Source organism: Melanostigma gelatinosum (genome assembly GCF_949748355.1).
Source record: "Melanostigma gelatinosum genome assembly, chromosome: 9".
NCBI lineage: Eukaryota > Metazoa > Chordata > Actinopteri > Perciformes > Zoarcidae > Melanostigma > Melanostigma gelatinosum.
In genome coordinates, this window is record NC_136642.1 from 5597275 (window position 1) to 5724790 (window position 127516).

The following is a 127516-nucleotide window of genomic DNA, read 5'->3' on the forward strand; positions in this document are numbered from 1 at the left end:
ATTGTGAGTAGAACAGGTTACACATGCAGAACAAAATTTTTGTGCATATGAGGTGAACCCCTTTGTGAACCACGTTTCATTTAATGCACTCAACATTCCTCCTTTTGACACGTGGTCTAACCCATGTGTCAACTTAGCATAATGATTGAAATATTGCTTAGGCAGACATGGCTTAGCATCAGGTGGAATCTGAGCTAGAGTAGTATATGGATTAGGCACATTCGGGGCGCGTGCGTGGCATTTACTGCTTTCAGATCCTGCACAAAACGCCACTCAGTGGGTTTGTCTTGGTCTCTGATCTTTTGTTTTCATGCTGAAAATTACTAGATTTCAATTTCATGACTGTTTCACGCGTAACACTTACCACGTGGAAGTCGCTGTAGCCCGGGTACAGCACATGGCCCAGGAACAGCTCCGCAGCAATGCAGCCCAAAGACCACATGTCAATGGTTGTGTTAGTGGGAAGTCCCAATAAGACCTCTGGAGACCTTAGAGAACGAAAAGATACATGCATTGTTTTGGCTTTTTTGTTGTTGCTTCGGCTGCTTTATTAGTAATAAAAACGAACAGTGCAGTGTTACAAATTACTTATACCTGTAAGGCAGTGGCTGCATGACAAAGCGCAAGTTTAGCTGAGAAACAGGACAGGCCAGGCCAAAGTCAATCATCTTAATCTTCAGTGGCTGGTTTACATGGTCAACCATCATGATGTTGTCTGGTTTCAGATCAGTATGTGCAACTCCCAGGCTGCTCAGGAGTTGCAGAGCTGTGGCCATCTGGAGGACATGAACGAAACATGTTCAAAGGTCAATCAGCTGTGGCGTACACCAGATCAGTTCATATTTAGTTTGCTTCGTTTTGACGATATTTGAGGCAGAGTGTCATTTCAGGGTTCATTTTTAAGGTGTTTTTTGTGTTTATGTATCAAAATGGGGCTGCAGTTTACATTTGGTTGTGCAACCCTGTTGTACAAACAAATAAAATAAAATAAATAACCTTTTAATAAAACCTGCCAGTAATACTTGTCATTTTGGCCATTAAAATGGATTGTCGTCGGCTAATAAAGAGAAGCCTACTTTTGTCTAACTGTCTGAATTCAAGGGCCCAAAAATGCTTCATGGTGTGTAGTTATTATAAAGTGCTACTAGAATGGTAAGTAATTCTGTCACTGTTACTGCAAAAGTTATCCCTGCAGGTGTCCGCCTGCATGCCCTTTACATAAACCTCTTGTGATAGCCTACCTGGTGCAGTATTGGGCGGATTTCTTTCACAGAGAGGGACTCTCTATGTTTCAGCTTTACAAAATCCAACAGGCTGATGTCCAACATTTCAAATTCAAGACAAATGTGCTGTCTGTAGAAAACCTCCTTGAACCTGACGAAGTTGAATCTCTCTGCGTCGAAAGCACTCAGTTTCCGAAGGATGTACACCTAACATGTGAAATGTTACATTTAACTTTAAGGTTTGTGTATTTGAAGCATCGTACAAATGAAACCTTTGGCGCTTCTCTTTCACCTCGTTCTTAGCCTCATTCTTGTACTGGCTGCTCTTCATGATCTTCACAGCCACCTTCTCCTTCGTGGCTATAACTTCAAGCACTTGGCGACTTTACCAAAGCAACCCTCCCCCAAAATGCCCTGAACCAAGTAATCAGAAGAGGGGGAGGAGAGGGTCACCAATTCTGTTGTTGAACTAAGCTGAACGGAAGGAAGGAAAAGATGCACACAACACGTTATTTACCCCCGATAAAATAAGACATCAGCAAAACGAGTTTGCATGCAGGAATGATATCTCGTTGTTTAAAGGGGACATATCGTGAAAAAACCTTTTGCATACATGTGCACATACATTTGGATATCCGGAGTGTCGAAAAATAGTGGGTTAGCATGAAAACATGTTCTAGTAGGTACCCAAAATACAAGTCTGAACCTGAAAATGAGCATGACATGCCCCCTTTAAAGTTTAGAGAAGGATTTTTATGATAGCCGATTTGAAATGTCATGTCAAAACATTTTGAGAACTACTCAAAAGTAAAATCAATCAAAAAGTCAGGTAGCACTTTATAATAACTACACACTATGAAGCATTAGTTAAGTACGAGTAAACACTTAATTCATCATTCATAAAGCCTTGTTCCTACATTCATAATTCATTAGTATGCAGTTCATAACAACAGTTATAAAGGTGAAACATTTATAACTGTTGTTATGAACTGCATACGAATGAATTATTAGTATTAATCTTTACTTGTAAGACATTTTAAATATTTTTTGAAACATGTTAAATAACAAAAATAATGTAAAACATTCTGGTATTGTCTTTTGTGTTGTAATCAAACAATCATCTCTAATCTTTCTCGCTTCTATTTGTCTTTTCTTATTCTGGAATTTCTGCACAGTAAAAAAACAACAACCAATATTTGTTTTATTTTTTATTTTAAAATATTTACACATTGAATGAAATCAGACAATATAATGTATGCTTACAGTATATTGTGAAATAAAGTGTTTCTGTATCGCTTGATAGTCACTTCTGAGCTGTTTATACTCACTGCCTCTAGACATCATTAACGCGGCTTTCAAACAGTCAGCAGAGCGCTCCTCCTGCCCCCCCCCCCCCCAGCTAAAAACAAGACAATCTTGCAACAGAAGTGGTTTGTCATCCTTCAACCTAAATATTACGCATGTTGACCGCCGACCGACGCACAGCTGATCTTGCACAAGAGCGGTTATTACAGTATTATATAGGACCTGTCTGTGAGTATTCATCGCACAGTGACTTCAGTCTGAAATGTGATCTATCTGACAGCTGCTGCGGCAAATGCACAATGAGGACACGCGTGCGTCCGGCTCAAGCTCCGGCTGTGGCGCTGAATAAAGAGGCTACACATTACATGCGCCTGCTTTTACCGACAATACGGTCGATGTGGACAGTCGTTTCTGAGCAGACAACGGAGGCTTTATTGTTTCTAACGGACACTCGTGTTTTTATTTCTATTTTTTCTTCCACTACAAACCGCGGGGAGGACAGTGACTCTCTTGTGCTGCTGTCGCCTGAGGCTTGGTGTCCCAGAGAGGGGATGCGGGGTCTTTAACTTGCTGGAGGTTCAGGTTGACACGCAAGGAGGCAAACGCCCATCGTATTTGTGACTATCTGCTGTTGTAATACACGACGTAAACATCACAGACATTAGTCAGGCGTTGAAGGGAACAGGGTTGTTCTTTAACGCTCTGCTGGCAGCTGCCATCAGAATTTGCATGGAGGTTTGTTTTGGGGAAAACAGCTTCAACTGCCGGCGCAGTCGCTCTACATTTAAGAATCCAGTAGATTTGCCTGCATGGATTTTCGTATATAAAGCATATATATTTAGTGCTACAGGCCTAAATTATTGGTCATTCAGGTCTGGATACAGGACCAGACAAATGGCTACTTTGGCGCACTGAACTGCGTTTACAGCTCAGGTTTTTGCCTGCTTGGTTGGTAGGAATAGACGATTTCAATTTGTGAGCGTCGCTACAGTGCTGTCAGTATCAACAAAACTATATCTAAGTAATTCATATATATTTAAATACGTGAAGTTATTTACGTCAAGGTCCAAATCACTATCTGTGCCATTTGGTGTATGTTTCAGAATCCGATTTGCTTATGAATATACTTAAAATTCGACAATTATTGAGTGTAGCCTTTAATTTTTGAGCGCAATTGGTAAAATTTAAACAGAATTATTATTATCATTACTTTTTAAGTCGGATAAACTTCTTTTTTTCCCCTCCAGGAGCCTTTAGATAGCTCTATGTTCCTTTGGGTGCACCTGTGCACTTTTGGAGAGGTCCATTTGGTTCCATAGCTCTCTCTTTTCCTGGTTGGATTCTCCGTTCATGAAAGTATTTTCCTTCCCGTTATTTTGGTCCAATCCACATGATAAGGGCCTCTTTTACTCATAAATACCACCAAGGGGCTATTTGTAGCCTCTCAAAGATGCTCCAAGGCTTGACAAACGCACAATGGGTAGCAGAATGCGCCGGAATACGCAGCTGCGCATTGACTGACAATTGCTCTTTACTATCAACTGTATGAGTACTAGATGGGCCAGAATAAGTTGAAACAATAGGGGTGGGACATGGTGTATTTGAGGAGTGGGTTTTACCGTTTAATGTTATTGACACGTCATTTTAAAATGGTAATTTGGGGCTTATTTGTATCTGGAGCTACAAATGCAATTTCTGGGTTTTGGGAGCTATATGGGCTCTTTAGAATTAATTTAGTCCAATTTGTTCACCCCTACATATTCATCATACATGGAAGTGTCCTTTTTTTGCAGGGATTGCTGGGAAGAAGAAGGAGGCTACCGAGGTTGAGACTTTGGAGAGGGAGGTATAGCAATCGCCACTCTCAAAAAGGTAAGAAATCCTCTCTTTTGCTGTGGCCAATGGTGCCTGAGACGCAGATGGAGACTATATACTCCACATTTAGACAGAGAAAGTGAAGTTATCAGGTATATTTTGAGTGTATTTGCAGTGTGATAGAGCAGGGAGGGCCAGGGCATTATGGTGCATTAACAAGGAAATATGGAGGCACGGCTAGGGGGAGCCATAGCTGGGCCGGGAGGCCCTGAGCTGTTGGCAGAGGGGCTGTTTTGCTTGTTTTAGTACTCGTAATCAGAAGAACTCCGGAAGATACTTCATTGTTGTATATTAGCTTTCGTTAATGAACGTATTGTTTGAACTGCAGTAGCCTCAAGGCTGTACACTTCCTTAGGAAAGTGTCCCAACTGCCCCCACAGGCTGTGATCTGTAGAGAGAGAGCAAACTGTCATTAAACACAAGGAAGTGGCAGGAAATCAGTCAAAGAAGTCATGAAAATGTGAACTATGTCCTGTACGGATACTTTAAATAGAATATAACGTGTAAATGTGGGTTAGCCTAGCATTGTTGCGATCATAGAAAACATTAAAGATGGCCGCTCCTCTACACAGGTGAGAGCAGCGTCACACTTCCTGATTAGACACGCAGAGCTGCTTTATTTACAACCAACACAAGAGTCAAACGTTTCTTCCCAGCAGAGACTCAAACTTCAGATTTTCTTGTAGCTTGTGTCTGTATAGAAGCACAATATTGCAGAAGCTGAGTCACCCAGCCGCAACTTTAGGCCGAGACTTTCTCACTGCGATGTGGAGGTTCTCTGCTTTCTTCAAAAGGCCATGCTGCTGGAGAGCAGTGATTGGTTAACCCACAAACAGCTGTATTTGGTGTTATTTACCATCTCTTCATTAATATTTGTATCATCATGTAAAACCAATATGATTACACATCAACCCTTAATTGTCTTCAGATCGATTACACGTATTAAGACATTTGTAGGTAAAGATTCTATTTAATGATTTAATTTAATTTGCACAAAGGGTTAATTGTCTGTTGCAGATTCAAATGCAGCTGCAGTAAGATGTATGATTCACCAAAGTCACCCACTTTGTTATTAAATATAGCTCAGATCATCTAGTATTCATAATATATCTTCAATTGTCTGGTGGTATTGTGCCAGAGAGGTAACTTGTGTAAAATAAACTGTAATAATTAACCCTTTCATTACCGTCCTCTGCAGTTTGACGTACTGTGTTGCGTCACACGGAGCATTTCTGTTGTAGAACATCCTCTGTGAAAACAGGGACACAATTATTAAAATATAACAGACACATGCATTTCTTTTGAGGATTATTTTGCAGCTGCAAAGTACCAACTGTGACGCAAATAACTCTTCTTATCAGCAGTCATTATTCGTCACAATAGGAAAATTAAACAAAAGGCATTCATGGCTTTCAGCATGAATGCAAAGGTGATGTCATGCAAAAAGAAATACAGCATTTACTAGTATTTAAATAAAGTTCAACATTTGCTCTTTTTTTCTGTTGAACTTGTGCATTTAAGCACATCATCTACAGGCAGTCTACAATCTGAAGCTAAAGGGTTAAATCCTGCTCCAGAGCGTCACTGCTTTTAGTCCACAGTGATGGTGCTGAAATCAGATGGTGGATATTATGGCTTTCTTTACAGGTTAAGTTACTGCCCTCCTCTGGTGGACACGGGTATTTAAAAAAAAGGGACGAAAACAAAAGAGAAACACACACCGGTCTGTTCCTCACAGTGTGTCTCACGGCCTGTTTGAACGTGCACAGCCTTGTGGTCATCAGCTGTGTGGGTCCCCAGTGTCAGCACAACACATTTGTGCTTATCTTTGTGGCTATGTTGTAATCTCACACTGGTATGCGTCTGTAGTACCATAGCAGGCATGCCGAGCCATAACCGACGTACTGAGGTGTAGAAGAAGATAACAAGAGACTGTTGGGAACATGAGTCCTTGAAAAAGATGTCAAGCTGTCCTATATTATGCGTGTATTTAAGGGAAGACTCTCCTGTTTAATCCTGTTTTAACAAACAAGTATCAGGTGTGAACAGAGCTTTTACTGCGCCCTCTTGTAGTCTTGCAGCGCACACACATTTTACTTTAAACATCTTAATTCTGCCTCTAAAGTATTGTGTCGTGTGTTGAAAAGCAGCCTCTGTTATGTAATATACGAGTCAGCCGTGGCGTATTTGTCTTTCCACTGTCCCGCCCATTAGCTGCTGCTAGTGTCGTAGCATGCCTTCCCTATTTAGCTGTGAGGAGCTATCAGCTCTGTCCATAGAAACACACACAGAGCAGCCTGGTGCTGAAAGGCTCGAGTGCTGAATGAAGCACCGTCAGACAGAAGCAGTTAACTCCTTCACTGCTAAAAACTGCAACCAGCAAGGGACAAGAGTCTGTCCACTTCCTGGCTCAACGAGAGAATGAATCTAAATCTGTACTACACTATGCATCCTGTGTTGGATATTTTTAAATTGTGTTTGAATCCCAGTTTATCTTGCGTTTCAGGAATCATCCCGATCAGGACCAGAGTCCCTTTCTCACTGAAACAACTCCAGGACGAGGTTCCTGAAGAACAGAAGAGATTCGATGTAAGAAGCCACAAGTCTTCAACAGTTTGACAGCAGATTTATTTCACCATCATCTGTTGTCTGTCATGTTCAGATTTTCTGTGAAGCCGCCATGAAAATGTGTCTGTCAGACACATGTTTTGCATGCAGTCTTCAAGCGGATTTATAGCTGCGAGACCAGAACAATGGACGTTTTTATCCCTTTTTCATGGCTGTTTTCTGCACATTGATTTATAAGTGAATCTCAGATCTGTTAATTATATCTCCATTTCCCCTGTAATTAAAGCGCAGCCGCAGAACACATTGTAAAACGTCCCCAGGTTTGAGTAGTGCTCCGTTAGATGAGTCAGCTGAACTCAATGTGTACAACTGGTGCAATGCCTTTTTAATACTACACTTGAAACGGTCCCATGAACAAACAGAGTGCCTCATTGTGATAAATGTGGCTGCAGCATCTTAAAGACCATCAACTACAATAAACTATGATCCTTGTCTTTCACAGACGTCAACATCTGCACTCAGTGACCTCAACATCTGCACCAGCCTGAACAATATGATGGAAGAGGAGATCCTTGAGGACCACGCCAAGCTGAAGCAGGGCCTGGTGAAAGTCCTCCAGTGTGTGGCCACCATCTCCTCGGCAGCAGCCGTGGTTAACCCCATTTTTGGCGTGGCCGGCTCCCTGATCCGGGTGGTGCTGCACCACGTCGACGACGAGGACATCCGCACCCTGAAGCGCGAGTTCGGCTCGGTCCACCGGGCGCTGGACGAGCTCTCCCAGATGAATCGCAACACGCTGGTGCAGATCAAGAAGGAAACGCTGGACGGCCAGTACTGCCGCGTGGAGGAGAACCTGAAGAACCAGTTCAGAAAGTTCATGGAGATGGTGGAGGCGCGGCCGGAGCACCGCGAACGCAAGAAGGACGACTTCGAGGAGAGCTATTCCAATGACTTGGGAGACCAGAACCTGCACACGCTCTACGACGGTGTGGTGGGCAAGCCCAAGCTCTTCAGCAGACCAATCCTGGAGGTGTACGTGAAGCACTCGCAAGGCGACCGCAGCACCATGGAGCGCCTCTGCACACGCCTCACCTACCTATTCTGCATCGGCCTCATCGCCCTCATGGGATACGCCGTCGTCATCGGAGACGACGAGGAGGGTCTGAGCGAGGAGTGGTCCGAGAAGATGGAGCACGTGCAAGAGAAGATGCAGGAGGCTCTTTCCAGGTGCAAATGAAGAAAAAGAAGAAGAGCGTTCTTTCTCCTCTGCTGCTTTTCCTTCATAGTCAGGACTCGCATGTCCACATTACATGTATGACGCTGCTGTCGTACTATGTAAAATCATATAATTGTCACACCGCCATGTGCGAATTACTATAATGTTTCACGTATGTTGTATGTTTGTTGCGCATGGCGTTCATGAAACACTATGCATACTTGTTGCTGTCGAGCACGAAATATGTCATTTTACACTAATTTCTGACGCTGCTGTACAGAGTTCTTTATCCTTCTTTACTTTTAGTGAACATTTGTGGTTAATTACAAACACTGACAGCACACATACAATCTGACTTGTTTTAACACTACATCCCCACAGAAGGATACACAAAGGAACATTTGAGAACTAATTCAACAAATTGAGATTTAGACTATTTTCACGACCCACAGTTGTTTGATGTTTGTACACAACAGAGGTATTTGACTTTCTAAATGTATTGGAGGAAGTTATAATGTCACTGGTTGAATCCTTCCACTCTTCACTTTATTTTCTATTACATGTGCAGGAGGTGCACCAACTATGTTTATTATAATATATATATAAAGATAGATATATACATAGACTATCAATGGGTTTCTTTGGGGGTAAGGCAATTAAGAGCCTTGAACACATTTAAAGTTGTGGCTCTTCTCATACGCTCACTCGTCTGACCAACAGTGCCTAAATGTGCCAATAGTTTTGTGTTATTATTTTAAGGGTTTTTGTCTTAAATCATTGAACTGTGATTGTTTCATGCATTGTGTTTTGAATGGTCTTTACACTACAGATTTATTTGTAAATGTGTCTTCTTCGCTTGTTTTAGTAAACCGGTGGCATCGACAGTAGCAGCTGGTTTAGATCGCTGCATCAGCACCGTCCAGAGTCAGCAGAGTTGTAAATTAGAACAGTCAACCAAACATGTGACCACTAAACAATATCTGATCGTCATTGATGGCTTTCAAATCGATCAGTTTCTATATATTCTTTTCATGTTTCACATATATGTCTAGCCTGTTTTACTCTCATCCTTTCAACACAACTCTGTTCTACGCTGCTTTGTGGTTCTGTGTCGATATGGAGGAATATTATATGAACTTCTTAAAGGCTTTATGTGAAATGCCATAGATGTGAATATGTTGCCTCTTTTGTTAAATAAACGTTGAGTGAATAAAACAGATTTGGAGTCGTGACTTATTTAAGAGTTTGACCGGCCTGCACAGAGACCTGACCTAAACCCACCCACACATCTGGAACACCAACTGAGCCAGTCTTCAGTGTCTCACCTCTAGTGGCCAAAGAGGAGCAAACCCCTGCAACCAAGCGCCAACATCAAGAGGGTAGCACTCCTAAAAATAATGGAGGCTTTTGTAGCAGCAGACGATTTTGGAACGAAATGATCAACTATTGCATATGGGTATATTGTTTGGGTGTCTATATACAGTACTTTTGGCCACACAGTGTATTTACATTTCTAGTGAATAATCTTGAAAACACCATGAAAGCACAAAACAAATGCCAAAAATACATTGCAAGTATGAGTAGAAAAAGAATAATACATATAGAACATGTATAAATACATTTTTACTGTGTATAAAATAAGCTAATCGGGTGAAGAATGAAAGATGTAATATTTGCTTTCTAACTGACACGTACACACACTCAGAGTGTGTGTACGTGTCACACTACTGTCAAACAGATGCTGATGTTGAACCGCACTCATGCACTGAGGAAAAACAAGATGTAAGTAGAGAAAATATGTTTAGTTTTATGTCAGGTTTTGTTTTTTTATGTAATATTTTGGTTTTAAACTATTTTCATTCACGATCAATGATTGTTGTTGAATTATTTGGATATTTTGTTAAAATCTAATTCCATTTTAGCTGAACATATTCAAAAATACGTATTGTTTTGTATGACTGCATCATTCGGATGTCCCAGAGACCGTCAACCCATGTCCTAGACCTGCTCTTAAAATATGTTTTACATTTTTTTTTTTTTTTTTCTCTGTGTATGTAATTTATTGACCCTATGGTCACATTGTGTTTTTTATGCTTTTAAATTTCTGCTCTGTTGAAGCACTTTGTGATTTGTTGTCTGTGAAAAGCGATAGGTACATTTTATTATTATTATTATCATTCCAACTAATTTCAATAGTTTAAGAGACTTGAATCGTCTCATTTGCCCATAATTGTGCCAATTTGGCATCTTTGTAAAATGAGAGCTTTTCTTTTTTTTTTATCAAATGTGAATTTTACAAAATGTCCATCGATGGTGCATAGGAGGCCAGTGAGCTAAGAGGGAATGTAAAAGGTGCAATTCACTTATTTGTACGCAAGAGGGCGTGAGTACTTCACTTGCTTCATCGTTACACCTGTTTTCACTGAACTCCCTGAGGGCCAACGGGAATGAAGCATCACATCTGCGCCTCCAAACTGAGGAGCTAAAATAGCCTTTTCTTCCTTCTAAGATCTGCTACATGACCTGTGCGAACGCAATCCAAATAATTTATAGTTTCAAAAGAGGGGGACATGATTTACCTCAGGTGAAGTAAAATGGACACATGGCCTGGGTTAATACCTCTGGTATGGCCCTCACGCATCGTTTTCCAGCTGAACAGGTTTGACTCACAGCTCAGAGTTAAGGGAACCGAAACAGGAAAATGTGCATTGCAGGCGTTTGAAATGCAGATTACTGAGAACCAAAGAATTGAGGTTCTCACCTATACTCCGCAGACGGAACGATGAGTGTCTTTGAGCCACAGACGCACGTCGTCCATCATGTGATGGAGCTCATGTTTCTCTCCATGACAGGAGCTCGTTTCGGAGAATCCATTTCCACCTGAAAAAAAATGAATGTGTACGTCTTCAGAAATTCTGATAAAAGTATTCATCACGAAACGAAGATAATGTCTTCATATATGCACGTGAAGCTCTTCGTGGTTTGGAGGAGAAACGATTTGCGTAATGATGTTTATTTTTGTGAGGGAGGTCCAGTTGGACGCACAGGGCGCGTCGTGTGCGCGCAGATGAAGGAGATGTGAGGTTTAATGTCACTGTAAAGTCCTCTGAGTGATGACAAAATAAATTCAGTGTTCATTTTGAATGTAGAAGCGTGTTTTAACCAGATCTATTTGTGACAATTCTGAGTGGAGAGAGGTGGCGCATAGTTATAAATAAACGCTGTGTGGTTGACTAATTCGCTCCCTGAACATTTATATCTTTATCTTTTAACACATTCTGAATCTTATTACAAATCCAAACGGCGTGTATTTACTTCACACCACACCTTCGTGTGCACATCCATTTATAATCTAAGATCAGGTTGTGGGTCAAATTAAAATAATTATATCAATTAATCGTACTTTAACACCAACAAGACAAAACAAATTCGTTTCCCAATCGTCTTACCTCAAGTTTGGATCCTTTCACATTCAACAACAGCTGAACTGCATTATGGTGATGAAGAGACATTTGCACCAAGAGCGCAAGAGACCAGATAAAAAAATCCATCGAAGATATGTTGAAAATGATAAACAGCAAAACAGAAAATCAAATTCAGCTCCGTTTATTTGAGAAGCGACTGAATCGTCCTTTCATGGTGCCACGAAGACCGAGAAGAAAATGAACCGACCACATATGTCACCTCTTGCAGTTTGTCTGTCTGTGTCTCTCTCCCCCTCTCCCTCGTTATCTCTCTCTCTTGCTCTCCCTCTCTCCTTTGCAGATATTGAGTGCGCATTTCTTCTTCCTCTCTGGATCCTACTTTTGGACCCCTCCTCAGTTCCACACTGGAGAACCGTGGGAAAATCCTCAAACTTGCAGGGGAACAAAATAACTTGTTTGCAGCTGTCGGAGCTCATCAAGCGAGAAGGACCGGCAGATTTATTTCATTCAGGTAAAGAAAAAAACAGCATTGTTATTATAGGAATGTGATGAATGTCCTTATCTCCCATCAGAGGGGGTAAACACGCTGCAAGGTGTGTCCGATGCTCAGGGGAATTGTGCGTAAAAAGCCTCTCGTTGCGCATTTCTTTTCGGTGCGCATGACAGTTAAACATGGTGCAGCTTGTTCCCATGACAAACCTTTTGTTATTTAAAGGATATTTCTGGCATATACACGATGTATTTATTTGATGATTTGATTTTCAGTTGTTTGCTTATTTGCCAGATCTAAATATAGAAGTAGCATTTTCAGATTAACCAAATTAATGTCGATGTTAATTGTGTCGAGTTGGGTGACTCATCATCTGGGGTCCATCCACTGACAAACATCTGAACAGAGAAGAAGTCATTTATCTTGTTGTATGCGAGGATGGTATTGTTAAACCTGGGTTGGCCTTGGTCTGCTCTGTTCTGCTCTGAAATGAGTCATACGCAGACCCAAGGGCATGTCTCATCCAAGTAATCTCAGGCCCCCATTTTGTTTATATGACATCATTACCTTCTTCACCATGTCAAAGCAGGGTCAAGGTAAATATGTCTTTTTTTATATCCTGCATTGAAGTCTGATGTCAATATCAACCTCCATAGTTGTCTCCTGAAATGACAAAAACTGAGATTTTGTCATTTGTCTTCTAGGACTGACTCATTATTTTCATGGATTATTTGTTTGTTTCTTCAATCAAAATGTAAAACAAGATTGAACATGATCATTGTATACAGTTTGTCAGTTTCAAATGTCTTTTGTCTGACCAACACTCATCAATTGAAATATATGTCGTTTATCACAAAAGACAGAAAAGCAGCAAATCCGCCCATCGGAGAAGCAGCAAGCAGAGTATTTTATAAACTTCAAGGAGAACGCGTCTTTGTGTGAACACTAGTGTGTGCTTTTTGAGAAACCTCATTCATGGGAAAAAAAGAGACAATCAGACATTTACTCACTTATAGACCGACACGAGCTGTGAGACGGTCACTGCTTAATATTAGTGGGTCACAATCCGAAAACCACTGTATTAGATAACAGCAGTCCTTCGTCATTATTGATGAAAAAGGTCTACTTTTCATCAATTTAACAGTAATGACTTTGACCCATTTTGTCACATGCTTCATATCATTTCCCCCGATGTTTATTTGTACCTGACACCAGTTTCTGTCCCTCTGTGACTCAGAACATGACCACTTCATTGGAGAGGGTCGTGGCCCAGAAGAAGGAGGCCATCGAGGCAGTGATGGATATGTTTCAGAAGGGGGCCGAGGTGTTGGCCAGCGCCGTGGGCGAGCTCTTCCCCCTCTGTGAGGCCGCCGCGCCGGTTCTTCGCTTGGCCTTAGACAACGTCCACAGCAAAGAGGTCTTCTACGTCAAAGAGCAGTTCCTGACGGTGAGGAACAAGCTCGACGTGCTCTCCACCCAACTGGAGGACATCGACTGCGAGATCAAGAAGGGGAGACTGGATTCCCAGTACTTCTCGGTGGAGGAGAACATCAGGAACCAGTTTCGGAAGTATATGGACATCTTGGAGGCAAAACAGCAGTTCAAAGAGGTGAAGACCAGACTTTTTGTGGAGCACTTTGCCAAAACTGGAGGGGAGAAGAACCTGTCTGTGCTGCACGATGCTCTGATGGGGACAAACAGCTTTGGGGAGTCGGTTTTAGAGTTGGTTGAAAGGTAAATTGTTATATTTCATCATATTTATGTTTCTGGATTCATTGCAGCGGTCGTGACGGTTCTACTCCTTTGCATGCTTCTGACACAAGCATCACTGCAGGTTTCTCTGGATTGGAGCAAAATAAACTTGAATATAAATGTAAATGGTTCCTGTGTTTTGCAGGTACGTAGCGAGGAACCGTCGTCTCCTGGAAGATTTCTGTGTCCGGATGAAGGAGCTCCTCTGTTTGGGTCTGATTGCTCTTTTGGGCCACTGTGCCTTAACCCAAAGCCAAGAGGAAGAAGACGACAAAATCCAAGAGTGGAGCAGCAAAATTGAAGAAGTAGAGTCCAAGATGAAGACAACCATCGAGTCCTGTATCGCCGCCTTCCCAGAGCAAGCAAAACTAGACGCTCAGCGCCTCCTGCAAGAAAAGGAGGACGAGAACCTGCAAGATACGACTCAGCAGCTGCTTGAATTCCTGATGAAGAAGTACGATTGGGTCAGCTGGTCAGTGCGGCTGATCAACCATTCAGGGAGCACCTACCGGAACTGGCGAGCAGGTGAGCACTTTCACCACGTGGCGGGACAGAACTGGTTCGAGGTGCTTCAGGTGAACAACATCAACCTGGTGGTGTCGTACAGCACCAAACCCCAGCCGGTGCCTCGCGACTGCATCCGGCAGGTGATGGAGCGCCAGGGGAAGAAGGGAAACGCCCCGGCGGTGGTGGAGGTGTTGGAGAAGCAGCTGTGCGGGTTTGTCGTTCACGCCGTCAGTCGCCACAAGGAGTCTGCAGCTGCGTGGAGCTTTCCTGACGACTGCCACTACTGGGAGAGACACAAGAACGTGGCAGTGTGTGTGCACTCAGAGTAACGCTGACGCCTGCTTAAAGTTTGAGGATTGTACAGCAGAGGGGTGTATTTAAATTGAGACACTGTCGATTTTTGTTGTTCGTCCAAGAGTGAGCTGATAATATCGGCATGTAAGTTCACCTTTAATTAGAATAATGAATCTCAGAAACTAAGGATGCACCGATCCGTCTGATGGGTGTCAGCGCCGATACTGACTTTGTGAAGAGAACCGGGTATCGACCACATGTCACCAATCCAAATTAAAACCATTTTCACATTTCAATGTGCAAAATATTTTCTTATCCATCAATATTTGACAGCTATTATTCACTTCAGTCACTCAAATGACATTCTCACAGCAGGGCGCCCCCCTCTTTATGAGCTACTCCTTCATGAGATTATGAAATGAAATTTATTTATAGAGCGCTTTTCACAGACATGACATCACAAAGTGCTTAACAGCAGAAATTGAAAAGCATAAAAAACCACAATGTGACCCTAGGGTCAATAAATTACATACACAGAATAAAATAAAATAAAAAATAAAATAATAAAAATGTAAAACATATTTTAAGAGCAGGTCTAGGACATGGGTTTTTACTCAAACGCCAGCCTAAACAGGTGGGTTTTGAGCTGGTTCTTAAAAGTATTCACAGTATCTGCGAGGCGCAGAGTTGCAGGCAGAGCATTCCAGAGCCTCGGGGCCACTGCCTCAAAGGCTCGGTCATTATTATGTAACTTCCTACATTGTAAGTCATACATTTTACAGTCAAAAAGTAATGTACAGTACAGTACAGTGGTGGAAGAAGTATCCTGATCCTTTACTTTCGTGAAACTACCAGTGCAACGGTTTATTTGAATGAATCTGAGAAGCCTCTTTGGTTTAACCGGTTGAACAACTGACACACGTCTAAAACAAGACAAAGGGACCAAACTAGACACCGCTTTCCTGCAACGGGTCACAAGCCAAAAAGGTGGATAACCACGGGTTTAATCTTAAACAATTCATTGTATTTTACAGGCATATATGTTTCTTAATTTAAAATCTTGATCTGAACTACTGTCAGATCAATGTAGTGGATTGAAAAGTTCAATATTATCCTCTGAAATGTTGTGGAGAAGAAATATAAAATAGCTTGAAATGGAAATGCTCAAGTAAAGTAAGCAGTACATTACAGTGCTTGATGAAATGTACTTCATTACTTCCATCACTGTGTGTAGTTATGTGCATGTTACAACACAACAATGACTCCCATCAGATCCATGTGAGGTCTAAAGACTTTAAATTGTCTCAGGAGAGAAAAATCTCAAACCCTATCACAAGCAAAGTATTTCAGATTGTTTGTTAAAATAACTAAATCACAAATGCACTTTTATTAGCTTTCCGGGTTGTCAAGTGTCTCGAAAGTGAAGATATTTCAATTTTGATGCAAATTGATTTCATGTTGTAGCTTTTTAAATATCAACTAACTGTGGCGCTTTATCATTTGTATGTAATTTATGAGAAATTCACCCTTTTACACGAACACTGTACTGTCTATAATAATGTGACGTGTCTGTGCTTTTACCGCGGCTGCATACAGTAATCATCCAGTCTCCCATGAGAAATGGCTTCTGCACCTACAGCTCTAAAGAGATGGTTTTGCTGAGGCTGCACCTACTGAGCTGTGCTCTCACTTTGTCTTTGCTCAGCAGGCTGGCCTACATAACTCTGACAGAGGGGCAGAGGTTACTTTTTCAGACGTGAAAAGACAAGAGGCTTGGAGTTTGGCACTGGAGAGGCAACGATGTGCCTTGTGTTTTAAACACATTTAAACCAAAACAACCAAACCGCACTGCTCAGTGCTGTGCCTATGTTTATAGAATGGATGAGAAGGGATTCCGTCTGCAAATTCTTCATCTGAGCATCTTATTTTTTTGCTGTTTTGTTTTGCACTCCCCAGCCTAATGTGAAGATTTGTTTTAACGATTGTATATGATTTTTCTTTACCTTTTATGATATTCTGCTCATACTAAACACTTGATTTTTTTTGCGTATTTAAAAACAAACCACTGTGATTTCTTTTGCCAGAAGTGTAAAATAACTTCGCTCCCTGTGCATCCATAGATTTTAGAAACCTATAACAACACATACTGTTATGAACTGTGTAGGTTGAAATCCACTCTGTTATACCGATCAATGACATAAATGGCCTTTCAATCATATCAAAATGTCATGTATTATTACTTAAACCAGATCAACTTCCATGTTCAAACCAAATACTCTAAATATAGTCAGTGCATGATCAATGTTCAGCAGACTTGTTATGCTTTGTGACAATTATTGACCAAATACAAATAGTTAATGGATGTGTAAACAAGTATAATCTAATATATGCCCCGCTTTTCTTGTACAAATGTGATTTACGCATCGCTGTTAGCGTCTGTGCCCATTAAAACAAGGCAGTGCACCCTCAGCAACAGGCACGCCGACTAATTCAATTGATATTTTACACATAAGTCAGCATTTCCTGACCGCAGCTCTGGTTTGATAGTCTATGAATAACCTTTGGCTGAGCTAATATCCTGCAGACGAGCTGCAAAGTGCTCGGCTCAGCAGGATGGTATCGGTCATAATGCCTGGTGTAGGTGCAGAGCGGGTAGAGACGGCCATCATTTCATATCTCAGTGGATCTGGAGGGTCTTTAGCTGCTCTTAAATCCAGCCTGTCAGAATCCACCAAGTGCTGTCTGTTCTACAGCGCAGTGCAGGAGGAAGTGCACTGTGTTCAACCATCGGAGGTTTCTGTGTCAGCAGTGGAAGACAGCTCCTGGTGGGAGCATGAGGTCGTTATGAGGATACAATTTAGGCATATAACCAATTTTAGGCCAAAATGATGAATCTGATTTTGAATGAAAGACTGGCTCTAGTTCAAAATAATGCCTACGAGCACATCTAAAGCTCACTGTATTTACATGATGCATCTAGTAACTAGATGCATAAACAAACTAGATTCTAGTTTGTTTATTTTGTACAAAAACAACGAAGTGAAAAACGACTAAATCTAAAAAAAAATGAGATGTGTGTTAAATAATGAGGAATGTTGGTTGAAACTTTGTATCACCTTTCGACGGATTTACAGTCTTATGCTAAGCTAAGCTAACCCTGATGTTGACATGAGCGTGTTATCAACCTTCTCATCAGCTCTCTAACTCTCAATATGGAAGCAAAGAAGCGTACTAACATGTCAAACTATTCCTTCAATTAGTGAGCTTCAGCAGTGTTGCTGTGTGTTTTTTAGCTCCGCGTGGAGCCAGGCTAGCTGTTGTCCACTGCTTGCTGTCTTCATGCTAAGCTAAACTAATCATTTCCTGACTCCAGCTCCGCACACATAGTGGTGTGGAACATCCTAAAAAAGTTAAATTCTAAAACTCAGCTTTTGACTCTCGTTGTTATTTCATTCTACATTAAATATGCTGGAGTACAAAACCAAAACAAAGGAAAATGCATCACTGTCTAAATACTGTCTGGACTGCAACACACAACACTGCACCTGCTACCTCGTTGGCACAAAGCCTTTTCACAATTAGAAATCCCAGACAGGTGACTAACACACTTTGATTTATCAGTTCCTAAATCCTACGCTGAAAAAACAGATAGCAGCAGACAGTGTCTTCAAACACACCACTGAACCAGTCCGAGAGAACAGAGCACTGAAATGTTGCAACACGACAAACAAAACTGGAAACGTGCTGATGTCAAAACAAAAGGCCTGTTCACCTGATATGATATCCTCCATGCACGGTTTATTTAAATGAAAGTCATCCTAATCTCTTAATTAGTATCTTTTGATCCAATGTGGTGGATGCATTTGGATGCTAATTTCTACATTGTTACCAGGAGCTTTAAGTATTTCTGAGGTTTTTCTCCTGTGTGGACGTAAAGAGCAGCGGCGGCCTGTTCTGTAAGCCACAGGATTCATTAGTGGTTGTGTGGGCTTTGCCTACACTATCGATCCTAGAGGCTCTTCCCCTGCATAACAGGCTTTGGCTGTGGGAGCGCGTCAATCCTGACTGTCAATATGGGAAGACTAAAGCATCCGTTTACTGACAGGATCCACTGCATCCATCCTGTGGCGCAGGAGCCAGAGTTAGCTTGTTTTGTGGTGAAAGGAAGGTTACGGTGAGGTTTTCTGGATGACGGAGTGAGATCTGATGAGGCAGCGGTACCAGAGGTGGTTTGCACACAGAGGGCGCTATCAACATTCAGATCTCAAGGCGATCAAGTTTTTAACAAAACCAATTTAAGAAATGATCTGTCAGCCTGTTGCGATGGGCCTTACTGATTGACATTTGTAGAATTACCCTACATTTTTAATCATTTTAAAGCAAGAAGATGAATTCGAAACATGCAAGTCTGCATTGCTTTTCTTCATTCATTTAGAGTTAAGATTGACTTTTACTTTGGAGCTTCCATGCAATTAAAGTGCAAAAGGTCACTGTGTCATACTGTTGATCACTGACTTTTTAACATTTACCAGAAAATGGTTTGGAAGCAGGTAAAAATGTTTGTGTTTGCACAAAAAGCAAAAGCCTCCATGATGTAATTCTGTAAATAATAAACTTACATCCCATCAATAAAAAAAAAAAAAAACTACTTTCAGTTCACAAAACCTTTTTCCAGCGTCTCTAAACGCTGTCCTTTCCGTCAAGCTGAATCTCCTCATCGCCAAGGAGGAGATAGAAAGCCAATATCAATATTTCATAAACAAATGAAACACTGGATGGAAGCTAGCATCAGAGTGGCCCTGGAGGAGAGAGTCGATCAATGGTAGGATAGCTCTGTCCGCTGCTGTCTGCCAATCCACAGGCCCACACAGGAGAATGCTATTACCCATCAGTCCGAGTGGACCATCGACCGGCCTGCTGCTCTTTGAGTGGACTAATCCGATAAAAAGCATTAAAACATTTGTTCAGTGACACACTGGCTGCAGGTCTGAGCCCAGAACCTGGCTGACTCTTTTAGACGTAGAGGACATGTGATTTTGTTGACTTTAGTTTTAGAGTTATTTTATGCTACAAATGTCCTGGAGACCACATCTGGCACCAACATGGAAGTCATGAAGTCCAACACATGACTGAGTGTTTGAGGGTTGTCGATACAACAACAAACAAGCTGCATCTGATAAAGTGTGAGTTGGCGTGGGTGATTTCATAAATGCTTTATCATTGAATGGATGTATGGGAGATAAGTTTAAAAAGTCAGGATATAAGTCTGTGTTTGGTCAGCTCAATTAACCTAAACATGGAGTTATTTTTGGTATTAAGACCGTTACAGTATAACTTATGAAACAACTGATAATATAAGTGACAACAAACTTAAATCCACATCACAAATCCTCGTGAATGCAGGGCAGACAAGTCAACAGTAAGCAGGAATAGCGTCTTCTCACTGTACACTCCTCCCAAGGTGTCACAAACACATATGTGACATCTTAAGTTACACTCTCCAAGCTGACGAGAGGCATTTAATATCTCCATGACAAACGTATATGTGGTATTAATGACTTAATCTAGGGACCAGCAGTGGTGGAGGAAGTATTCACATTTTACTTCAGTAAAAGTACAACTGTATTAACAGCAAAACATACTTAAAGTATTAAAGTAGCAATACTTGTTGGGCAGACTGGTCTCTTTCAGAGAGTTGTATTTATCATATATCATATTATTGGAATAATATCACTGATGCTTTAAAATACAAGCAGCAATTTGATGTGACAGCTGGTGGAGGTGGAACAAATTCTTCACTATACTGTTGGACAGTTTAACCTACAGCACACGATCTAAATTGATGTTTTGATTGTAAAATCTGACTTTGTAAAGTAGCTCCAGCTTTTAGATAAATGTATTGGAGTAAAAAGTACAATATTTCAATCCAAAATTTCGTGGAAAGCAGTTGCATACAATTGAAATGTACAACAGTACTTTGATGTGGAGATACTTCTGCCACGTTTAGCTTCTGCGCATTTTAATTGGAGATAATAAAGCTAAATAATACAATCAAATTCGTCTACATTATCTCAAGACATTCTTTTGAGATGTGGGCTTTTATTTTGCATGAATTACTTATCAACCAAAAACAGGACAGAAAGTTGTGCCCGCTGAAAAGTGAATTGACTGTTTGACCTTTTTGGAATGCAACCAGGTGTTCAGAGGAACAAACCTCAGGTCTCCAATGTGCCTCGAGGTCAGAGGAGTAACGAGAGAGTTGATGCAACTTCACCAGTCAACTCGTTGCTCAAGCAACCAAAGACATTTGAACAGGTCCTTCTTCAGAGTGTTGTACAAGATGGCTGATTCTTTGCCAATTATCCAATGAGAACTTAACACACAAGATCAGCCTTTAAAGGATGCAGCGCCCCCAAATACTGAAGTTTCTAAATAAAAGCACACAACAAAACAACTATTACTAATAAGAATTGAGTACTCCTTCCACCTCTGTCACCTTCAACCTGACATAGCATTGCTATTGTGTTTGTAAAGTTCTGTCACCATATTGTTGGTATGCAGCAAAAATGTAATTAACAGAGGAGGTAACATAAATGTAAATATATTTTTTATCATATATTTAAAGATAGGAATTGATGCCATACAATGTTGCAGCTATCAGTAATAACAGCAGTGGTACCTGCTGTATGTATGGAGGACCTTCATGTGGATTGTGAGTGGAATATCTGGGGAATCCATCTGTCGGTAAAGTTTTTCAAGTGGAAATCCACTGGCTGGTAAACACGTGTCTTGGCCATCTGCAGCGCCTCAGAATTTCCCTCATGTTTTCCAACTCTTCTCTTTCTCCTCTGATGCCATCGCTGTCTGCACTCCCTCTTCAAGGCCCCATGTTGTCTCACTCAAACCCCCAGCGCTGTTGTAGTCTAACCTCCCCAAATTCCTCTCTCCCTCATTTGCTGCAGGTCGCCGGCCCCGTCAGCACTGGAGAATCTCAGAATATGAATCTGTTCACCCTGACCTCCACCTACCTCACTCGCTCTGTTTCTGCTGATAACCCATGTGCAGCTCTTTACCTGTCTGTCTGTCTGTCTGTCTGTCTGTCTGTCTGTCTGTCTGTCTGTCTGTCTGTCTGTCTGTCATTCTTAGTTTGGCAAATAATGTAACAGCCTCAAAAAAGCTGTTCTGAAAAAGAAAAAAACAGCACTTCACATCTGTTAGTTATCTGGGAATAACAAACAAATGTTGCCAAATTTACTGATTTTGAGAATGTTTTAAATTATTTTGCAGGAATGTTTTTTATATTTTAAAAGAAACTTTACTGGGTGAGAAAACCGCCACTTCCTCTGGTTTCATCCGAAACAGAAACCAGGTGAGTCTGGTTGTGCAACACTTAATGGGGGAGGTGAAGTTGTGGATCAAGACCACTCGTTGGAGTGGGAGGTGAATGAGTAAAAGCGTGAGAGAGAGGAAATGAAAGAGAGGAGAACCAGGAAATGCCACGTCACAGAGGCATTGCTTTCAGTGGGTTAATCCTTCACCATCTGAATCAAATCCTCATGAGAACATAAACAAGGACAACAGAGGATCCCATGCAGGAGCGGACTTAATGATTTAAGGGCCCGAGGCAAATACTTACATTGCCCCCCCAATGAATTATGATCAATACGGCTCACTTGTTTTGACAAATACATTTTGAGAGAAATTTAAATGCTGCCCAGATTGTTCAGCAATAGTTTTCTAGTGGAGGAAGGGCTGTTTTTACAGCACACACAATGAGTAAGGGTGTAGTCTGGGTGGATGGGTGCACAAAGTGCAGGACTTTGATACCGAACCAGGTTTAAACTCAAACTGACCCTAACCTAAAACGTAACCGTAGGCGTAATATCAGAAATCATGTCTCTTTTTGAAATGGGCTTCTTGTCCTCCATTTAACCAGCTGTTTACTGTAAGTTAGCACTAGGTAGCTAACACTAGTTAGCTTTTTCATCAACACAACTGCAAAGTAGAGCCCTCCGAGTTTCTGTTTGTCCAGCCTCCTGAAGCACAATCCATCTCTTAAAGATACAGACAGTCATCACAAATGTAACTCGATTATTCATGTCCCTCCAGCTGACGTCTCAGAGGAAACAGTTTTAATGTGAAATCTGTCATGGCTGCCATCAGCTGCTGTCTTTGCTCTGCCCAACGCAACGATTGGACAGTTGCTACTGTTTTATCATTTGGCATCGAGGATGCGTCTCTCTTACACCTCCAGATGAAAACTAATGACAGCCCTTTGCCTTTATTATCAGCAGGCCTATTTTGCCCTCTGCTGGACAACACAGAAACGCAATGCACCGCCTCACTTTGCTCACTGTGTTGAGATTTGATTTCATGTCACGATAAAGAAAAAAACCCGCTGCATTCAATAATTAAATACAAAAGGCAAAATTAATTCTGACAATTCCGCGTTTGATTTGTTTCCATTTTGGCATTTAAAATCTTCCATATCGATATTGTCTTATCAGTATTTACTGCATTATATACCTTTGGCCCTCACTAACAGTTCAAACAGACCTAATGTTTGTTTAGTAGAACTTGATTTTATAGCAGCCATCGTAATAGTTATATCAGCAGATGGACTCTTTGTTCAAAACACATTGCAACACAGCTGAAAGGAAGATGAAACTTAGAGAAGTGTTTATTCATTTCATATCTTATATATCTGAGGTGGATGTCATAGGAAAAGGAGATTAGTTAAAGCAATGCGCTCCTGCATCAGATTGTTTTAATTTGAATTTTTGTGTAGGAGTCCACTCTGTAACTAACACAGTGTGGTTTTCCAAAGAAGCGACGGTGTAATTTTAGGAGGAGGCCTGGTGGATGACGACGTGTGACCTCAACATTCAGGCAGGTTCTGGGAGTTTCCCCCCAATATAAATAGTCCCCCAGGCTTATTTGTCTGTCTGCAAAAGCATGAGTGAAATACAGATGTAATTGCTGTATTGATCTGCTCTGTGAAACTTATCCCCAGCATCAGTTTCTATTGTTTTGTCCCAGCAGTATTTACATGCAACACTACACATGTCTTGTCTCTGTGAATAACTGATATGACAGACTGCTCTACAGGAAGGACAGACAGGGGAGCATGTTAGAGCCACAACGTTTATTGTGGAAATAAACTGACCTTAAATAATATATCATCAAGTTAGTTAATATGATTAGAATTTGTACATAAAGCTTGAAGGTGCTTTGACTCACTAGTGTAAGGGCAACGATAGACTCGGGGGTGAATTTGCCTGCAATCAATAAAGTTGCCTTCTCTCAGCCCCTGAACCTTTATCTGTTTCCTCAGATCCAACCCGAGTTTGTATCGATGTGCGTGAGTGACAGATGGGCTTGTATCCTGGCGGTCTGTTGGCTTGTCGCTGCTGGAGTCACCGTAGCGCATACAGATGGTTGGTGCGTGACTCAGGCTGGTCAAAGTTCAGTTGTGTTATGGATCATGAGCAAACTGTTCACAGCAACTCAATAAAAGGAGCGTGAGGAAGAGATGTGACAAAGTGATACTGTACATGTAACAATGGTAACAGTTAAAGTGATAAATGTTCAGGTCAGCTGTAGCTTGTAAACAAGTTTTTGTCTAAAATTATTTTTAGGTTGATTATCTTCTACTAATGTTCATTTATTTTCCTCTAAAAATGTCTCTTTCATTATTTTACAACTGGAAAAGGACTTTAAACTCACTGGTCAAGTTACAGCACAAGATAGTAAATAGTGATAGCGATAACAGTCAGTGAAGAGGAACTGATAGCAGTTCTGTCACTTTTATTTGTCATGAAACCGGCCTTGAAATGCACTATGGAATCACTTTTCCTCTGTCCCTACCCTCCCTTGACTCCTTTAGATGTGATGTTGTAGTCTGTCACCGAACGCCATGTTCTCTGTGACCTGGAAACATCTGGAGAGAGGAGGGGGAGGGCCGGCATTACTCAGAGTGAAAACACCGCCGTTAAACCGAAAACTACAGACCTTCTTAAATATATGCTGACGTTCAGGGTTGTGTTATGCCATCACAAAAAAAACCCTGATGGCAAAATTTTGATGCAAAGAAGAACTGACATTGCGGAAATTTCAGTCTCAGTATGAAGAGTTTGTGCGATGCCATTTCTTTTGCCCACACTTGCAGCTCTGTGGCAATGTTTGTCAGTCCACTATGATCCAGATTTAAATATCTCAACAGCTCATGGATGTATTAGAAATGTTTAAAAGATAGTCATAGTCCCCATAAGGTAAAACTTAAGGCGATCCTCGAACTTTTTACAACATTTTAGTCAAATCTCTCTATTGAATGGATGCCATGAAATGTATTGATGGGTCTTTGCATTAAAACCTGATGTTAAAATATGTTCTTGTTATCCGGATTGAAGCACCTTTGCTTGGCATTTAAATAATTCGACCAGCTCTCATCATGGCTGCAACTTCGATACTTCAGGGTCATTTCACTCGGTTAGGAACCTTCCAAAGAAAAGAAAACGATTTGACCGCAGCCACTCACTTACTTGTAGCTTCTACTGGGATTGTTTAATTTAAGCTCGCAGGAAGAGGCAGAGTTCGTTGACCTTTCATCTTGTCGGGTGGTTTTTGTTTCTTCATCTACACTTGAATGAGATCTGATCACAATGCCTTCAACATGAATTTACACCTTCCTTTGACATGTGTTGTGAAAAAATAATGATGTAGCTGTCTTTCACACTTAGAGCAGGTTTAAGAATGAAACAGAAGCTCTCAGAGGCGTATAGTTAAATCAAAGCAATAGATTTATTTATCAACAGAGTCATTCAGCCCAGCTATCAAAAAACAAGCTTGGGTGCTAATGGATGAACTTCGCAGAGATTCACCATGAGACACGCTTCAACACATCAGCGTGAAACTTAATATAGGGGGTCCGCCCCTTTTTACACATTGGCCAAAGTCAAAGATGCAGGCGTGGCACGTTTGTACGTTATGGCGCCTGGATGGAGGCCGTGGATGTCCATCCACCTTGGCCCCTCCCAGTAGGCGTTGGTTTCCATCAGTGTGAGTGAGGAGTTCCATGCGAGAGGTCCTATGAAGGAGTGTGTGAAGAAGCCGGGCTCAGCTGGGGCGGTGGCCCTCGCTTGAATCTCACTGTCTATTGTGTCTTCCTTATCTTCTCTAAAGATGGCTGCCTGTTCCTAGTGACGCAGTTAAATAAGTAACCTTTCACCTGCTTCTCTCTGGCCTTGCTGTATGCTGTGAGCACTGTATAAGTGGTTAATAGAGCTGCATAAGCTAATGGTTATTTAAAACTACAAATATGCTAGTGATTAATTAAACTGTATATAAGTCAATTGCTACTTAAAGCTGCATATAAACTAGCTGCTGATTAAGCTGTATATAAACTAATTGCTGATTAAAGCTGTATATAAGCTAATTTTCTCAACAAATCCCTCTCTTGACGTCTGAAGGACGTCACTTTCTTTACCTTCCTGCCCTGTTCACACGCTGGTGTCTGCCTCTGCCTCTCCTGACCCTACCAGGCTGTTCTGCTCTTCCCCTACTGGGTAAGCTCCATAAGGAGGGGGTGGTGATGGTTCCTTGGAGAGGGCAGTGGTGATAGGACGGCCAACCAAAGAACGAATACAGGGTATTATACAACATCCACATGAGACCAGTATTGCAATGAACACACCCATTGACACTGCTATTGACAAGATCAGGTGCTTCCATTTTCCAAACATGTTTTCCATCCAATCTCCAAATGGATTATTCACACCTGATGCTTCCTGCATTTCTTTTGACAGTGCCTTCAGACTATTCAGTGCTTTTGTGACTGAACCGTCCGGCGCAGTATTGTTGGGGATGTTAGTGCAACACAGATCTCCAAACATTGAGCAAAAGCTCCAAAGCCATTTTGTTTTGCATAGAAATCAACGAAGTCGGGGCCAGCTGCTCAGCCAGACCCTCTATTGCATCCCTAGTATGATTAGCCAAACGAAGAACATTGTAATGCACATAATTGATACGATCAACATTTTTATTCACAGTTATCCATGGAATAATACTTGCGATACTCTCAAAACCTACTGCAATTTGATATACCAATTTGTATTGATTAGGCACTCCTCTGGTTCACTCTGATTGTATCTATGTATGTTGGACCTTTGTCCAGACTGAACTCAGCTGCTCTTTTTTAGCTAAGATATGTCTGCGTCTGCGTTGGGTCAGGTTTTGTACTTTAAATATGGATGCCAGAGTTGTGCAATTTGGTGGAGTAGCCATTTTAGTCATATTTGTCATGCATGCGTATCCTGTTGGGTCAGATTCAGGATATAGTGGTGCTGGTTCGGTGAACCTAGCTGGTCTAGCTGCAGCACAAGCTATACAGCCACCCATTTTGTTTTTTATAGCATTATGAACAATTCAATTTAACCAAACATTGTCGTTTCCATGTCCTGTAGCTAATTGGATCACCTGTTGGTGGTTGCTGAAAAGTCAAATTACAAATTACAAAACAAATTATGCATTTTGCGTCAGATTACCTCGGACCTCTGCTAGAGGTCTGGACGGCTCAGATGCTGGGGCACAGTGTGACAGGTGGTGCCAAGGTGCTCCTGCTTTACCTATGACTTGGACCGAGTGTGAAGTAACCTCCTTCACTTCGTACGGCCCTGTCCACCTGAGGTCAGTCCACTTTTCTTATGAACTTTGACCCTGACCCAGTCACCCTCTCGGATGAGATTTTTACCTTTTCCTGGTCAGCTGCACTGGTTCGCTGGACCTGTTTGGAGAGAGCCTCCGTGAGAATGATTAATGCAGTCACATATGCCTTCATTTCAACTTGCTGCACATCTATGTATATGTACATCTATGTATCTATGTATATCTATGTATATGACTACCGTCTCTTGGAGGACCAGGCATTTGCCTCCTTGTCATTAACTCATGTGGTGAAAGATGCGTCTTATTTCCTTTTGCGCTCCTCATTGCCATTAGAGCTAATGGTAAAATTTTAACCCATGTCAGCTTTGATGCTACACATGTCTTCGCTATTTTTCGATTTTAGCGTCTGATTTGCCCTCTCTACCAGTCCTTGTGACTGTGGATGATACACTGTTCCAGTTCTACTTCCTGCAAATGCTTATTACTGAAATGTGAACCATTATCGGAGTATCAGCTCTGTCTGCAGCCACTTCATTACTGTCTGTGCGTCTTCTGTTTTAGTTGGGATTGCCTCCACCCACTTTGAGAATCTGTCCACCATTACCAAGATGAGTAAAGTCCATGCTGATGTCTTGGAAGCAGGCTGATGGTACAGGATAAGAGCCCATAGGTGTTTTGTACGGTTTCTTCACATTGTGTTCTCCACAGGTGGTGCATTCGTCGCAGAAGAGGCACAGTGCTTGCATTCTTTGCAATGTTCCTTTCTTTCCTTCGTGCGTGCCTCTGATATCAGTGAGACACACAATTCTGCCATCATGGGATCTCCAAAGTCCACTTTCTCCTTTTGTTGCTCCTTTCCTTTGCCATTCGGACCATTCGTATGGTCCAGCCTTCTTCTGTATCTCAATCAGTGTTTCTTCAGTGATTTCTGGTTCTTGTATGGCTATTTTCAGAACCATCTGTTTTGGTCTGTATCCTCCTACTTCTTCAGCAGCTTCATCTGCCATGTCGTTTCCCATACTTATTCTGGTTCTTGCTTTGCCATCATGTCCTTTGCATTTCATGATTGCCACTCTGTTTGGTAGGCTCATAGCTTCCACCATTGCCATGATTTCTTTCTTGTGTTTGATGGGTGCGTCCATTGATGTCGTGAATCCTCTTCTTCGCCACATGGGCCCATCAACGTGAGCTGCTCCATGTGCGTAAGCAGAATCTGTGAAGATGTTTACAGATTTTCCTTCTGCTATTATTAAGGCTTGTATGAGCGCTTCGACTTCTGCTAGCTGCGCAGATGTTGGTTGAGGTAGGATACCTGATGCTACTGTTGTGTGTTTTAGATCTTCGAATTGTCTCACCACAGCATAGGATGCTGTGTTTCCTTCATCTCCTTTGTAGCAACATTCTTCCTGTTTCATAGACAATATGTGCTTTTGTGCATTCTTTTGAATTTTCGATTTTCTTGCAGCTCCGAATGTGAATTTTTCTTAGGAGGATTCTTTGATGCGTATCTTTCTCCCCCTTTTTTCTGATACAAAACTGCATTAACATCCCTCTTTTTGTTCAGAAACATCTCGGTGGAAAAGGGAATGAATAGTCAATTCTTGAAGTGCCGATGCATGTGACAGAGTCTACGTGAGAATGGTGAACACATCTTCTGTTTCTTGTGTTCAAACTAAAGGGGGCTGAGGTGTTTCATGATGGAGGATGCTTTGTCTGTGGGCTGTGGGCTGTGGGTTGTAACTGGATATGACGCAGGTATTGTGGCTAATAGTTGCAGCAGTGTCTCTGTTGTTGCCAGGTATGTGAAAGATATTGCTGTTCAGCGTGATTCTGGCTTCTTGGATGCTGATTGCCTGTCTCTCTCTGATAGTTTCCTCTTCTTCCATGTGGTGAGCCTTGTTGTTGTTGACCACGCGTGCGGCAGTCTCGTGAATAGTGACCAGGTTTTCCACAGTTGTAGCAGTAGAAAGTTTGTCCGTGCTGTTTCTTTTTCTTTTTAGCAGGCTTTGGGGCCACGTCAAGCTTTGCCAGCTGTATTGACACTTTTAGTGCTTCAAGCTCCATATCTGTTCTTTCCACAGCGGCTCTGTATTCATCATAAGTGTGTTCTGTGCTTATTTGTTGCACCATCTCTTCAGTGAGAGGACAGTTCAGCAGTTCTCCATCCCAAATGTCTTTATCTTTCCATCTCTTTATCATTCTTTTGTACGCTTGTTGTTCCACCGACCAATGTTTGATTCTTCCATTCATCCTGCTCTGATCCTGGACATCATTCTCCAAGTTGCACAGACAAGAGGTGTATTTCGCAGCCATGATGTCCCTCTCTGCAATAATCAATAGAAAGTCTGAAATCAGTATTCCCAAATGTCCACACGATGGAGCCAAAGCTCCTATCCACTGTTCCTGTTGCAGTTCTTGGAGTGGCCACAGTTTTTTTCTTCCCAGGTTGTGAAGTGCCAGCAGAGGGAGCCAAACCTCCTCTTATGCCTTCAATTGACATGTTTGCTCTCTGAATTCACACTGGCCCTCGTTCACAACCTTGCTTTCTCTGGAATGTGTGTGTGTGAAATGATGATCTATTTTATTATTAACACTTAGGGTGAAGAAGACGAAAACAGTAATGTTCTAAACATATTTCGAAGTCTCTGTGTGGATAGATAAGCAGAACACTCTGTTCCTGCGTTAAGGTGGCAGTTTTCTGCCCTAATCTGATGGGTTTTTTAGCGAGCAGATACTTTCAGGGTTACTGTTATCTGTTCCTGTCGTACGAAAGGATGACGGAGTGCTCCTCTCGGCGTTTTAAACCTTCATACAGTGACCTCACAACTCCGCAATATAGCTTTACAAGTATAACGCATATTATTTAACATTGTATGAATATATATTATTTACAAATCCCCCTATATACCCCTGCTAGGTGTGAACGTCTATGTTTTAATTACACATGCAATGGCTGTAACTCTATGGTTTAGATCATCTATCATCTGAATCAGAAGTTGGTGGGGGTGCTTTGTCTAGTACGGGTGTGTGTGTGTTACGTGGTTTCGAATTTCTCAGATTAGTATGGCAACTATATGCCCATAAACCCCCCCCTTTTTAGTTTTCTTCAGCTCTCTGTCCTTGGAGCCGATACACTCCCTACGGCTGCAACTGTTTTGTTATCAGGAATGCTTATTCCTCCCTTATTTTCCCAGCGTCTGTTTGACTGAATGAATGGATGCTTTGTTACAGCTTTTTTAAATTAGCTGACTCCCTAATTTTAGCATCTGTCTGGCTGAATATAGTGGCTGCTGTGTTTCCGCATTAGACTTTGCTAACAGTCCCTGGGGAACCCAATTTTCCAATAAATCAGTAGTTTTTTTTAACTACGCCAGTAAAACTGACACTTATATTAACCCTCAGCTGTCTCTCAGCATATTCTAGTGATTTATGTGTGTGTGTGAGTGCAACGACTGTGTCTAATGTGTGTTTTTCCTGCTCTAGACGCCAAACTTTGAAACAACGCACGAACATGTTGCCACACATCTCAAAACCTCAGCATATGATGTGATAAGCACACGGACATCTGAAACAACTTGACTGTAGCTTTCAGCTCTCTCTCTCTCATATGTACGCTTCAAACATTCACTTTCATTCAAACAAAATTGCAACACACTGCCATTTTTGAAATGCGCAGAGATCACCAATACGGTAAAGGAATATCTTTAGAAATACAGTCAAACAAATAAACAAAAGTTAAAACGTACGCCTCAGCATTAGCTCTCTGTAGGCAACTAATAAACACAGTTAAAACATGCTCTTGTGTCTCTGAAGGCAAAGCATAAACACAAGCTCAAAACGTACACTGCCATTCTCTGAAGTAAAATCATAAACACAAATTAAAACAGGCACTGCCATTTTCTGAAGTTAAATAAGTCACAAGCGCGCTGTCTTCAAAGGAGATGGACAGCTCTTTTTCTCAAACTAAGCAAACTGCTTCTCAGCAAACAAACACAGTACGGTCTAGAAGGAAATTAATATCTTTACAAATGCAGTGAAACAATGAACACACATTAGAACATACACGGCTGTCTCTTTAAATATAAATCAGTCAGAAGCGCAGAAAACAGCTCTTTTTCTTTTAGACACACTATTTTATATTCCAACAGCAATTTCTTTTTCTCAACCTCATCAAACAGACTGTGTACCGCTGACCTCTCGACCACGATACAAATGAAAAACAAATGCTTTTTAGCAAACAATCAGTCAAAGTATAAAGGATTCTTTCCCTCTCTTGCACACAAAATAAAACAGCGCTATTTTACAATATCTGCTTTGGCTGGGCCACGATCACGGCTCTTCCGCGTGGAAGTCCGCGGTGCTACCAACCACACCACCAACGCAATACATCAAACAACACAATTTAAAACACTTTAAGTAACATAGGACTCTGCGGGTCCTTTTCTCTAGTTACTTTATTACACAACGTCCATTATCAACGACACATCAATTAACGTAAATTTTGTGCTCTCGCCCAGAAACTCCGTCGAGGATTCTCTAAGCAGAGATATCATGGTTTTCCACTAAGCGCCACACACAAATCTAGATCCGGAGATTTGATGATCTCAATAAGGTAATTTTCTCTTGGTCCGCTATCAATGATACATCGGCTAACTTAAAACTTGTGCTCCCATGCAGAAACTTTATAAGAGTTACTCTAAGCAGAGTTAACTTGGTTTTTACACCACACGTAACACACTCGATGTCTTGATACGAATATTTCACGGTCAATTCTCTCAATACAATTTACCAATGACATCAATAACATATACATATATCCCCGTCATATTATACAATTTCTTCGTCATTCACACATATGTACAAGCACGCATATGTACAAAAAACCCCAAATGCTGGGCTGAACAACCCTGCTGCTGTGTTTTTAATCTTTACAATACTTTTATGACTACGCAATACTTACAGTTCGGACAGTCGGATTTAATTTAGTTCATGTCTATAATACAATACGCAGAATTCAGTCAAATAGGCTTCTGCTCACCTTGTTAGTTGTGTCGACACTATCAGACTGTTCCCGAACTGCAGGCACGACCTGGTGGCAAATACCAGGGCTCCCAGCCTCCAGGGAGACTCGCAGTTTGTTTTCTGAAACACAGATAGAGAGGTCTGTTAACATTCCAACCCGAAGCTCCGTATCATATCTATCACGTCAGGGTCACCAAATTGTTGTGAAAAAATAATGATGTAGCTGTCTTTCACACTTAGAGCAGGTTTAAGAATGAAACAGAAGCTCTCAGAGGCGTATAGTTAAATCAAAGCAATAGATTTATTTATCAACAGAGTCATTCAGCCCAGCTATCAAAAAACAAGCTTGGGTGCTAATGGATGAACTTCGCAGAGATTCACCATGAGACACGCTTCAACACATCAGCGTGAAACTTAATATAGGGGGTCCGCCCCTTTTTACACATTGGCCAAAGTCAAAGATGCAGGCGTGGCACGTTTGTACGTTATGGCGCCTGGATGGAGGCCGTGGATGTCCATCCACCTTGGCCCCTCCCAGTAGGCGTTGGTTTCCATCAGTGTGAGTGAGGAGTTCCATGCGAGAGGTCCTATGAAGGAGTGTGTGAAGAAGCCGGGCTCAGCTGGGGCGGTGGCCCTCGCTTGAATCTCACTGTCTATTGTGTCTTCCTTATCTTCTCTAAAGATGGCTGCCTGTTCCTAGTGACGCAGTTAAATAAGTAACCTTTCACCTGCTTCTCTCTGGCCTTGCTGTATGCTGTGAGCACTGTATAAGTGGTTAATAGAGCTGCATAAGCTAATGGTTATTTAAAACTACAAATATGCTAGTGATTAATTAAACTGTATATAAGTCAATTGCTACTTAAAGCTGCATATAAACTAGCTGCTGATTAAGCTGTATATAAACTAATTGCTGATTAAAGCTGTATATAAGCTAATTTTCTCAACACATGCGATTCTTTTCTCAACATCATGATAATAACAATAATCATAACACAGATCATTGTTCATGTGGCGGTTTAAATGTTTTGGGATCGTTTTGATGCTGATATTGCATCACGACTCAGTCACTGGAGCATTTGACATGCCTGCAATGTTCACCTTCATCAAATCTCACGCTGTGGCAGCAAGAGCACAAATGCATTCATGAAATATTCACAACTTCACAAAGGAAATAGAGGCCACAGTCTTACTCTTTCTCCTTAAAGACACACTCTCTGTGGACATGTTGGAGAGATATTTATCTCTTTAAAAATCCTCTTACTCAGCTTGTCTTCATCCAAATACCTCTGTTCTAATTGCATCAAGTCCTTGTGAACACATCCCTGCTTTTCCTGCGACTCAAATCAATGCAGTTTAAGAGGAATATTGAGAGGTGATGATCTGGCCACGGACCAACTTTGCGACTGCTGTTTGGGGCCTCTGGCAATATCCCACAATCAAGCATCCATTACACAAAGAAAAAAGTCAAATTGTTCCAGCTCAGCTGTATTCAGAAGACCCGTCAACCCTGCACACATTTATTTTCCCATGGGAATCAAATCCAGCGTGACGGGTACTCGATCCAGTTTTTCCCACGAACAACTTTCTATCCATGAAGTAATCCTACTGATGTAACACGGAGGTGTGGATACATGCAACGAAAGTTAATGTCTGTAAGAACACGTCCCCTTTTTCTTTATGTGACTATCTCGATTACTTACTCAGCCTGTTTCTGTTTACCGACAAGCAAAATGAATTCTGTTGAACAGTTTGTACGGTTAAACAGTTGGCAATATATCCTGGTCTGAGCAGGTCATCAACATTTTTTTATGACTTTGTTTAAAGCTCTGCCAAAACGAAGTCTTGTATTTCAGGCTGAGCATCTTCGGTGTTTTCCTCTGTGAACTTCTGCATTGGAGACATGTCTCTGCACGTCTCTGTTCCTATTATATGATAGACAACTATTCAAATCTCCTCTTATACAGAAGTGCTTTCTTTTGTGTCTCAATTTAGTGCCATTGATGTTTTCAAACACCAAACCTTTCCAGACAATGCTGTGTATATTCTACCATGGGATGAGCCACTGGGGGCTTTTCCTGTGAGCTGAAGAGACATCTTGTGGCGAGGAGGAAACACTAGCCATTGGCTGAGGTCAAAAAGATAAAATGTGTCCAATAGCTTCCTCGGACCAGGAAGTACTTTATCTTTTCAGCCTTCCAGACACAAACAACAAAGACGGCACAACCTCTGTTTCTGGGTTCTGTCATTCGATTTAGTCTCATGAACTTTGGACTTTGGCCGAGTGGATGCATGCTGAGTGAAGCCAGACAAAACAACTAGAGGCACACAAGCTCTTTCCTCAGCTGGCGGTCATTATCTCAAATATTTCACCCATGTTTCCACCTGCGGAGCATGAAACCACAAGCAGCAAGGGCAAAACTTTTCCACAAATTCAACACTTTTCCATTGATGCTGGAGCTTCTTTTATAGGCCGCGTTGTTTGTTTGGTTCAGAGCTACGTGTGTTCTGCGGATCGTTTTCTTTGCCAACATGAAAGAAAGTCATCTCTTTTACGAACGGTTTGTCTGGAGAACAAACACACAGCACAACACCCATGAAAGCAAGTGAGGTCCTCCAGCTGAGTGACGTCACGGTGTGTTTACCAGCGTCAGCCTGTGCCACCCATCACGCCACACACTGTTGACTCCCTGCGAAAGCTACTCTCCACTTTCTGATGGTTACGAGCGAGTCAAGTGTGAGATCTGACAGAGGGACGACACAGGAACAAGGCGGTGGCGGACGTGCTCGCCTAACCCTCCTGTGGCCGGCTGACCAGTATCAATTTGCAGCAGACATCCTTCCCTCCTCTTCCTGTTCCCGCCTCTTTATGATCCATTAAATAGCCCAGCTGACGGTGACATCGAGCCTCGTGTGTCACGGCCTGCTTTATAAAGCACAAAGGCCATGAGTGAGCTGCGACTGTCATGGTGTGTCCTCGGAAAACACAGGCCGTCTTTCACTGAGCAGCAGTGTGACGGCCTGAGCACTGCCCCCGCAGGGCTAATGTCATCCCTCTTTGCAATGCTTCAAACAAGTAGCCAATCGCTTTCCATCACTAATTATCAGATTTAGAGGGAAGTAGGTCAACATTTAATATTATTTATATCGCGCTTTTCACAGACAATAGTATCACAAAGTGCTTAACAGAGCAGACATTTAAAAGCATAAAAAACACAATGTGACCCTAGGGTCAATAAATTATCTACACAGAGAAAAGTAAAAAATAAAAATGGAAACCATATTTTAAGAGCAGGTGTAGGACATGGGTTTCATCTCAAAGGGCTTTTCTTAAAAGTATGATTTATTTTGACATTTAGGGTACAAACTTGCTGGGAATGCAAACTTGTTGCAAACAGAGGTAGCTTAATTGGGCTTTCGGAGCACAGCACAGTCTCACAGAAGTTAAAGGAACCAGTTCAGTGGCCATGGCAACCTTGCTCGAGCCATAACAAGAGGGGTTTTGTACTCATAGGTCGCTTTGCTGAACCCTGCTGCCATTGGTCTCCTTTTTATTCTCTCTCACTCTCCTTGTCTGTCTGTTTCTCTTTCTAACACAGTCACACTCTCAAGCACACACAAACCAGTCTTTTTTTTATTTCCCAGGGTGCATGGTGTCCCTGCATGGGGAGTGTTTACAGGATGTTATCTGTGTCAGTGCCGGCCCCTCATCCCTCTGAGTGGGTTTTTTGAGGAATGCTGGAACGGGATGGAGAAGTTCCAAAGGGGGAGTGACGAGAGAGAGTGAGACAGACAGACACTGGGAGAGAGAGAGAGAGAGAGAGAGAGAGAGAGAGAGAGAGTCTATATATACATCCCAAGGAGGCTGGTGCTCACAGGCACAGCTGGATTACTGGATAACTGACCCGTAGCCCACTGGATATTGAGCTAGAAAGGTGAGTTCATCTTTTTCTTGTTCTTTATTCAGCATCTCCATCATCTACTTCACCACTTAACCATCATTTATAGTTTTCCATAAAAGGTAAAGAAAAAGAAAGAAAGAAAGAAAGAATGAAAAACTTAATATTCAGTTTGGTTTGTTCAGCTTTTCCCACCCGTACTAAAGCTGGCTTTCTTTTTTTATTTCCTTGAAAGTAAACAGTTTTTGTACAGGAAGAAAAGTCAAAATGTAAGTGATGTGCCAGAGGTAGAGATGATTCCTTTGGGGGATGTGGTCTTGTGGTCTTGCTTATGTATTGAAGCTCTGTAGCTCTGTAGCAAAGCATATCACATTGAAAGGGGAGATCAGTGTTTGATCAAGTGCTGTGTTGGACTCGCCTTTTTTTCCATTCACAAAATATATTTCACTTTTAGTGCTTTAAGAAGAGAAAGCTTTTTTTGTTTGGTTTTACGAGGGAAGATATTTTCAAACAGAAACCAAGATAATTAGTATTTTATTTCACTGTTTTCTATTGTTTTTTTTAACCTTAGAATCGGAATGGAATTGAATTCTGTTATGTAATTACACCTTTGAATTTTAAATGGTGCACTTTTTTGTTATTTTCATCACATGGGAATGTGGATAAATCCTAAAAGCACTGACGGCATGTGGCTGAATAAAGTAGATCTAATTAGTGTAGTGCTGTAAAATGGCACCACTGATCTCATCACTGCAGCAAATATTGGTGAGTCTATACACATATAAACCTGTATTTGTCTCTTTTATTCATACCAAAACCTCAAAAAACACATTTGTATGTGTTGGGTTTTTAATTACATTGGTGCTGTAATGATTAGGAAAGTGTTATTGCATTATTGAACAAGTGCAGTGGTTGGGATTTTCTTCTCTCAGACCTGGATGTGCCTTTTTCTGAACTGGATATGGGCTCCAGGGAGCGAGAAATGAGTTAGGTCATCTCTCTTGTGCATTTTACATCGAAAACCAGACTATCGTGACCAAAGTAAATCCCCTTCTTTCACCATGTTGTGAACATCTGTGTTTGCTTTGGGTCTTGGCTATTGTTGGAGCAGTTAAAAAAAAAAGAGACATCTCAAAGGGCCAATGCTGCAATGTTGCACAATACGTCATAATTCAAGAGTACACACACCATGTTTGATATTTGTTCTGAATTGCCATCCGTGTGTGCCTCGTTTGTGTACTTTCATGAGCTTTTTTTCTGATATGTGTCAATGCCACCAAGGCTTACAAAAAAACCCAGAGTCCCTGTCATTAGCCGAGGCTCTGAGGGTGCGGCATGAAACTGGATGCCTACATGTGCAGACATGACCTGCCGTTTGCTTTATTGTAGGGATTTGTTTGTCAGGAACATGTCCTGTGAGAAAAAAAACTACTGTATGTCAGCTGATTACATTTGTTTTGCCAAATTTAAGTTGAAAAAAAGCGCCAAATGTTTCTGAAATGTCATAAAATCTATAAGACTATAATGAACTTTACAAGGGTTTCATGTTTCTTCTTCTTTCAGGCACCAGCAAAGCCTCTGGCAGTGGACAACCAATTAGATTAGTTAGTGTGAAACACATAATACAAAGATGAATAATGTGGCAGATTGGCTCGTGCAGAACAGGGACAAGATCGAGAAAGGTGTGGAGATCATGGGACAAGCCTCGGAGGTGCTCGCTGCCACCGTGGGCCAGCTTCACCCCATCTTGGAGGCCGTGTTCATGGCTTCAGCCGAGCTACTCAGCAACCCGGACAGCAAAGAGGCTCGCTACCTGACTCAGCAGTTCGAACTGGTCAACCAGCAACTCGAGGGAATCCAAGATGAGATCGATCAAATTGCCCTGGAGCTGCAGAAGACGTCGTTGAACAAGCAGAACTTCGATCGAGAGGCGCAGATGCTCAGCCAGTACGAAAAGTTCCAGGACTTTGTCAACGCCAAGCCAAAGTTTAAAGAGAAGAAGATGGAGAAGTTCCTCAGCCATTACGAGAACACCGATGCCGACTTGAACTTGGACGCCCTATACAATGCTGTCATTGGGGACTGCACCGCGGGAGACCCCATGCTTGAAACAGTAGTCACCACAGAGCAGAGAAGCAGAAGGGCAGTTGAGGATTTCTGCGCCCGGCTGAAGAAGCTCTTCGTGGTGGGCATTATCGCCGTCATGGGCCACTCCGCCCTCAAGGAAGGGGTGGTGGGGGAGGAGATGGTGAAGAGGTGGCAGGGACGGATGGACGAAGTAGAGAAACGAATGAAAGCGGCCGTGGATGACTGTAGAGAGAACTTTGCCGATCAAGCCAAGCAGGACATGGAGCACCTGCTACAGGAGAATCCCGGCGCCGTCAACCTCGATTTCACCAAATCCCTTCTGGGTACTCTCATTAAGAAATACGACTGGGTGAACTGGTCCATCAGGGCCTTCAGCGACAAGGAGCGCATTTTCTTTTTCAACTGGCTGGCAGGAAAGAAGTGCCACGGAAGTGGAGGAGCCAACTGGTTTGACATTTTGACCAAGAGCAAGATCAAAGTGGTAGTTTCTTTCTGTGTCGACCCCAAGCCCATCAACAAGAGTCAGATCCAGGAGCAGATTGAAGCTCAGAAGATGAAGGGGAACATGATTGATGTGGCTCAGGTTCTGAACAGGAGCTTCCCCAACTGCCTGGTCCATGCTGTCAGCCATTACAAGGAGGTGGTGGAGTCCAACAACTTTCATGAGGATTGTTACTACTATGGAAAACACAAAAGAGCCTACCTGTGTATCCACTCTGAGTAAGCTCACAGAAAAACAGAAAGTGCAGCCGCATAAGAAAATGAACAACACATACATTTGTGAATGTCTTTACCAGAGACCAGGAAATATTTCCATTGAATATAGAAAATGAATTCTTAAATATGGTCTTAGACGATGTATAACCTGCTCTGTCAGGTTTCTGGTTTGTGATTCCTTGTCTTGCTTGTAATGATTTTTATTCTTTTACATATATCTTTCATGATGATTCAGCAGCTTCAGGGTGTTTTTTTCAGAGATGTACATCTCCATGCCAGCTTTGATGTAGAGTTATGACTCTCGTAATGATTCTGTCCCCATTGGATATGAGTAGGGTTGGGCGATGTGATGATATTAATCTGTTAACTGTGAAGGACTTTGTCATATAGTTTATACCAAGGAACCCTTCCCCTTCAACAGGGGCGGACTGGCCATCGGGGACACCGGGGGAATCCCCGGTAGGCCGACGGGGTTTGGGCCGGTCCAATACCGGACCACCTCCATCATCAACCGGCCCTCGCTCTGAGATCGCCGACCCCGACTGTATTCTATGCTTCACAGAACACGTTAAATTTACTCTAATCCTTAAAGCTCATCGTCACTGACTGAGAGTTATACTACTCCTCGCGATCTGTATTCACACTCGTGGTTTCCATCTGCGAGCCGGCGCAACACCCCTACACACACACACACCATCACACACCCAGAATACAATCTGCCCCAAAGAGGCGGGTCTATGAAGCAGTTTAGCCAATGATGCTTTAATGCTGATTAAAGATATAAATGAGTGAAATACAATTCAGTCAATCAGCGTCCTCAAATCGATTCAGCGCCGGCGCCGGCATTCTGGTCGATAGTAGTTCACGGAGGGTCTCTGATCTGAACTACAGAGAAGCCGCCTAAGCCCCGCCTCTTCACGTTTAGAATGCCACATATAGATAGTGACATATCTGCTATATGTTATCCTTCCACAATTAATTCTAGATCACTACAGCCTTTTATGTAGATTTAAAAAAAAAAATTGTATTTATCATATTACTATTATTTTATTTTGGTGGGAGGTGATTAGTAATGTAATCCCGATTTATCGAATGACCTAAGGTACCAGACTTTTATCTTATTGCTCTCTTGAGTGAAGCGGACGAAGAGTTTGGACTTCCACGCTTCAGGAGACATCCTGCCAGCAACGAGGGGTTTTCTTTCATTTCATTTTTCCAACTTGTGTGTGTTGCGTTTGTTGTAAACTCGAATTAAAGGTAACCTGAATATAGTTAGATTGTATCGTTTCCTGTTAAAGGGAATTATTACGGTAACCCTCAAGTTATTAAAGGGAAATAGAAACAGCCCTACCTAGAACATGTGCACCAGCGCCACTGCGTAGAACCATCTGATACTAGCCCAGAGTTCAGCATATTCATCTAGCAAACTATACCTACCTTGGAGTGTTACAACAGCCAGTATCATTTTATTCAATGTGTCCATCCGGGCAAATTGGTGGATCCAAATGTTATAAAAAAAACATATATGATACAATTTCTTTGTAATCATCCAAAATAATGTTAAGTGTATGGGTATTTTTCCAAGTAGGCCACTGACTGGTCGATACGTGTGATGGATTGAGTGGGCAACGCGCCGTGTATTGAGTGGGCCGGTCTGACAGTAACTCCCGGGCCACTTTTTTCCCCCAGTCCGCTCCTGCCCTTCAATACCTTTCCACATCTCTAGGTGTATCGGACCATTGTGGGCAATGCGGTAAATCAATGAGCAGGACTACTTTATGGCTTATTCGATTTGTCCTGTTGCACTGATGGGATGCAGTACCCAGATTTGTCCATTTGGGTTATTTTAAGTTTCCCAGTTCTTTATTGACATTTGAAAACTGTAGAACAAGTAAATCATTGGACCTTGAGTTGGGATTGTTTTGTCATTCCTTGTACAGTTTCTCAATTTAAGAGACTGTTTACCACCTATACAACGTATACAGAATACCACAAAACGAAAAAATGACATCCTATGTTTACGGATTATATCGATATCGCCCACTGCTAGATATAAATGTGTGTCAAACAAAATCAATTATAATATTCTTGCTGCTTCTGGTGCAATATATTGCTGCAGGGCTAACGCCCCAAATCCGTATTCCACAATCAACTTCGTCAATATATTTGTGTATATTTTCCTTTAATTTGTAATAAACTAAAAAATATGAATGGTTTTGGTATCATTGGTCTTCATTACTCAGTTATTCAAAACGCAACTTTTGAGTTAAAACCTATTACAATTATTGAAAATCATGATTCATTTGGAAGCATAATGTTCTGCTGACTGCAATTCAGAACAAATCTCCTTCAACAGTCACAATGCTTTAACAACAGGCCTTTGTTTATCAAATGGGTGGAGGTTGATCTGTAATAATATCGCCACAGCAACAATCTATGATGCTCACAAATTTTTTGTAATGCTCCACCACCCACGTTTTTATTTTTTTCCTTTCTCACTGGGTGTGCCTCTGTACCATGAGAGCCACATGACCAATAGGAAGACAAACAGTCTGGAAGTTACTGTATTTGTTCCGCAAACTTTTTAAGGTGAGTCCATTTCTGTTCAAAATGCTTATAGTGGACGTGAAGGTAAACTGTGGTGGTAGCGATAAGACACTTAAATAGGAAACGATCGATTCAACTTCATCGACTCCATTCCAGCCTCTCGTTACACAATCGAGCTTTCTATTTCCCCTCTTTGACAGCACCGACGTGCCGTTTAACAAAATGTCAAATGCGCGTGTTTTGTTAACGCGGCTTCTTTAATAAAGTGAAGTGGGTGATTAAACGAATCTGCAAAAAAAAAGAAAAAGGAAGATTTTTATGGGCGTTGGTTGGCAGAACTGGTGCCACCGCTTCACTTTTTCCAGGAAGTGTGAACTTTTGAAAGGCGTTCTCCACTTGTGTTGTAACAGAGAATCCGGTCTGTGGTGTTAACCGCGATGTTTGTTTGGCTCTCTATCCATCGGCTGTATAATGATACAATTAGAGCCCTTGTACACGGACTGATCGATACATGTTCCATTAAGAGGGCGCATTAACTGCGCGTGTATCTCTCGGTGGCCAGGCTGAGTGGTCAGCTGTCAGAGGGTTTGGTCATCTTTGTGTTCAGAGGAAGCTCTGCCGCTCAGCATAAATGAAACATGAACTATCTGAGCTCTTATAGAGACATCTTGTATTTGTATGAAGATGTTTTTTTTTTTATTATCACAAATGCTGTTAAACGGAATTGCCTTTACAAAATATCAAGAAATTAACATGTTTCTAATGTAGCCTGTTGTTTTCAATCAGTGCATTTCCTTAAATGATTCGTTTTAATATTTAATGCAAATACACCACTGTAAACATTCAAGTGAAAGTCTTGCATTCACAATGTAGGTCAAAATCTAGTCTTTGGTCAAAATACAGAAGAACTATCAGCTAAAAGTACTAGTTCTGCAGAAAAATGTCCCCCGTGACTGACTTATTATGTATTGCATTATTAGATAGTTAATACAGATTCACATTGTGCTATTGTAGCAGATGGAAGTGGAGCTACTTTTACCTACTACTACCGTACTCATGTTTTGTCCAGTGATTTCCAAACTAGTGGTTGGGCCCCTCCAAAGGGTCACAAGAAGAATCTGAGGGGTCATGAGATGATTAATGGGTCAGGAAACAAGAAAAAACTTCTTCTATACACAATCTATTTTCATCTTTTGTCACATATAGTATTCCTTTGGTCCTCACACTGTTACTTAAATGAAACAAACTGGCGGCAAGTTTTTTTTTGTTTGGTGTATTTGCTAACAACTCACAGACAGCTTAAACCTAACAAGGGGCCCAAAGTAGACGCTGTTCTTTGTGAGGGGTCACAAGACAAACAATGTTGGAAACAATGCTTTTTTTTATAAGGTTTAATGTATCTGAAAAGTAGCTGAGGAGTACAATGTTTCCCTCTGAAATGTAGTATAAGTAGCATACATGGAAATACTCAATACCTCAAAGCTACAGTACAAGTACAAGTAAATCAGTACTTTAGTTACTTTCCACCACTGAATATAAGTGGAAATATTAGTAAAAAACAAGACTTGTTATTCGTGTCTGTAGGCTGCATTCATATCTCTGGTGAGATGCACCTCCAGCTCTCTGTTTCTGAAAATGTGATTTCTTCAAGCACTTTTATGTTTGAACTGTGAAAATGTGCTTCACGTGCACTCAGTCTGCAGTTACACCACCCCCGGGGCCTTGAGAGAAAGAGATAGATAGCATCAGTGGAAAACAGGAATCACAGTTTTAGCACGGTCAAATCAAATGAGATACAGTGACTGTAAATGCGTTAACATCCTGCTGGAATTTCATGTACTTTGTTGTTTTTGTTGTCAAGTCTCACAAGGAAAGATTATGCCGATATTACATATTTTATATCATATAGAACTTCGTTGACATTCAAAGGATGCTTTAAAGGGATAGTTTGCCAATTTATAAAATCACTTATTGTCTTTCTTGCCAAGAGTATATGAGAAGGTCAATATCACTGTCATGTCTGTCCTTTAAATATGAAGCTACAGGTAGCAGCTGGTTAGCTTAGCATAACGCCAGAGAAACAGGGGCAAACAGCTAGCTGTTCAAATCTCTTAATCTCACGACAACCAGACATGAGAGTGGTATCGATCTTCTAATTAACTCTCAGCAAGAAAGGGAAAAAGCGTATTTCCCAAAATGTTGAACTAACTACTAAGTCTTTCTTCAGATCTGTAAAGCCATGTTGGGATTGAATGACTGGTGTTGACATCCTCCTTGTCTGCGGATGCCTGCAGATGTGTCTGACTGCTGCAGAGGTGTTCGATGCATCAGGCTGAGAAATGGGTGATATCTTGTCACAGAAATCGTCTGCAGTCTAGCTAGATTACCCCCACAGAGCACACCTCAGCAGAGAGACGAACAAGCTGACAGATTCTTTTCCATTGTCTTGCTGAGTTTCACTGGAAATCGCACCCTTGCCCAGCAAGTCTAACCTCTTACACTTAATCGCTTCCCACGCCTGCTGCTTCATTATTGACTGGGCTGGCTGAAGGAGAAACAGATCTGCTGCTGCTCCTCCTTCAGCCACAATTTAAAAAACAAAAAACTCTCCAAAGGCCAGAAACCTAAATTAAAACACGCGAGGACAGCTTCATGAGCTGGAGCTGCTGTGTTGACGTTGAATGTGAGGGTGTGAAGCCAGTAGAAGAGTGTACCATCATTTAGATTTCCACCCACATTACACATTTCCAGTTTTGCAAAAGGACGTGTCTGAACATGCCTGGGAAATTAATATGGGTTGCTCTCACAGTCAGCTTTTTCTCCATTTCCTGATCTTTGGGAGGAGCTGTTTTGTTAAATAAGATTTTACAAATCCTCTTCTTTTTCCAGTGCAAGACAGTGCATTTCCTTAATATAATATATATATAATATATAATATAAGGACCCATCTAGCATCACTAAACCCTTTTTATATTTGTATTATGTTAGGCCCCTTGAAAACAAAGATTCACCCGAAGACACAATGTGACTTTTTTACGGACAGAATAACTACAGTCCTGACTTACAGTAGTGATGAACTCCTCCTACCCCACCATGTGCTATAAGTCGTACACAACCAGCACTCTGGGTGCATTCCTCCCTCAATCTGTACGACGATTTAACCTTCTCTGCGCAGAGAATAAATACTTTAATGACAAGCTTCTTTTCTCAATGTTTCTTAATTTCAGTATCATGGGACTCACTCTGTACTATTAAATCGGTTTTTTTCCACCACAGTGGTTAGTCAGTCAGCCCTTCTCCATGTTGTCTTCACAAGTTATACTTGAAATGATAGACTGCACTGCTCGTTTAAGACCAATAACAGATACCTCCCTAATTCCCACAACGTAAACTTAAAAGTTTCATTGCACCACCTCAATGAAACTGTCGATTGACATACAAATAACATACAAGCAATTCAGGCCAGACCGGCCCTCCGTCACTGCTGAATTCCCTTTGCGTTGTTGAGTCATCGCTCACTGGGTGTGGCCATCAGCCAGCACTCTAAGCTCACTTGGCTGTTTCTCTCTTTCCTTACCAGTTTTTGCTGTGTTGTAAGAGGAGCGAGGAAGCAGGCCGCAGTCGAACTACACTGAAACAGAACAGTAAGTAGATCTTTAAAACACATGTGTTTTGTCTTATTCTTTCTGCTTCAATTGTGTTCAGTTTTTGACCTGTTTGATTGTTCTTAGAGGAGGTTTTCTTGCTTAAATATCACAACAGACAGTTTCTAACCATATCAATATCTTTCTCTTATTAAAATCAGTCTGAGAGACATCAGCAAAGATGGCAAACCAGCTACAGCAGCTTGTAGCGGATAGAAAGGATATGGTGGAGACTGTGATGGAAGTGTTTGAACATGGAGCTGAAATGGTGGCCAGCATCGCCGGCGACCTTTTCCCCATTTTCGCCATCGCCGCTCCAATCGTTAAACTGGCTCTGGACAATGTGGAAAGCAAAGAGGCAGTGTTCATGAAGGAGCAGTTCCAGAAGGTGCGAGAACGTCTGGATGTGGCCTCCGAGGAGATCCAGCGGATCAACGAGGAGATTAAGAGGAGCGGATTGGATGCTGTGTATTTCCCAGTGGAGGAGAACATCACTAACCAGTTCAGGAAGTACATGGACATCCTCAACACCAAACCCAAGTTCCGGGAGGTCAAGAAGAAGCTTTTCCTGGATCATTTTGCCAAGACCGGTGGTGACAAAAACCTTATCACCCTCTACAACTCTGTGACGGGAGATAACTTCTCTGGGGCATCTGTGCTCAAGATCACGCTGAACTACGAGGAGAAAAGTCGCCGGCCGGTGGAGGACTTCTGCGCCCGGCTGAAGAAGCTGTTCTGCATCGGGCTCATCGCTCTTTTGGGCCACGCCGCTCTGAAGGGGTACGACGAGGAGGACGCGCTTCTGAAAGACTGGGGTGAGAAGATGAAGACTGTCCAGGTTAAAATGAATGAAGTCATTGAAGACTGCATCATCAGCTTCCCCAAACAGGCTGAGATGGATTCCCTTCGACTGGTGAGAGACAAGTCAAACTTAACCAACCAGCAGCTAGCTGACGCTATAGTAGAGAAACTAAAGAAGAAGTATGACTGGGTGGGCTGGTCCGTGCGCATTTTCAAGTCTCCTTCATGCATGTTGTCTCCTTCATGCATGTTTGCCAAAAAGCAGGATTACCACTGCCCGACCGGGAAGAGCCGCTTCCAGGTCCCTTCATCAAATGAGAAACTTAACGTCTGGGTGTCCTACAGCTCCTCGCCCGAGCCTGTGGATAGCAATCACATCCAGCAGCTGATCCAGAGTCAGAAGAAGCTCACGGTGGTGGGTGTAGCCGAGGGCCTGTTTGAGACGTTGCTTGGCGCCTGCGTGGTCCACACGGTCAAAACCAGCAGAGACCTGGCCTGCTCCCGGAGCTTCACAGATGAGCTCCACTACTGGGAGGAGCACAAGAACTTCTACGTCTGCGTTCACTCGGCCTGAAGATTTAGACGCTGAAAAAACTCTCGAAAGTCAATCCTTCAGTCTGTAGGTTACTTCATATTTACACAGATAATCACAGAGTCCATCGCTGCCTTAGCCTTGAAATACGACACAGTTTGTGCCTTAATTGAGGCCCTCTCTAAGTATCTTTTTTACCAAATGATTCTGTTTTGCTAAAGATGTTAACTGTTAGTTTCTTGCGGTGGGGGTGAATCAAATCATTTTTATTCATACAGTTCAATATCACAAATTAGTCTTAAGGGGTCATTTGTACAGACTTCCACAAGAAAGTAACTCGATTCTTCACCTTAGAATAATGACCTTTGACCTCTTTTGTTTAGGCTGTATTATATCCCTGTGTCTCTTTTTGTTATGAGATTGCTCAATCGTGTAACGTTACAATCTCAATAAAGTTCACAGTCGATGAGGAATTGTGGTATATGATCTACAACCGTGTTTTCGCTGTTTATTTCAGGAGGACGTGGTTGTTTTGTTTTGGGAAAGCTGTTGACTTAGAATCCGGCTGTCTTACAGAGATAATGTGTTGCTGGTGGTGATAAGCGGTGACCTGGCCTCGCTGAGGCCGCATACGCCAAAGCTATGAGAGAAAAATGTCTCCAGATATTTTCCCAGACTGACAGAAACCTTCATTTTGATTTCACTTCTTGTACTCATCTGAGAAGTATAGTAAACCTTGTCACTGCCTGCTGTACAGCACAAACAAAGCAGAAGAGACAAGGCCCCAAAATAACATTTGCTGTAGTGAGCTGGTACCCAGGAAACTTTATTTACACACCCTGCCACGAACATGCCGAGACGTAGTGACGGCAACACTTTTTTGGCAGACAGATACCGAGCAGAGCTACTCTTGTGTCACGTCTTTACCGATGTGGTGGTGCGACACAAACTGGAAAGTTGTACCTGCTCAAAGGCGGAAGGTTGACTTTGTTGAATTGTGGAAAAGATAAATCATGAGTTGGGATGTTTTTTGATCAGAATGTGTACAACAGCAACACTACTTTGTAAGAATGACACCGCTGACCTGTTATTGTTTTAGATCTTTTGGGGTTGTTTGTTTTAAACCGCTGTAAACTGTGTGAGTTCTTTGTGTATTGTTTTTATGTTATCACCTATACGTACCTTAATGTCTTTAAACATTTTACTATTTGACCAAAACATGCCCCATATTTACTGTAGCTGTCGATCCTGAAACATTGATCAAATGTTTATCTTGCACTGTTTTTGATTATTTCTACTTTCATACAGTACATTTGGATTATCAATGTCTCAGATTATAAATCCTGTTGGTACACCAAAACAATGAATGTAATACATCTTCCAAATAAACTCCATCATAAGTCATTTGTTTGTTTATTTTTGTGACTGACTCACAGTTTGTCTGGTTTGTTATGACACACAAAACCTCTGACTCTCTGTCTGGTTACAGGACTGACTGAAAAAATGAATCTGATTTTGTCTTTTTCTTTTTCTCATGGTTTTGTGGTGGGAATAATACCTGCTATAAGTAAAACAAGACCCATGAAACTGCTCAACTGCAGTGGTATTATTAATAATAATAATGATAGTGTTAATTATGAATTAATTTTTTTTAAATAATAACAATTACAACGTATCTGGTTGCTAATATTTGTGGTTACTCTTTGTCAAGAAGAGTTGACCCCTCAGAGCTGCCTCGGTAACATGTGAGCACATTCAAGGGAGAATCAGGATATAAGAGCACAGAGCATATACTCAGATTAAAGTGTAATCAAAAGATAAAGCGTATGAATTATATAACAAAATGTTTAATCAATAAGTAACGAGTGTTTAAAATGCATAGAGTGATTTAACTATTGTAATGAGTGTTTAACAAATGTGTAACTGGAGCTGAGATAGAACTGTATAGTCAGAATGACATGCGATAAAGGTAATAGTCACAATGACTTTGCAGAATTCAGAGGCAGATGTTGTGGGTGGAGTTAGGAAGAGAATGTTGCAAGATGTTGCAAGAAGATGAGTCAGAGGCAGGAAGCCTGGACTTATATGGACATGTGCAAGAACCCAACGACCTCTCCAGAGGGAGGGGGGGATGAGCTCATGTATTGAACAAGGGGGGCTAACAGCCCAAATGATGAATATAAGGAGACGTTTGCAAGCAGCAAACTGGGATTTCTACACGAGCGCCGTCCAAGTGCGCTGCGGAGGAGATACGGACGATCGCAACTGATGTATTGAGGACTTCGTCTCTGTTCACGGAAAGAAGACCGCTGTTCGTGGACAATAAGATTTAAAGACGGAGGTTTTCCTCTCCCCACTGCTCGACTCTCAACATCTGGACAACGGAGAAGACGCTGTAGCCCGAGAAAGACTTTGTACTGAGTTTTGAGGACTGTTGAACGGGCTCCGTTGCAGAGCGGGAGGATCAAGGGTCCGATCAGACCTTCGCTCCTAACAACTCCAAAAGAACCTTTTCATCGCACCATTGAACATCCAGCTCCAACCGAGCCGTCTCGGCAACTAAAACTAATGAGTATAATCGAAGAAGAAAATTAAGTAACTGATCGAGTGAAGTGACATTTTATGTGAGCTGTAGCTTTAACCCTTGCAAACTAACCAAATATAACCTGCAATAAATATCTAATCTGCATTTAAAGTAAAATTCTCAAGTGCATTCATTTGCTCAAGTAGTAAGAAGTTCCTCGTGGCAGTAAAAAGTTAAAGCCATTGTATGTCTAACAACTGAGTTCTGAAAGGTTATCCTAGAGTCCGAATCCACTTAACAATCCCTTACGGTTTTAGAAAGAATTAATCCTAGCCGTTAAAACCTAACCTGACATTTACCAAGAGCACGGATCCATAAGAGGGAAGCTGCCATAACCGACGCGACTGGTGGGAGCGCCCGGGGCCAGGACTGGTCTCTCGGCCGAGTGCGCTCTGACCGGAGGAAGCAGGGTAGACGTTGGGAGTAACGGCAGTTAGCGGAGCCAGGCGAGTTCCCTCGCCAGAACACCAGCTCGACAATCTTTTAATAGAGAGCTGAGTCAGTAAGTAGCCCCGTATCGGGCCAGAAGTACCCCAGGATCTAACACGTGGCGCCCATAACGTGGGGCTCGACGGAAAAGGAGTACGTTGAGTCTAAAAGAAGAACCCCGGCAGCCGAGAGAGGCTGTCGTTCGTGTACGAAAAGACCTGAGGTGAGGCGTTGGGGTAGAAAGTAAGGCTGCCCAAGCCTCGAAGAAGTCCGATTGCGAGACATCCACGAATCGAAGCTGTGTGTGGTATTTACAAGCCAACACAGGAGAATCCGCAGGCGACGGGGAGCATCGACCAGACTCGCCCGACCTGTAGAGGGACCAGAGCCTGATCCCATCCCTTCCTCAACGCGCGACGAGAGGCTTTGGGAGGAAGGCAACTCGAGACAACAAAGACAAAGACAAAGTCCAAGATGGAAACATCACCCGAGGGACCCGATGGCAACGAAGGCAGCCTGCAGACGACGACGACGGCTCAGCAGGACGCGCCAGCAACATCGACCCCGGACCAGGCAGCAGACGACAGCACGGACCAGCAGACGGACGACGCTGGACCACGAGGAGCGGCATCGGAAGAACCGACACCGGCTCCAGGCGGCAGAGGCAACGTCCCACATCAGATCATCCTGAATGGAAAAGGATGGGCCACCTGGGACGATTCTGTTAAACAACACCTAATCGAGCTGCATGAAGAAGCAGACAAGGAGAAGGTGGGAAAAAAAGTAGAAGAGTTTTGCACAAGCAAGGGGGGTTATCTTGCTCCCCTCACCCATAAGTCAGGAATGGTGGCGGCGGTAGTAGGGTGTGAAGGACCCCCCTCAGGCAAACAGAAAGTGGGAGAGTGGCTACATTGGTGGCTAGTAGTAATGAAGGTTATTAAAGGAAAAATAGTCACCATAATTAGCCCGTCAAAAGAATATGACTCGGTCGTGAAGATGCTGGCCGCAGAAACCGGAGCGGGGGCAGTGACTATAAAGCAGAAAGTAAAAGCCACCTCCCGCTATAAAGAAAATAAAAAAGAGCAAGACGCAATAGCGGCATACATAGCCAAAAACCCAAGTTATACTGAGGAGAACGGCGACGATCAGGTCAGCACCCACAGCACCGAGGTCTCCGTGCACTCCCAGTCAGAGGAGTCCTCGGGGTCCGACAGTGGGGACAACCAGGACAGCAGCAAAGACGAGGAGATCCCGGAGGAAGAAGAAGAAAGGGAGGACTCAACGCTGAACAGAAGCGATGCGTACCAACTGCTCCCGCCCTCCATGCAATCCGGGACTCCCGCTGTAGTAAGACAGGTCCTGCAGGACTACAACGGCCCAGGGCCGGGGAGGCCCAAGAAAGCTCAGGCTAAGAGAAGACACGTTCACTCCCCGAGCCCAGAAGAGCATCTTCCAAAATTGAAAAAGATGCCCGAAGGGACCAAAAAATATGCAAACCAGACAGGGTTAACCGCATATAACCACTACGGAGAGCCTTGGGACATAGACAGCCATGGACTGGTTGTCTTAACCAACTCACATCTAAAGCCTCATATCTCCCGGTTCAGAAAGAGACTGGTAAAAGAGGCAGGCAAAAACTACCAAGAAGAACTTGAGGGGCGCCTCCAGGGATACAGACAGAACCAGCCATCAGTGGTGGTTACGAGCGGCGGAACATCAAGCCATTATGCGGTGCTACACGTACCGATCGAAGGATATGAGGATGGCGAAGATCAGGACGCCTATCGGGACAACATAGAGGAGGCGTTGGAAAAAGGTGTCACCCGAGCGAGCGAGTTGTCCTTCAAAAGAGTCGTTATATGTAACGACGGGGCCCGGTCCGGCAACCTACCCTGGGAGGTAGCAGAAGAAGCGGCTATGAGGATTATGCGCCTCCTGACGAAAGCTTGCCACGGTTGGAGCAATATCCAGGAATTGGTGATAGTCACCTCGGCGGCCCAGTACCACGAGCGAAAAGAGAAAATACTGAGACCCCTCTACAAGACTGAGGGGCCAAACAACTGGAGGACAGGACAGCCAAAATACGAGGACGAAAACGCCCCAGCTGTGAAAGCAGTTCTGCCCCGGCTCCCGTCATCAGCAGGATTAAAGAAAGAAGCGGCAGAACCAAGGGGCTACCAGGAATCGACAACCGGTCCCTCGAGACGAGAAGAGCGACATCCACGGGTCAGCTCAAGCCAGGAGAAACCTCCAAAGAATAAAGAAACTCCAATCCCCTCTCCCCGGACGGTAGCGGTGCAGACAGAGGTGGAAACCCCCATGCCAAACAGGTCACCGCGTGGGTTCACCAGCCCGGCAGAGTCCATCGGCATGCAGAGAATGCACTACGCAGGAGGAGGAGGAGAAGAGTCCATTATACGGCTCCTAAGTCCAGGCGGACTCAGGAAAAGTCCCAGAGCTCCAGAGAGAACGCCAGAACCAGCTCAGCCGGCCTCACTGTCCGCAGAACCAGAGCAAGAGGAGGAGGAAGAAGCTGCAGCTGTAAGCTCAGACGAAGAAGACAAGGTGCCAAGCCTGACTTCAATCGAGTACGAGCCTCCGGGAGGACTGACAGACCTGAAGAGGGGGAGCAGAAAAGGCAAGAAGAACGCGCTGCCCCTTGTTTCAGTGTACACAGCTTCACAGAGACTCGCCAGGGACGAACGATACGGGCCCATGACCACCAAAGACGGAAGAAAAGCCTATGTTCCAGAGGTCGATCAAACAGGTTATGATGTTCCAGAAATATGGATGCACGACCTCGAGGGAATGAAAGGAACAATGGTCTACGCAACAAAAGGAGAATGGGCGAATTTTCTGATGACCCCGACCTACGGCTCCCTCGCAAAAGCCGTGGAGCTGACGAGTAACTTTCGCACGGGCTTTGTGGCGATCGTGTATGACGTCATGTTGCGACGCCTGAAGAAAGCAGCCTACAAGCTGGCCACGGAGGAAGAAAAAGCGCTGAGGCAAGACATCTCGGACAGCGAAGACGAACAGCCACCTCAAGGTCAGGGCCTCGCACGAAGCAGCTGCCCCACCACCGCTGAAGAAAATGACTGCATAACAAAGATGCAGGCTTCTACCCAGAGCTTTGGTGAGTTCAAAAAGATCAAGGCGATGGTGGCCAACCGAGACCCAAAAGAATCAGTGCAAGAATATCTGACGCAGAAATGGCTTATGGTAAAAGCCAGCTCCACAAACGATGAGGCGAAAAGATTGTGGCTGGCCCATGTGACGGACCAACCGATGGGTCCCGAAGAAACCGCGGAACAGCACTACCGAAGATTAGTGCTGCGAAGACGAGGAGTCACACATCGACAAGGCAAGAAAAAGCTTAGAGAAAGGGCAAACTCTCACCCAGGCGTGGTACGCCTTGCGACAGGCGATTCCGCCAGACAGAAGTGTGCAAGCCCTTAGGAAGCTGACAAAGGGCCTAATGAATGACATCGATTTCGTGACCCTAAACATCAACAAAAGTACCACAGAACAAATCCAAGAAACAGTAAGAAAGTGGGATTTGAAGAAAAAACACGTGGAAGAGAAAAGAGAAAAAGGCAACCAGCCGAAGCCGCCGGCTCCCAGGCCCTCGTATGACAACGCAAGGCCCACCGAGGGACCCGGCCCTTCACAGACACCAAGAAGGCAGCAAGGAGGATTCCAGAGGGGTCCGCAAGGCTACCAAGGCTATCAGCGTGAGCCTGGATTCCAGAGGGGTCCACAAGGCTACCAAGGCTACCAGCGAGAGCAAGGGGCCCAGAGGGGTCCGCAAGGCAACCAAAGGGAGCAGGGTGCTCAGAGGCAAGAAGGATTCCAGAGGCAGGGCGTTTACCACAGGACCCCGCCGGATCAACAACAGGAGGGGCCACGGCCCCCACCAGCCAACAAGAGCGGTTTTCTCTCTTCCGAGGATTACAACAAGTTGACAACAGAGCAGAAACAGGCCCTTCGTGTCTCCCGCATGGAAGCTGGGAGCGAAGGGCAGAGAAAGTAATGGCTAAGCGGGCGCGGGTCACAGTGGATCATGCCTATTGGGTGGGGGACGACATATACACCGACGTGGATGGAATCCCCTATCAGGTAGATACTGGTGCAGAAGTGTCGATGACCCGCAAATGCCTTGAAACAAAAGGACACCTGACTGTTCAACTAGCCGACGGAACCATCAAAAAGATTCCGTTTGGCGTCTGGAAAGGAGTTGTATGGGCTCTAGGACCCTACAATTTAATGACAATAACAGACCTAAAAGAGCTGCATAGCAGCCCAGAGAATCGAACCCCAATACAAAAGCGACTCAGAATCCTCGGGGCAAAACTAATCCAAATGGGATCGTTATCACAGGAGTGGTACAAACCGGTGAACATTCCAGAAGTGACCAAGCAACAGATCGAAGACAGCGACCTTTCCCCGGAGGGAAAAGAAACGCTAAAAGACATACTTTCCAAAGCCGGAGTGGCTAGATTCAAAAATGACTGTGGAGACATGGGTGCGAAGTACACCCACACCATAGAAGGGGGTGTACACCCGCCCGTCCGCCAATACCCCCTGAATCCAGGGGCAGTTGCAGAAATGGACCTAATAGTCACGGAACTCAGCGAACTAGGAGTGGTGCGCGAGGAGCCAAATCCCATCACAAACAGCCCAATACAGGCAGTCAAAAAGCCTGAGTCATCGGGAGGAGGATGGAGACCTGTTATCAACTTCAAGGCCCTCAACCGCAGGACTGTCGCCAACCGAGCCAGCCTGATCAACCCCCAAGGGACGCTGAAAACACTGAGACTAAAGAGGTACAAATCCTGCATAGATCTGGCAAACGGATTTTTCTCGTTGAGGCTAGCCAAAGCCTCCCAAGGCAAGACAGCGTTCACCCACAAAGGTAAAGCGTACGTCTGGGAACGGCTACCGCAAGGCTACAAAAACTCTCCGAATGTTTTCCAGTCGGCCGTAATGGACATACTTGACGGCCTAGAGACAACAATCTACATCGATGATGTATTCATTGCAGATGACACCGAAGTAGAACATCTGCAAAAATTGAGAAAAGTCACAGAGCGACTAACAGCAGCAGGCTTGAAATTGAATCTGAAAAAATGCCAATTTGGACGATTCCAAGTGAACTACCTGGGGTTCCAGGTCTCCAACGACCTGGGACTCTCAGACGGATTCCGGGAAAAAGTGGAGCAGATCGACCCGCCAACCTCGGTGAACGAACTACAGAAGGTGCTGGGACTCTGCAACTACGTTAGGGACCATGTCCCTAGCTACCAGAAGTATGCAAGACCACTGTATGTAAAACTACGAAAAGAAAAACCAGAAGACGCCCACAAGAAGTGGGAATGGACCGCAACGGATCAAAACAGTTTGGAAAACCTGCGGACAGCCATTAAAGAAGCTTTGCGGCTGGAGCCACGAAGCCTTACAACGAAGCTAGTGGCAGAGGTCAGTTGCAACGACGACGACGCAGTGGTAAAAGTGTGCAACGAGGGCGGGGGAATAGTCACTTTGTGGAGCTACACCTTGTCCTCCGTGGAAAAGAAATATCCAGCAGAAGAGAAGGAGTTGGCAGTTCTGGCAAGGTATTGGAGCACCCTGAAAGACCTTGCTCAAGGGCAGGGCATCAGGGTCCTCACGCAAAGCCAGGTTCATCGATTCCTAAGAAAAGCCACGGTAGAGAGCACGAAGGCGACGAACGTTGGGAAGACATCCTGCTGGACCCAGACCTCGAAATCGGCCCTGCACAACCCGTGAGTAAGAAAAAGACGACTCCGGACGAGACGCCATCCGAACCGTTAGAGTGGACTCTATACACTGACGGCTCGCGAAAAGGACAAGACGAGAAAGCCTACTGGGGCTTCATTCTCAAGCACAAGGAGAAGGAGCGCTTCAGACAACGAGGCCAAGTCCCCGGCAGTGCCCAGACCGGGGAGGTGACAGTGATACTGGAAGGTTTGCTCGAGTTGGAGCGAAGAAAGGTGAAAAGAGCTAGAGTCATAACTGATAGTTATTACTGTGCTCAGGCCCTTAACAAAGACCTGTCCATATGGGAAGAAAATGGTTTTGAGAGTGCTAAAAACAAGAAAGTAGCTCACGAAAACCTATGGAGAAAAATAGCCGAATTGCGGCTAACAATGGAGCTCAAAGTGGTGCACCAGAGGGCCCACACGCGAGCAGGAACTCATTGGCAAGGAAACGAAGAAGTGGATCGTTTCGTCCAGATGAGACAAATTGTCTTTGTTGGGATCGAGAAGTGGGAAGATTTGCCCAAAGGACGGGTAGTCCCAGAAGAGAACGTGAAGGAGGTGGTGCAAGCAGTGCATGGAGCACTTGGACATGCAGGCACCGTTCCAACACGAAGGGAACTGGAAAAGCAGCGACTCTGGATTCCTGAAAAAGAAGTCCGCAGAATCCTTCAAGACTGTGAGTTGTGTGGTCGATACAACGCAGGAAGGAGAGGACAAAGAGTGGGAGGACTCACCATTAAAAGTACCGTACCCTGGGGTTCTATCTGCATGGATGTGGCAGGACCCTTAGGGGTACCGGGTAAAAGTGGAGAAAAGTACCTGTTGGTGCTAGTGGACTCCATGTCAGGGTATGTAACCACAAAAGCAGTAAGAAAAGCTAATGGCAACAGTGTTGTTAGCATGCTGGACCAAGTCTGTGGCTACTTAGGGTTGCCTAAAGAGCTCAGGACTGACAACGGAACGCATTTTCGCAACGCAAAAGTGGACCAGTGGTGCCAACAGCATGGGGTAATGAGGATATACTCTCCCCCATACACCCCCCAAGCCAACGGGGTGGTGGAACGGATCATTGGCTTGGTAAAAAGTTGGATTGGGAAAAATGCCAACTCGAGAGAATGGAGCACTAAGACCCTGGAAATCGCCAAGGCCCTGAACGACCGCTACCGAAGTGACAGGCCCTCCCCTGCGGAGGAGCTGATGCGCCGCCCCTTCACATCACAGGAAGTGGGGCGGGGCTCAGAAGATAAAGAGCCCAAGCTTGAGCAAAAGGTGCCACTTCGAGTAGGACAGCGCGTCTGGATCAAGGCTCAGGTCGGTGCTTCTAACTCTGCAGTCAAAGCCAAGTACGATAAATCAGACATAATTGTCAAGATATTGGACAGTAATACTGTTCAACTCAAGAAGAAAGGAATCCAAGGAGTAGGGCAGCTGAAGCCAGTTCCGTACTAGGAGAAAACCAGGAACTCAAGAATGGCCACTAACATACAAGCTTTACCACCCTTTGTCAGAGTGGCCAATGTCAAAGGGGTGGTTAACATGAGAAGGAGTACTACGGGGCTCTGGGCAGGAAGAGCCCTGAAAAAGTTGGAGTATGCAAAGAAAGGCTTTCTCTCAGAAGAGAAAGAAGTATTAACATGGAGAGAAATCAAGAATGATTGTGTGGTCTGCCTGAAGCCGACCACCCTTGACCTCACATGGCAGGGACCCGGAAACAAGAAACCAATCCGGGTCACAGGAAGAAGAAAAGAATTTAACCATATGACCCACAAACCAGTGAAGGTTTTGGATGCATATGTATGCGGTTTTTGTCGTATAGAGATATCACCACGGTTGCACTTCGTCATCCAGTGGGATCTGCGGGGGACGAAGCTGAACCTTAAGGACTGTGTCTGCCAATGGGATGGACACAGGCTGCACCTCTGTGCGTCTTGCTCCGTACTCCAGCAGAACGGACTGCTGGTACAAGCTGGAGCAGCCGAAGGATGGCAGGTGAGAAAGTTTCTTCAGCCAATACAAACCCTGGCACCCGCCTCATGGGAAGGTGAGGGTGCTGCCGCTCCTGTTGATCTATCACACGCGGAGACTGGGGAACCCTCGGCACCATCTATGAGCCCACTCGACGGCGACCCACAAGAAGCAAGTGGAAACCGGAATGCTGGCCCCATGGGATCTTGGAGGGAGTTGATGCAAAGGAACTGGCCATACAGCCCAGCTCAGGCCGAAGTTACCTACCCGCCCCTGGCTTCCGTACAGATCCCAGCGGCCTTCAGGGTCTTTCGCAGCCCTGATGACCCAGGGTACGCAGCCACCGCAGCAAACTTACCCGATTGCCGCTTAGAAATGGCAACGAGAGAGGGGTGGCTGGGGCCCTGGGAACTAACAACCTGGCGCCTGTTAATCGAAGATGTGTATTGTGATCCAGATGTGCCAATACGTGAGCTAGACCCGGTGCCAACAGAGGCTGGTGCTCGCGGCACGAATCTCCGGTATGGCATCACGGATCTGGACGCCTTCCACCACACCGGTGCCAGGACCAAGGAAAAGAGTACGATTTTCACGGTCACCCCCGAGGGGTGGCAGAGAGACGGTGTTATGCAACTACCGGGCTCTTGGGCGGCCAGAGCGGCAACGCCTACATGGGAGGCCCGCACAATGCGCGTGTATCTCTCGGTGGCCAGGCTGAGTGGTCAGCTGTCAGAGGGTTTGGTCATCTTTGTGTTCAGAGGAAGCTCTGCCGCTCAGCATAAATGAAACATGAACTATCTGAGCTCTTATAGAGACATCTTGTATTTGTATGAAGATGTTTTTTTTTTATTATCACAAATGCTGTTAAACGGAATTGCCTTTACAAAATATCAAGAAATTAACATGTTTCTAATGTAGCCTGTTGTTTTCAATCAGTGCATTTCCTTAAATGATTCGTTTTAATATTTAATGCAAATACACCACTGTAAACATTCAAGTGAAAGTCTTGCATTCACAATGTAGGTCAAAATCTAGTCTTTGGTCAAAATACAGAAGAACTATCAGCTAAAAGTACTAGTTCTGCAGAAAAATGTCCCCCGTGACTGACTTATTATGTATTGCATTATTAGATAGTTAATACAGATTCACATTGTGCTATTGTAGCAGATGGAAGTGGAGCTACTTTTACCTACTACTACCGTACTCATGTTTTGTCCAGTGATTTCCAAACTAGTGGTTGGGCCCCTCCAAAGGGTCACAAGAAGAATCTGAGGGGTCATGAGATGATTAATGGGTCAGGAAACAAGAAAAAACTTCTTCTATACACAATCTATTTTCATCTTTTGTCACATATAGTATTCCTTTGGTCCTCACACTGTTACTTAAATGAAACAAACTGGCGACAAGTTTTTTTTTGTTTGGTGTATTTGCTAACAACTCACAGACAGCTTAAACCTAACAAGGGGCCCAAAGTAGACGCTGTTCTTTGTGAGGGGTCACAAGACAAACAATGTTGGAAACAATGCTTTTTTTTATAAGGTTTAATGTATCTGAAAAGTATAGCTGAGGAGTACAATGTTTCCCTCTGAAATGTAGTATAAGTAGCATACATGGAAATACTCAATACCTCAAAGCTACAGTACAAGTACAAGTAAATCAGTACTTTAGTTACTTTCCACCACTGAATATAAGTGGAAATATTAGTAAAAAACAAGACTTGTTATTCGTGTCTGTAGGCTGCATTCATATCTCTGGTGAGATGCACCTCCAGCTCTCTGTTTCTGAAAATGTGATTTCTTCAAGCACTTTTATGTTTGAACTGTGAGAATGTGCTTCACGTGCACTCAGTCTGCAGTTACACCACCCCCGGGGCCTTGAGAGAAAGAGATAGATAACATCAGTGGAAAACAGGAATCACAGTTTTAGCACGGTCAAATCAAATGAGATACAGTGACTGTAAATGCGTTAACATCCTGCTGGAATTTCATGTACTTTGTTGTTTTTGTTGTCAAGTCTCACAAGGAAAGATTATGCCGATATTACATATTTTATATCATATAGAACTTCGATGACATTCAAAGGATGCTTTAAAGGGATAGTTTGCCAATTTATAAAATCACTTATTGTCTTTCTTGCCAAGAGTATATGAGAAGGTCAATATCACTGTCATGTCTGTCCTTTAAATATGAAGCTACAGGTAGCAGCTGGTTAGCTTAGCATAACGCCAGAGAAACAGGGGCAAACAGCTAGCTGTTCAAATCTCTTAATCTCACGACAACCAGACATGAGAGTGGTATCGATCTTCTAATTAACTCTCAGCAAGAAAGGGAAAAAGCGTATTTCCCAAAATGTTGAACTAACTACTAAGTCTTTCTTCAGATCTGTAAAGCCATGTTGGGATTGAATGACTGGTGTTGACATCCTCCTTGTCTGCGGATGCCTGCAGATGTGTCTGACTGCTGCAGAGGTGTTCGATGCATCAGGCTGAGAAATGGGTGATATCTTGTCACAGAAATCGTCTGCAGTCTAGCTAGATTACCCCCACAGAGCACACCTCAGCAGAGAGACGAACGAGCTGACAGATTATTTTCCATTGTCTTGCTGAGTTTAACTGGAAATCGCACCCTTGCCCAGCAAGTCTAACCTCTTACACTTAATCGCTTCCCACGCCTGCTGCTTCATTATTGACTGGGCTGGCTGAAGGAGAAACAGATCTGCTGCTGCTCCTCCTTCAGCCACAATTTAAAAAACAAAAAACTCTCCAAAGGCCAGAAACCTAAATTAAAACACACGAGGACAGCTTCATGAGCTGGAGCTGCTGTGTTGACATTGAATGTGAGGGTGTGAAGCCAGTAGAAGAGTGTACCATCATTTAGATTTCCACCCACATTACACATTTCCAGTTTTGCAAAAGGACGTGTCTGAACATGCCTGGGAAATTAATATGGGTTGCTCTCACAGTCAGCTTTTTCTCCATTTCCTGATCTTTAGGAGGAGCTGTTTTGTTAAATAAGATTTTACAAATCCTCTTCTTTTTCCAGTGCAAGACAGTGCATTTCCTTAATATAATATATATATAATATATAATATAAGGACCCATCTAGCATCACTAAACCCTTTTTATATTTGTATTATGTTAGGCCCCTTGAAAACAAAGATTCACCCGAAGACACAATGTGACTTTTTTACGGACAGAATAACTACAGTCCTGACTTACAGTAGTGATGAACTCCTCCTACCCCACCATGTGCTATAAGTCGTACACAACCAGCACTCTGGGTGCATTCCTCCCTCAGACCAATCTGTAGAACGATTTAACCTTCTCTGCGCAGAGAATAAATACTTTAATGACAAGCTTCTTTTCTCAATGTTTCTTAATTTCAGTATCATCGGACTCACTCTGTACTTTTAAATCGGTTTTTTTCCACCACAGTGGTTAGTCAGTCAGCCCTTCTCCATGTTGTCTTCACAAGTTATACTTGAAATGATAGACTGCACTGCTCGTTTAAGACCAATAACAGATACCTCCCTAATTCCCACAACGTAAACTTAAAAGTTTCATTGCACCACCTCAATGAAACTGTCGATTTACATACAAATAACATACAAGCAATTCAGCCCAGACCGGCCCTCCGTCACTGCTGAATTCCCTTTGCGTTGTTGAGTCATCGCTCACTGGGTGTGGCCATCAGCCAGCACTCTAAGCTCACTTGGCTGTTTCTCTCTTTCCTTACCAGTTTTTGCAGGCCGCAGTCGAACTACACTGAAACAGAACAGTAAGTAGATCTTTAAAACACATGTGTTTTGTCTTATTCTTTCTGCTTCAATTGTGTTCAGTTTTTGACCTGTTTGATTGTTCTTAGAGGAGGTTTTCTTGCTTAAATATCACAACAGACAGTTTCTAACCATATCAATATCTTTCTCTTATCTTTCTCTTTCTCTCAGAAAATCAGTCTGAGAGACATCAGCAAAGATGGCAAACCAGCTACAGCAGCTTGTAGCGGATAGAAAGGATATGGTGGAGACTGTGATGGAAGTGTTTGAACATGGAGCTGAAATGGTGGCCAGCATCGCCGGCGACCTTTTCCCCATTTTCGCCATCGCCGCTCCAATCGTTAAACTGGCTCTGGACAATGTGGAAAGCAAAGAGGCGGTGTTCATGAAGGAGCAGTTCCAGAAGGTGCGAGAACGTCTGGATGTGGCCTCCGAGGAGATCCAGCGGATCAACGAGGAGATTAAGAGGAGCGGATTGGATGCTGTGTATTTCCCAGTGGAGGAGAACATCACTAACCAGTTCAGGAAGTACATGGACATCCTCAACGCCAAACCCAAGTTCCGGGAGGTCAAGAAGAAGCTTTTCCTGGATCATTTTGCCAAGACCGGTGGTGACAAAAACCTTATCACCCTCTACAACTCTGTGACGGGAGATAACTTCTCCGGGGAATCTGTGCTCGAGATCACGCTGAACTACGAGGAGAAAAGTCGCCGGCCGGTGGAGGACTTCTGCGCCCGGCTGAAGAAGCTGTTCTGCATCGGGCTCATCGCTCTTTTGGGCCACGCCGCTCTGAAGGGGTACGACGAGGAGGACGCGCTTCTGAAAGACTGGGGTGAGAAGATGAAGACTGTCCAGGTTAAAATGAATGAAGTCATTGAAGACTGCATCATCAGCTTCCCCAAACAGGCTGAGATGGATTCCCTTCGACTGGTGAGAGACAAGTCAAACTTAACCAACCAGCAGCTAGCTGACGCTATAGTAGAGAAACTAAAGAAGAAGTATGACTGGGTGGGCTGGTCCGTGCGCATTTTCAAGTCTCCTTCAGGCATGTTTGCCAAAAAGAAGGATTACCACTGGCCGACCGGGAAGAGCCGCTTCCAGGTCCCTTCATCAGATGAGAAACTTAACGTCTGGGTGTCCTACAGCTCCTCGCCCGAGCCTGTGGATAGCAATCACATCCAGCAGCTGATCCAGAGTCAGAAGAAGCTCACGGTGGTGGGTGTAGCAGAGGGCCTGTTTGAGACGTTGCCTGGCGCCTGCGTGGTCCACACGGTCAAAACCAGCAGAGACCTGGCCTGCTCCCGGAGCTTCACAGATGAGCTCCACTACTGGGAGGAGCACAACAACTTCTACGTCTGCGTTCACTCGGCCTGAAGATTTAGACGCTGAAAAAACTCTCGAAAGTCAATCCTTCAGTCTGTAGGTTACTTCATATTTACACAGATAATCACAGAGTCCATCGCTGCCTTAGCCTTGAAATACGACACAGTTTGTGCCTTAATTGAGGCCCTCTCTAAGTATCCTTTTTACCAAATGATTCTGTTTTGCTAAAGATGTTAACTGTTAGTTTCTTGCGGTGGGGGTGAATCAAATCATTTTTATTCATACAGTTCAATATCACAAATTAGTCTTAAGGGGTCATTTGTACAGACTTCCACAAGAAAGTAACTCGATTCTTCACCTTAGAATAATGACCTTTGACCTCTTTTGTTTAGGCTGTATTATATCCCTGTGTCTCTTTTTGTTATGAGATTGCTCAATCGTGTAACGTTACAATCTCAATAAAGTTCACAGTCGATGAGGAATTGTGGTATATGATCTACAACCGTGTTTTCGCTGTTTATTTCAGGAGGACGTGGTTGTTTTGTTTTGGGAAAGCTGTTGACTTAGAATCCGGCTGTCTTACAGAGATAATGTGTTGCTGGTGGTGATAAGCGGTGACCTGGCCTCGCTGAGGACGCATACGCCAAAGCTATGAGAGAAAAATGTCTCCAGATATTTTCCCAGACTGACAGAAACCTTCATTTTGATTTCACTTCTTGTACTCATCTGAGAAGTATAGTAAACCTTGTCACTGCCTGCTGTACAGCACAAACAAAGCAGAAGAGACAAGGCCCCAAAATAACATTTGCTGTAGTGAGCTGGTAGGAAACTTTATTTACACACCCTGCCACGAACAGTGATGGCAACACTTTGTTGGCAGACAGATACCGAGCAGAGCTACTCTTGTGTCACGTCTTTACCGATGTGGTGGTGCGACACAAACTGGAAAGTTGTACCTGCTCAAAGGCGGAAGGTTGACTTTGTTGAATTGTGGAAAAGATAAATCATGAGTTGGGATGTTTTTTGATCAGAATGTGTACAACATCAACACTACTTTGTAAGAATGACACCACTGACCTGTTATTGTTTTAGATCTTTTGGGGTTGTTTGTTTTAAACCGCTGTAAACTGTGTGAGTTCTTTGTGTGTTGTTTTTATGTTATCACCTATACGTACCTTAATGTCTTTAAACATTTTACTATTTGACCAAAACATGCCCCATATTTACTGTAGCTGTCGATCCTGAAACATTGATCAAATGTTTATCTTGCACTGTTTTTGATTATTTCTACTTTCATACAGTTGGATTGTCAGTGTCTCAGATTATAAATCCTGTTGGTACACCAAAACAATGAATGTAATACATCTTCCAAATAAACTCCGTCATAAGTCATTTGTTTGTTTATTTTTGTGACTGACTCACAGTTTGTCTGGTTTGTTATGACACACAAAACCTCTGACTCTCTGTCTGGTTACAGGACTGACTGAAAAAATGAATCTGATTTTGTCTTTTTCTTTTTCTCATGGTTTTGTGGTGAGAATAATACCTGCTATAAGTAAAACAAGACCCATGAAACTGCTCAACTGCAGTGGTATTATTAATAATAATAATGATAGTGTTAATTATGAATTAATGTTTTTTAAATAATAACAATTACAACGTATCTGGTTGCTAATATTTGTGGTTACTCTTCTTACCCAAATGCGTGTGCTGTTTATGCATTATACCAAAAAGCTTTTCCTTTAATACGTTGACTGTTGAAAGCTAAATGTACTGAACCACATCAGATTCCACTCCACTGAGGTGTCATAGAACGAACGGCTGTAACACCCAACTGCTCTGTGGAGAAATCGTACATCTTAGGTTCAAAAAAAGAGAGAGAGAAGAGAAAAAGGATATTCTGGTTAGCTAGTTTGGAAACACCCATAGTGCTCTATAATTATGTGGTTGTGGCTTTTCTATCTTTGGCGTATAAAGACTCAAGTGCCTGAACAAAAATGAACAAGTGCACAGAAAAACAAGTGGGTCATAGATGGTCGTCTTGATGTATATTTACTGCGTTTTCTTGCATTTAACATTTAAACTGAAGCCTTTTCTGAGTAAAATAGTAAAGACAAGTCACTAAATGCTGTGGATTCAAAGATGTCACATTTAGATTTTACTTTGTTGACTTTTTTGATCAAAGTAGACATTCTGCCGCTCTAAAACCACAAGCACCTGCTACCTGTAAGGGGATCTGCTCATTTAAACCTCTGTAAAGCCCAACAGACTGAACTCAGGCTGAAAACAGACAAATAAATCAAATTTACAATGAAAGAGGAAACAAGCAAAGAAGAGAAGAGAATTTTCTTGTCTTGTCTCTTTTCTTGTGAAATACTGTGTAGTTCCACTTCTTCAGGACTCTAGAACATTTTAAAATGAGCTCAGAAGGTGAAAGTCACTCTTTGCTTGAAATGCTCTCAGCTCATATGTAACCTGAATCGGGGAACTAGGGGTTGCGAGGTGACTTTGGCTAGTTTATGAATCTAACGTGTTAAACCAAAAAGGTTGGAAACCTGTGGTGTAGTGCCACACATTCTCTGTATCCTACACAAGGTCATTCAATGTATTTGTACAGCAAGTCCCAAAAAAGTCTCAACAGACTGTAAAGAGACAGACAGGCAAACCCTGAAATGGTGCACAACAATAAAATGTCCAATAACATGGACAATGACGTATATGAACCCAAATGAGAGATAGGATTTTGTTCGGCATAAGATATTGAAGGAATTATTTTATAGCAGCTTTGTCCAAAATTTGGGGAGCTCAGAGAGTCTTTTGATTTCAGGAAAAATACTCTAATTACCAAATCTGGCTTTCAGAGGAGACAGGCCTTGTTGGATACCTGTTTGCCAAAGAAACAAGACTGAGACAGAAGGAATTTAGAACTTTCCCTTTGCTTCTTAATGAAGCAAATCTCTTACAAGTGCTTTCCAAATTTCCACTGGCAAGTGACCGAGTTACGTCAATGCTCAGTAAGCCGAGGAAATACAAATAAGTGTAATAGAGTTAATTTAATTAAGAAATGAGAACTGGTTGAAGAAAGATCACATGCAAGACTTGATCTGCAGACAGACTCTATCCTTATCTCTGACATGACAAACTAATAGTTTAAATAATTCCGTTTTTGTTTTCTTTTGTAAGGATAACAGACACCATTATCCAGCATTCTTTTCGTTTTTCCCACACTTTTTGACTTTAAAATATCTGTCTTTAATTAAGTGTCATGCTTTGTCTCCTCCAACATTCCTCACATTTTACCCCAAGCTTATGACCAAAGTTTGAATGCTGAATATATGTTAAGAAAAAAAGTATTTGTCGCAAATACTGCATTGATATTTAACATTTAGTGAACCATCATTCAATATTCCTTTTCAGTGATTAAAACCTCAACATCAAAAATGAATGAAGCTAATATCCGTATTGGATAAAGTAGAGCTTGCGCCCTTCTCAAAAGAAGAAAAGGTGTACATGCACAACGGAAGGACCAACACGGCAGGTAATGTACAAGAGTGTGTGTGTATTTAAGAGAATGGACACCACCTAGTGGCAAACAACGTCATTACAGTCCGCATTTTAAAATTCAAACTTTATCCACTTTCAAATTCTTCGGACAGTCTTCACCATTTTTACATTCTTATAAAATTTGTATAAAACTCGTATAACTTTAAAAAAATAAATAAAATGACTGAAAGGACCTACATTTAATTACCATTTTCATTTGTTAATTTTCCTGTGGCATATTTGTAACATTTTCAGCAACATTTTCAGGGGGATACAAATTCCTCCAGACTGATTTTTCGGTCTGCCCCAAAACATATCCCGTCCCTATAATGCAGTGTCTCTGCTGTGCCATCTAGTGATTTTGTGTCTATTTCAGATTGTGTTTACTGTAACACCCTTGGTGAATATGGAGAAGTTACTACTTTCCCAGAAAACGTTAAACACATAACCAATGCTTTGGCATCTTTGCTGATGATGAGATGTCTGGCTCCCCAATGAAGTGAATGGAATGTAATTCTTGAAATTTGAAAAACTCAAAAACTTTGTCACCATTTTTACCTTTATTCAAGAAAGTTTACTTTAAAACTTAATCCAGAAGTTAGTAAAAACAGTATATATTTTAAAACATTACCCACAACATTAAAATGACCATTCACAATGTGCCAGACTACAGACGGACTTTTCTCTTCAGCATATAATTGTAGTTCATTTGTGATTAGAAAAAAGCTGTTTAGATTTTTTAAGCCGATATATTGAAGGATTACAATGACGTGTTGCTTATCATACTCCTACATCATCATCGTGTGTTTGGATGCATGATTAATAGATGTTACGCTCCAGGACTGGTCATGAGGACTTCCTTCAACACTGGCTGGTAGATGTCATCATCTCTGCCTCCCTGCTGACACACAACAAAGTCAACTTTCATAAAGTGACAACGTGACAAAGTTCAGGAAAGTCAACTTCATAGTGTTACTCATGCTGTATACTACACTCACTGATCGAAATAATACTGTACACCTGCTACTTCCATTACTAACGCTGATGTTGGATTTCCTGCAGCTACTAGGAATAGTACTACAAGTACTATTGATCAGTAATTGACTTGGGATTGTGCTCGGGTGTGTTCGTACCTCTTCCTTCCTCATGTTGAAGAGAGCTTTGATGCCCAGAACAGTGATGTTGACGCAGACACACAGCTGGAGGACAGTCAGGACGATCATAGTAATGTCCATGGCTGTCATCAAACGCTAATACACGACAAGAAAGAAAGAAAAAGAAGGAATTCAGTTTGATTTGCAGATATTTTAAACCAAACTTTAAATGTGAATGTTAATGAGCTTGGAGCTGAGAGCCAGACAGAGTAAAGAAGTTGGAAAGTGCTGAGAGACGGACTAAACTAACATTATTGTTTATTTTGATTTTCATAGGGTGTGTTGGCAAGAACAACAATACAGCATAAAAACAGCTTTATCCTTTAAAAGTATGCTTACCTGGAAAAAGTATTGCACATATTTGCAGTTGTCACCATAACGATGAGCATTGAACCCGTCACAAAGCCCGGCGGCAGAGACATCTTTAATGTCTGTGACATACAGCACAACGCCAACAATGGCGAAGATAGATCCAAGTATGTTCACCAACACAGCAAAGCCCACCTGAGAGGAAAGAAGAGGTCATTCTTCTGACTTCAGTGTCCGTTTTTACACTTTTCTTTTCTTCTTTTCTTTAAATCTTAGTTTCATACAGACAGGTGTGGACATTTATTTATTCATTTGGCGCCGGGTGCACAAGAGGGAGTTTAAAAAATGTAATGATTGCAACAAATGCATTCTTCAATTTCATAATTGAAATGTTATTCATGAGCAAAGATCTGCTTCCTGTTTCATAACATCCGACAGAATAAAAAGTGAAAATACAAGAAGAGACTGATGGTCAGAATAATGCTGTTTTATAACGTTATTTTAAATGTTTTAACCTGACAGCGAGGAGAAAATTCACTGCTCACGTCATCTTCCGACCGCCATCAGCCAGACCAGCAGCACCAAACGCTTCAGTAAGAGAGCCAGGACAAGAGGTGCATGTCTGAAAGGGCCTTTAGTCTTTACTTACCAAGCAAGGAGAGGGGAACCGGTTGGCAAGAAGAGCCACGATCCCAGCTAAGATGAACTGAAGAGAGGACAAAGAAGCCAGTGATATTCCCATGAATATTTCATATTCTTCAAAGACATTCTTTAGAATCGGTAAATGTCGTTTTCCTTTTAGAAAATCATCCGATGGATCATTTAAATGCATTTTAAAGTTCTGGTAATTGTGGCTGTTTCATAAGGCATTACAACAACATCAACAAAACCACTGCTTTTGCACTCAATAGTAATAAGTAAAATATTCTCCCAATGCAAAAATAATATTCTCACCACGCCGCCCAGCCAGTATGCAGCTCCCAAATGGGCAAAATCGTAAGGATGAAGGCTTGTTCGTCCTGGTCCAAGTCCGATGTTGAACAGACCCACCATGATCTGTATCGTCTGTAAAAGATTCAGAACATTTAAATCTCTTTGTTTCATACCTGAACATCTTAAGACCACCACTTAATACTGCACATGAATACACTTTTAATGAACAGTTTCTCTCACCCCAAGAGCTGAAATGGCATTGCTCTGCATCAGCACCTTGTACCCCGAGGACCACATCGGACTGCAGCAAAGAGTCTTGAGGATTTGACACAGAGGCGGTAACGTGCTCTTGCTGTCAGTCACCACCGTGAACACAGTCACTCCCTTGTCTCTGACAACATTGACGGACATCTCTCACACCTGTAACATGACATGGAGATGTTTGGATGGACGGCTGGATAGATGGAGTGCTTATTAACCCCATTGGGGGGAATTGGCAGAGCTCACTCACACATACATCACAAAACAACCACCGTAGAGACATTCAAAGAGGTAGATCGAAGAATTCAAGTCATAAAAACGTACATCGCGGAAACTTTAACGAGAAACTGAGAAGAACTTTCCATCTTGAAATCTCAAAATGAAACAGTAAGTCACTCAATCAATAAAGTACAACAGTGGCCAATTTATCGATTAAGCAATAGATATAGAAATATAAGCAATAGCCTTCGATTATACATTTTATTGTTCTGTTAACATTTCTAATTATCTTCATAATTAATAAACTCTAGATATGGTCTGGCTGTTTCAGTTGCTAAAGCAAAACGTTTTGGTTTTTTTCAGTCTTGTGCAGAAGTCCCTCCCCTGAGGAGTTGGGATTACGGTAAATGAAAACCAGTGAAACTTGATCACTGAAAATTATTTACAGTGACATCAACCAGCACGTATTTGAAATAACAACATGTCATGTATAATAATAATAAAATAGCGAGTGGGCTATACATCGATCATTGTGTTGAAAATAAGACTCGTGCTGCACTTCCTGGTTTTTCCGAAAGCAAAACAAAAAGGATGAAGAATAAAAAGGAAAACAGGAGCAGCAACAGCTTTCAAAAGTGTTCAAAAGTGTTCAAAATGGTCAAATTAAATAAATCGAATTAAATAGACTATCAAGTTAATGACATATTTTCTTTCCATAATTCCTCTCTTTCTTGCATAACGAAAAACATGATTAGCATAAAAAAAATGCAGTTAAGAGCTCAGTAAACAGGTTGTCTTAATGTGAAGATCAAAATATTATGAATTATGTTTTTGTGTGAAAGAACCCACCTGGCTCGCGACTGCAGTAACTGCGACAGTAGTTTACGTAGCAGAATAACAAACTGGTACTTCCTGTCGCTCGTTGAAAATAAAAGCGTACTTACCTTTGTGTGTGTGTGTGTGTATATATATATATATATATATATATATATATATATATATATATATATATATATATATATATATATATATATATATATATATATATATATATATATATATATATATATATATATATATATATATATATAAGCAAAAAAAATGCTAGTTTATTTTCTCCAAATTACCAAATAAACAAATTTTTGTTTACAATTAAATTCACTGAGTTAAAATGGATCCAGATGCACTCCAGAGTAACAGATTCGGTGTTAAGAACAGCCTTGCAAAAAATGTTTTCAGCAGGATGAGTCAGTTAAAACAGGTCTGGTGTGATTGTGCAATTTAACAAAGGACAAACTGGAAATTCCCTGTCAGATTACACAAGTACCCTGAGTTTATAGGACTACAACAACCAAAAGGATGTGCGGTGGGTCAGGGTTGGATTCTTCTTCATCAGTTGTAAAAAAAAATCAACAAAATCAACGCTGCACTTTAATAAATATAACACAGGCGCTGCTATTGAAGACTCCTGAACTGCTTTTTGTTTGAATGTGAATACGTTTAATCCTGATGGGCAGGTGGCTTCCTCAAAGGTAGCCCTGCCATCAGTGTGTGAATGGGTGAATTATGACATGTGTAAAGCGCTTTGAGTGGATATTCACATCAGTTGGATTGACACCGCTGACCAGAGTGTAAGCATTTTATTTAACTTTCATTTTTCATTACAGAAACAGAATTTTAAAAAGGGGGAATATAATTACCTTTTCAAACTATAATCTCCTTCACCCCACACTTTATAATTATCACTTCTATTTCATGGCTTCATATTGTAAAATAGCGAACAAAAACCACATCAGTCCATCAGTGTGTGTGTCCGTCACACACACTGTGCATGAACCTCCCTGTCACCTACAAACAAGCTGACTGTAAGGCACATTACTCGAAATCATAATCAAAGGAAACTGATTTTTAAAACATCAACAGAGCATGAAAGGGAAAGCAGCATATACAATTTAGTGCATGTTATTCGTAAAAATACTCTAAAAGTGAAGTGCAAAACATTTGAATTCAGCAACCCTTATAGTAAAAGACCCAGAAGTTTGGCAGAGACGTACATGCTGAAGTTGTGTAAATCATGAATGTTACAGCATGTTATAAATGCACAGGATGATAGAACCTGATAACAGACAGCACAAAGCAGAGCGTGGTATCTAGTCTGTGGGGTAACTGGTGACTTCCTCCAGCAGTGGTCTGTAGAGTTCTGGGTCACCCATCTTCTATTAAGAGAAAAATAATATCAGTTGAGTCGATAATAGAAATTTGCATAAATACTCAAATCTCTAAGAACAGGAATGTTGCAAAAAAAAAAAAAAAAAAAGTGTGTTTGTGTTCAGTCAAACTTTGCTGGATAAATAAAACCTGGTTTAAGATGCGATTGTGCAAACTCTTACCTCCTTTTCTCCCTTCTCTCTGCTCCTCAGAGCCTTGATCCCCAAGACGGCAGAGCTGATGACGAGGCAGAGCTCCAGGGCCGACAGGACGATCAGCAGAGCGTTCACGCTTCTCAGAAGCATCTGGTGGGACACACGAAAACAGTCAACTTCAAAATATTCAAACGCATTTGTTCTTACTTGGCCCAGTTCCTTCAAATGTTTCCAGTTTACAATCGCATAAAAAAAGAGAAAAGCTGAAACCTGCTCATGTTAGGCATGATCATTGGTGATTAGTTAATGGATTAATTACTTCATCACTTGTTCATATTCATTAGTTTATTCTCCCTAAAGCCTGTCATAAACTCATTCTCACACTTGGTAGAAGTGTGTAAATGGTCATTGATGGTAACTTTTATGACAACGTAAAATAATAAAGCACTCTATTTTCCACTCTGGAAAGACATTATCCACACTTACCAGAAGCAGCTCCTTGCCCTCCAAGCATTTCTCCTTCATGTACTTCTCCCCAGGAGATCGAGTCGGAGCTGTGTAGTCTCTGTAGCCTGAATCGTAATACCGGTAGTCATTATTTCCGTTACACATCCACCACAGCCTTATGTAGCCTATATTGATGCTGTAGAGTACGATGGCTGTAATGGAGAAGGCCACTCCTGCTAGATTCAGCATTACATTGACGATGACCTACGATACGAGACACAGAAAAACACACCAGGCAATTCAAAAAGCCACAGATGATGTCATCCTCCACAGCTGGTGTGGCTGGTATTCATTTTGAGAATCACCAGCTACTCGGCCAAAGTGCCATGGAGCAAGACACTGCACCTATATTGTACCCTCTCCGATGAAAATACATGTATACATATGAGGAGGGCAAATTCCACTTCCAGGTCTTCCGGCAGAGAAACGTTAGATATTCCATGTAAAGAATTATCCTCCATTGTATTTGTCGTGAAATAAAATAAGACTACTTGATGACAGTCAAATGAAAAAGTACTTTTAAGGATGAACTACTCACCAGACACGGACTGGGGCACTTCTCAGACAAAATGCCAACGACGCCAAACAACATAATCTAGAGAGAGAAAAGACAAAAAAAACAGTAAACATTCATTCCTCCACAGAAAATACTAAAATCCATATGTGTCATTTCTATCTTTGACTGAGTGAACAGCATTTTGAGCAGCAAGAGAGAAACTAGACGAACAAGAACAGTCTGGTAAGTTCAGAAAATGGAATCACTTTACTGTAATGTAGCCTGTAAAACCAGGAAAAGACAACATTTATGCCATATTACGATATCTAGTCTCATATCACGACATCCATATCATATTTATATGTTGCCCAGCCCTACTTGGGTTCAGGCAGAATTCTGTAAAATAGTCAAAACATAGTACAATTAAAATATGCTTGGTTTGAATCTGATACCGATCCTTAGGATTGGCTCTGGGAATCTCTGGTGATCTCCCTACACGCTCTTCAGTGGATCTCCATGGTATCCAATTAAAGTTGTCTATGTCATCACTATAACTTTGGGACAGACTTGGGAGTACAGATGTACATTTTTTTTAAGGAAAACTCTGTAGAAATGTTGTTAGGACACAAAAGAACAAGTACAACATTATGTTGCTTACCAATCCTCCGATCCAGAAAGGAAAGCCGGTTGAATCCATATCCCGCCAAGAGTCACTGTCACTGCAAACAAGGATCATTCCAAGGCCGATGTTGAGCAACCCAACCATAATGTGCAGAGCCTGCGGAGGACACACAGCATGAACGACCAACACCTGTACAGTATGCCTGCAGTTACCAGGTGACACTGTTTTGGTTCACTGGAGAGCAACCGTGAGGTGCAGAACAGACTGTTGTTGGACCACCTTCTCTCACAGTTTCATGGTGTTGTTTTCTAAATGCAGGTATATGAACAGAACCTCACCGACAAAAACTCTTAAAGATGTGATCACGACAAAAACGTGCAGCTTTTGAATTATTTCACCAAAAAAAAAATTGTTTACTTAAAGTTGAAATCAGAATTAAGTGGGGAAAGAAAAAGTAGTACATTAAAAAAAGAAGAAGCAATGTAGCATACAAAAAGAAGAAGTCCACAGAGCAACTTAAGACATAGTTAAGGTCGTAACTCACCCCCAGCACTGACTGGGAATTTCTCTGGATCCTCCTCAGGTTCTGAGACACAGAGCAGCACACAGGGCTGTAGCAAAGGCTTTTGAGGATTTGGCACAGTGGAGGAAGAACACTTTGCGGGTCAGAGTTCATAGTCAACACAGTGACCCCCTCAGCCTTGGTCATGGTCACAGACATCCCGCCGGCTTCTGTAGAACGAAAGAGACAAGAGAGTATAGACACTTTGGATTTTCTGTATGAGGTCATGATTGATCATGCAGATTCCTCAACTAAATATTTGCTGAAACTTATGGTTAAAGTATGTGTGCTGGTGTGTTCGCTATTCACCGTTTCCACGGTTGTTGCCCAGGAATCTGGCGGTGATTCTCTGGTCAGCTCCCTGCTAAATTTCCAAATCCTTAACTGTTGCAACTGGGGCTGTTAAACCATATATATATATAAAAATATATATAAAAATATTTTATATAATAAAAACGTAATTTGTGTTGATAGATTAGGGGTGGATGTACAAATGTATACCAAAAACAAATACTATTATCAATGAATTACTAAATGTTATAGTAATTGAATGGGCTATTGTAGTGCAATCTGATGAGTAGCCTTTGTTCTAATCCGTGATCCTTTCCAGCAGCATCACACCTTATGCTTTGCAGACTTATAATAAAAGGTGTGTTTGTTATTGAAGGTAATGGACCTGTGGCAGGCCTATAATGTCTAATAACCTCATCGGAAGCTGTCTGAAGAGATGTAGCCCATCAGGGCTATCTCAGATTATGCTAAAGAATTAGAGACTGTAACAACTTACTAAGGACTGGAAAATCAGGATTTAACAAGCTCTACTGTTTAAATTGTGACTATTCTTTTTCAAGTGCGTCTATTCAGCCACAGCTTTTTCTAGTCCTGGCCCAGTATTACGGTCCCGGAACTAGTTGTGTTAAAGGAGAAAAAACAACCGTTTGAGATCGTTTCTACTCCTGCAGAATAATGCTGAAGATGCAACTTCTCCATAAGACCTACCAGGAGTGTGCAGAAGTAGAGACCTACGACAGAGACACGACACTGACGTCACACTGCAGGAGTTGTTTCTTGAAGTAAATCTCACAAGTTAACGCCTAATTCTTCCTTCCTCGCGCACAGCAGCATTGCGCTCAGTGCTGCCACCGGTGGTCGGAAGCTGTATTGCATTATCAGAACATCGACATGCACTTCACCTTCAAAACAGTTTGACAGAAACACAAATTCACTCCGAAAAGAGCTACTATTATTTTGTAAAGTACTACAATATGTCTAGTTTACCTATTGGACCATCTTGGATTTTGACCGAGTTCCATTGATGAACACAAATCTCCTGTACTCCATTTCATTAAGTCATCATTTTGTATTGCTTAATACCCGCCTGACATACAAGTTTTCTCCCCTGATAAGTTGCCAAGAAGTTGAGCTCTCCTCTGGGGAGTTCGAACTTGAAATATTCAGCCATTAACACGTTTGATGACTTCTGAATGTCTTACATGTATGGATTCACTTACGTAGCAGTACAGGGCCATAATAAGGACTGGCTAAAATTGGATTTTGTCCCTTTATAAACTGAATCAAACATGACAAAAAAGACCTGTTACCTGTTGGAGTGGAAGAAAAACCTAAAACTATTGCACTCCACCTGACAAAGTGTGGCTGAAAGGCCGGTTGTTGCGCAGTTATTGTTTGGAAAAAGATAGGAGAGGAAGGAGCCTAGACAGATGCGGAAAAGAGCCAACCTGTTACCAGAAGTACCTCCCTCTAGGAACTGTAAACAAGCTTAACCCTTTAATGAGCATTCAGCTGAACAGAAAGGTACATGTACTTGTTGTTGATAAAAAAGCTACTTTTATTTATTTTTTAATACACACTGCACTTAATAAGTAAACACCCTTCAGGATTTGTGAACACTGTCGAGTAGAGGAATTGTGGAGAATGTAACATTACACTTCAAAAAGTCTGCTAGAGAACGAGAAACATCAAAAGGGAAATCACAAAGCTGGTAGTGGAAGAACTGAATTGAAACTGGGCTGATCATGAATAATTCGTTTTGTGAAATATTGTTTTTGTTTATGTTCTGTTCTTGTTTGTTTTATTTGTTGTGTGCTTGTTTTGTATAGGGTTATATCCGGCTCAAGTCCACACTCCAACACAGTAGTCGGCGGTAATTCCCCTCAACGCTGGTTTGCCACACTGCCATAAAACCGATAAGGAAGAAGAAGACTATACCGGAAGTGACGCAGAAGAAGAGCGAGAAACATCAGTAAAGATGGCGGAGAAAAGCAGCACGGACCGTACGGAGGATGACAACATGGATAATAGTGTTGCTCCTGGAGCATCTATGATGGTGGTCACCGTCAAAACCCCCAATGGAAAAGAGGAAATCTCCATTTCAGAGGATTCATCTGTCTCACAGGTGCGTTAATTCACCTTTTTCATCGGATATCACGCTACCATCACGTAAACGTTTCCTCGCAAACATTAGGGGAAAGGTCAAAACGTTACTTATTTTTAACTGTTAACCAGCAGCCGGTTACATATTGAGAGGTATATCCGTGGTCTCACAGATGTCAACTGTGAAATCAGCCTTTTAAATCACGTTTAGATCCGACACGTTATTAAGACTGCAGACATTTCTGTGGCCACGACAGTAACCGGAAAGTTAGCGTCATGCTACAAGAGCTAACGTTAACCTTGTTATCTACAACCGAATAACATCATTAAACAAGTCTGATTACATAGTGTGTGACTATTAACGGAGTATTTTCCAGTTCTGTGCTGTTAACCTGCCAAACCAATGTTTGTCTCCTTGTCAATCAGACTCGTGCTACCACAACAAAATGCACTATAGTTTGTCAGACAGCAGTGTGATTCACAACAACATGCAAGTGACACTTTTATCACATCACAAGGATTTGGTTTATCAGAACTATACTAGGATTGAGTCCTCTGTCCACTGCAAACTGTCGAATCATAATTGTTGTAATCCTCTCCTATAAGTGACTGTTTAAGTTCCATGAGAGTTTTACATCAATCACTGTCCCCAGATATTCATATTCGTCATCAAGTAGCTCTTTGCTTTTGTGTCTGTCTTCTTGCTCTGAAATAAAAATGAATTTCCTAAGTTTTCTTGGTATTTAGCTGAAGAAAACGGGAGGTTTCTTGGTTGACCTGACTTCCATCGACAAACAATCCTCTCATTCATGATGCATTGTTGCATCATTGGCGATCAAATCAGTAATCACCGTGTCATCAACAAATGTAACCACCAGAGGAGTTGGCTCTACATTTGTTTGTACTGTTTAAGGAATGAATACAACTGTCTGGCCTTAGTTCCTTTGTGCACATTGTAGATGGAGTCTACTAAAGACAAGAGACTGACTACATTTTCAGAACTAGATTCTGACACCTCTTCAAAAGACGGCCACGAGATCACAAGTGAATGCCGGACCTACTTGATATTTTACTTTACTTTGCCCTGTTAGTAATCGTCCAATGCTCTTGTCTCATTTGTCCAGTTTAAACAGGAGGTGTCCAAAAAGTTTGAGGCCCAGCAGGACCAGCTGGTGTTGATATTTGCTGGAAAGATTCTGAAGGACGGTGATACGTTAAAACAGCACGGTATCAAAGACGGCTTGACCGTTCATCTCGTCATCAAGACTGCCCCAAAGTAAGTACCGGTACAATGCGTGTGTGGTCGGGAAATGGTGTAAATCATTGTCGTTAGACTATGTAAATCCCCATCTATGAGTTAGCTGGTAAGCGTTTAATTTGACGGTTGTCTTTCCCTCTGAAGATCGACAGGTGACGGTACATCTCAGACAAGTTCCCGTACTGCAACATCTCAAAGTAGCAGCAGCAGCAACGCCAGCGCAGCAGACAGAGCCGGAAGTGGCACGAGTACGACGCCAACACAACCTGCCAATGCAATGGGTTAGAGTTTTATACATTTTTACAATGACTTGCTTGCTTTTTGCACTGCAGCACGTTTAACCCTTGTGATAGATATGCCCTCGTAATTACCGGTAGGGTTGTACCACAAATCCACATTGTGAAAAGAATCTGAGTCCATATGCCTCTTTGTCTTTTCGTTCTCTTTGGTTCCCCTACTTTCCTGTAAGTTATTATCACGGCATGAATAGAAACCATTTAGGCTCCATAGAGAATTTGTCTTGTACTATGAGCCTTCAGGACAATCAGACACTGTCCACATTATAAGCCAGTCACGAAACATGAAGGATTTAAAACGCCACATACACTCAGTATCTGTCGACTATGAAAGTTTGACAAGGGAAATTATGCTTATTATTTGTATGACTGAACATGAATGCAGGATTCTTGAAGATTTTAAATCATTCCACATTTTCAACTGCATTTCCACACAGACGTTTGACAAGATACCATCATAAATGTAGCACTTTAAAAACATATTTGGGTGACATACATACATTTTCCTGTCAACGTGTCCACTTACCTGCCACCTTATCTCCGGCTTTGCTCCTCCTCTTCCTCAGGTGGACTCGGTGACCTGTCCGGCTTGTTGGGTCTGGGCGGTATGGGCGGTATGGGCGATATGGGTGGTCTGGGCGGTCTGGGAGGTCTGGGCAGTATGGGAGGTCTGGGCAATATGGGCAATATGGGCAATATGGGCATGCGCTCATCCAGCTTCATGGAGATGCAGCAGCAGGTGCAGAGTCAGCTGATGTCCAACCCAGAAATGCTGTCGCAGGTGATGGGCAACCCGATGGTGCAGAACATGATGTCCAACCCAGAACTGATGAGACAGATGCTCGCAGGCAACCCTCAGATGCAGCAGCTCATGGGACGGAACCCGGACATCTCCAGCATGTTCAGCAACCCTGAGCTCATGAGACAGGTCAGTGCAGAGTTGCTCATGATAGTTCTCTGAAACACCAAGTCACCCTCAAAGAGCCAGATGAACAGGTGCTCCCCAAACTGGCTTTTACTCTTTTTCTCTCACAGCCGTAAACTTGCCGCCGTTCGGTTCGTTCAACCCTTTGAATGAAAACAGTGGCACCGGAGTTTTTAATATTTGGGTGGTCCGCACTGCGCAGGGAAAATCAGACGCACCTGCTGTTGATGCAGGATCGAACTTAACCACGTTTGTGACGCAAACTGTTTTTGGTTGCTGTTACTTGAAATGTGCTTTAGTACCGTCACCTTTTCTACCCAGTTTGAGTTTGCGGCTATGTTCTTTACATCGTTATTTATTTTGCTTACCGTCGCACACTCCTGCAGATCTTTTACCACTTCTGCCTGGGTTTGTGTCCAGATGTTGCAGTTGTCTATTTTCACAGAGGATACAGAAATATTAGTATCCTCTGTTCTTCTCCTGCTGTGCTTTCAACCTCTGTTGTCCCCGACCATTTGCTTGCACATGTTGATGTGATTTTAAAAATGCTTTTTTCAAATGATGTTGTTTTAGTGTGATTGGGTGACTTATTTATTTAATATTTTCTGCAAGACCAACGTGATCAGGTAAAATGTGCTGGAATAACGATGGAACTCAACAGTCTAGTGAGACGTTCTTCTTCCTCGGCTCTCACTGCTTGTTTTTGTCACTTCCATCCTCTCGTCCCTTGACGGACCATACAGTAGGCAAGGGATCTAGCAATGATGCAACAGGTGAGGCTTTACCAGGACTAGGTGCTTAGTAACCCTGAGAGCATCCTCGGGGTTTAAAACGCTGTGTGGAGAATGAATGCGGACATCGCAATTGTGATTTTGTGTACACAAGATAAAATATCATCTGTCAGGTCTTTGGAGACCCGGTTGGGTGGGTTTGGTGTTGACTTGTGTCGTGTTTGTCATTGAACAGATGCAGAGTCCCGAAACAATGTCTATGATGACCAACCCCAGAGCCATGCAGGCCCTCATGCAGATCCAACAGGGCCTGCAGACCTTACAGACAGAAGCCCCGGGATTCATGTCCAGGTACCGGCTATTAGCTCTAAAAAGAATACTTAAACCTTGTATAATTGTCGTAATTTGGCAGTCAACTCAGAATGAATCGAAAGAAACATAATAGCTATACCCTTCAGTTGTAGTTGGTAAGTATTGGTAGTGTTCATTTGAAGTCACAGTATATTTAGGTGAAATTAAATGGAATCGTTACATTTTCCTGTATTGTTGACATGTCCTTCCCCTCTCTAGATTGTCTCCTGGAGGTCTCCCGGTTCCTCCAGCCTCAGGGATCAGCATCCCCCCAGAGAACCCTCAGCCCTCTCCTATGGCAACAGGATCCAGCCCCTCCTCAGCCACCAGTCCCTCTGACCAACAGCTCCTCCAGCAGATGTTACAGATGTTCGCAGGCGGAAGGCAACCAGTATGTCTCATCTAATTTGATATGTTTTCCATAATCAGAGCATCAATTTTTTTCACAGATTCTACCTCGTTGTCAGCTAGACGTATGTTGCAGTTCCACCAGTTTTGATTCTCCTTTTCTCTTGTCAACCTTTAAAAACTTGTTAGGATTGTTGGTGTTTTTCATTGAGACCAATAGATAATCCTGCCACTAAATTTGAATATGAATGTTAATATGATGAACATGAAGAATCTGTTTTATTGGAATAAGTGAAGAATTTTTCCAATTAAATTTAAGAAGCAGCAATCTGATCGTGACCTTGTGCATAGTCTCCTCCCTCGCAGCTTCAGACCCCCGAGGTCCGTTTTCAGCAGCAGCTCGACCAGCTCAACACCATGGGCTTCATCGACCGCCAAGCCAACCTGCAGGCGCTCATCGCTACGGGAGGGGATGTCAACGCCGCCATCGAGAGACTCCTGGCCTAACTCGCTCAGGTCGGAAGACTGGTAGAGTTGTGGACTGGAATAGGAGGTTTTAAAGTTAACACGTGACACGCAGTCCCTACATCAAATGCAAGTCTGACCTGACACCCAGATATCACTTATTATCTGGCCGATCTGTAAATCATAGGAAGTATAAACGGGGGGAGGTTGACGAGGGTCGTTGTTTCATGACGCCACGACTATCACTGCCAACGACCAATAAGATCCAGTGCAGCCGGAGATGATTACTGACATGACAAGTGCTCATTCACTGGATGTCTGCACGAGGTTACCAAGGAATTAACTTTTAATTGTTACTTAGATTGACATTATTTAATTTTAACAGATTGTATTTACGTCGTTGGATAAAGAGTTTTTAATTTGGTTGTTGTTGGATGATGGTCTTCTGTGCTCTCAGCTTGTTGTTTTTTTTCATCCTCTTGCTTGGTATTTATCTAAATTATCTATTCAAAGTTTCATTTTTTTGTTTTTGTTTACCCTGACAGGTGCTTGGCAGTGCTGCCTCAATGTTTTAGGATTGGATTCGGATTCCAGGACCAAATGTGTGTGTGTGTGTGTGTGTGTGTGTGTGGCGAGGGTTGGACAAAGGAAAAACTGGCAGAGATTTTCCTCAGGTACATTTGTCAGGTTTTTCATTTGCAGAATTCACCAAAACAATTGTTTCCATCTGATTGTTTTAATCTGTAAATTATTCTACAATGGATCACAGTATCACCTTAAAAATATCATCCGCACATCTTAGTAAAGACCGTGTCATTGGAATTTATTTTCTTGACAAACGGGTTTGGTTCAAGTTGGTTTCCTGTCGATTAACAGTGTAAAAGTAAATAAACATCCAAACATCCATTTTGATTTTTTTTGTCCTGAAGTATAAAATGGTGTCTCTATAAAGTGTCCATGCCCTAATGATACTGTGATTAATTGTAGTTATGGATTACTCAATAGAAATTGTTAAAAGCCATTGTTGCCACCTTGGGTTCTGCAATATATTGCGAAATAATCTGTGAAATATATTGTTGCATGTCTCCCTCTATGGACAAAGTAGCCAAAAAACATTTTCAGTCCAATAAATGATTTGCAATTTGTCTTGTCTGATTTAAATGTGTGAATGATTTACTTTGACCTTGCAGTTTGACTGCTGTGGTATGTTTGATTTAAACCTTGATTTAAATGTCTTTGTCCTAGCAGTGTGTTTCTGCCTGTAGCCTGTAACCACCTGTTTGCTGTGTCCAGTGATATCTGAAAGGTTTCACAAGTAGGCCTATATACATCTCTTCCTTATGAATACAAATACATTTATATCATGTAATAGTCACTAACGGTAATCTGTGCAGTTATGCAGTGGCAGAGGAAGAATTAAGTAAATGTAGCTGACCATAAATACTATTCCACTAACCATAGCAGTCTGTATTGTGCCTTTCATCAAATATAACAACGCAGTTTTAATTATTAAAAGTGAAATTACCTATTTGTTGTTATTGCTCCTTTTTTATGTTTATTATTTTATCTTAAATATTTGAATGTGCTCTGAAAAGTTGGATGGTTTTATACTCCAAATATGAACATGGAACTCTAATAGTTTTATGAATGTTGCACATAAAATATTAAACTTAAAACTAGACTAGTAGCGAGAGCTACAAAAAGCAATGCAGCAAAAGTGAAGTGCGCACCGCTGACATATTACGGTCTGTGGCGAGTGTACGGGTATAAACAGTAAATAGTATATATACACATAATATAATAAGTCTCACACCAATGTAAATACTCAAGTAAGCTAATACACTCTGGACTAAACACTACACATTGAGCAAACGTTAAACAGTACGTCAGTAAATAGTTTCGAAGCCTACAATTCCCACAATGCGTTGCGAACGCAACCGGAAAGGGAAGAAAACGTCAGCTGACTCGACTTGGTGTTTTGTTGAGTAGTTCTTGACAGTTTAAAGGCCTTTCGTTAGTGATTACATTACACGTATGTTCGTGAGTAAGTAGCTATGTTACGACCAAAGGCGTTAACGCAGGTTCTCAGCCAAGCGAACACAAACGGAGTCCAAAGCACACTGTGAGTACAGCTAGCTAGCTAGCTAGCGAGCGCTATGCTAGCGAGATGCTAGTACACGGCGCAGGAGTAATGTGGTTTTTGACCATTGTTCGATTTGTTGTTTTTAACGTCCCAAGGAAACTCAAAAAGTCTGCAAACGTTGAATAATATCTTGACGAACAATAATAATCCCGCAATAACAAGTAAATTAGACAAATAGCTGGTACAAATCCACCACTTTATATTTTGCTGTGAGATCTCTTTGCAATACGATTATTTTAAAGCTCAACCTTGTTTACAAGCAGCATGTTTTGTGATGTAATCGTTTCAGCACTACTGAAAGTAGATCTGTCTAGATTCACTCATTTGCATATATTTTAATTCAATTTGTTAATTTAAAATATTCCTGCATTTATACAGATGCTTTCATTTGTACTTATTTTCGTGTATAGCGTTGAGTGTGGTCTCATTGTCAGTTTAAATTAAAATAGGTTTTACATCTGGTTTAATTAAACTTAGATGAAGGGCAACATACTTCATAACACCGTTACATAGTGCAGAAAGTTTAATATTGCTTGATATACAGTATATACTATGATTAGGGTTTGTACCAACAATGTTAAGGAGCTTGGAATAGTACAGATAGCTTGCAAAAACTGCATGTCGATGGCGTGTGAGTCCCGAGTGGTGTGCATACAATCTGTGACCATCAGGGAGACAGTATACAGAATTGTTGTTGTGTTTATTTAACGTTTTCTGTACGGCACATGATGCATTTATGAAAGGACTAATTCATATCTATGAGTAGAATCCATACAATGACAGTCTATCATGAAATCATTTCACATGTTCATCGGCTGGATACTGAAACATGCAACTTTACATTTCCACCAGCCTACTGAATAATGAAGGTTCACTTCTGGCTTACTCCGGGTACGGGGACACTGACGCACGAGTGACAGCCGCCATCGCGAGCAACATCTGGGCAGCCTACGACAAGAACGGCCACCAGGCCTTTAACGAAGACAAACTCAAGTTCATACTCATGGATTGTATGGTAAGTAGTGCATTTCCTCCGAAAAACCACTTGCGGTTGCTCTCTGGTATGTGATCAGTGTGAATTGGGGCACTTTGTCACTTTGTTTTTTCTCTCTTCTCAGGAGGGAAGAGTGGCAATCACTCGTGTAGCCAACCTACTACTGTGTATGTACGCCAAAGAGACGGTGGGCTTTGGAATGCTGAAAGCCAAGGTAAGAGTTCTTTAGCAGTCTGTGCTGAAGTCAGTTATCGGTTTCTCGTACAACCATTCGCTGCCATGGTGTTTCATGCATTCGTCGTGGTTTGCTGTACTTGTCAAGCTCATTTGTATATTGGGGGTTAAAGCACACACTTGTAATGGGGCCTTTGAGGGTCCCCAACCTCCACCACGTCAAGTGAATTTATTCGACATTTATTGGCATTTTGTAGGTGGCAAAAGAGAGTCTCAACACTGGACTGGTTCTGAATTCACCATCATTTAGTCATCAAAGTTGGCGACGCACTGTTACAGCTGACTCACGGGACATAGTGGGACATTAAGAGCAACATCCTGCATATAATCATGAACGTTATGTATTAACAATGTACTCTTAGTCAGCCCACCATGACTGATCCCATCCGTTAACCTGTTTATATTTTTATGATCCATACTCGGGGTTCCTACGTGTCCTGGAAAACAGCTGAGAGAGGATTTTATAGAAGTTATAGTCATAGACTGCACTTCTTTTAAATCTAGAAACGAGTGGGAACCCTGTTACTGTTAACCTGATTCGGGCATTGTATACATTGTATGTATTTTGGATTTGCACCTTATTTGCACCTTATGTTATTGTTATCGTAGATGCTTTGCACTCCTTGTATTTGCAGATATTTTCCAGTTTTATTTCATATTATCTTACGATGACAAATTGTTCTGCATATAGATTTGTTTCAGTTTGAAATACTTTATATGAGAGGAAGAGGAAATAACAAGATGCAGCCACGCAAGTCATACAAAGACAAATTGGCAGGTGCATATTGATGTTTGCGATTCTCAAACCTCCAACAACTCTGAATACAGCCGTTGTTATGGCAACAGCCATGGCCGGAGGCACTATGTTTTTGGGTTGTGTGTCCGTCCCCTTTTTGCCGAACACCACCAAATTTGGCACAAACGTGCACTTGGACTCGAGGATGAACAGATTAGAATTTGTTGGTGTTGAGAGGTCGCTGTGGTGGTAATTCCAGTTGACATTGTTCTGTGTCTGTTGCGTTGACAGGCAGAGGCCCTGGTGCAGTACCTGGAGGAGCCATTAACCCAAGTGGCAGCGTCATAGTGGAGAAGTGGCTGATGCTCAGCCTGACGATTCTGTCTGCCTGGAAACAAAGCATCATATGATTCAGGTCATTGGACTACTGTAACATATTCTGTACATGCATTAATATATGAGTGAGGGTTAGGATTTTTGAGCATGTGTAGAGAGTTCACTCTAAAACAGATTGTGGCTCAAAATCATTTTTATGAATGGGGGGGGGGGGGCAGTGTAATTATAATCATATTGAAACTAATAACTTGTCTTGGTTTTTAGCACGTTGTCTTCTCTTGTGACGCTTGTGTTCATCTAGTGGTCTGTTCAGAAAGTCCACGTAATTTGTCACTAGGAAGTCTGAGTGTGCAGCTGCTGAGATGTTTCCATTATTCAACTGTTCCCGCGGTTGATTCATTCATTTGCAGTTTTAGTTCAGCCTCGCTGATCCCAGTCAAGCAGAAAATGTAACATTTTGAATCCTGTCAGAGGAGTAAAATGTTGTGTGGAAAACGTTCATAAGAATGTCTGACTGATAAAATGCAGTGAAGATTATTTGCTTCATTTTGTTTCAAAGCTGTCGAATAAACAATTTTTGGATTAATATTCACTTATTTATTTTGTGTTTGTGCTCTGATCTGATTGGTGTTCGTGGGCTGTTATTATACATCAGTCCAAAGGTTTATTTTTAGGCTTTGAAAGCACCCGTAGTTTCAGTGTTCTCTGAAACAAATGTTATTGAATCTGTGTTTTTAGTGTCAAATTAGAAAGGCCTGCGAAGGAAAGCTCGAGAGTATATATCTTAATTCAATAGGAAGCACTTTAGATGTATTTTGGATTGGCTACATTATTACCCGTTAACAAAGTTTAGCATTGTTACCAATGGATTTATCAGGTACGTACAATACAACATCCTCGTGTTGTTATTTTGCTCTAATTGGAAAAAAAGATTGTATTCCCATTTCTTCCATGATAGTTTTCTGTAGAGACAAGGAGTTAAACTAGAAGTTTCATTTGAACAGACTTTCGACTCACTGTTCTCATACTCATCTGCTTTAAAACCTGAAATGAATATCCCTGAAATCCTTTGAGCAGCCTAATGATTGGTTGACTGAAAAAAGCCCTTTGTTGGTCATTCTGAGTGCAGTTCAATCACAGTCCAAGGATTGCACAAAGTTCTTTTTTATAACATCACTTCAAATCCGTTGGAGATCTAAATTCGATAGATGAAAACAGGATTTATCTGCTTGTGTTTAGAGAAAAGCATCAACAATTACATGAAACATTTTGAGAATATGGGCCAAACTGTCAGTTAACCATGACAGGGCCGACGAGGCTTATTAATATGACGTTATGGTGCATTTATGGCCCAGAACACAAAATGTAAGACTCCCTATACAGTTTGAGTGACCGGAGGCCGACGAGATCGTCGATAAAGGACGATAAAAGTGTAAAAATGTTTGACAAGACAAATCTAAATATCATGTCCCAAAGTTAGAAACTACACACAAAATGAATGATCTCTTCTTTTGAAAATGCATCTTGAAACAGATAGTATTAAAATGACCACATGCATTAAATGACTTCAAATATATAAAATAGAAACAACAGACATGTTGAGCTCAAGCAGAGACCGATAGAAAACCATGTGAACTCTGTTTCGGCGTGTCGTTTCCCTTGTAGTGATGATGATCAGTGATACTTGCTTCCTGCTTCCTGTAATTGGTCCGGTCCAGCAGGAGGCGCCTGACAGCCCCTCTCAGCTGTACCTGCTTACTCGACCCACCTGTCCAACCTGCCCCGCATTAAGACACACCTCTGCAGCTGCCCCACCACTCCCTGACACAAGCCCCGCCTGCTGCAGCTGAACAACAACCTGGATACACTCAGCATGTCTTGTTCAAACAAGCCAGCTTTCTAACTCCGATAGGGAAGGGTGACGAAAAGCTGGCGACTGGCATTGATGTGTCAAAACTGCAGCCACTGTCTTTCCTGAGGATCTGAGGAGGAGGAGGCTGTGTTGTGGTGTGAGTCAGTGTCGTCTTACATCCTGACCTGCGGATCAGTCTGTGAGTGCTGGCAGTAAACTGAGGGGCGGCAACACTGAATGGACAGAACATGGGGTCAGATGAGGCCTACAACTTTGTCTTTAAGGGTGAGTGCACCTGCTTTGATCCCCCTGTACATCCTTAAAGTCTATTAAAGGAGTTATGCTGCGATGTTCCTTTGCCCTTCAAATTATACTTCCTTGTTCATTGTTAACTTGCCTATTTATAGGAACAGGAACATGTCCTGTGTGGCAACCGAATGCAATATATTTTTCACAATACATACACAGCTAAGACAACTAATAGCCGGTCTCTGGGTGTTCAGTCAGCTGTTTAGGTAAATATTGTACGTTGGTACTTTGCAAATGTTAAAACTCTTCAGGTGAGTTTCATTCCTACAAAGGTGAAGGATACTGCAATCACATCGCCAGGTCAGCACATTGTCCCTGCGTGAGTAAGGAGTACGCGTGCACAGCATGCTACAGGTTACTGTTGAAACCAGGATGTGTACTTTAATTCCTGTTTATCTGTAGCATCCCGAGCAGAAACAACGCTGTATCATAGAATGTCTGGTTTAAAGCCCTGTACCAGTGCCAAAAGACAAAGTGCAGCACTCGTACAGGAGTTTCCCCGAATGAAACACTTCCAGGCCGTAAAAGCGTTGGACTTGAATTATGCCTTGTTCTTTGAAGAGAAGCAGCTTGTGCCACTAACTCTATTCATTCTGCACTCAACCTACATGGCACAGTAATCATTTTTGACATGCAGCTGGTTAAGGTACCAGATGGCTCGTAGCAGATGTACAAGAGAAGTGAAAGTCATTCAGAGAGGTGATTTGACATTTGGGTACAAAGTGCCATGTTGATAAAAGGCGCTGCAGGTGAATATTAAATCCAAAGTATCACCTTCTGTATCAAGGAGTTCCACTGCAGAATGAGACAGGTCCTGTCGATCGCCACACTGTCAACTATCCGTTTACATTAGTGTGACCGCCTCTTAGTCAATTAGCCGACTAATCTGTTGTTTTGGTCTCTTAAGTCAATTAGTCGTTCGTTGTGCTTTATTCATGCTTACTTACTATTTTATCGATCCAAGAAACTAATGAGCACATCTCTGGTAAACAAACACCAGAGATTTAAAGTGGTGCTTTTGCATGATTCTTTGTGGAACTCAGAAGTGTTTATCTCTTTAGTCGAGGACAGCTCTATACATCACATCACAGTCAGTGCAGGTTATAACACACCTCCTCTCGATTTGGTTACGAGAAAATACAATGATAAAAACTAAATATTTCAACCTTTTGGGAACTATTTGCAGTCTTGCTGAGAGTTAGATGAGAAGATTTATACTCTTATGTTTCTAGCAGCTGGTTAGCTTAGCTTAGCATAAAGACTGGAAGCAGCTAGCATGGCTCTGTCTGCCCATCTTAACTTGATATTTCTAACTTGTTTAATCTGTACAGAGACTAAATTGTAAAACGGTCAAGTTGTGGTTTTACTGAGGATGAGGTGCAGGGCCGATTCTCCGCTGGTTGTCTATCAACCTCACTGCCTCCAGTCTTTATGCTAAGCTAACTGCCTGCTGGACGCATAGATTCATAGTTTATGAATTGATCCTCCCATCTAACTCTCTGCAAGAAAGTGAATTAGTGTTTTTTCACAAAATATGTATCTGTTCCGTTAATGTGTAAAAAGAAGGACCACTCACTCCTGCAGTGCTCCTAGGCAGTGTGGGTTATATACTATCTCAAAGGTACCAGCAGGTTTTCATTCCTCCAGCGATTTACAGATAGCTCAGAGAGACTCATCTTCAAAATCAGATTTTATAGTTTGCTTGGAATGTAAGCCTGCACCACTGTACACCAGCACACTGTGGAAGGAGTTTTGAGTTTCAAGTTATTTATTGTCACATGATCAACAATTACCGAGAAGCAGTCGTTGGCTATAAAAATCCAACAATGCCCATTAAATATCTATAAAAAGAAAATCACGCGAGTAAAAAATGAGACTCCAAGACATAAAATGAGCAGAAGTTCAAATACAGGGATCACAATAACAAATATACAATCTATGAAATAATATATATTTATGGTAGACAATACTTGTGAATGAATTAACTGAATGTAAACAGGGACACGTAATTAGAAGTTGTACATACACAGGTATACTGCACTTTATTGATGTAAAACTAGAAGTTAAAGTATAAAGGTTCAGTGTCAGAGTCATATAAGATGGGAATGTTGCAGTTGTGATTTTATTATCAAAGGATTTTTCATTTTGCCAAAAAACCTCTTTAATACTGCATATATAAAGTGACCAGATATTTCAAGTTAACTTACAAATGAATATGCATATCCTTGTGTACCTTAACGCACATTTAAAAAACTCAGATTTGTTTTAATGTCGTCCATGAAACATGAATTAATATTTAGCGTATAAGAATTCAACTTTGCTGTCCAATATATACTCCTAAATTATTTAAAGTTTCCACCAGGACTTCAGGTCAGTCCTGAATACAGTAGTTCGATTTCCAAAAAGGAAAGTTTAATCCTCGCTGCATCACTTCAAGTTCTTCCTCAGAATCAACAGACCAGGCTCGAAGGCCTCTTGTCCTTTATCTCCATAGGAACCAGGGTTGGGAATTGTTTGCATAAGAAGTTACTGAGTAGTGGAGGAGAAGAGGGGGAGGACGGGCATTCTCACCTCACCCACTGGGAGAAAAAGCAGTACAGTGATCTGGCTGCAGAGTGAACAGTCAGTTACCCAAAACAAGCAAAAGTAGAACAACTTGTCAAACATTCTTTGCCGTGGCTTTAGGTTAACCATCCTGTGAGTCTGTAAGTGAATAACTGTGTGTATGGGAGTCTGCGCGTGTTCAGGAGAAAAGCATTTTCTATCTGTTGTTCTGCACCTGGTGAAGAAATGATTTGCGAACTCCTGTTCAAATTTGCATTCTTTTTTGGAGCATTTTAAGAACCTCTAGTCCATGCTGGCTTCAAAGTTCATTCTCGACCATGGAAAATAAGAACATTACGAAAACAGTCCGACTACAAGGTTCATTTAGTAACTGTTCTGGCACTTTAGATCCCATCACATGATCTTCATCAGCAGTTGGATGTGGAAATGATAGATGGTCGATGAAAATCTTTCCTATGACAAACTCCAACAGCTGAAGAAGATCATGTGATCGCTCTTTTGGAGATATTCTTTTTTTAGTCACCAGTAGAACAAGTATTTAGGTCCTTTACTAAAGTAAAAATACCACATTCAAAAATACTACATTATAAGTAAACGCCCTGCATTCAAAAAAAGTATTAGAAGCAGAATATTCCTGAACAAAAAATAAAATTGCTCATTGTGAAAACAGCACAATTCAGATTTCTTTATTTCTCATATATGGACTAAACATTTTTACCTTTGTACAAAATGTAAAAAGTTGATATCAAGCTCACTCATTAACACTTAATATCTCGTAATTCTAATCCATACAAAATGTGAAAGCATAAATGTGTGTTTTTAGTAGCGTTAAGACAGTAAACAGCTAGCCTGGCTCTGTCCAAATACTTTTTTTTAAAGTCACCAACCTCCGTCTCTTAAAACTTGTCGCACAAAACTCCCAGTAAAACCAAAACTTTTTCATTCATTCATTTCAGTTTTAGTACGGATTTAACAAACGAGATATGACGTGTTGATTACCGTAATGACTGTTGATGGTAGGTGAATCTTTTCCTTCGGCTACCTGTTTCCCACCGCGTCCAGTCGTTATGCTAAGCTAAGCTACATATTTAACTTGCAAACATGAATCTTGTCATTTAACTCTCGGTAAGGAAGCAGATGAGCATATTCCCCGAAAACGCCCAACTATTGTTTGAACTCCCATCATCACACCCTAACTCCATTCTTAACATCTTGTGGAGATGTCACAGGAACTTTGATTATTTTCTCAGCGCTCACACGCCTCAGCAGTAAGCTGTGACTGTGTCTGATTCACTTGTGCAGAGATCCCAGTGCCTCTGTGTTTTCACAGTGTGGTCATATCTTCCTACCTGCGCCAATTAAGCCAAGCCTTCATTTTGTTCTGAGTCAGCCACGAACAACTGAAAGCCAAACATTAGTCACTCAAATGTAAAAAACAGGGGGTGTCTGTGTTGTTTCTCGACCTGTTTACCCAGTAAAATGACCAAGAAGAAAGGCAGTGGCCGCTTGACTTGTTCCACCTGATTTAGGATCACCTTACACTTCCTGAAATAAAGGTTCACTTGTTTTAAGGTTTTCGGTTGTGCTCTAAAGTTAACAAACATGGAACATTCCATTATATTTGTCCTTCTGTTTTGCTAAAATAGGTTTCTGAAACATCAACAAGTCAAACCTCAGGTGAGGCGTGACTGATCTTGTGCTGCAAGGCCTCAATGATTAATGAAAATAATGCCGTAAGCCAATTTTTGGAACATTACAGACAAACGTAAGAGAGAATTATCGATTGCAAAGTCTTCTACTTCTGCAACCACATCTCTGCCTCAACTAGTTTCAATCCTGCCTGTGCTTTGCTTCCTTTACTTGGCACCTTCACTCCTTGCAGTCTAAATACAAAATTGATAAATCGATTGAAGATTTGGCATCCCACCAGTGCATGCTGGGACAGGCTACAGCCTCAGAAGATCCTCGGTGATCAATCATAATCAATAATCAATAATCTGGTGTCGTATGTTACAGGCCAACATCAGTGTTTCACCAGTATTTTACTCAACATGGTTTCTCTCTTCACTATTTGCCCTGCATGCTTGAGTTACAACATTAAACCCATTTACCATGAAGGTGTGGTGCTATTTTTAAAGCAGGACATCATATTCCCAATGGTGTAATTAGCCCCAGTGTGAGACAGCTAAGATTGAGGATTTAACCAAGAAAGACACGCCTTGACCAAAATCTGTAAAGGATGAAGTGGACGCACAGGATTGGCTCATATTAGGCTCTGTGAACATGAGGCTTGTCTCCTTTATCCAAGAAATGTTAGTCAGTTTAGTTTTGCAACGACCAAACCCAAACACAGAACTATCATCAATGCATTTGTGTTTTCTTTGTGTGTCCTCTGCAGTGGTTCTAATTGGAGAATCTGGTGTAGGAAAGAGCAATATGCTGTCCCGCTTCACCAAAAACGAGTTCAACCATGACAGCCGCACAACCATCGGGGTGGAGTTCAGCACACGCATAACGCAGCTCAGCGGCTACACCATCAAGGCCCAGATCTGGGACACGGCCGGACTGGAGCGATACCGGGCCATCACTTCTGCGTGAGTGTCAAGCTTTCATACAGCCATCAGCATATTCACGTGCACTCATTCACACACGCAGATTTTCAAGGCGTTCCTGCAGTTCTTTTATGATGAAATGTTACATTTTTAGTCCGTTCACTTTTTGTTAAACTGTCCCCATTACGTGCTGATTACTTACACAAATCCAAAGAGAGATGTTGTGAACGTGTCCCCTTCAGGCCACTCGGGGCACATGGTCATCTAAGGAGCCCCTGAAAATGAGGCCATCGCTCGTGTGCGTGCGTGGCTCAGTGAGTGAGTGTGCACCTGTGTGTCTGTCCACGGCTAACCTCACATTCTGCTGCAGCAGAATGTGACTGCGTAAGGTTTTTGGATGGCCAGGTCGGTGCAGACACACCTGACGGAGACCTGCACTCTACTGAGTGCACCTTTCTCGTTCAAATTGCAGCATGTATTGTGGTTGTAATATTTCATGGTCAGAAAAGACCTCAAATTATCTTGGTATTCCGTGATGATTTCTTTCTGCTTTATTGTTGATCATCAGTACTAAATGCCCTTAAGCTGCATTGTGGCTGTGATGGAAAAACAGGTTCAGACAAAAACAAAAATTGCACTTATTTTGAAACAAATCACTTTTTAAGCAGGCACACTGAAATAAAAGACAATTCTATTTCGATCAACATCTTGCTTTCTTGCTCCACCGTAGTTGAGCAACCTGTATGTCGACAACAACAATGTGGTGTCGATAGGCACTGCTCCGACAGTTTCCTCTGACATTACCTGAATAACAACCAGCACATTCTGGTCTCGTCAGTTCCCAACTGGCACACTAAAATCCAAACTGGTTAGAGCAGAGACCTTTGTTTGAACACTCAGCGGGTCTCTGTTATAACTGAGGGCGCTCCTGATTCATTCTTCTTTTCAATTAAACTAGAAGGATTAGCAGTGTGGAAATTGGTTTTAAAACAATAGAACGATGTCAATTTTATTTTTAAGACATGGAAAAATCAGAGGATATGCTACACCGCTGGATTAGCTCTATTCTGACGGCTTTGATTTTGGAGTAATTACTTGCCGACTTATTCCAGGATGCAAATTCTCACTCCCATGAAATTTCTCATTTGTGCTGTAACAAGCATCTAAAACCTATTCAAGCGGAATTAATTATATTGCTGGACGAGTGGAGCAGAGATATAATTGTGAAGGAAGTATTGATTGGTTCATGAATTCAGAGCAATCGTCAGACATTGCCTTTTTTTTCAGTTGACAGCCAGAGCAACTGCTTCTCCTCAATGAAGATGTAAGACAATGCTTAAAGCGGCCACAATCGATATTCTTATCATAAAAATGGTGTAAATGTGTGTTTTGGGAAAGGGGTCACTCTCAGTGATGAGCCTGGGCGAATTACTTCCCTCAGCTCTGCGGAGCTTTATGGCATCTCTAAATGGCAACTTCACTGTCTTGGTTCACTGCTCTTATAGCGTATTCTTTGTTTCTACAGCAGCTATAAACCCCCTGTAAATGACCTGCTCAGCATCAAACCGCAGGCAGACACAGTTAGCAACTCAGCTGTGAACATAGTGGAGCATTTAGCATCTAAAGAGACAGATACGTCCCTCGGGAGATGGAGGAGAACAAAAACAGAGCTAAAAGGTGGTAAATGGTGGACTTAAATTCATCAGTTGGCCAAAAGCATGAAACCGAATGAATGATTATGTTGCTCCTTAACTTCTGAATGTGTATCTGTTTGTTAACAAGTGTCCCATATCAACTTAAAATGTGATCATATATAATGATTCAATTCATTCAATTATTTTTACTTTTGTTCTATTATATCCCCTTAATTTAACTATACAGGCAGTGCCACACTGTCCCTAAAGGTAGCGTTCCAGAAAAAAAGAGACACCTAAATGTCACATAAGGAGTAAAGTCAATCTCCTCCAAACAGGTATTACAGAGGTGCAGTCGGAGCCCTGCTGGTCTATGACATCACGAAGCACCTCACCTATGAGAGTGTGGAGCGCTGGCTGAAGGAGCTGTACGACCACGCTGACCCCCACATCGTGGTCATGCTGGTGGGCAACAAGACCGACCTGGAATCAGAGAGGTCTGTGCCCACCGAAGAGGCAAAAGACTACGCAGGTATCAACACGCGTTACCACCGCGCTGAGAATCTCTGCATAGGATTTGCATGTTCATTGTTTGTAATTAGTCTGCTCACCAAACCTGTCAGTGTGAATAAAGATGCATCATGTTGTTAAAGGGCAGAGGACTGCTACCCATGTCACCAATTTCTTTGAGGATTATACTGTATATGAGAAGATCAACAGTGACTTTTCGTGATTTGGGGAGTGCAGCTTTAAAGTGACACCAGCGAGAAAACAACTACATAGGCGAGTTCAATAAAACACATGAACTAATATAGCTTATTTGTATTTGCTAGAAAAGAATGGTCTTTTGTTCCTGGAGACGTCTGCTTTGGAGTCAACGAACGTGGAGGCAGCATTCAACAACGTCCTAGCAGGTAATGCATTGTAATGTGTTTATTAACTTCTCCTTTGTTAAAAGCCGTTACCCGGATAAAGCGTAATATTCTTTACCAATGTAGAAAGGTTGTTTTTTTTGTTTCCGAACTGCCTGACAGCATCCCCCGCTCATTTCCTGGGTTTCTTCCTATTTGCTGCCCTGAATGTCTTTCCCTTCCTGTCTCTCCCCTCCTGAGAAATATTGATGATGTGGACAACACACATTTTCCCATAACCATGCTTTGATAAGGCTCCACCCTCACCCTGACCCTGAAGTTAACCTCAGCTAGCCAGACTTCCAGCTCGTAAGCTCATGGACATGAACAACTTCAATGGTTTATTTTTTTTTACAAGTGTTGCTGTCCTTTTCTAAGTCTGGCTTGTTTTATAGTACGTGTTCTACTCCCCTTCTTGTTATTCTGGCCTAATGCGAATGTACATTATATATATTCATTTTCTGCCGCAGAGATTCACAGGAAGGCGAACAGTAAGGAAGTGGTTCGGGGCTCCACCAGCGCTGTGTCCTTGAGCAGCTCCAGCGCAGAAAACGAAGAGGAGGGGAAACCCTGCTGCAGGAACGTCTGATCGCAAGGTCCTCCAGGAGCCCCGGGGCCTCAGGGTGGGCGACAGGTGAACTTCACCCACAACCTTGTGTCGAGCTTGACGAGAGGCACGCGACACGCCAACCACGGGTGCCCATATAAACGGTTTTGGCTTAAGTGATGTCACTTTGATGTACAAGTTGTGCAAGCTGCATGATGGCATATTCAAAAGATGATTAATATATGTGAATGAATGTGCAGGAGTCCAACATCATTCTTCTGAGAGTCACTGCTGACTACAGGTCAAAAGTTAAACACTTAACCGTGAGACCTGTAAGATGATATTTACAATCCATGCACAGAATTGGAGCACCGTAGATGCATCATGGCGTGTGTAAATGACACGTGACTGTTTTATAGTTTGTTGGTTGGTGGCACTGTGAGTCTCGCTGTCACTGCTGTGCGTGTGCTACAGCTGATGATCGCGGATCAGATTGATTGCAATTCTGTTGAAAAATAAAGGATTTATGGAGACCTACTGTGTGCTATTTGTGTCTTCGAACAAAAGATCTAGGTATTTATTTTCAGAGGACATTTTGACACGTCACACAGTAAGAAAAGCTCAGGTGTAAATAAGACAATTAGTGATTTAGCTTCAGTCTCAGGGTCCTTGTATTGAGCCTGTTAGCTCACCGTCACACTGTCGTGAGTTAATGGAAAACTTCAACAGCCATTGTTAATGTTCTTAACATCCTGTGCTTTTCCTACTATGACAAGTCAAAAGTCTGCTCTGATAAAGACCTTTAGAATTAAAGTAGGAATACCAGATTAGTCAGATTTACCACCTCAGCAGCGATTCAGTTCAAATGAAATGTTAGTTTTCAATCACAGCAACACACTATACTGACAAATAGTTTTCTGAGGTAAGCTCAACTCTCTGGTAAACATGATTAGTTTGTGTTTGTGTCTCTGATCCAATCCTCTCTCAAACTGTTTCACATCAAACGCTTGGCTGCAGCAGAGGCTCTTAACCTTGCAGGAACTCCATAGTGAGGTCTAAAAACGCTGAAGACGCAAAGATGTGGAAACAAAATAATATCTTTGAGACATACAGCGTCTCCGTTCGACAGAATAGGTCAGGAGTGAGCAACCTTTTCAAGCGTTACATTCATCTTTCTTCTGACTGTGCTGCGATGATTAACTGGCCCAATTAAAGCTGGCGAAACCCTATCAGAATGATGAATGCACAGACCTCTTTATTAGGCCTGGGAGATATGGTAGAAATGTGTTTTCCTTCCTGCTGCAAATTTGATAACAGCGAAACCAAACCAGCCGTCAGTTTTATGGGGAATTAGTGGATTTGCCTGATAAGAGAGACGGCGAAAACAAGACATTGACAAATATAATGTGGCCTTTTATCAAACACAAGGTGTCAGACGGTCAGTTATCCGCGTCTGATATGATAAAAACAAAAGTTCCTCTCTGAGCACAATGAATAAACCTGTGTGTAAAACCTGTGTGACATCTCATTTTATTGACGAGTTTACACACTGACTGCAAGCTGTTTCAGACTTTCCCTTTCTGCCAAGAGTTCAATTATCCAATAATATATACAATTACTGTGACTATGAATTATTATTCCCTTTTTACTCCACAGTCAATGTATGCATATAATTGTTTATCTTGATAATAGATACAGTACATTAGTTTAATATGCATTTATATCCCACATTTCAGGATCATCTTAGATTCTTATATTCGTGCCCAATAGTTTATTTTAAGCTCGTGTTTTGTGCTGTTGGTAGTGAGAAAACAGTAATATCTTATACATGGTCAACCTGAGTTTAATGTTTGGAAAGCACCAAATCCAAATTCCAGTGTATTTAATGGATACTTTTAGTTTCCATCTGGATACCTTGAATGACTGAAATCTGCATTTATATCTTTAAATGTCATGAATTCCATTGTCTCAATAAAGTCTTACTTGTCAAATAAATAAACACTATTTCAACTTGAAATAATAAAACCTTTATTTTATGTTGGCACACAATGTTGTCTTAAGAACGTCAGTGTAAAGTTACCGTTTGCATAGAAAGAGGGGAAGAAGAAAGGGGAATTTGATAAACCTGTTTTGCGTTGACATTGTCTTTACTTCCTCACTGTTTGGCGTCCATAGACCTCAATGTATAGGCCCTTTTCACAGCAGCCATTTTGACATGTCATTGCAAGCTAAACACAGGTGTAATTGATAACATTAACTATGGCCCAATTCCATTTAGGTGGGCCAGGACCCTGGTATTGTGCTCACACTAAATAAGTGAATGGGACACTGTTATTCCACCAAATAAAGGAATACTTCATGTTTTCAGGGCTGCAACTCACAATCATTTTCATTGTAGGCCGAGGATTATTTTGTCAATAAACCGTTTTATTAATAATAGGTCAGAATAACGTGTTAATGCCGGATTTAAACTTTAAAAATATTTTGTTTTGTCTGACCAAAAGTCCAAAACCCAATAAGTTTACGATCATGTATGTCAAAGAGAACCATCACATCCTCAGGAACCTCTGGAACTATGTAGAAATGGCATTTTGCTGTTATTTAAAAACATAACTAAAACGATCATTTGAATATCAAAATAGTTGCAGACAAATTTTTCAGTGATGCATCGATTCATCGGATCATTGCAGCTTTGCATTATTGCGTACTGTTCAATATTTGTTGGGTTTGTGTATGGATTTGGGCTGACTGGTGGTGTGAAAAACAAATCAACAGATATAGAGCACTTACAGTGAATTTGACCATGTTTTACTTGAGAGAACTAATGCATCGAACAATTTTACACAGCATACAACAACATGAGTCAGTTCAAAATCATGTTTATAAGCAAGTCTCATAGATTTAAGGAAAAGTAATAAAGTATGAAAGCTAATACAACTCTGTTAAATGTATTTTTGAGTTATTAAACTGGGCCCAGTGTCTCCATGGACCCCAAACAGAACAATAGTCTTTATATACTCAGAGTGTGTCTTCTTTTGTCTCTCTGATCAGCTCCATTGCCTGCTGTGTTGTACCACTGTATTTGTGTACTGTACTAGGCTGCTGCGACACCCGCTGCAGTGAGATATTTGTCATACCACTTGTTTTACCAGCTGGGCTTTGCTTTGCTTATAAATTAACCTGTGGCTCGACGTTACCTGTTTTGAGGCTTGGGGGCAGCATACGTCATCACAGCGCCACAACTAATAACCGACGGCGGAGCGGACCAATCACAGTCGACCTCAGTGACAGGTGTCCATCAGCTGTTGACCAGTAGGAGGCGAGCCAGGGGCGGGACAAAAGAAACTGACGTTACGTCGCAGCCTCGGTAATGGCAAGTGACAGAGGGCGAGACAGACGAGGCGAAACTTTTTCAGCTACCAGTTGCCGTTGGATGTTTTTATGCTTGATAACAAGCAGCAGTGTCACATTCTTTTGACATTTGACATTATTATGTTTTAGCGTTACTAGTCGTTTGAGTGAGACTTTACCGTCTTCCGCGTGAGGCTAACTAACGTTAACGTACGCACACGAAGTAACTTAGTAGTTGAAATACACCATTCAGTTTTGTGTTCCGACTTCGAGTTAAATACGTAGAGGGACGCCGAAGAAGAGCAGCTATGACCAACCGAGAAGACGAGTATGACTATCTTTTTAAAGGTGAGTAGCTGTTTGTGTTCTAAGCTAGGTAACGTTAGCTCAACTTCGACACCAAGCCGTTCACCTGCGAGTCATTTGATGCCGACTTGTTAAAGGTGTTGACCTGCGTGCCTAACGACAAGGTGTCGCGCGACATTGAAGACAAAGGCACCTGCTGTTCGCAGCAACTATTGTATTACTGAAGACTTATTCTTTCGACATAGGCGCTACAGCTCATAAAGGCAGTTTCCTACTAATTCACCGTCCAGTTTCACGTTCTTCATTAACATATCTAACAAACCTTGAGACTCAACTATTTACGGATGAGGATCAAGCCATCACCTTGGTTTAGGGTCTCAATACTCTTAAAGGGTACCTAATGACCTTTACTAAAGATAAAGATAAGTACTCTTTATGTTTAAAGCAGCATCTGCAGTAGAGTCGTCATCTTGCAGGTCGATGATGCAATCATGTTTTTGGGGGATGCGATGTTGATCAATAGGGGGGGGGGTCATAATATGTGGCAGGTCAACAAATCCAAACAACCTCCATCCATACCTGGAGAATACATGGAGTTTGGGTTATTTAGTTTTGTACCTGAGGACTCCATGGTGTACCTGCAGTTTGAATCTACTTTGGCAAAAAAAACTCTTCTTTTGTCACTAACATCCAATTGTTCCACCACCTTAACTTTAATATTTAACATTTCTCAATATATGGTCCAGCAAACATCATAAGCTTCATTCATAGATATCAATATATACTAATAATGTATACTGGGGGCGGAGAGTGATTGTTCCTTTAATGGCTACCTGGTAGAAAAAAAAGTAATTCATAGTTGAATCTTGTCACAAGCGAAGCGGAAATGAAGTGCTCATGGTCTGTTCAATTATAGAGCACCAAACAAGCATGTGTTGTCAAACTGGAAATACCTGCATGAAGTGTGTGTACGTGTGTGTGTGTGTGTGTGGGGCCACAGTGTCCCTGAGCATAGAGAAGACGAGATTTACTTACTCACTCACTCACTCGCTCTCGGATAAAGTGACATGACTCTTGGTGACCAAATAGCAAATTTGTCTGAATCATGTGCGGCGGCGGTGCAAGGACACTGATAAGTATCGGCCGCCTTCTCCGTCGTCTGCTCGAACCAGGAAAGAGCTCAACCTTATTGACATGACTCTCCTTTTGTTCCTACAACCTCCTTTTGTGCCAGTGAGTTACATAAACCCGACTGATGGAGAGACATCAGTGCAGGTAGTCATCCTGCTGAAGCATACCTGTCTCATGTTTATTTCAGTGATGTGTATGAGCCTTAATATTTGTTGTAAAAACAATTCATACAAACTCCTTCAATTCAGTTTTTTTTTCTCACAAAGCATCTTTTTGGATTTAAAGGCACATTTCACTGACCAACTGATTATATTACGTTAAGGCCATCTGCTTATTTTAGTGGATATACAATATGTATATTTTAAATGTTTTAAATCTAAAAGGGTCTCTTGACGATTGCCAGCATTATGCACAACTTTAATTCCACATCAATGGAGAGAGGATGTGATGGTTATCTGTTATTCCATTCACAGGGATTCAGGAGATATCAATGAATCTGACTGAACAGACCGAGACACTGACTCATATTCTCAGTATTACTTAGTTCCATTCTTTGTTTTCTGCCGTACCTCCGGACAGTCACAGGCTGGACTAGATCCCTGGGTGCAGTGTTGTGTAATGTAATAGAGAGGTGTCATATTCTTTTCACCTGAAGAATGCAAACCCAACAACAGTGAATGGGCGTGTAATGCAGCCATGAAATTAGTCGTCTTGTGGCAGAGCACTTTGACCTGATTGCATAATGGTTTTTGTCCTCCACCCAAGATCTTTTGTCTTTGGCGATATGGAGAATGACAATGTTACCTTTTTTATCAGGCATGTAGGAGAGCCACACTGCTGGAATGTGAGGTCTTCACAGGTGCCCCATATTTGTATTATTTCAAAGTCTAAATAAGTCAGAACGGGTTTCTACTTGTGCCTGTTACACCATACTGTAGTACCACAGACACATTTTGATACACAGTTTCCCTTTAGAATGAGCAGTATTGCTTAAACGCATGTGTAGACACGGTGGTCGGTTTGTTCATGCAGTTTCAACATTCCATAACAAGTTCCTATTTCATAATAGCAGGGTGGTGTGCCGGTGGTGTGCTGTTGTGGTTGGTTCCTTTTGACACACTGACTCACCTGACAATTGTGGAAGTAGTTTTCTGACAAACACTCACCCTAATAATGCCTTTTTTAAAGTACTTTTTAAGAGGGCGTCCAGTGGAGGAAACGCAGCATCTAACCTGTTTTTATTGTCGTAATTACACACGAAGCATTCAAGGAATAGCTCCACATTGTAAACATAGTCATTTACTGCTCTCACGCCATGTCAGTAAAAATCCTGCTGACGTTTGTATGTAAACCAAAGCCTTTTTTACGAGTGTAGCTTATGTTAGGTTTAATAGATTTGTATGCTTTGTTTGGGAAGTGTGAATGGTGGCCCCAAAGCTAAAGTAATTTGGAGGAAGTGCTTGGCATTTGCACAAACTTCAGCTGAGTTTCGGCTCCAGAGCGAGTGCTCAGTTTAAGGCGTTGATGTCTGAACATTTTAGATTTATTTTAGATTATAAGTCTTTAAAACAGAAGGAGAACAAATCAATTTAAGTTACCATGTGGTATAATCTATGTCTCAGTTCTCTTGATGATTTAAAAATATTAAACGTATTCACAGTCAAATACTGTTATGGCTGAAGTACATTTGGCAGGTGAAACTGCAGTGAATCACTGGTTTCACCTGCTCTCAGTCTGCGGGTGTTAACTGAAAAGATCAGATGGTTCCAGGATTTTGTATGCTCAGTGGGTGTGCCCGGCGTTTCTGCTCCACTTCGGCTGGGTGCCACACACATGCGTCATTGATGGAGCAGCACAACTGATAACACTGAGTCAAATTTGATTTCGAAAAAAGTCAACCCATCTTGTTCTGTGGAACATTTTCTAGAGTCTACAATAAACCTTATAACTGATGATGATTGTTCCAAATCCCCCTTTTCTTTCCCCTGCAGTGGTGCTGATTGGAGATTCGGGTGTCGGGAAAAGTAACCTGCTGTCCCGCTTCACCCGAAATGAGTTCAACCTGGAGAGCAAGAGCACCATCGGGGTGGAGTTCGCCACACGCAGCATCCAGGTAGAGGGCAAGACCGTCAAGGCTCAGATCTGGGACACAGCTGGTCAGGAGCGATACCGAGCCATCACTTCTGCGTGAGTACAGTAATCATTGAAGCCTTTTGTTAGAGCTCCATTACGCTGTTGTGGTGTCTGTTGTCACAGTCTTTCACTTCCACCCATAGGCAGTGATAATAAACCACTTCACACAAGTACGTGCTCTCTTGAAGAAAATCATGGATCTTTTAATTATGTCCAGCATACATGCAGACACACAGCTCCACATGCAGTGGCTCAAATAAGCATGTTGATATAGATACTAAGCACAGGAACCTATAAGTGCCTCTTCTGCTTCCTTGATGTGCATTGGGACATTTATTTTAATTTTTTCACAGTCTCATGACCTTTCACTGCGTTATGAACGTCTGGGGTTGTAGGTTAAGGGTTGTAAACATCCAACCAAGAGTCATCCTGCCTCCACGAATTCAGTTTAGAATCATCATTCCTAAAATAGTTAGGATAGAAGTTAGGAATAGTTAGGATCTCTGAAGTGATTAATACTACAAGATGCAGCCTTTTGCCCCAGGGCAGGAAGCGTTTCATTTATCACAGCTTCCTCCTCGTCTCTCGATCAAGTTCCCGTCCCAACATTTGTCTTTTTTAGTAGTCTGCCTCAATGGCGTAACCAACCCTGAGGCATTGCCATGTGCTGTATAAAGCCCCCCCCCCCCCCCACAGGCATTGAGGAAGCAGATTTTAGAGCCAGTCTTCAATTAAAAATAAGTAATGTCAGCCAATGTTCACTTGTCTTATGAGCTTTGTCTGCAGTGTTTTTTTGGGAGCTTTTACTGTTTTATTTCTGGTGTTTCTCAGCTTCAAAGCTGGCCGAGCCCGTGTGACACACCCGCCAAGAATCCTGAAATCAACAGCAAGAACGAGTTTTCTGCTCTTCATTTATTTCATGTCCGCCTCTTCTTGTGTTGTCCAGGTACTACCGTGGAGCAGTCGGAGCCCTCTTGGTTTACGACATCGCCAAGCACTTGACGTACGAAAATGCTGAGCGCTGGCTGAAGGAGCTGCAGGACCACGCAGACAGCAACATAGTCATCATGCTAGTGGGCAACAAAAGTGATCTACGCCACCTCAGGGCGGTGCCAACGGACGAGGCCAAGGCCTTGGCAGGTAGTGTGTGTGTGTGTGTGTGTGTGAGCACAGACAGATAATCACCAGGTTAAAGTTATGATAATGAGCCTGGATGGACTGAGTTGAACCCTATCAGCTTTAATAAGACTTAAGTGTTAATAACATACGTGTTGTGCGCTCATTACCACTGGGAACACCCGTGTTAGGAATGTTTGCACAACGTACGGCATTTCACCCCAAATGTCCTTGGCTTGACTGCGAGTATATATAAGCAAGCACAGCTTGAGGTCAAAAGTACTTTAGATTTAGATTAATTCAACTTCCGTTTATCTCGCCCCTCTGAGAATCTCAAGGCTGTTTCAGAGCAGGTCTGTTTGTTTACGGTCAGCCTTGCGGTACAATTGTGTCACCCTTTTGACTCTCGCACACTGTTATTTTAGATTAGTTGAGCCACGTGTTTACTGCTCACCTTGAGTTTATTGGCTCGGGTCCAAGTCGGCGTTGTACCTCTTTTGACTGTTAAATGAGTCTTGGTAGGACCCCTGTTGATTCGTATTGGAGTGAAAAGAATCATTTCCGTTGCTGGTTAAATACTGTCGGTGCCTCTTGGTGCGTTCTGAATTTACTGATTTGTTTTTCTGTTCCACAAACGTAATTTATGAAGCCTAGTTTACATAAAGACCGCGGTGGTGGACACGTCCATGCAAAGTGTGTCGTAAGGCCAAGAGTGAAGTGAACAGCGACAGTGGACCAGTCTGACGTCTCACTCACGCCACTGTGAGAACATGATCCCTCCATGTAGGATAGTAGTAACTGTTCTCCTTTATACTTGGCTATCACAATGTACAAGAAATGAGACATGTTTCTTAGTTCCATGACGTATATTTTAGTTTTCTGGTTGTTGATCAGAAGTAAGCATTAAAAAAAACGTAGTTTATTACTTTTTGATAGGAATCTGTCCTTTATTATAGACTTTTTTAATGGAAGACGTTTTGACATTTTTCACGTTAAGAAACGATAATGATATGAATGATAAAATTAATGATGGCTGAATTCCATCAAGCTGCTTGGGTTTCAAGGTCCTGGCTCATTAGGACACATGAGTGGAAAATAGTTACAATAATAGCGTAAGCCATTAATTCCTTATTTGAATACAGATTGATCGTGTCTTAGTCTATATACACTATGTAATACAGAAGCATAACCTTTTTTAATAGCAGTTGTATCCCAGCAGACTTTGCTTACAAAGCGTTTGCATTATATTCTTTATTCTATCTTTGTGGGTAACGTCATTGCATTTGATCACGTTGTAAATGAACAGCAGACCAGTCAGCTGTCACACAACCCATTAGATCTCTCTATAAGTACAAAGCAGTTCACTGTGAGCGATCAAACAGGAAGCAGCTGAAATGACTCCGCTTCTAGGGGGAACCCTGGAGTGAGTGCATTATGTAGAATAAATTAATCCCTGAATCAGTGCAGTGGTAATGCCAGTACAACACAACAACACACCTCAGCTCAGAGGAGTTATGAAAGTTAAACATAAAGCACATTTTGTGCCTGTGTGTGTTGCAGAGAAGCACGGCTTGTCCTTCCTGGAGACGTCAGCGTTGGACTCGTCTAATGTGGAGCTGGCTTTCCAGACGATTCTTACAGGTGGGTTTCACATTTGTGTTCATTTCTTCGTTCATGTTTAAATCAAATTAGAGAGAATGAATGTGCATTTGATCCTGAACCTAAAAGTGTTACATTTCCAGTGATGGTTTACATAACAACACTCATCCTCTGCCACTAGATGGCAGCAAAACCCATCTCATCAGTTTTACATGCCCATCACTGGTGAGCAGTCTGTGGTAAGAACACCACCCGACTATGTTCTACGGAAGAAATATGATTGTTTGGCTCAATGAAAGAGCACTCGGCCAACCAGCGCTAGTGAGAGCTGCTGTGATGTTTGACAATCACTGACGAACCGCTAATGGTCTCTGTTTGTGGTCACACATCTACACTAACCCACTGTACCAGATGCTTCTGTTTAAGAGAGGCATTCTGATACTGGTTCACACTCACAGATATGTTTCATCAAGCAAATGTCTATGAACAGAGTCCCCTTAGGAATGTAGACGCACTAACAAGTGCATTCGATTTTAAAGATTTGGTACAATGGAGGAGAAAACAGCAGTCGTTGTGACTGAGTCCACCCTTGGAGAGCATAAAGGAGCAGTCCAACAGCGAGTGGTGCTTCCACTTCAACTGCTCCAGTCAGTCTGCGCCACTTACTGTTTATATCCTTCTTGTTCAGTTCCCAGACGCTTCAGCTTGAGCCGTGTGAGACGTTCTGCCCACACCGAGGCTTTATCGGTAATTTCTAATTCATAAAAACATCAAACCGACAAGCCTCCATTCAGCTAACGTAGCTAATTAGCTCGTTAATGGAGGAGGAGAGAGGAAGTTAGCCGTACATTAGCGGGCCAGTTGGAGCTGAACTTTAGAAGATGTCGCGTGTGTGGAGATAGCAGCAGCAGACAGATCGTAGGTCAGAGAGTCCTCGTGGATTGTGTGGGCGTGGCAGCTCGTGCTGTGTAGGATCTGTAGTAATGAGTCATGGCTTCTCCACCTGACGCGTCATGTCACAGCCAGCCTGGAGTTCTGTTTCTAAATCAGCAGTCTTTATTTCAGGACTGTTATGGTCCACATCTGGCTGTAGTTTAGAGTTAAAGCTGCGGTATGTAACAGTGGGGCTGTGTATCGTTTACACAAGTACATTACCAGTACTCTTAAAGTTATGGTATGAAGTACTCTACTAGTATGGGTATCACTTTATTTCCTTCTTCATTCGATGCCCATCATGTGAATTGAAGCGCTCTGTTGCGTAAAATGTAACGATTACGCATTTATTTTCAACAGGCGTGTAGTAAAGCCAGACTTTCAAATGTTTTTGTGGCATCTCGGCACGCTGAACTTCCAACTACGTCAAAGACAGCGCGCTCAAGACTGTACGGCTGCAGCGGTAGGTAGTGGCCGCTTGTGGTGATTGGCTGCTTGCAAAACCAGACAAATGGTTGTTTGGATACCACCTGGTTCTGGGTCCTTTCAGTCCACACCTAAAGGTATCAAGTACCGATACCCAGCGTTACTGTCACAGGAAGTCAGAGGGGGGTCTGCACTAGTCCTGCTGTCCTCTCTCAGGCATAGAGACATCACGGCCACATCAAATGCTGGCGCCGGACGCAGGAAGAAGAACAGATTTTGCAGCTTTCTCGGTCGATACAGCGCACACTGAGGAATTTATCGCATCAATTGACTGTATTGACCCCCAACACTAATTGGACGTCCACATAAAAGGTGGAGAATTTCCCCTTTTTTAAGGTCACCTGTGTGTTTGAACAGCTCCTGTCTGCTAAATATGTGACTTTATAGTGTCTTCTTCCCAGCTCAAGAAAGCAGGTACACAGAAGCAAGTCCCTTGATGTATAATACTTGTATTAACATTTTTAATTTAAACTGTATTGCATATTGCAGCATTGGGGAACGCCTGAAATGAGACGCGGTACTGCCACATGACATAACGATGCCAGTTTAGGAAGGAAAGAATCCTTCACAGCTGCCAGGAGTCTGGATAGAACAGTTGTTGTTCGGTTCCGCCATGCTGTTTGTCCTTATCACAATATGTCCCACTGTTGGCTGGATTTCTAGGAATCAACACATAACTCATTCCCTTTCACCCTTTTCTCCATCACAGCCATCTACAACATCGTGTCACAGAGGCAGATGTCAGGGCGAAGTGACTCAGACTTCTCGCCGGCTTCCAACGTAGTGCCCATCACGGTGGAGCCCACCCAAAACTCAGCCAGTAAGGGTGTCTGCTGCCAGAACAACTGAGGCCTCAGCGCTGACCTCCTCCTTCACCTCCAGGCAATCGGAGAAACAAACGGAGACAGACAGGTGGACAGGGAGAATGGAGAGACGGGTAGAGATTACCATTTCACACGAGGACAGTTGTGCTGGGCTGATTTGCTTATTGTCTTCTTAAGACGACTTAATACATTCTGAAGAGGGGGACCAGTAAAGGAGGGGTAGAGGAGAAGTTTAGACGGGGGTGAGGGTGGGGTTAGTATCGATGGAAGGAAAGCGGGTGAGATGCAGCGTACACAGTGCTTTCAGCCTTTGATCACAACTGATTCACAATCTGACAAATGTAACGCATTATGAGGTCCCTTTTGTATCTCATCACCATTTCTGTCTTTCAAAACTTTCCTCCCTTTTGTCACCGCAGCCATTCCCATTTTGCTTAAATGTATAATATTTAGAAAACATAATGTCCCTTACGATATTTATTGAACGCTCGATTAAGGTCGTCTCTGGCCAAACGGTTTTGCAGTTTAACACTATTTGGTTTTGATTTTCCACACTGATCGCTTTGCTTCTTGATGCCCACAATCATATCTCAACTAATGCAGGAACAAGGGTTTCAAGTCTTTTCTTTTGCCGAAATGCAAATGCTGGAATTTGGTCAAAGTTGGTTGATTGAAGTTGTGGTCCACTCAGAGCAACAACATCCCTCTCTGCCAGTGACATGTAGTTTCCTTTTTAAATGCTTTTGATCTTTGTTTGGAATATATGAGATGAGTACGGATGAGTCACGCTCTTGCGGCGATCCCGTCTCGTTGAGAGTTAACGCTGTGCAAAGCTTGCATCACTAGTGAGCGGGTTAACCTGCCTCACAGTGGCTCTCCTGGTACCCGTCTCACCCCTAACCCTGAACCTTTGGGTGCAGTGGGAGAGATCAGGGGAATTTGTTTGAATGCATTGGCAACCCTGTGTTGCTGCTGCTGCTGCTGCTGCTGCTGCTGCTGCAGCAGCAGCTGCTGCTGCCTGCTTGCTGGGATAGATGGATGGATAATGTTTCAGGGGATGAGTTAGTGAGGGCACTCAGCCCTGCCCTGCTACTGTGGTCTCTGATGTACCCGAGATGGCTTGTTTTACTGTAAGTGAAATCCTCCACTGCCTGCTACCTACTGCTCTGTCTCTCTCCACACTGTATGTAACTGGAACAGGACTCTGCCTTCGGGGATGTCCCTGAGGTCTGCCCTCGCTCTCACTTGTCTGTATTTCCTGTGGAGGGGTGGGCGGGGGGTTGTATTCGGGAGCCAGGATCTAATAGATGGAGGAAAGGGATGGTAGTGTTAGGAGGGGCTTAATTAAATCCAAAGGTTACGCACACAGATGGTGTTTATCCTGGTTACGCATTTCCACACAAACACTAACTTCTGTTGACTTCACAGGTCTTAAACTGGGTGGTGTAGGTTAAGGCTTTTAAACATTTATTCTAATATATGTATATTTGGACTGCATATGTATAAATAAATCTCCTTTGTTATAGCCTGCCTCTTCTCATGTCTCACTTAAGATGTTGTAAAACAATAAAGGCTGCAAGTAGCTGTTTTTTTCATGAATGAATCTGGTGGGCACAATGAATGCATTATATCATTCTTAATGTCTACTATTATTTAATAACTGAATCTTTGCTGTAAAATTATTGTTCCTCTGATCATTGGGATTAAAATATGAATAGTCAATTAAGCCATAAAAGCTCCCCTTTGGAGGAAAGAAATGCAACCGTTTCAATTGGAGATCATTTCATTTTTGTTTTATTAGAAACATTTACAATACATCTTGAATCTTGGAAAAATAACAAAGAACCAGAACTAACATGGCGCAGATACAATAATAATAAAAATGTCCCCAAAAAATGTAATTCACAAAAAAAAACATGTGCTTTTACAAATAAACCTGCAATATCGCACGCCTTGTAATGGCACGGCATACTGTAACAGAGTTCAAAGACTTATTTTTTTTATTTTTTCATTTCCATCCATCAAAGTTGACGGGTCAGCCACCGAGGGCCACATTGGCATCCCTCTTTCACTGTTCACAGAGAAACCAGAAACTAACGCCAGCTGATGCCGGCCCAAAAACTAATGCACTACGACCGCTATTAGACCGGTATGAAACACCTCTACACTGTGCTGCAACATCTGGAAACGCTACCAAAGACAAACCGTCAGACTGTATTGACCCCTTTGGAAATAAGTTGCGAGTTTCACCAGCGAGCGCCACTTCAGTCTCCGTCCTTTACACGCAGCAGAAAATGTGCCGTTGGGAGTGCCGTTGTCAAGTTTCTTCTTTTTTCTTACCTTGATCAACTCGACAAACCCGAGAAATGTCAAGTAAAACCCATATGAGGTGCGAGCAGTCTTTCATCGATAAACCGGGAACTTAGAATACAAAATCCAACTTTGATGTGGGGACTGAAATGGACTCTTGGTCTGGCTCCAAACTCATGTCAACTTTCCAAAGAGACTCCCAACTATGAAAATCTACAGAGGAGAAACGGCCCAGGAGCAACACCGGCCCTGCGCCGCTTCTCCCGTCTAAGTGACCATACAACACACATGCAAGCTAGTACGGTAATGAACCTGTTTTGTGTATACGAGTGCATCTAGTTACATAGATCTACTACACGGCGCGCTGTTGTCCCCTCCTAGATGCCTCCGCTCCGTTTTGCACACTTCACCCAATTAGCACATTAGGGGAAAGTCTCTCATGAAGGCTCCGTCGCTATTGATCACAAACTGTCAGAGTAGTAGATGTAGAAAATGTATGAATGAAAAGTGTGTACAAGTTGTGTGCGCCCCCCCCCCCCCCGGCGAGAGAGGGGCCGCGGCTGCCTCATTCATTCCAAGCAGTCGTAACATGTTTTTATAGGTTTTGATAAGTAGAAAGCGAGTTTAGATTACAGAGGAAATGGGTTATGCGTTTCAGTCAGTAACATGGGGTTAGTTGAGTGGGGGGGGGGGGGGGGGGAAGAGAGAGGAAGGGGTTACAGCACTGCACAAAGAATGCTGATGCTGGAAAAATATAGAATCGAGGCACAAAATTGATGCTCTGTGACTAAAATATCTCCAAATTCTAAAAAATATTATATTATTTTCTGTAATTATTCCATTGTGAATGCACTGGTGTTGAAGGAGTGCACGCCTGAAGTTAAAATTTCAGCCATGGGGAACGCTCTCTCTCTCCGTTCGCTCCATGCAGCAAACGGAGGAGTCGAGCGTCCATAACTTTCATAAATAAAACTTCTAAACATCTGTTCTCATTTGACTTATTAGTAGAAACTGACCTCCCTGTGTTTAGAAATATATTAACTTCTTGTCCTTCTTAATTAAAAAACAAAATGTCTCGAGGTTACTCATAAATATCTTGCTTCATTTTTTATTTTTTTTGCTTTTCATAAATAACATCCAGATACTGACTTTAGTTTTTTTTCCTCTGCTTTCTATGAAATAATAACCCATGTTAGCAAAATAGATCTGAGAAACTGTCATATGTTTTTTTTTATTCATTTTAAGTTACTTTCTATAAATGTATGTGGAAGAACTCAAATATAGTCTACGTTGAAAACCTGTCGCAAAATTCTTTCCAAACAAAAACTTAAAGCTCACTTGTAAATTGACAAACAATAAGCATAAGGAGTGCATTGAGTCGAGTGGTCTTTTTTTTTGTGTTTTTGTGTTTTTTCTTTACATTCAAATGCATTTCTTTCTCAATGTGGATTTCGACAGGTTGGTACAATTGCTTTAAGTGCATCCATTGAAAATAAGGATTTCCTATCACTCCTTAAAAGGGATTCTACATAAATGCATAAAGACCTTTTTCATATCAAGAGAAGAAAAACATCAACAGGTTCTACCATTACTATAATAGTAAGCTTAATACAATATTGTAAATAATACTAACAAGAACTGAATGAATCCAATGTCACTGTGAGTCGCCCCGTCGCTGCTGCGCTCAACTCAAACGTGTTCCATTCTGGGCGAGTTGGACAAATGAAACTTACACCATAGCATAATCTTAAGAATCATAATTCAACTTTATGTATCACTTAGTTAAACTACACGGTAAATATATGATTTTTTAAACCGATGTTCACTTTAAGGTCTTAAAGCTTTTTTTTTATAAACTTCAGGTATCAGGCGGATGAGTTCTTCAAGCGATCGTAACTGTTTTTTTCTGATAAATCTTACCTACTGTACTATATTTCACTAACATGCAGTTAAACGTAAGCGTACAGCCAACGGCTCCTTCAGACCTAAAACCACAGTGTTGCTCAGTTCACCGTCACACTGTCACCTTGTTTACATCCGACCCGGTCCGGTCTTAGAAATGAGGAATCCAGCCCGAATGTTCACTGGCTCGTCATTGTCAGCACAATCACTTCCCAGTCTAGTTTGTTTTTTAAAATCACGTGGGGAGTCCCTTTTTATCTGAACTCCTCCAGAAGTTTCTTTTAGAAAGATGAAGTTGTTCTCCCATCAACCGAACCCCATGACAATGGAAAAGAAAAAAAAACACAACTCAAAAGGGCTGTGTAAGTGCCAGGATGTGCTTTAAGCCGATCTCTTTGGGGAGAAGTAAGTCCGTTACCGCCGCCTCTGTGGTATTAAACTAATCTTACAACACTGAAACATGATATGCCTTGATCGCACAGATATCGATCGCGTGGCCTCGAAGACTTTTGGGTAAACCAAGTTGATCTTTTTGTTATGCTAAAATAAGTTAACTCAAGTGATAAGTCCTCTCCTTGTGTTTTGTTCTTTGGCTATGTCTGACCTTTTTTGTCTTTTAAAAACAATACAGGTAAAAAAAAAGTAGGTGCAAAACAAGTATAAAATAGAGCCACGAAATGAGAAACGTATTAGTCGGTAAAGATATGCTGTAAGTAACACGTGTGCCTGCGTGTAGCGGGACAAAGAACACTGAGGGGTAACGAATCAACGCTCTTCTAAACGGACGTGTTGTCCCGCCCTCTGCCTCTCACCGCTGTGTGTATCTCTGGACCAAAGCCTTCAAGACGTCAGTCCGTCATAAGCCAAGTCACCGGCTCCCCCTGCTCGCGAGAGACCTCGGTGCTCGAGCTCTGGTCTCGGTGGTTCCTTTACTCTTTCCGACGGAGGCTGTGCGAGAGTTCCTCTCAAGTCACAAGCAATCTGCACTTTCATCATTTCAGTTTGTCTCGACCCACCCTGTGATCTGATTGATATTCAACGTAAAGAAAAGAACAAACGACTTAAGACCCTGATGAGCACAACAAGAACAATTATTTATCCTGAAACTGTTACTAAGTCATTATATCTCTGCTTCTTTTTTTTTTTACACTAGCATGAATCCATAATGAATTTTAATACGAGACAGAAACGCAACGGTATTATCCTAATCATCAAGGTCAATTGCTGAATAGAATATTATTTAAAGAACCGACTGTTTATTGTCCCAGTATAGTCCTATTATTGCTTTTCATCCTAATATACATAGAAACAGATTTATTCATTTGGGGTTATTACACATACTATTCATACCAGTTTTTTTTTGTTTTTTTATTCGGGATTGGATCTATACATCAGCGGCTTCATAAAGGATATTCACTATTACAGTTTATAGTAGTGTCTGGTTAAATTTCTTATCTATATATTTGGATGGAATACTAAGTTAATCAGTTTAAATAATATTTCTTCAATGTATGGATCTATCTAATATACTATTATTGTCAAAAAGGATGACGGGACGCATATATAAAAGATTTAATCTCCCTAAAACTCACGAAGACATTTTGAATTCCATATGCGAAAACATTGACGATGACACCCTCGGCGTGTAAAAGTAACCAAAACCTCACTTCAAGCGGGCGAATGTCCGGATGTTCATAACTGATACACATACTGTATTTACATAGATGTTCAGAGTGCTCTCCCATAAAGTACAATACCCATTAACGTATACAGCGTCTAAACAGGGAGACTCTCCAATAAGCCCTCTCTTCATTAAACCAGTGCAAAACTCAAGCAAGTCCTCAGCATTGACTAAATGGACGAGAGGTCCCCCCCCCCCAAAATCACCACTAGCACTACTTTAGTATTAAGAATAACAAGAATCACCATAACACAAAAGAAAATGATAGGGAATCCTTATGTGCATGTCTTTCAAATTCTATGAAAAGTCTCTCACCATCAGTGGTCGGTTTGGTATTCATTAAATGTTCCGGCACAAGGTGCTTTACTCTGTTATTTGAAGTAAAGTGTTTTAAGAGCCTAATTTCCTGAATCCCTCTCAACCCCACCCACGCAGTTTGATTCACATTCTTTTCTCCAAAAATAAGTATTTCTAAAAGTTGTTTTAGGGGGGGCGGTGCTATCAAAGGCGAAAGTTGCTACCTTGTATGCCAAAGCAATGGCAATATTTGAATACAAAATATTAAGGCGGAAAACAAAATAACAAAATTACTAAGAGCAGCAGTCACACTGCCTTGAATTTGACATTGAAAGCTGAGGCCAAAGCGCTGTGCAACTCCTCCGTCCGTTCAACTATTCTGTATTCCTACATCTGATCATCTGATAGATCTCACGGTGCTCCCCCCCCCCCCCCCCCCCCGCAGTCCCCACGTAATGCGAGTGGTCTGCTTTATACGTTTTGTTTGTTGTTCTTTTTTTTTTTTTGTAAAAATTTAAAAAAGGAGGGGCTTTTTGAGTCCCGGAAGACACGAGCTGTAAATGTTGTATGTTTGTTTTTTGGGAGACAGAAGCCGAGTGTCATTGAGAGGCTCCCTGTCGTCACCGCTGGCCCACATGTGACAACAGCCAGCAGCTCTGCACGACTTCAATGATCAATCCAATTGCAAGATCTGCACGGTTTCTTTTTTTTGGGGGGGGGGGGGGGGGGGGAGCATACTTCTCTCTTTCTTCAGCTAAAATGCCCCCCCCCCTTCTCCACTCCTATCATTCAACAGCTTTAATCCCTACCCCCACCCGCTCTCCTCTAGCCCTCAGAAATCCCCAGGCTGGGGCTAAGGCAGACGCAGAGGGTGTGTAATTTGATTCAGCATGAGTGCTGGTTAAATGGGGCGTTTCCTCTGCTTTCCCGTCAATTACAATTGTTTGATTTCATTCTGGAAGCTCAAAGCTAAGGGGGGGGGGGGGGGGGGGCTGCCGTTGGCTGAAGCCCGGGTGTCCATAGCGAAGGGGGCAGCTGCAGGATGTCCCATACAGTAGCGGGGCTGACACGATCTGCACCGGCGCAGTCACACAAACAGAACCCCCCCGCGCCACAATTTCAGGGCGGTGCTGGTGGGGGAGTGGAGGGGGGAGTTAATGCTGCACCCGGTGTGACAAGATCACAACCAAGATCATCTCTTTTCCTTTGTAGGTGAGCGCGTATAGTTATATAATTTGGAAAACGGGTACACCGCCAGTTTAACGTTGAAAGCAGGTAACTGGGGAATCCCCTGATAACTGTAGATAATTTATTTCTCTCCTAAGCCCCCACTCATTGCACAGGCGCTGCCAAATTCAGCTAGTGTCTTTCAAATTGTGTGTGTGTGTTTTAGGACAAAAGAGGCCCCCTCTCCCCAGTAGGGATAGCTCGGAGCCGCAGCAAAGGAGACGAAAAAGGGGGGAGGAAGGGGCAAGAGGGAGTGGAAGGAGGGGGTCCCATTCGCCCAGCTGCATCCAGACCATCCAGCCCCCACCGAGTTTGTAACGGCTGGGGCGGGGCGACAAAAAGGGGGGGCCTCGCTGCGGGACCCTGTCTTACCCCCCCCCACACAAGCTCCAGAGTCCCCCCACGCGGTCCGCACCTGGACCAACCCATTTGCCTAATTATCAATGAGTGGATCCAGGCCGTGTCCGAGCACTCCGCAGCCCACGCCGCTACCGGGCCCAGACAATACGCTCCCGCTCGGAGAGGCCTTCGGAAAAAGCAAACGATCAAACTGTAAGCAGGGGCGAGACACAAAAGCCACTCCCCAAAGAAAAGAGACTGAAAAGGGGGCTCGGCCAGACCTCCGACTTGGGGTCACAGCTACAGTGTGCCACGAAACACCTGCTCCCGTACAGCTTTGCTAATTACATGGGGAGACAGCTGGCCCCCTCGGAGCTCACGCACAATGCCGTTGGAGGAAGGATTACTGATTTGGGACTCTGTGTTTTTACAGCGTCAACTATTTTTTGAATCGGAGTCTGCTGCTGATTCAGGAAACGGTGCACAGTTTTACTCGGCTTCTGTCCGCGTACCAATTCTCCTCTTTATTTACAGCGCACACCTCGGCGAGACGCTTGTTGAGCGTCCTATATCGTTCAGCGAAATGGCCACACAAGACAATAAAGCGCGGTTTAGGTGGCTTTGAAACAAGTCCATCGGGGGAGACAGATATCGAGAACCAGCCAACTGGACGATTTCCAAGGCTTTCGGCCTCACAAATTAAATCAGTGCTTTAAGCCAACCGAGGAACCACACGCTTTTCAAGTGCCACGAGGAGCGAGCATTGCCGAGTCTTTTCAACAAACTGCAGTGACCGAAGTGTAATCAATGGCTACTGGAAAGAAAAGAAAAAATTCACTGATACTTCATGCAACTTTCACCCATCGCTGTGAATGATGACACCAATAAAAATGTGACGCATTACCATAAATAAACGATGTAACGTCCGATTCCTTTTTTGTGAGCGTCAATCCTTTCAGGTGGAAGGATGAAATCAGGGGGCTGTCTTTTGTTTAAAGGTAACATGGCTTTGACTCAAACCAATCTATTCACATTTTCATTTTGCTGAAATCAATATCGGTTTTGGACCAATTAAATCACAATCACAGTAAAACTGAGAAGAGGCGGAATTCACCTCCGCTCCCGAAATGTTACGGTATGATTGCGAAAATCCTATTTTAGACCAAGATGATTGTAAGGTGCAATGACAAGTCTACGGTTGTGTTTCTTCTTCTCTCCTTCTAATAACAACATTGACTCTCCGGGTCAGTCAGGTGCAGATTGGGTATCTCAACAATCATCTTCTTCCTTCCATATAAACCCACTTCATGGTAAAATAAAAAATTTGAATAATAAAATGTTCACATTACTGTCTACCTCTGCCTACGCTGTGATTCATGAATGAAAAACAGCAGCAGTCAAAAAACTGAAAATGCAAGGTACTATACTTCTCTTATAAACAAAACTTTTATAAAATATATATGCATATATATATATAAAAGAAAAACTTAAAAATATTTCTTATACTTTTTAGTAAAGCAAGCAGTGCCTTCTAAAATATCTGCTTGATTGTTTGTAAATTTTCTGGAAAACAAAAGTGTGTATTATAATAATAATCATAATAACAGTAAATAATTATTGAACAAACACTGACAAAACTAATGATAAAAACTGATGTGGTTCCTTAAGAGAATATTCGGATGGCCTGTGTGACCTGGGTGTGGCACACTGGGCACTCCGGGTGGTTGAGCTCACAGATTCGGATGGCACACTCCATGCAGAAGAGGTTATGGCCACAGGGCACCAAGGCGGCCGTCACTTTGCTTTCAAAGCAGGTCATGCAGTCCCGCACAGTGATCGGTGGCGAGTCCGGCACTGGCAGGCGGCCCGGGAAACCCTCGCCGGCCGAGATGGGCTCACTGTGGGCGCGGCGGGCCTGGGCGTGAGGCGAGCCGGACACAATGCTGGTGACCGACGAGTTGTTGTTGCCTCCGCAGGACTCGGGTAAGCCGGGGGAGAGTCTGGTCAGGGGGAGCGGGAGGCCTCCGAAGCTCTTGGACCGCTGCTGGGCGTAGAAGGCCACCTGTTTGGGGTAGTCTGGGTCGCCCCAGCTCTGGGTGCCCTCCGATCCGAAATAAGAGCACGGCTTCTCTCCGGAGCTGGAGAAGTTGCTCTTGCTGTAGATTCCCCCGCCCTCGCATCCCCCTCCCCCTCCCACCATGGCATCTGAGAAGTTCTGGCGGTAGCTGCTGGTGAGAGGCTTGCGCTGGCCCCCCTGCAGACCCCACACCTGCTGTAGCCGGCTCTCCAGACCGCCGCTGCTGCCCGCCGGGCTGCTTCCGCCGTTGGGCCCCAGACAGTCGTTCTCGTTGTTGTGGTCGTGCAGGCCTCCCGTTCGGAAGGCGATGTGCGCTTCGATCTCCTCGCGGGCCCTCTCGGCGTTGCTCGGCGACCCCGTGATCTCGAAGACGGGGTCGCGGTCTCGGCTGGGCGTGACGATGTAAGTGCAGGTCTGCTGCTGGATGCGCTTGATGGTGGAGCCTTTGGGCCCCACTACCAGCCCCACGACGCGGTATGGCACTCTCACCTGAATGGTGGTCTGACCCGGCAGCGGTGTGGGCGGGGAGCCGCTAAAGGACACCCCCAGCTTGTTGCGGGACGCCCGGAGCATGGAGAAGTGCTCCGCGGCGGAGATGATTTCACGGCGGGCCAGCGCAACATCCTCCTTCCGGCCAGTGATCAGGAACACGGGCTCCTCTCCTCTCACGGGGGTTTTGATGTAGGTGTTGGTCTTGGCCCGCAGGGCTTTGATCTTGCAACCTGCAGAGTCAACAACATACATTTTAAAAGAGGTAAACATGATACATCAGTTGCATTTTGTGACTCACCAATCAAGTCGAACGGCGAGAACACACTTTCCCCATCAACCCGAGCTGACAGAAATCCCCAAAACTCTGATTTATTCACCAATTAAGACCAGTTTATCTTAATGTGCTGCAGGTTTTTCACTGGCAAAGGATACACCGAGTAATTGCCTTGATTTATGAGGTTTCCAGCACTTCTACCTATTCAATGCACTTATTTATTCGGTCTAAATCAGGCACACTCCTCGCTAACCGACACACGGATGTTGCAGACGTTTCAACCAGCGTCGACATGAGCTGTACGAGCCACAGCAGACGCAATCGCTGCTTCACCTCACGTTGAACTCAGGAGCCACTACAGTCAGCCCACATGTGCTCGTGTTTTTTGGGACATTTACTGCTGTACATCCGCCCTGTTTCTGATCAGAGTGCAATAGTTTACTCTATTAAGTGCTTTTAAGGCAGAGCCTCAATGTGAGAGAGTGCAGGTCAATGTTGTTTTCATGACAAATGACCCGACATCGTAATGGGACAGAACGGTACATGCAGTGAATTCTTTAGGAGGATTGTCGGGTACGTTTTGAGGGAACACGGCGAGGCTCCGTTTGTATTACACCCGGTGAAGAATGCATCGGGCATTACTGGGGTCAGTTTTCATTCAGAAATTCAGGCGGCTCCCCCATTAGGACGTCCGTTTATTGACGACTTAAACGGAGCCCGTACTCGTGTCTTAAAGAGGCCGGAGCCTTTCTTTGGAGGAACGAGGGCAGGCGTCTGTGCCGTGGATGAATCTGAGCTCGTCTTGCCAGACTCCAGGTGCCTCAGATCACACGGCACATTACCCATCTGAAAATCACAGCAGCGAGTATCAAAAGGCTCAAAGACAACCTAAGTTGAAGGCGAATGTTGCTCCAACGCTACTAAAAAGGCCCACTTTGTTCAGGAACAGTTACTCCTCGAGGACCAGAGGTACGGACAGAAGGATATTTATGCTCTCAGGGTTCAGCTCATATCCAAAATCAAAAAATCCCCTTGGTGGCCATTGCCTCGTATTAGGCTAATAGACATGTTCCTACCACGGGGGATCAAAGGGCCAATGCCAGATTCCTTCTCTCAAACTACGTTGCACCTTTTAATCAGGCCAAATGAACGCCTCAATTAAAGAACTGTCTGCAAACAAAATAGGAGAGGATTAATTAATCGCTGCCAGATATTAAGGTCACCGGAGACAAATTTATTTTGCAGCTATTGAACCGGGGTGCAGGAGTGATTGAAAACAAAGCCGCCATCGATCTAAAGATAAGATGGCACGAGGACACCTCCGGGGAATCGACGCCTGTGACTCCGATCACATCCAACCCTTCCTCTCCGTGCAGCAGGATGCTCCGTTTGCCAGATTCAACCAGGAGACGGTGGGTGTGAGCGTGGCGCCAAACAACGAAGGGGGCCCCCGAATCAAAAGCACCTCGTCTCAAATCCCCCCCCCCCCCCCAAAATCAGCACCTCCTCTCGGTCGAGGCAGAAGGGCCCTCTATCTGCACACCGGATCCACCCTCCGGCTACCCCATTCAAATTCAAAACTTACACTTCAGAGTAAAGAACGGGAGCCGCAATGGGAGACAAGGGGGCACTTAGCCGCGCAAACTAAATCCACATCCCCACAGCAGAAGCAAGAAAGAGCAGGTAATGGTTAAAAAGGGGGGGGCGGGAGCCATCTGAAGCCCCCTGTGACATTATTCGAGACCGGTTTGTTTTCGTTGCGAGATAAATCAGGATTTGCTGATGGTACCTCACCCACCCTGCAGTCTTTGTACTTCTCCCGGTCCCACCCCCCTATTTCTCCCTCTCCTGACAGGCGACCATGTGGTATTGAGAGTGTGCAGTGAAGTGGGGCTCATGAGGAGCCCCTTGTGTTCAGCTCCAAGGCGTGACTCCCATTCAGCTTTTAGATGCTATACTACCCTTGCATCCCGGTCCTTGTTTTGTTTTTTTCGTTCCTGCCCCCTCTCGCCCCTTGTGTTCATCACAACAACTAACAACGGGTGCAGCAGCCACACAAACACCACCACCACCACCACGCTGAACAAGGAGAATCTCCTCCTGGCTTCAAAAACAAACAAAAACCAGCTTATAGGTCAATATGGGCAAGTACAGTGAACAATCGCCGACCAACGTCACTGCAAACAGGCACAAGCAGGACAATTCATTTTTTTGTGATTATTTTTTTGTTTGTTTGTTGTAAAAAAGGACTCCCCCCTTCCTGGTGCAACTTCTCGCTGAGTCACCCCCTTTAAGGCCATCCGAGCAACAACACTGTCTTAACGTGCCCCTCCCCTTACCCCCCCCCCCCCCCCCCCCCACCGACTTTCACACCTTTGTTTGACAGCTGCTGTCATTCAACTTCGGGTCTTTGTTCCATAATAATAATGAAAAACAACCTCCAACTGTAAGAAAAACGGGTAGAATCCGTAACGTGTCTGGAATTGAACTTCCCAACTCGCCTCATTTGATAACAAACAACAAAAAAACACACACGCGGACCACGCTTCCATTGTCCAATTGTGTCACCGGGGCAGTGCGCAACACAAAAACAACCAGCGGAATACATTTGGAGCGAGAGGCTGAACATCTCCCCGCCGCTGAGACTTTAAATGTGTATATTTGGTGTATTTTCTAAGCCGTCGATTCAAAGTGGAAGACATTCCTCTCTCCCTCGCCCTCTCTCTCCAGCCGCACGTTGCCTTTTTTTGAACAGTCTGGCGCGTCTCAGACGACAAAGGAAGCAAGTGCTCTCCACACTCTGTGTGTGTGTGTGTGTGCGCGCGTGTGTGCGCTGACATTGATGGCGTGGATGTAGAATAATTCGCCCAGGAGAGGAGGGACGGGGCACAAAAAACACTCCAAAAAACACACAAATAAATAAATAAACAGTAAGCGACTCGTCTCTATGTGAGGAGCGCAATGATGAGACCACGAGAACTTGCTAGCAGGAGGAAAAAAAAAAAAAAGTGGGAGGCTGATGTCTCGGGGGAGTACTAAAAAAAAAAACACGCGAGCACACACACACACACCACTCCCTTTTCTTTGTCAAATAACACCAGGTAACAGTTAGAGAACAAACACACAAACAAAGCACACGGGAAACCACTGCAGCACTGTTAGTGGGATAAAAGCACAAGTTTGGAGGGGGGGGGGGGGGGATAATATGCAAGCCAGCGGTTTACCTTGTCTCCCCACTATTTCGGCCACATGTTCAGAGCTGGGCACTGGGACGCATTCTGTTATGTTGCAGCCTCGTCCCTTCGTCTCACTTGAGGAGCTCTCGTACAGGGCGCACAACTTGCTCTTCCCTTGCAGGATCGCCGCGTCCCCGCCGCCGCCAACGTTGTTCGTGTGGTTGTGGTGGTTGTTGTTATTGTTGCTCCGGTCCTGCACTCCCGTTGTCGGGGCTCCGCCGCCGCCGTCCTCGCCTTCCCCCCCGAGCCCCAGCAGAGACAACTGGCCCAGCGCGACCCTGAGGGCACGGGAGTCGTCTTCCTCCTCGTCGGGCGGCACGAGGAGACCGTCGCCTCCGAAGCCGGAGCCGGCCAGATCCCCGGCATAGCCCCCGTTTTTCTCCATGATCCCTGCTAAAACCAGCAGGCTAGGCATGGCTAACAAAAGAGTGTGTGAGACAAAGACAGGGGAAAGAGACTGGAGAAACAGCAAACCGTGCCGCCTCCTCCTCCTCGCCCCCTCCTCCTTCCGATTCCCCCCTCTGCGCTAGTCCCTCCCATAGACCGGCCCCCTCTCTCGCTCTCTCTCGCTCCCTCTATCCGCCAGACTTTTCAGTACAGTAGTCTCTCTCCAAGCTCCAGGCGAACGGGACACAAGGCCGTCTGCGCGATGGATGGGGCGGGCGGTGCGTTGCTCCACCCAGTCTGGTTTACACAGCTCCCGCTCCTCGCCGAGACAAAACGAGCCGCCCTCCCGTTGTACCATTCCGTCTCAGGTTCCCGAGCCCGTGGCATCTCAAATCGAGCTGCCTCCCCGTCGCCACCTATAGATAGGGAGAAATACCTCACCGTTTACCTCCCCGCCGCCGCCGCACTGTTACCGCAGACTCGTTCCCAGCGACACGAGCTGCGGTGCAGCCTGAACAAAAAAACCAAACAAAAAAGCCCACAAAAAAACCCGCAGTTTCAGCGACTTATGTAAGAACAGCCATCCGGGATGTAAACAGTTGCGTTGCCAAAAAGGTGCAAGTAGGAGTGCGCACATGGTCATCTGGTGGTGCTGCTAAAAAGATGATGTCAACTTTATCATTGAGAGATACAAAAACAAGTGGGCTCGTGCGTTTTATGTCAGGGGGGGGGGGGGGGGGGGACATGGACCATCTGACATGATTTTTTTGGGGTAAAGGAGTTTGTGATATTATTTTTGGGTGTGTGTGAGGGAGGGGGGGGGGGTCCGCCCACCGCTATGTAGCCGTGCTTTGCGGCAGGTCAGCGCGTTTTTGTCTCCGGCGCCGTTGCGCATAAGGATGTTATGTATAGGAGCGAAAGAGGGTGTCTGGGGCGGTGGGGGCTGTATACGAGGAGGAGAAAGGGAGTTGTCAGACAGGCGTTGCAGACCCTATGCAGCGGGGGAAACATCAGAAAAGCCCTCGCACATTTCCCGTTAAAAAAAAAAAGAGAAGAAAAAAAAAAAAACAGCAGCAGCAGCCCCGGTGAACAAAGAACCGCGCCGTTCGTTTCGCGTATAGACTCCCCAAGATGTCCTCGACGGAAACCACGCCTGACGGCATGGCTGTAGTACTACACAAAGACCTAAACTGCAGAATGGATGATAATAATAACAACATTGAGGAAAAAAAACATATTTATCAATGCAGTTCATACGTTTAGTCAGACCTTTTCCCTTTTTGAAGATTGTTTTTTTGTTTGTTTCAAAAGTACCTGCAACTTCCATTTATTGTTATTAAAATGTGGAAATTACGGCTCCATCTATTTACAATGATATGAGCAGAAAATAAAGTGGGGAGATTCCGCTTATGATGTCATTATTTTCTGACTTGAGTTGTAAATTATTATCAGCCATACACTTTGGTCAACGCCATCAATATCAAAGCTTTGAGGAAACACTGGAGCTGGTATGGGCTGTAGTTTGGCTCACAGTGCTGAACAACAACCGATGTCCATGTTTTCAGCTTCCTCAAAGTGTCAGTCGAACTGAAGCTTAGCCTCTCATTGCCAGTGCATATGCATGGTGGGATGTACAGGGAGTATCTGTTACCTGAACGACAAGGAGAACTCTGGGGATGTTTGAGAAAACATAAAATGCTCCACTGCTCCCCCGTTGGTTTTGTTGTTGTTTATTTCTCCACCCCTCCAGAAAAGAGATACCTTCACATGTGAACACTTGATGTTCTCTGATATCTAAATTGCTGTTGGAGGAATTATCTTGTTGTGCTTGCTTTGTGTCCCCAAAGGGAGGTGTTGAATTCACCCCGTGGATAACTTGTGCGTTTTAACCCCATCCATTACATTCAATTAATTATTCCCCATCACGTGTGGTGTTTTCCCACACTGTAACTCGGTTACCACTGAAATACAACAAAAACACACACTCTCTTCCTTTTTGGCCCCATATGACCGACTGATTGTGGCGTGCGTCTCTTACAGAGATGAATATTTTAGCATTTCTGCCTTTTAATAACACATATAATTGTGCAATAATATCATTTCAAACACCAGTTCTGAAAGTAAAAAGAACAACAGAAATGTTGCATTGAAATGGTCCCAGAAAGATAGAGCAGGTGTATTCACATGGATAATAACAGTCTCTCCGCTCGCTCTGGGTGCCAATCAGGACGGGGTTGGTTCCCTGAGGGTGCGTTACAGATGAGAACTCACAGGGAGACTCCCGGTATGAGTCCAGGATTAAAACATCCCCACTCCACCCAATAACACGGATGAAAAAAAAAAACAGCAGCAGCAGGAGGAGAACAGGATTGCGTGACGCATGAAGGACCAGAGGGTGGGCTCAGGAGGTCTGGCCTCAATCCCCAAACCCCACCCAGTGGAGAGGCCAGAGGATTGGGCGAGAGGGTGGTGATGGGGGACCAGCAGTGTGGTCGCACCGATGAGGCCAGTGCGTCCAAGAGGTAGTCTGGATTTCCATTAAAAGGGGTCTGCTGGGAGTCCAGAGCCCCGGTCAATAAAAAGCATGGATCTGGGATCGTGTTCCTCCTCTCCGACACAGCCCTCTCTGCCTGCATGTGTGAGTTTTGGTGTGGCCTGTTGGAGGTCTGACTGGTGATGCTGCTGTACCACATAACCTCTGTGACCCTGAACTCGACCGTCTCCCGGCTCTGAATGAACCGCAGCAGGTCTGGTTTTCATTCAGCCCTCAGTTCCTTTAGCTGTGGGCTACGATTGTCATTTGTCTGTGTGTGTGTGTGTGTGTGTGTTAGCTGCATGGTACCCAGAGTGCTGAGGTCATGTTACTTGCACATGAAAAAAAAAAAAGGTCTCAATGATCTTGACCATCTGGTCGTCACAGTCGTGCCCCCCTCTCCCCTGATGAAAGGCTGACTGGCATCTTTGAGGAGATGATGTGGTTTCCTGTGCCGCAGAGACACATCGAGCCTACCAGCCTCTTTGTCCAAGAGCCCATGCAAATACAGCTTTCACCTATATGGACGGTGTCCGTCTCCCACAGAGTACACGCCTAATAGGCTGTGAAGACATGTCTAAGAATCCCTAACGGACGTCCCTTTGACTTCCACGGCCAGATGTCCCTTTCAAGACTTTTCTGGTGCCCCCGCTGTCACTTGAATGAGGCTTCTGCGAGCACAAAGGGACGTGTTGGCTGAGCACCACGTGCTGATGCCATAGTGAGCGGGCTCTCAGCGATGATGTAAGACCTCATGCAAATGATACCACATCTTTGTGCTGGTAAGCTGACGAGAGCCCTGAAGTCGATCTGCTGACCAGATGCAACTGTAAATCCGGAGGCCACGTTGTGTTTGTTTGTTTTTCCCCTCTGTTTTTTTTAAAATTTGTTTGCTTATTTGTGTTTGTTTTTATTTGCTCTAAGCTTTTTTCCTGCTGTTGAGAGAACAGGCCAGTGCAGCAGCAGCACAAGTACAGACAGACTGCACATGATGATAGAATAAAACAAAAAACAAGCAAAGAATAGATAGAATAATATAGAATAGCGCATAAAACTCCATCTTCCATCTTTGGGGTAAGTCAGCAAAAATCTCCACACCAAGGTCCACCTTTCAAACCAGGGACAGCTCAAAGTGATGTGGTATTCACAACCTTGGCTGTTTTTTTAAGGGTACAATGATTACACTTCACTGATTATTTTCATTGTTGATTAATGTTCTTGGTTTTTTTTATAAGTCAATTTATCGTTTCGTCTTTTAAATGGTGGAAAAATCGTGCGAAATGCTAATCACAGTTTCCCAGAGCCCAAGGTGACACGTTGAAAACACTTGTTATGACCAGAAGATATTCAATTTAAAATGAGATGAAACAGAAAAAAACCAGCAAATCGTCACATGTGAGAAGCTGGAACCAGAGAATGTTTGATATATACTTGATAAATGGATAATAAATCATGAAAATAATAGTTTTGTTATTAAATCATTGTGGCAGAAAATCCTTTGGTTCAACAATCACGTCTCTACTTTATTTTTCCATCTTTAAACTCAGTGCACATCAGACACACACACACGCACGCACGCACGCACGCACGCACACACACACACACACACACACACACACACACACACACACACACACACACACACACACACACACACACACACACACACACACCCGCTAACAACAAACACATAAATGCACTGGGATGTTGTGATTGGGAGAGCTGGTGTCGGCTGGGAATATGAGTCAGGTAGTATGACTTCATAGCTTTTTACAGAGTATTAGGTCATCTCTCTCACCCCCCCCCCCCCCACATCCTCCCCCTCTCTAATCACATTGATGCTGTGCAGCCAGTGACACGCCTAGTGATGACTAAGGCTCACCTCACCGCTCGCTTCCCGCACGGAGGTGATCTCACACACGACACACAAAGCTTTGAAGAGTCCCGCTTGGTCCTCATTCTAATCCTGCAGACAACGTGTCAGTTGATTTAGATCTGGCTTCAATTGGACGCAGTGAAAGTCTACTTTTTTCTTTAAAAAAAAAAGAAATCTGCACATTAATGCTGTTGATGAATTATGGCGGCTTCTTAGATCACACCTGATTGCACACGATGCAGCTTTAAGATTTAGTTGTTTTTTTACATCGGATAGGAGACAAAATGCAAAGTAGATGCACTTTAAAGCCATTAATGTCATTGACAGACATGTGTCATCAGTAATGGAAAGTTGTGCAGTTTTAGGCCAACATGATTTACTTGAGTATTTACAGTAATAGCAGTGGAGGAAAGTAACTAAAAACATTACTCAAGTGTTGTGCAGTACAATTCTGAGATATTTGTACTTTACTTTATTTTTCATTGAATGCTTCTTTTTACCTCTACTCCGCAGCATTTACCTCGTACATAGATTTTACACACAAAATGATTCATGAGTTTATAGAATATGACACATGTTGCTACCCAACAATATGTAAATTTGTTTAAATGATCTCCGCTTTTACCAACTACAACATATATCTGTAATAGCACACGCTGGAAGGGCCATCATGCCCTTCCAGTACTTCTGAGACTTTAAGTACATTTAGCTTTGTATTGTATTTACTTTGGTACTTTTTGGTACTTTGGTTGAATCGCCGATGTTTTACATTGTGCTACTTCCACTTACTGTAAGTGAAGGATTTGAGTACTTCCTCACTGCTCAGTACTTCACCTCCATTACATTTCAGACGTTTTGTGCTTTTTTTTGTGCCCATCTCTCTGAAGGCTATATTTAACAGTTGCTTTGCAGATTAACATAAAAAAACATAAAAATCTTGTCCAACACTGTATGAAGTAAAACAAAAAAAGTCTCGCTTGTGTTGTTTTTAGTGCTTTGTGGTGACAATTTTGTAAGAAAAGGGTCTTTCAGTGTGACGTGTAAAGGGTTACGGCTTATAAGCATACATATGTTGTACTTTTTTCCAGTGTTTTACTTGTTGAACACATCATAGTCTGAAGGCAAATGTCAATTTCTCCATATTATTTCCTTTACAACTGCACTCCATTCGTCCTTTGTTGGGGAGTTTGGCTGAATCCATTTCCGTGCCATGGCTTTCTTGTAGTATTTTAAAGAGATATTCATCTTGAGTCATGCCTGAATGTGACAATAGAGCAATCAATGTATATTCCAAAAGTCTTCATTATTTCCTGAGTAATATTTTGCCAATATGAAAAGATAAAAGGCCAGAACATATAAAAATGGTCAGACAGTTTTTTTGCCTCCAGCATTCACCGTGCCACTGATAACCCCTTTGAATGAATGTAACTAAAGTAAATTGAATCAAATCAAGCGCACTAAATAAATACAATTAGCAGGTTGACCAGCTACAACATCAAAGTACTGATAATGATGATCAAAATTTTATATTTATGATCTCAAAGGATCAATTTAGCACAATGAGATGCTCTCACTCTGGATACTTGTTTTGGACCACACTGTTATTATTCCTAAAATGTCAGAAACATGTTTACTGTTGGAAAGTTACAACTGCGACTGTTGTTCTTAATCTACGTTTTGTGTGTTTGGACGTTTTGAATGGTGCAGTTTTGTACCACGGCATCAACATATGAACATCTTTGTTCGATGGGATATGCAAATGATGACGAGCTAATACTGTCCTGAAGGTGCACCTCTAGTACCAGAGTGGGCCACAATCACAGCACATTCTCTGATGCCTCCATGTGACCCACTGTGCTGTTCCATCATTTGTGATCATTGTGAATGTAAAAAAAAATGTACAGCTCAGTGACATAGGTCATGTAAAATTCATGTTCAGCTGTTACATAATGACAAAGCTCTGTAAAATATCTCCAGCAGCACACTTGAGTTGTTTTTAATTTGCCTTTTTGTTTGTTTGTGTTTGATTTTGGGA

At 42.8% G+C, this 127516-nt stretch overlaps 12 protein-coding genes across 18 annotated transcripts; 9 read left to right on the top strand and 3 right to left on the bottom strand.

Annotated features, from left to right (window-relative positions):
• The first annotated feature begins 2728 nt into the window (after positions 1–2728).
• Positions 2729–9392, top strand: rpz (rapunzel). 2 transcript variants are annotated; one of them, XM_079275615.1, is made up of 4 exons: positions 2729–2756; positions 4322–4400; positions 6910–6992; positions 7474–9392. In XM_079275615.1, the coding sequence occupies exon 4, from the start codon at positions 7525–7527 to the stop codon at positions 8206–8208; it is 684 nt and encodes a 227-aa protein (XP_079131741.1). In that variant the 5' UTR covers positions 2729–2756; positions 4322–4400; positions 6910–6992; positions 7474–7524; the 3' UTR covers positions 8209–9392. The 2 variants fall into 2 exon arrangements, with proteins under 2 accessions (XP_079131741.1, XP_079131740.1); XM_079275614.1 differs by lacking the exon at positions 2729–2756 and having other exon boundaries at positions 3923–4400.
• A 3950-nt stretch (positions 9393–13342) lies between these two features.
• Positions 13343–14690, top strand: rpz6 (rapunzel 6; the record flags this gene model as incomplete). Its single annotated transcript, XM_079276336.1, has 2 exons — positions 13343–13836; positions 14000–14690. The coding sequence occupies 2 exons, from the start codon at positions 13343–13345 to the stop codon at positions 14688–14690; spliced, it is 1185 nt and encodes a 394-aa protein (XP_079132462.1).
• A 21478-nt stretch (positions 14691–36168) lies between these two features.
• rpz5 (rapunzel 5) lies at positions 36169–41241 on the top strand. Its single transcript, XM_079274675.1, has 2 exons — positions 36169–36272; positions 37800–41241. The coding sequence occupies exon 2, from the start codon at positions 37867–37869 to the stop codon at positions 39046–39048; it is 1182 nt and encodes a 393-aa protein (XP_079130801.1). The 5' UTR covers positions 36169–36272; positions 37800–37866; the 3' UTR covers positions 39049–41241.
• Positions 41242–41560: 319 nt separating this feature from the next.
• On the top strand, positions 41561–47952 carry LOC306782341 (protein rapunzel-like). 2 transcript variants are annotated; one of them, XM_079275661.1, is made up of 4 exons: positions 41561–41630; positions 43816–43931; positions 45169–45232; positions 45394–47952. In XM_079275661.1, the coding sequence occupies exon 4, from the start codon at positions 45414–45416 to the stop codon at positions 46605–46607; it is 1194 nt and encodes a 397-aa protein (XP_079131787.1). In that variant the 5' UTR covers positions 41561–41630; positions 43816–43931; positions 45169–45232; positions 45394–45413; the 3' UTR covers positions 46608–47952. The 2 variants fall into 2 exon arrangements, with proteins under 2 accessions (XP_079131787.1, XP_079131786.1); XM_079275660.1 differs by lacking the exon at positions 43816–43931 and having other exon boundaries at positions 41584–41630.
• A 12988-nt stretch (positions 47953–60940) lies between these two features.
• On the top strand, positions 60941–63796 carry LOC306781703 (protein rapunzel-like). 2 transcript variants are annotated; one of them, XM_079274680.1, is made up of 2 exons: positions 60941–61099; positions 61269–63796. In XM_079274680.1, the coding sequence occupies exon 2, from the start codon at positions 61297–61299 to the stop codon at positions 62470–62472; it is 1176 nt and encodes a 391-aa protein (XP_079130806.1). In that variant the 5' UTR covers positions 60941–61099; positions 61269–61296; the 3' UTR covers positions 62473–63796. The 2 variants fall into 2 exon arrangements, with proteins under 2 accessions (XP_079130806.1, XP_079130807.1); XM_079274681.1 differs by having other exon boundaries at positions 61066–61099; positions 61277–63796.
• A 2835-nt stretch (positions 63797–66631) lies between these two features.
• LOC306782439 (high affinity immunoglobulin epsilon receptor subunit beta-like) lies at positions 66632–69754 on the bottom strand. The gene is made up of 7 exons (XM_079275789.1): positions 69690–69754; positions 68601–68780; positions 68382–68492; positions 68077–68133; positions 67458–67622; positions 67098–67214; positions 66632–66862 (listed from the first exon to the last, which is right to left on the bottom strand). The coding sequence occupies exons 2-7, from the start codon at positions 68769–68771 to the stop codon at positions 66794–66796; spliced, it is 690 nt and encodes a 229-aa protein (XP_079131915.1). The 5' UTR covers positions 68772–68780; positions 69690–69754; the 3' UTR covers positions 66632–66793.
• A 711-nt stretch (positions 69755–70465) lies between these two features.
• LOC306782327 (transmembrane protein 176B-like) lies at positions 70466–75132 on the bottom strand. Of its 4 annotated transcripts, none has more exons than XM_079275641.1 (7): positions 74992–75132; positions 73373–73560; positions 72865–72984; positions 72249–72305; positions 71690–71914; positions 71231–71353; positions 70466–71053 (listed from the first exon to the last, which is right to left on the bottom strand). In XM_079275641.1, the coding sequence occupies exons 2-7, from the start codon at positions 73547–73549 to the stop codon at positions 70991–70993; spliced, it is 765 nt and encodes a 254-aa protein (XP_079131767.1). In that variant the 5' UTR covers positions 73550–73560; positions 74992–75132; the 3' UTR covers positions 70466–70990. The 4 variants fall into 4 exon arrangements, with proteins under 4 accessions (XP_079131767.1, XP_079131764.1, XP_079131765.1 ...); XM_079275638.1 differs by having other exon boundaries at positions 70466–71056; XM_079275639.1 differs by lacking the exon at positions 74992–75132 and adding an exon at positions 74390–74903 and having other exon boundaries at positions 70466–71056.
• Positions 75133–75660: 528 nt separating this feature from the next.
• LOC306782313 (ubiquilin-4-like) lies at positions 75661–81303 on the top strand. The gene is made up of 8 exons (XM_079275619.1): positions 75661–75806; positions 76909–77060; positions 77187–77323; positions 77905–78266; positions 79230–79345; positions 79565–79736; positions 80045–80209; positions 80704–81303. Exons 1-7 carry the CDS (start codon positions 75702–75704, stop codon positions 80198–80200), a joined length of 1200 nt encoding a protein of 399 aa, XP_079131745.1. The 5' UTR covers positions 75661–75701; the 3' UTR covers positions 80201–80209; positions 80704–81303.
• Positions 81304–82102: 799 nt separating this feature from the next.
• On the top strand, positions 82103–85181 carry lamtor2 (late endosomal/lysosomal adaptor, MAPK and MTOR activator 2). Its single transcript, XM_079276327.1, has 4 exons — positions 82103–82280; positions 83154–83316; positions 83420–83509; positions 84557–85181. The coding sequence occupies exons 1-4, from the start codon at positions 82213–82215 to the stop codon at positions 84611–84613; spliced, it is 378 nt and encodes a 125-aa protein (XP_079132453.1). The 5' UTR covers positions 82103–82212; the 3' UTR covers positions 84614–85181.
• A 1306-nt stretch (positions 85182–86487) lies between these two features.
• rab25b (RAB25, member RAS oncogene family b) lies at positions 86488–95504 on the top strand. The gene is made up of 5 exons (XM_079274831.1): positions 86488–86738; positions 91726–91921; positions 93852–94045; positions 94347–94427; positions 94895–95504. The coding sequence occupies exons 1-5, from the start codon at positions 86702–86704 to the stop codon at positions 95011–95013; spliced, it is 627 nt and encodes a 208-aa protein (XP_079130957.1). The 5' UTR covers positions 86488–86701; the 3' UTR covers positions 95014–95504.
• Positions 95505–98348: 2844 nt separating this feature from the next.
• On the top strand, positions 98349–108434 carry rab11al (RAB11a, member RAS oncogene family, like). Its single transcript, XM_079275569.1, has 5 exons — positions 98349–98670; positions 101751–101946; positions 102839–103032; positions 104569–104649; positions 106736–108434. Exons 1-5 carry the CDS (start codon positions 98631–98633, stop codon positions 106873–106875), a joined length of 651 nt encoding a protein of 216 aa, XP_079131695.1. The 5' UTR covers positions 98349–98630; the 3' UTR covers positions 106876–108434.
• Positions 108435–116269: 7835 nt separating this feature from the next.
• On the bottom strand, positions 116270–121115 carry mex3a (mex-3 RNA binding family member A; the record flags this gene model as incomplete). The annotated part of the gene is made up of 2 exons (XM_079275956.1): positions 120674–121115; positions 116270–117405 (listed from the first exon to the last, which is right to left on the bottom strand). Exons 1-2 carry the CDS (start codon positions 121098–121100, stop codon positions 116270–116272), a joined length of 1563 nt encoding a protein of 520 aa, XP_079132082.1. The 5' UTR covers positions 121101–121115.
• Between the last annotated feature and the right edge of the window lie 6401 nt (positions 121116–127516).

What these genes read in the sequence shown, in the direction of transcription:
- rpz (XM_079275614.1), top strand. Translation starts at nt 4,121, where the DNA reads ATGGTGTATTTGAGGAGTGGGTTTTACCGTTTAATGTTATTGACACGT. An exon ending in CAATCGCCACTCTCAAAAAG is followed by an intron (nt 4,401 to 6,909) that starts GTAAGAAATCCT and finishes CTTGCGTTTCAG; the next exon opens with GAATCATCCCGATCAGGACC. An exon ending in AAGAACAGAAGAGATTCGAT is followed by an intron (nt 6,993 to 7,473) that starts GTAAGAAGCCAC and finishes TGTCTTTCACAG; the next exon opens with ACGTCAACATCTGCACTCAG.
- rpz5 (XM_079274675.1), top strand. Translation starts at nt 37,867, where the DNA reads ATGAATAATGTGGCAGATTGGCTCGTGCAGAACAGGGACAAGATCGAG.
- LOC306782341 (XM_079275661.1), top strand. Translation starts at nt 45,414, where the DNA reads ATGGCAAACCAGCTACAGCAGCTTGTAGCGGATAGAAAGGATATGGTG.
- LOC306781703 (XM_079274680.1), top strand. Translation starts at nt 61,297, where the DNA reads ATGGCAAACCAGCTACAGCAGCTTGTAGCGGATAGAAAGGATATGGTG.
- LOC306782439 (XM_079275789.1), bottom strand. Translation starts at nt 68,771, where the DNA reads ATGTCCGTCAATGTTGTCAGAGACAAGGGAGTGACTGTGTTCACGGTG. An exon ending in GGTTCCCCTCTCCTTGCTTG is followed by an intron (nt 67,623 to 68,076) that starts GTAAGTAAAGAC and finishes CTTTCCTCTCAG; the next exon opens with GTGGGCTTTGCTGTGTTGGT. An exon ending in TCAACATGAGGAAGGAAGAG is followed by an intron (nt 66,863 to 67,097) that starts GTACGAACACAC and finishes GTGTGTCAGCAG; the next exon opens with GGAGGCAGAGATGATGACAT.
- LOC306782327 (XM_079275638.1), bottom strand. Translation starts at nt 73,549, where the DNA reads ATGTCTGTGACCATGACCAAGGCTGAGGGGGTCACTGTGTTGACTATG. An exon ending in ATTCCCAGTCAGTGCTGGGG is followed by an intron (nt 72,985 to 73,372) that starts GTGAGTTACGAC and finishes TGTCCTCCGCAG; the next exon opens with GCTCTGCACATTATGGTTGG. An exon ending in GAGAGAAGGGAGAAAAGGAG is followed by an intron (nt 71,057 to 71,230) that starts GTAAGAGTTTGC and finishes TTCTCTTAATAG; the next exon opens with AAGATGGGTGACCCAGAACT.
- LOC306782313 (XM_079275619.1), top strand. Translation starts at nt 75,702, where the DNA reads ATGGATAATAGTGTTGCTCCTGGAGCATCTATGATGGTGGTCACCGTC. An exon ending in GTCATCAAGACTGCCCCAAA is followed by an intron (nt 77,061 to 77,186) that starts GTAAGTACCGGT and finishes TTCCCTCTGAAG; the next exon opens with ATCGACAGGTGACGGTACAT. An exon ending in GCCCCGGGATTCATGTCCAG is followed by an intron (nt 79,346 to 79,564) that starts GTACCGGCTATT and finishes TCCCCTCTCTAG; the next exon opens with ATTGTCTCCTGGAGGTCTCC.
- lamtor2 (XM_079276327.1), top strand. Translation starts at nt 82,213, where the DNA reads ATGTTACGACCAAAGGCGTTAACGCAGGTTCTCAGCCAAGCGAACACA. An exon ending in AACGGAGTCCAAAGCACACT is followed by an intron (nt 82,281 to 83,153) that starts GTGAGTACAGCT and finishes CATTTCCACCAG; the next exon opens with CCTACTGAATAATGAAGGTT. An exon ending in TTGGAATGCTGAAAGCCAAG is followed by an intron (nt 83,510 to 84,556) that starts GTAAGAGTTCTT and finishes TTGCGTTGACAG; the next exon opens with GCAGAGGCCCTGGTGCAGTA.
- rab25b (XM_079274831.1), top strand. Translation starts at nt 86,702, where the DNA reads ATGGGGTCAGATGAGGCCTACAACTTTGTCTTTAAGG. An exon ending in CTACAACTTTGTCTTTAAGG is followed by an intron (nt 86,739 to 91,725) that starts GTGAGTGCACCT and finishes TGTCCTCTGCAG; the next exon opens with TGGTTCTAATTGGAGAATCT. An exon ending in AGAGGCAAAAGACTACGCAG is followed by an intron (nt 94,046 to 94,346) that starts GTATCAACACGC and finishes TGTATTTGCTAG; the next exon opens with AAAAGAATGGTCTTTTGTTC.
- rab11al (XM_079275569.1), top strand. Translation starts at nt 98,631, where the DNA reads ATGACCAACCGAGAAGACGAGTATGACTATCTTTTTAAAG. An exon ending in GTATGACTATCTTTTTAAAG is followed by an intron (nt 98,671 to 101,750) that starts GTGAGTAGCTGT and finishes TTTCCCCTGCAG; the next exon opens with TGGTGCTGATTGGAGATTCG. An exon ending in TTTCCAGACGATTCTTACAG is followed by an intron (nt 104,650 to 106,735) that starts GTGGGTTTCACA and finishes TCTCCATCACAG; the next exon opens with CCATCTACAACATCGTGTCA.